Source organism: Talpa occidentalis, unplaced genomic scaffold, assembly GCF_014898055.3.
Source record: "Talpa occidentalis isolate TD23 unplaced genomic scaffold, MPIMG_talOcc4v2.1 talOcc4.7, whole genome shotgun sequence".
Taxonomy (NCBI): Eukaryota; Metazoa; Chordata; class Mammalia; order Eulipotyphla; family Talpidae; genus Talpa; species Talpa occidentalis.
Window position 1 is genome coordinate 71,678,570 of NW_023605083.1, and position 101,425 is coordinate 71,779,994.

The 101,425-nt window shown below is 39.7% G+C and overlaps 1 protein-coding gene across 10 annotated transcripts; it reads right to left on the reverse strand.

Moving 5' to 3' along the window:
- Positions 1-3,759: 3,759 nt before the first annotated feature.
- On the reverse strand, positions 3,760-78,835 carry TUT7 (terminal uridylyl transferase 7). 10 transcript variants are annotated; one of them, XM_054689646.1, is made up of 29 exons: positions 78,773-78,835; positions 75,890-76,441; positions 71,074-71,255; positions 70,718-70,834; positions 69,303-69,480; positions 67,625-67,713; positions 65,359-65,410; positions 63,831-63,900; positions 62,934-63,060; positions 61,637-61,756; positions 50,683-50,835; positions 47,718-47,898; positions 45,329-46,395; positions 44,845-44,995; positions 42,911-42,997; positions 42,267-42,367; positions 40,449-40,506; positions 35,397-35,500; positions 27,187-27,276; positions 26,042-26,155; positions 25,836-25,913; positions 24,754-24,931; positions 22,432-22,479; positions 22,266-22,354; positions 20,923-21,038; positions 18,513-18,838; positions 16,354-16,424; positions 15,931-15,994; positions 3,760-4,738 (listed from the first exon to the last, which is right to left on the reverse strand). In XM_054689646.1, exons 2-29 carry the CDS (start codon positions 76,407-76,409, stop codon positions 4,671-4,673), a joined length of 4,599 nt encoding a protein of 1,532 aa, XP_054545621.1. In that variant the 5' UTR covers positions 76,410-76,441; positions 78,773-78,835; the 3' UTR covers positions 3,760-4,670. The 10 variants fall into 10 exon arrangements, with proteins under 10 accessions (XP_054545621.1, XP_054545620.1, XP_054545622.1 ...); XM_054689645.1 differs by lacking the exon at positions 78,773-78,835 and adding an exon at positions 77,565-77,676; XM_054689647.1 differs by lacking the exon at positions 78,773-78,835 and adding an exon at positions 77,512-77,553.
- Positions 78,836-101,425: the final 22,590 nt, after the last annotated feature.

Consider the following 101,425-nt stretch of genomic DNA (forward strand, 5'->3'; position numbering starts at 1 on the left):
ATACATTTATAGTGCGTTAGCCATTAATAAACTTGATTGAACATCTGTTGTCAAATTGTTAGGGGGAAAGGATGTCCTGAGCTAATTTCATGCAGGCTTTGTGGACTTCACCCCCACTCCAGACTAAAGCCATCAGGACATTGGGAAAGACAAATCCCATCACCACCAAAGGGAAGGTGGCTGGGACCTGAGGGTGGAGTTGGGCAGCCAGGTTGGATATAAAAACCAAACACGTGGGCCTTGGGGTCTCTCGCTCTGTCGCTTGCCTCCTGGCTTCATGGTTCCTGGCTTGTGGCCAGCTCTCAGAGCGCCATTTGGGATTCCAGGTCAGCGAATAGGGTAGGACGCATTTAAAACTTTGTCTCCCACTTTTCTCCCTGAATTGTACATTTCTTCATTTGCCCTTCCCTTGTAAATAAACCTTTTATTAACCTTTCCTGTGTGCCTGCAGTAGAGTATTGATAAGCCCTTTTAAGCGCGCAGGTGAGGACCCACAGTCAGGAAACCGGGTTTTGATAGGGGCTGCCCTGTAACAAGATGTTGCTTTGAGTGCTCGGGAGCTTAACCCAGCCTTTTAGTTCAGCAAATATTCCTGAGGCCCAAGGTCTCTACTTGGGCATACAGAGGACACCTGGGAATGGAGGGCCCAGTATGGACAGACCCTGGTAGAAGTTATCAGGGTTATCAGATGGTAAAACATCAAGGGTAGGCAACATTGCTCCTGGAAACAGAGGCAAGGAGAAAACAGGAAAAGGATTCTGTGACGTGGTGCCGGGTAGGAGTCTTGCCCAGTGTTTTGATGTGTAAAGAACTTATCAATGGAAGTGTTCCAGTCTAGTTTTGGTTGATAATTCATAATTCCCTTAAGTTCTGGCTCCCTACTACTGAGATGCAGTGGTAATGACAATGAGCATGGCTACCTGCACATGAAGAAACCGTTAGACCCAGTGATGTGGTGGGTTTGCCTCCTGGCTTTATCTTGACTAGCTGGGACAGTTGAAATAAGGTATTTTGGTTCTCTTGCCCTTCATCCTACAGATATTGTGAGGTTTAAGAGGATGGCACATGGCAGCACTCAATACTTAATTGTTAATGGTAAAGATGTCAGATACATCAACTACTTTGTATGATACAAAGGTGGATACATATCATTATACATTTGTCTAAATCAGTGGAATGCAGCACACTGAGAATGAATCCTAATGTAAATAATGCACTTTGGGTGCTGTGTCCTGGTTACTGATATTTTAACAAATGCCCCACTAGGAGCACAGGTGGACAGAGCTTGGTACGCAGAGATAAGGGTATTTAAGAATTCTACTTCATACTTAACTCTGTTGTGAACCTAAAACTTTCTCAACAATAAAGCTTTTAAAATAAAAACAAAGAGACACCATTATTTTAACCAATTATTGAAGTGTTACGGTTTTGGAGCTCTATAGGTTTCAAAAACACCTTGAGCATATTATCTCGCAGATTGAGCTGAACAGGGAAGGGCAGAAGCACTGGCACATCTATTTATTGAGAACCTTAAACTCAAGCCTTCTAGTGCAGTGCTTTAGATGATTAAAAATACCAACCCAGAAGTCCTAAATTTTCCTAGATTTTCTAATTCTGGATCCATGTATGTTTAACGGCTTTCTATTCTCATTTTAATATGCACTACATTTAAAACTGTTTTAAACTCCGTTATAAACTTGGTCCACTGTTTTGCATGTAAGTGCTAAGTCACATAATATACTTGCCAGTGGAGTGGGTATTCTTAATGCTATTTGTAACTGGCACAGGTCTCTTGACAGTTTTCATGACTCTATATGAAATATGTGAGCACCTTTATCTCCGAGAAGCAGCTGTACTGTGGTTGTGAAGTAAGGAGGGTGGGGGAATGGTTGAAGGAATTTGCAAGTTGTAACCACTTTGAGGTTTCCACTAATAACAGGTTAAGAATCCACCATATGAAAACGTTGAACACTGAACTTCAGATTTAGTTTCAGGGTTCTAGACATTTAAAGAAGTGTCTTCCTTGTAAGCCTTCACTTGATCTGCGATAAAACTAAAGCTATCCTTGGTACTCTGCTGGAACATTAATAGAGACACACGCTAATTAAGTCTAGAATTCCACTCAGTGAAACGCATATTACTTGACTGCTGCTGTCAAACATACTTAAAAAAAAAAAAAAAAAAGAGAATACCAACCACATCTTTAGTTTTATGGAAGTTTGTTTTCGACTTTTTTTTTTTTTGCCTGCACCACTCTTAAACCCTATTGACCTGTCTATTCAGGATTTTTCCTCTCAGAAAAACTTTAATAGATCATGTCACATTTCAAGATGAAAAATAAATGGGAATTGTCTCAGAACATTTTAATAACATCTAAGTGTGTATCTTGCTGATACTGCATACACTGAGCAAGAAATTTATAGCATTGGGGCTATAAAGATGAATTTCATATTTTTGTTTGTTCCTGAGAGAAAGAGGAACGGAGAACCCTTATAGTAGGGCATTTGCGAAGTCTGTTAGGAGAGACAGGCCAGCTGCAATTGAAAGATAGCTGCGCCCTGGGAACTGCAATCAGCCTGGAGCAGATACATCGTCCCCTAGTTGGGATGCTCAGAAGAGGCTGTCACCAACATCCAAGTAAAGGAAGTGAAGAAACAAGAACATTCTGTTCTCCAGGTCTGTGGCCAATAATGGTCGCTGCCCCGACCCAAATTATCCAGTGTGTGGAATGGAAAGCAAAAAGACTGATACAGATAGTAGAATCCACTACAGGAAACAATAAATAATAGGAAACTTTAGCGGTACAAGAAAACATGGTTTCGATGGAAAGGAAGAGGACAAGAATGATGTGTGAGAAAAGTTAAAGAAAAATGGAAGTACAATGACAAAATTCATGTTAGAAACAGCAAAATGACACTAAAAATCAAGGCAGTAATGTAGAGAGTAAAGGTGCTAAGTTTTCTTAGCGTGCAGAAGAGAGAGGAATACTGGGAAAAAACAAAAGTAGTTTTGAGAAAAAATGAGATCATAGATGTCATTTTTCAATTTGAAAAAGGAGAAAGATATATGAGATTCACACTTGTTTCAGACAAGTCACTAATACAAGAATGTTAGGGATAAATTAACATAGAAGCATCCGAGCAGGAAAAAATTCAACTACAAGGGAACAATAATTAGGCCAGCCTCAGACTTCTACTACAGTCATACCAGCCAATGACAGAACAGCATCAATGATCTTTCAAAAAAATGTGAAGGAATTTTATGCCCCGTCAAGTTGACTTCATGCACAAAGGCAAAAGAAGAAATGAGAAGAAAAGCAGCTAAGGAAAGTCAGGTATTCCAACCAGGGAAAGTCAGGGGAATTCCAACCCAGGTTGTATAATTCATGAGTCTGTGTTCCAAATGGATAAGGAATGACCACTAATTCTAACACAACTCCCTATTCCTAAAGTTAATTTTGATAAGATTTTTCTTTAGCAGGAATGACTTCAAGTAACTTGTTTCAGAGAAGGGCCCTCTCCTACCAGCAAGCTCCCTATTTATCCCTCCCTGTGTGCTCACCCCAAGTCTGTGCCTCCTCTTATCCGCACATTCCCAGAGCTCCAGGGCTTGGAACACAGCAGGTATGAGGGAGCACCAGTGATCCCATTAATGCATAAAAGGAATAGGAGTTAAAGAGGAGCAGATCGTCCTGTCTTTACTCCTTGATCTAGTTTACTCATGAAATTCAGAATTCACTAGAAAATAATGTGGATAAAATTACAGGTTGTAATTTTGATTTTATTTCAAATGATAAATTGAGGCATAGTTCTGATCCTGTACTACTTCTGAAGGGCTTGTAAAGTTATAGAAATAATTCCATAAGGGCTCCAGTCAGACCGGAAATGACTCCAACCAAAACCTGTGATTGGCTGAGATCACCTGTTCAGGGATTTTTAAAAGTTCTCCACCCTAACTTCTGAGTATTGTAAAGAGTAAAAAGCACTTTTGTCATTTTTCCTTTGAAAGTATTTTAGCAGCAAACAGGACTACTTGTTTTCCTTTTATATCATTTTTATGAACATAGTACTTGTAAGTCAATTTAATTAAAATTAGAGAGGGAAAAAACCAACAGCCCCTCTGTGGCACTGTTAACTCAGAGAAGGCGGGCATAAACAGGTACTCATGTTCATATTATCACTTCTACAAATATTGACAAAACGAAGTTTGTAAATTGTAAATAACAGTAGTATTGGTCACATATTTGATATGTTGTCATACAAGGGTTCGGTAAACAATAATAAATATAATTTCCCTCTTTGGAACAAAATAGGGATTTATAGGGAAAAATGGGTTGATTTACTTAGGGTTTATTAGCACACCATTTTTAGTGTGCTTTGAAAGCATTAAAAAACCATGAAATTGTATTCACTGAATACTGGCCCATAGTTTCATTTTTAAAAAACCCGTCTTACATACATACCTCATGGTTTTAAATCAACAGGGATTTCTGGTAGGTAAGACTATATTAATTTTTTTCCCTCATTAACAATTTCATTAAGATAAAAAATCTTCCCTTAAATTGAACTTGAAGCCTGATCTATGCTGCTGTGTCCTATGAAATGAACCTAATTTTCAAAGTGAAAAGGAATGACTGAGTGGCCATTTAGAGTGCTGCCATTTTCCTTCCCTCATGATTCCTGCTGGGTCCTCTTCGTTGAGGCTTTTCCCTGAGTCATATATTTACTGGAAAGGCTACCTAGAGGAGGGGAAAAAACAAAACCCAACATAAATAAAACAAGACTCACTTTGGCACAAAAGTCATAAAATTACTTCTCACTGTTCATTACCCACAGAAACTTTTCACACTGGCATTGGTCACTTATTTTAAATATAAGTATATATGGAATATGATCTATTAAACATTAGCTTAGTCACAATTTTCAAATTCAGGTAAGTTGTTAGAGTGACATCATTTGAATACATTGGAGTGTTCATTATTGCCTCCTTGGTGCAGGCCAGGTGAACTTTTCAAAGACCCTCCTTTGCATAGCAGTGTCTTCCTTTGCAATCAAACAGAATTGCAAAGATTATTTGATCAGAAATGAATATCCCATATCATTATTCTGCACACATGAAGTAGCGAATGGTATCACAATAAAAGGAAATTTATTATATTTATATGGAAAGCAAAGGAATGAAGATTATTAATTAAAATCATACCACATAAAGAGTTAATAAAGTCCGATCTGGAGTCAAAACAAATATACCAACAAAACAAGAAAAGTCGAGAAATTCTTAAATGATTATGTGTAAGAAAGTAGTTTATAATAAAGGCTGCATTTCAAACCAATGGGGGAAGTATGGATATGATACTAACATGAAAAAAATTCAGTTTACAAAACCACAATATTATTCTCATAAAAATAAACAAATGAAAATTCCATCAATCATGTATTTGATGCCTCAGTTTATTTATCTGTAAAATGAAGTCAATATCTAGTCTCTTGGAGTTAAAGATTATATGTAAAGCAACTGAACTAATAACCAGGCATATAGAAAGTACTCAAAAAATACTAACTTATTATTAAATTAGTGTAAAAAGATAGGAAGACTTTACCTCCAAAGTCTACTGAATAGTTAATGGCTTAGGATGGAGGCAGTATAAATGGCTTTATTTTCATTTTAACTATATGCCAAACTTTTTATAACAAATGCATCAAGTATACAAATAAAAACTATGCTACCCAAGAACATCTTTTCAAAACATAGCATCTAAATAATCCATTCACAGTGAAAAACAGTATCAGCAAGAAAAAAGCATTCTGTCATAGTTATACCATAGAGTATCTATTAGTCTATAGCAATGCAGCTTTGCTATTCCAAACTACAAAGGATAGACTTTTCACTGGAGGGAAAAAAGTTTAGATCATGGGCCTCCCTCCTGGTACAGTGCTATTAAGCTATGACCAGCCACTACAGCATGAGTTTGATCCCTGGCCAGGGAGCTAACCCATGTGAATCAACAGACCTCTTTTGTCTCACCCGCTGCTCCCCTCAGCAGTGTATTTCAACAGATCTGCCTGTTCTGCTCCCCAATCTGTCTCTGGTGAATCCTCTCACTCACTGCCCCCACCTCTGGCCTATACCCCAGTTCTTCTATGCAAAAATAAATAAATCTTTAAAAAAAGTTTAGATCACTGTCATATTCAACCCAAAGAACTAAGAAAAAATAGTTTTAAAGCTATTAAAAGAAAATATAAATGGATATCTTTATGACCTCAAGTTAGGGAAGAATTCTTAAAGATGACCCTGCAATCATGAACCACATGACCATAAAACTAAACATGGAAAACCAATCATTTAATTATATCAAGATTTATAAAGTGGCAATGGACACAAGTTGAAAACAATAAATATCAGAGGAAGATATTAGTAATGTATATAGAAATGAAGGATCAACATTCAGAATAAACGAAGAACCCTTAAAAATTAATAAGGAAATGTTACTGCAAAAGGAAAAAGGATAAATGCTTGAACAGGAAATTCATAGAATAACTGAAACTGACCAAGTTATTCACAGAATAACTCAAACTGACCAAAAAACATAAGAAGGTACTCAGACTCACCAGAATCAAGAAAACATACACCAGAACACCAAAGTATTTTCACCTATCAAATTTGAAAAATAAACACTGATGATAGGAGTTGGCAACTGTTTCAACCAATAAGGGGTGTAGTTTGACAGTATTTAACTAAACTGAGCACATACATGTGTGACTTCTAGGTCTAAAAACCCTATATATTCTCTACACATACTCAAGACTCACAGGAAATGTTCATTACAGCACTGTACAACAGGACAAAAAATCAAATGCAATTGACATGTTCAGGTATTCGATAATAGATGCATAAAATGTTCAATATTTATATGATTGAATACTAAAGGCTAAATCTCTATACAATGTAAATGCATTTCAAAATCATTTTTTAAACAGATAGGAAAAGGCAGACTGTAAATATCCTATTATACAATATGGTATGTATGTCATTCAAACTTAAAAATTCACCAAGGATGCATGTTAAAAGTACATATGTTAAGAGTTTAAAAATGAACCAACAGTGAAAGCAAATATAAGTAGATTAAAAGGACATCGTACTGAACATGAGAAAATATTTAAGCATTATTACAAGCAACAAAGTTAATATCCAAGATATATAAAGCATTTAAATACAATTTTTAAAAAAGATTTATTTATTTATGCATACAAGAACTGGAGTATAGGCCAGAGGTGCTGAGGGGTGAGAGGATTCACCGGAAACAGAGTGGGGAGCAGAACAGACAGATCTACTGAAATGCACTGCTGAAAGCAGCAGAGGTAAACAGGAAAGGTCTGCTGTGCCATGTGGGTCTACTCCCTGAGTGGGGATTGAACTCAGGTAGCAGTGACTGGCTATAGCTTGATAGAGCTAAGACTAACCCCTGTGCCACCAGGAAGGCCCAGCACTTATATAACTTTAACAATAAGGAAAAAAAAAAAACAAAAACTAAACAACCCAACTAATAAATGGGCAGAAGATCTGAACAGACAATTCACCAAAGACGATATCCAGGTCAATAGAGACATGAAAACTGTTCATCCTCACTTTCAATAATATGGGAAACGCAGTGTGAAAATCACAATGAGCAGCCCTCTCACACCCACGAGAATAGCACATATTAAAGACCTGGAGAGGATGCAGAGAAACTAGAGCCCTTTTACACTGTTGGTGAGAATGTAGACTGTTAACAGCCATTTTGAAGAGTGATCTGGATTGACCTTAAAAATGAAAATACTGTTTGATCCAGCAATCCCACAGTTGGGCATTTATCTAAAGAACACAAAACTGTTAACTCAAAAGAACTATATTCTCTATAATGTTTATTGCACCTTTGCAATAGCTAAGACATGGAAGCAATCTATGTGCTCACTGATAGAGGACTGGATCAAGAAGATGTGGTTATCCACACACAAGGGAATGCTATTCAGCCATAAGAGAGATGAAATGTTGGTGGAGGGCACACAATGATAATAACTCATAAAGCAGGGAGACCCTCTACCCCACTCCAAATATAAGCAATGATGCAAACCAACATTAATCCTCAATTTTAAAAAAAGGATGAAATGTTATTTACATCAAAACAGAAGGATTTTAAGGAAATTACACCTAGTAAAGCAAGTCTGAGTGACAAAGATATTAGTGGATGTTACATAGTGGATGTTTCAACTAAGCAAAATACTTAAAAAAAACTAGTGGGACACTAATCAACAAAAGGAAGTTAAAAGGCAGAGAAAGAGAGAAAGGGTCAAAGGCGTATAAGGAATGGTGACAGGGTAAAAAGAGACAACTAGACGACTGGTAATTCAGAATATATGGGGGGGACCTTGCTGACTGACTTTCACAAGGGGATCTGAGAGCCCCCAGTGTCAATTCTTCAAGAAGTTCCTCCAGCATCCTGCTTAGAGATGGAACCTGGACAACTGTGATTATAGGAATGGAACTCAATGCCGTGGGAGCAGGGGAGCAAGAGAGTTTCGGGCATTAAAACATTCGCTTAATTCCCATTTTCAGGATGGTAACGTGTCATTTAGTATTCCTTGGCCTCAGTGGTAGACATGAGAATGTGCCTCCAGATATCAAATTCAAGGACTCTACCCACCAATCCCACTGGGTCTTGCAAAGGACCTTTGTCCTGTTCTTTTCTCCTAGTTGCCCATGGAGTGCTCCCAGGAGAGACACTGCCAGGCCTCCCTTAGAGCAGAGCCATCCTGGAAGCTTCCCCTCAACCTTCCTCACTCTCTTTCATTGGATCAGTCCTGCATTGCAATCTCCAGGCTTCCTGCCTCGAGGGCCCCTTCTTATTTCTTGCATATAACCATTTCCCTAATAAAATGTTTACAGGTTTAATAACAAAGAACTGGAAAAATACCTTAAGTCATAATAATGGATACCTCTGGAATGGAGGGGGACATCCCAGACAGAATGAGCTATGGATAGTAGTCAAAGGGGCCTTCTACCATCCTGATGTTTTATTTAAAAAGATTGCAAAGGGGATGTGAAAAAAAATACCAATTCTCTAGTAGACAGGAAGCTGTTATGGATTATTTATACCTTTTTTATATTTTCCAAACAATGTTTAAAAACCCCCACTCTTTTGTAAGAATAACAGTCATATATTCTATCACTTCAACATGTAACACCCCCATACAAAGTTGTCTATATAAAAATGTCATCATACCTGAAGAAATTTCATGTAAAAATTCACAAAAAAACTAAAAATAAAATATGAACGATTATGTAATCAATAGGAAAAACAAAATTATGTAAGCAAGACTCGAATTTCCCTGAGGTTGTGCAGATCAAACTACTGAAACAAACAAACACTGGTATGGAAAAACAAATCATAACTATGGATAAAAGGATAAAATGGGGTGGTGGTCAAGGATGTTTTTCCATACCAAGGGTATCTGGTAAATGTTTGTCTCTAACAAAAACTAAAATTTTAGTTTTTGTAAAATTACACTGCTACCTGATGATCATCACAAAAATTTCTGATAATAATGTCTTTTGGGGTGACTCAATTAAAAGGGAATGAAAATAACTCAGTGGTATTACTATGCTGCATTTTCCATTCCCAAATTCTTTAAAAGCATGTCCATTATTTTAAATTAGCTATCACAAAGACTACTGAAGTTTCTAAATGTTTAACAACTTTTTAAAGAAAAAGAATAGAAGCTGTAAGAACACTTTTCATTCTTGTGATAAGGTCAATCCAAGGATACACAAATGCACAGAAGGAAACCTCATTCTTCTATTAAACGACTGTCATTTTCAGTAAGCTAACATAAAAAGTATTTTTTATTTAAAATTTGTTACCGTTGTTGTAAAAACTCAATTTGGAAAAATATTTTATAAATTGAGACTTAATGAAAGCTTAAAAATCATAACTATATAGATATTATTGTTGCAGAAGTATGACAGGTTGACCAATAACATGCTTGACATATATGATAAAAATGTATCATAGGATAAAATTTGAGGAACGTGCAAGAATTTGAGGAGAAAATGAAGCAAAATTTCTGCCTGTTAAAGAGCTGTAGCTGAATGATGGTAGGTATGAGAAAGTAATGATATCAGTATTTCCTTTGATACATTTAAGGTTGATTAAAAGTTTTATTTTAAAAGTCAATGTTGACCAAAAAAATCCCAGAAATTACATGCTTTGCAACTATGATGAAAATTTTAGACATCAATATAGAAATATATGAGGACATCGACTTTCAACATTCAGGAGAGTATATATAAGCAGGAAAAGTTTAAGACACTGATTTACCAAATATTTGAAGATAGCTAGACCATTAAAAAGGAATGATTAAGTAAATAATGATACATACATATACTGGAATGTCATAAAGGTATCAAAAAGAATGATGTAGATTTAGTGATAAGATGACATCACTATACTATTTTAAAAAGTACTTTTATTATTTATAAATTTTTTTTAATAAGTAGGCTTTAAAAATCTGGTCAAGGAAAAAAAGTTGTAAAACTATGCTTCATTGTGAGGGAGAAAAGATAAAATGTTAGTTTCTTGAGATTCTCATACTGAATAAATTGTTCTATGTAAACCCTGAGTAATTAACTTACATATAAAAATCAGTTTCTGACTACCATGCTGAAATCTCCATATAATCATATTTTGTTAAAAAAAAGTCCACTAAGAGTACTGGTAATTTTATGTGCCAAATGTTGCCATTAAGGGCTTTCCTTATATAATATTAATCATTACAACCTCAATTCATGGACAAGGAAACTGATGCAGAGAGGTTCAAAAACTTGACAAATGACACAACCAGAAAAATGCTTGTGCTAGGTTTCAAGCTTAAATGTTTGAGTCCAAAGCTCATATTCCTTCAAAATGAATGCATTTCTCATCGATAAAATTTACTGAATATCTAAGGCATTGTGTTAGCTGTGAGTATGTGGGGGAGGTGGTACCACTGAGGATCAAGGAAATTCATGGAATTTTTTAATCTACTATTTTGCTTGGGAGTTTAGAACTGTACATACCCCACAGAAAGGAAAAGAGGCAGGCATCAGGAGAGGAAAAAGAACTTAGCTGGGTATGTACTATGAGCTGGGGGTTTTAATCTTCTCAGCTCAGCACCTGATGAGACAGATGGTATTGTCAACTGCAGACATAAGATACCTGGAAAACTTAATGCAGCTAATTTATGAGAGCAGGAGGTATTCATACCAATAGGCTCTCCTCCGGAAACTACCTGTGTGTCATAGACATTCAGTACTATGAAATGGAAAAATTTTGAGAAAATTTACTACGTACACTTGAGAAACATTTCATATTTATACCTACACAGACAAACTGGATTAAACTTACCATGGAAAAATCTGAGAGTCTTAATGGCTATCCTATACTTAACTGGAGAGTTTATTAGAGAGTACAGATTTTAATCACCTACATATATTTCTTTTTTTTTCTGACACAGACATATTTATTGTAATAATCCTTGACTGAGGTAAAAAGCTTCATGGCTTTTTAAGAAATTTAGAAACTTTTAAGTTACAAAAATCCTAACTTATTGTCAATTGGTAATGCCTCCTTTAGGTATGTATTTAAAAAAATTCATGAAAGTATAATAAAATTCTACTTTCAAGACATATAAAAGACCTGAGCAGGAACAAGGCTGGTAGATACTCTGCAGGAATATCAAAGCAGTTGCTAATCCCATAAACCTTCACGCTACTCTCACTATAAGGAGGTGCTGGTGTTCTAAGTGCCTTACATGGATTTCTCATCATCCTCACCAGTAAGGTATTATTATGACCCCCTTGTAACAGATGAGGAAATTACTAGGTTTTTCAAGATCGCAAAGCTCATTTCACAGCAACAAGGATCTGGGAGTAGAAATTCTACCAAGCAGTCTGACTACGGAGACTCGGTACTAACACCTAAGCCTTGGCAAAGTGCCTATCTTGAATAAGCAAGGATCAGAATTTTCCCATGAAAAATGTTTTGGAGATTACTGTCCAAGGATTAAGTTTGTAACAACAACACTCTTTTGGCTTGTTTACATGTGGTAACTAAGTGACCTCAAACTCTCAAAGAGAATCTGTGGGAAACAATCCCATGAACGGTGGGGAAACTCTTTCCCATAAACGTTTATCAATTGAGACTCAGCTTGTCAATCTCCTCATCTACCTTTCCAGGTTGCTCTAGCTGTCAATCAAGTCATCTCAAAGTAGGCCCCATTCTTACCTCATTTATGTCTACTTGACTGCGGAGTTGTTCCCAGAACTGTTAACTGCTTTTAAGTTCATGTATTCTACCCAGAACAATTACAAAAACTTCCCAGGAAACAGCTGCATTTGGTTTTCTCATAAAGCATCTGATGTCTAAGCTGTTATGTATACCATTCCCTTTTATGGATAAGGTTGGTATTCTCTGAAGACTTCTATTTTATCTCTCTTTGAATTGCTGACCTGACTGGATGCAAACTTCAACCCCCATACCTTTCAATTTTTTTCATACCTTTCAATTTTTGACTGTAAAAAGATTTGATCCAAATATTTGCCTAGCCACCTTAAAAAAAAACTGTCAAGTACACATATCATAAAACTAAATGCCTATTTCTACTTATATCATTTATAATACTTGAGATAACCAGTCTTGGTACTGACAGAAATGTAAGTACTTAAATAACTTAATTCCACTTATTATTCTGTCATTAATAACACTCAAAGTAGAGACAAGCAAACACTGATGATCTGGAGCATTCTTAGCTTTCCTGGGGTGAGACCACATCCTGACTCATTTCACAGCACCAAGGACCCCGGAATACTATTTTTCCAACATACTGCACATCTCCCTGATCTAAAAGCAAATTATTTTTGTTCACAGGCAGTAAGATAAAATGTATAAAGGGTAAGCATAGACTATATGGTGTGTTTTATATGACATATGTAAATGTCAGGTTATAACAAGTTTTAAATTTTAAAAACTTAAAACTTTTCCCATAAACTATATACTCAAGTTAAGAAAACTACATATGCCACTTCATTTGGTCATATAATTTTCCTTCTTTAACCCTACTTTATTGTGCAAGATGAGATTAAGCAGTTTAAAGATTAAGCAGTTAGTGTGTCTGCAGGTTAGAACTCCCATGTTTGTCTTATGTTTTATAGCTTTATTCCTTCTTACTAAATAAGGCAGAAAAGGAGACTTAGTACGTTAAAGTTACTGATTTTCTTTCCCCCTTCAGTTTTCTCCCTTCTCTTTCAGGACTCAAAGGTACATACCAGAAAAAGGCCCTCAGAGTGTCTTGCTTCCTCTACCAGTGCTTTCCCCTTTAATCTTCCCTTAGGCCTGGGATACCGGCAGGGATGGGGGCCCTGGTGCTTTGCACCTATAAGGGAGGTGAGGGAGCCTATCATAGCGTTTCTCACCAAAACTCCCTGTATGCAGAATTTTCTCCCCTAAATTTACTACAAAAGAAATGGCTCATCTCGGGCCTCCCTGGTGGCGCAGCAGTTGAGCGCTGGGTTGTGAAGCTGCCCGCAGCCTCTGCAACACCGGTTTGATCCCCGGCCACCAGAAGAGGGTCCCACATGGCGCGCAGACCTCTCCTGCCGCCCGCTGCTCCGTCAGCAGTGTACTTCGGTCCTTCTGCCTGCTCTGCTCCCTGCTCTGGCTCTGGTGAATTCTCTCACCCTCCCGCGCTTCTGACTGTACCCAGTGCTTGTATAAATAAATCTTTAAAAATAATAATAAAATAAAATAAAAAAGAAATGGCTCATCTCAAAGTCACCAGTGGCCTCTCTATGGCCAAATCCAGTGCTTAATTCTCAGTCGAGGGCCTCCCTGGTGGTGCAACGGGTTAAGTCTCAGCACTATGAAGCAATCCCCAGCCACTGCAGAACCAGTTCAATTCCCGGTCAGGGAGCTAACCACATGGCACAGCAGACCTCTCCAGTCTTGCCTGCTGTTCCCCTCAGCAGTGTATTACAGTGGATCCACCTGTTCTGCTCCCCACTCTTTCTCTGCTGAACCCTCTCACCCCGCACTCCCCCACCTTTGGCCTACACCGCAGTTCCTGTGCAAAAATAAATACATATTTAAAAAAATTCTAAGTCTAAACTACACTGGACCTATGAGCAGCAACATGCACAGCTGTCAATCCCTCCCATGAGGCACTGCTTGGATTGCAACAACCAAGTCTTTAGCGTGGCAGTCCTGCCCTCCTCTAGATGCCTTTTTCTTTTCTATCAGCATTTGCTTCCTAGGTGTTATTTCTCAGATTCACCTTTACTATTTTTACACTGGCAGTACTCAAATCTACCCTCTGCTAGACTTAAGTTGAAATGTCAAGCACATTTAGATTCAACTGGGCAGTCATCCCTACCAGAATATCCAGCAAGTCTTAAACACACACTTTTAAAACTGAACCCTACTTCCCCTTTGTACCCCAGCAAAGAAAATCTGACTTCCATTCTTCTGTTTGCTTAGGTCCAAAATCTTTGTGTCACCTCTGATTCATTATCTGTTACACTTTACCATCCAATATATCAACAAATCATGCAAGTGCTACCTTCAAATATCAAAAAGGTGACTAGCTCTCACTGCCTCCAGTGATTCCTCAATAGCCTGGACCATCATCATCTCTCCCCTAAACTACAGGAGACTCCTGGTTGATTTCTACTTTGTCTCCTCATAGCAGCCATACTAAATCTTTTCAAAACAGAATTCACATACATCTTTGTTCAAAGCCTCCATTAACTGGGCCTCCCTGGTGGTACAATGGGTTAAGCACAGCACGATGAAGCAGTCCGAAGCCTCTGTAGCACGAGTTCGTTCCCCTTGCCCGCCAGGGAGCAGCCCACGTGGTGAAGCAGGCCTCTCCTGTCTTGCCCGCTGCTCCCCTCAGCAGTGTATTTCAGTCAGTCTGCCTGTTCTATTGCCCACTCTTTCTCTGGTGGATCCGCTCACCCTGCACATCTCTGGCCTGTGCCCCAGCTCTTGTATGCATAAATAATCTTAAAAACAAAACAAAACAAAACAAAACAACAAAACTCTATTAACTGCCAATCTTACTAAAGATTAAAAAACCCTTCCGATCATTGTTTACAGGGCTTTGGGACCAGACCCATCTACTCTCTGACCTCTCCTTCCTGTCTCACTGCATCCAGGGAATCCAAAAGACAAAAACTGTTTCAGGTTCTGCTGTAACAGTAAATTCAATTTCCCTTAACTTGTACGTTTGATTCTTTGCTTAAATGTTATTTTATCACAGAGGGTGCCTACCTATCCAAATTCTCTTTCCCTTTTCCTGCTTTATAGTCTTACTTATGACCACAAGAATATTAATCATATACTACTTCTGACAAGAATGTAGAATAAATGAGCAAAGGGGCTTTTGCTGGTTCACTGCTGTTATCTCCAGTGCTTAGGCTGGTGTCCTACAAGTAGTGGGAGGGGACAGTAGGGCTCAATAAATATTGTTGAAGGGAAGATTAAATGATATAGCTGAGACACAGAATGGAGCTCAGGCCAGCATTTACTTTTCCCCCTTATTTTGGTGCATGGCAGATCTGCATGAGGAGTCTGCATTGCTGACAAGACAGAAACAAAAAATATGGGAGAGGAATAAATAATTAAAGACCATGATTCCTATTCAGGAATGGTGTAAGAATCACCCAGATGGCCCAAGCCAAACCCTGAAACTTTTGATTTAGAAAATGAAGGTGGGGGTACAGCAACTACCTTTTTAAAAGGTCCCCAAGTGATTCTGATGTCCAATCCCTGTCAAAACCAGTTATTCAAAAGAAGTATAAAAGGCATGTGGTATATTATTCAGTAAGTAAGATAAGAGACTTTTTTTAAAACCCACATACCTGACTGGGGACTCAAAAATATGGTTGTTTTTTGTTTCTTTTTTTCTTCATGTAAAAGCACTGCCTAAAAAATGAAATAGACTGGTTTACAAAATTGCAAAGAATAGCATCTGAAACAGTCTTAAAACTGTAACCATATCCAAAGAAAGCTGAAGTTAAGCATGTGGGTGGCAGAATGTGGCAAGTTAATGAAAAGCAAGACATATGCAGCGATCCTTAAAGCTGCCAACTAGTGCATCACAAGCTGTCACGAGCGGAGGACAGAGTGAAGAGTCAAGAAGGATGAGTCACAAGGAAGGCAGCAGGGCTTGAGGCTGCCCAACACCACGGCAGGACCTGGCACAGAGCTGCCAGCACTCAGGAGTGTTTGCTGAATAGACAGATGACCAAAGGGCTTCCTGGTCAGGTCTGAGCTAGGTTTACCTGAGGAAATGGGCCAGTTGGTCTCAAGGGTGAAGATGGGGATCCAAATACACAACCTGATTTAGACATACCTAAGAAAGAAATTAGTACTTTTTGTTCCTACTTTAAATCGAAAGCAGTTTCAATTTCAAGTTTTTAAACTTCCACAGAAATATTTTCTGTTGACATGACACTCCACATAGTATATTGTGCAGACAAAAAAACATTTAAAGTAAGAGGGAACAGATTAACTTTTTGACAGGCAGAAGCAGCTGATTATTTTTAACTGCTACCGAAGGACAATCAAGAACTCTAACACTACTCCTTTGCTCTTATTTTACTTTTACTTAATTTAATGTATACATATTGTACATATTGTACATTAATATATAAATACTGGCACTGAAGAAACCAAGATTTTAGATGCATGCTTTTCCTTAGGTCTGATAATTACATCTCCCCACCATTCCTTGAGACAGCCTCTTCTCTCTTTGATTTGCTGCTACCTCCATGATCTTACCAGAACCACTGATCTATATTGGGGGATTCATTAGTAGAGAACTTAAAACTTGCTACTAGCTAAAAAGAAGAAATCCATCAAAGCTGGGGGAATGGCATTCTTTCACAATTTTGTTGTACCAAACAAGAACACAATGATAACGTGCTTCATGCTATTAGTAAATAAAGACCTTGAGTTCTTCCACAATTTTATAAAAACTACATCTTATTGGTAATATTTACAGTCTCCTCATCTGTAAACTGGGGGCATCAATAATACTATATTTAATGAAATCATGGTGAAAAATTAGATGAGATTATCCATATAAATTACTTAAAACAGTGCCTGACCCAGAGTATATGCTCCATAAATGTTTGCTATTGCTACTATCTTAATTTTTGTAAGAGGAAAAATTCATTTTCCTCTTACAGTCATAAAAGAAAAGCATTTTATTCTGTTATATGTCCAATGTCAGGGCAAAAATGTTCAAATTTGAGAGTTGACTCTGAGTTCCTTAGAAGCAGGGAAAGGAAAATTTTAGCCAAAGCCGTATCTCCAACAAAGATTTAAGCCCTATTTTAAAATGAGTAATTAAATAATTAAAAACACACATCTTTCCATATAAAGCTCTTTTAAAAAATTAAGTGATGGGTGATCTAAAAACTTTGTCTTAAAAAAGATACTACTGCTGTCATAATAAAATGGAAGAGAGATATGGCTTTGCAAGAACAATCATTAAGGAAACTGTCAGCAGCACTGACTTTTTACGCTGCCCACAAACACAACTGGGAACAGGAATAGGGTTACTACATTAATCAAAAATTACTTCCCAGGGGTTCTTTTCTACAATTACCAAATTTCATCTACTTTCATGGGTTTTATTCCTGAGGATAAAAATGAGTGCACCAACTGCTCTGTAAATCATAACTTTTCTCTCTCTCTCTCTCTCACACACACACACACACACACACAATTCCCTTACACTTACTAGTCGGTTAAAAAGGGTACACAACAGATACTTCACAATTTAACAGAAAGGGCCAGATCAGATCCAAAAACTCAAAGGGGCAAGATTTGTGGATGATTTTGAACGAATGATGGATGATATATTTTTCTTCATCATAAGAAAAATGTTCACTACAGAAAAGTATCAAAATGATAAAACCCAAAGACAAGATCCTTTATATCTCTCCTCTGCAGCTAGAGCCACTGTGGACTATGTCCATTTTCAAGGCATCTGTATGTATGCATCTAAACAGAAAATACCAGTGGCTCACCTGTTGTGTGCACAGTATGGTGTCCTGAGATTAATGTCAGCTATGCCTCCTCCATGTTGGGCATTGAGTTGTTTCAAAAGTGACACATCAAGTAGTGAAGCTCAAGTGGGACTTGTTTTCTACAGTTAAGCTACATTTTTTTGGTACTGGGGATGACCAGGCTTTCATTTCTATGATGATATTAAAAATTCAACCAAATGACTTCCATAAGTCTCCAAATAAAACCAGGAATAAGTATTTAAGGCATTTAAAGGGTTATGATTAAAGGGGGATTTTATTTTCTTTAAAAAAATTCTTTTTGATTTGTTAAAGAAATAAATATAACTACAATAGTAAAGAACTCTAGAAAATAGATTTCCCTTGAGATGTTAGTGCAAACATCAAGGTGTGATTGGTGTCCATACCTGGAGAGCCTTTAAACTGTGGGCATTCTTTTTTAATGTGCCCTTCTCTTCCACAAATAAAACAACGTTTTTCTCTTAAGTCTCTGTCGTCCTGCCTCTTCCATTTTTCCACTGGTGGTCTGAGAATTCTCTCCCTCCCGAGGTCAACAGTTGCCCTCACTGGCTTGGCTTTCTGTGGGGTGCACTGTATGGGCTTATCTTCTCTTGCTGATACCTCCCTCTCTGTGTACTTATTTTGCATTTCTTTGTCTTCTTTGCTCCTTTTATCTTTGTTCTCGGGGTATCTTTGGTTCAGGGTATCTTCCTGATCTCGCCGTCGCCTCACTCTGTAGAAGCAGACACACAACTTTGGTAGGAAAACTCCATAAATAGAAACCTAACAACTTCAGGTTCAGAAGATAACCCAAAGTAGAAGGTAAAGAGGGGAAACAAACATTTAACAAAGTTAAGTCCATCTTCTCTATCAAGACACAACTTTAGGACTTCAGAGCATAGTTTTTCTTCATTTTCACAATTACACCAGTGCTGGAAAACCAGTTTTTGCAATTACTGGAATTCTTTAGTTTAATACTTACTTTGATATTGATATTCTAAAACCCAAATTATCCTTGTGGAGATCCGCTAAATAGCTTCTCTGGGCCATCAGCAATCTTTACTGGGCACTGGAAATTTGGGATGTGGCATTTTCAGTTCACAAGGGAATGATGGCTATAAGGAGACTGTATTTTCCTTTCTCTCTATGGTTAGGGAATGTTATTTGAATGAAAAGCAAAAGAGGCACTGAATAAGAGCCTCAAATTCTAGATGGTGGCTCATTTTAAGTAGCGTATTTTTTTTTTTTAAAAAAAGGTTAATTTATTTTTTACAAACGTTGTGGTATAGGCCAGATGCGCGGGAGGGTGAGAGGATTCACTAGAGAGAGCAGGGAACAGAACAGGCAGATGACAGAAATACAATGCTGAGGGGAGCAGCGGGCGAGACAAGAGTGGTCTGCCTCGCCTTGTGGGATTCCTGCCAACCAGCAGGGATCGATCCTGCAACATCAGAGGCTGTGGACAGCCCCACAGTGCGGCGTTCAACTGCCTGCGCCACCAGGGACGCCCTTATGTAGCTTATTTTTATTTATTTTTTTTTTTTTTTAATAAATTTTATTGTTATATTCCCCATACAATTGCAGCCTCCCCATTCTGACCCCAATCCCTCCCCTCCCACCCCCGCCCCCCTAAAGTGTCTCTGGTTCATAGTTTTTTGTTGATTTTGATTTTCACTTTCTTGTAGTTATTCATTTTCCTGGTCCCTTATTTAAGTTTTCTCTAGATTCCTGCTATGAGTGAGACCATCCGGTATTTTTCTTTTTCTTTTTGGCTTATTTCGCTGAGCATGATCCCTTCCAGCACCATCCATGTTGCTGCAAATTGCATGTGTTTATCTTTTTTGAATGCTGAGTAATATTCCATGGTATATATGTACCACATCTTCTTGATCCAGTCATCCAGTCATGTAGCTTATTTTTAAATGAGAATAATTGTTCAATGAAAAACACCACCACCACCCAAAATAATGGTAAGTTCCAAGCAAGCAGCCAACAAAATCATGGCTTCTGCCCTCCCTCAAACATCACCAGAAGAAAGCATGGTGACCAGACATGGCAATTAACAAATTGCGTACAAGCTAACAGCATTATACTATAGTAAACAATTAGTAAGTCTAAATTTCACTATGGTATAACCCATAAATTTACAAGAATAACTGATAACTGATACTTTTCATTACTGAAGTGATTCTGAACTTCTCACTGCTATATAAAATGGAAGAGTTTTAGTTCCCTTTTTGCCTTCTATCCCTGTTTCAGAGGCTGATGACCAAATGACTGTGGAATGATTCATGCCATGACCAAAATTAGGAAAGTGGGCTGGGCCTGCAAGACCTTCCACAGAAGGTAAGTTAATCCTAGTCAGGTGTAATTAGAAGTAGTGCTTTAAATCACTGTATTTTCACTGTAAAAATCTTAAATTTATTGAGAACTTCTGAATTTCATACAAATTAATTTTGTTAAAATGTAAGGTCATGGGCCTCCCTGGTGGCACAAGGGGTTAAGCACAGCATATGAAGCTATCCGCAGCCTCTGCAGCACGAATTCGGATCCCCAGCCAGGGAGCAACCCACATGGCACAGCAGACCTCTCCTGCCACACCCACTGCTCCCCTCAGCAGTGTGTTTCGGTCAGTTTGCCTGTTTTGTTTCCCTCTCTGCCTCCTCTGGTGAATCCTCTCACACATACAAGCACCTCTGGCTTGTATCCCAGCTCTTATATGCATAAATAAATAAATCTTAAAAAATAAATAGAAGGTCATTTAAAAACTGAAGAAGAAAGTAAAAACACAACTACTCCTGCTGAATATTTACTTACTTTCTCCTCATAGGACAATCCTTCATGAAATGTCCAATTTTCCCACAGATTCGGCAACATCTATCATTTGGGGCCAGCTCTCCTTCAGTCAGCACATCTGGATCAAAAAAGTACTCCTAACAGAAGATAAACAAAATATTTGAACTCTTAATGTCATATCAAAACACAAGAAATGACGTATCAATCAAGGATCTTACATCTCAATGTCGATGTTATTTTTAATTAATTACTATACTGTTTAATTCTAAAGCCTAAAACCATGAAGAGGTCTAATTCAGTAGTTTCACTCAAATTCTTCTTGTTTATTCCTTTTCATCACACAGAACAAAGTTTAGCCATAAAAATAGCCTTTCAAAAGCACATGTCTACATAAAAGCCTTACACCTCTCTGTGAGTCAGATTCCCTAGGACTTAGGAGGGAGCCCAAGTCAGTTACAAAAGTTCTGTTTCCCTAGAAAATGAAAATGTTTTAGTTTAATAAATTGAGAATATGATTTGCATTGTAGATTACAGAGGGGAGAAAAAAGGAAGCTATGCGTTGTTTCGATTTGTTATGATGGAAAATACCAGAGGAAAGCAGACAATTGTCTGGACTCTAGTCCTTTGTTACTAATACAAGTTAATATTGTTAAAACAGAAGGTCTTTTGAAAATATAAATAACTGGCAGATCCAAAGAATCCACTGTGCTAAAAACATTCTATGTTTTTGATATATATGATCCCATGGTAAACAAATGGGAGCAAATTAAGTGTTCATTAAGAAAACTTACACAAGGGGAAACATAAATTTATCCTTAACATAAAACCTTCTACTTTCTAATTCCCTTTTCTCTCTCTGAAATAAATGTTTATTATTCAATGTCGTCTTATTTTTTTACCAAGTACAGCCCCACAGAAACCTGAGTGTAAGGTTGTATGAGAACACATGGTTTTCTAACACAGGGAACATTGTTTCTTTCTTATTCCCATCTAAAGGATTTATTCCTGTTGGTATACAGACAAAAAAAAAAATTTGCACTTCACATGAGGAGAGTGAAGGAGGCTCTTATTTAGGTGTAAACTTTGCTTGACAGAGGCTGGCATGGAGCTGACTCTCAGTGACAGCAAGGCCCCTTTATCTGTTATGATAAGCAGTTTTCCCACTTAAAATCCATTACTAGGTATTTTCCTGATTATTGGCCTCAAAACAGAGATTTTCTAAAAATGGTGTTAGCAATTACTTTATATTGTATATATGTCTTGCATAGACTCACCAGAGTATTTTTTATTACTGAATGTGTACAAATTAGGTGCTTAGTAAAAGCTGTCAGAATTTTTTTTTTTTGGGTATTTCCAACACTTACTATTTTTGAGTAGTCCTTTGGAAGTCCTTTGACTGGAATACCAAATACTCTTCTGCCATTAATAAATGCTTTCATTATAAAATTTGTCACTAAAAAAAAAAGTGCTCAATTAGATAGATCACAAGGAAGAGAGATAACATTAATATTTGCAAACAAAGTAACTTACTTTTCCTTGATAATCCAGCTCCAAGATTATGATTCAAATCGAAGGGATCTAGCAAAGAAAATTAATAAGGGTCAAATAGGAAATGCCCCTAACTCAGACAGTAAGTATAACAAGGACAAAGTGCTTCATACTTTATTACTGAAAGTATTAAATGACTGTTTTTAAACCGAGTTTTAAATCTGTAGTTCAGTTACGTAAAATATATTCCTAAATATAAGGCAGTTTTTTCCTCAAGTGTCCAGAAAAGAGTGTATTGAATTATATTTGAATCTTTATATAAAGTCCTTCACATTATGAGTTGCTTCATTTTGCAATAAAATACTGCTCTGAGAAGATATATTCTGGTATTACCTGACAATGACAGTTTTGGACGCACATAGAGGTAACAAATTTAAAAGATTTAGCACTGAATATTTTGCTAACTAACAAGCCTTTCAAAGATCATTTTAGAGAATAATTTATCGTGGGTATCATAAAACACACTTATAAGGGAAGCTAAAACACAAACACCACACACCTACTCATGTGGCATAGCAATGGCTACTGGGATCTCAATTTCTAGTAAATACTTATAAGGATTCCCAAAAAAGCTTAACTATTAACACCCAAACATCTTAGATAAACGTATACATTGTGCTCTGGAATATTATTTGTTAAATGACACAGAAAGTGATAGGAATGATGAAAAAGATACTGATGTCAAAGATGTGAGAGCTGAGTAGATTAGCTCATGTAATAAATGGTGGTAAAAAACTAGTTCCATAGCCTGTGGTGACCTGAATTTCCTCTTATGAAATGTTCGGATATTATGAAATTGTCATTAGGCTAAAGTAATGATAAAAGCATAACCTTGAGCAACTCATTATCTAGGTGATATGAGTATATATTAAGTAAAATAATAAGATAAAATCACAATATAACTTGTCTTTTCTTGGATCATTTTTAAACATTTAAATTCCACTTTCTCTTTAAAATTAAAATCCCATAAATTGCAAATAATCAAATGCAAACATCAATGATCCTGGATCCTTGCATTCAATGGCAAAAGGGTTTCAGTATGGCCAAAATAAATGTAAAAATTCATATATAATTACATAAGATGTAAGATCCTCCATCAATTAATTGCAAATAAATAACGTTAAAATTTACTTTTAATGCACTCTGCTAACCCTCAATTAGGAAGGCTTTAAAGGTCCTCCCTGATAGTGTTCTTGCCCGCCTTGACTATGCAGGTGTTTCGCTCACTAAGCCTCTCCCTTTGCAAAGCAGCAGTCTCCTCCTAAGACTGCCTGCCTGTGACTACGTAGGAGTCTCTCTTTTTTTAAAAAAAGATTTATTTATTTATGCATACAAGAAATGGGGTACAGGCCAGAGCTAAGGGGGGTGAGAGGATTTACCAATGAAAGTAGGGAACAGAATAGGCGGTCTGACTGAAATACACTGCTGAGGGGAGCAGTAGGCGGGTCAGGAGAGGTTTGCTATGCCATGTGGGTAGCTCCTGGCTGGCTGGGGACTGAACTCATGCTGCAATGGCTGCAGCTAGCTTCATAGGTGCTTCTGCCACCAGGGAGGCCCTATGTAGGAGTCTCTTATCAAACCTTTCCCTTTTAGGGGCAGCTCTCTTTGCCTGCTTGTGTCCGTGCAAGTGTCCTTTACTTCCCTCTCCTTTTTAAAATAAACCTGCCCAGGGCCTCCTGGTGGTACAAGGGCTTAAGTCTCAGCACTATGAAGATACAGGCAGCCACTATAGCATGAGTTCGATCCCTGGCCAGGGAGCTGACCCACATGGCGCAGCAGACCTCTCTGGTCTTGCCCGCTGCTCCCCTCTCAGCAGTGTATTTCAGTCAATCTACCTGTTCTGCTCCCCACTCTTTCTCTGGTGAATCCTCTCACCCCTCCCACCCACCAACTCTGGCCTACACTCCAGCTCTTATATGCATAAATAAATCTTTTACAAAAATAAACCTGTCCTTTTTTAATATTAAAAAAAATTAGTAAAAAAAGGGGGGGGCCTCCTTATCTTGAAGCTGGCTCATCTCTGTTAAGCATCCATTAAGTGTCCAGCAATAGTAAAATATTGGTAATGATCACCAAAGTCTTTCAGATTTGTATCACATCCCACAAAGGGCATGAATTATTTAAATTTATCTTTAGGTGGAAACAGACAAGTGTGCCTGATGTAGACAAGAGCAGGACAGTGGCACTGTGCATCCCAACCAGGGGCTTAGGGCTGCCCTGGAATAGCTCTCTAAGGATAAAGAAAAATGCCCTCATAGTTCAAGCTCTATATTTAATTCAATTTCACTTTGATTTTATTTGTACCTTCAATAACAATATATTTTGAGGTCCACTGTTTCTTGAAAGTTGTAAGTAGACTTTTTCTCCTGATGCTAATGACATATTCTTTAAAATCAAATTCTTCTGTGTAGAAACGAAGAAGTCCCAACCATAGTTGCCCAACAGACTCTGTGTTTTTTCCATATTCTGGCCAATAGGTAGGCTAGAAATAGAAGAGAACAAAAGATACTATGTGTTATAGTAAAATATTATTTTAACAATCATTTATGCCATAGGGAGTAAATTTGGACTTTTAACCATAGTTTAAACACATAAAACTATTATGTAATTTTCATTTTACATTTTAAAATAACATTTACATGAGTTTATTAATCTTAACCCTATGACTCAAAGATAAGGAGAGATCAGGGTTTGAAATGTCAAACTTCAGGGCCTCCCTGGTGGCACAGGGGGTAAAGACACAGTGCTATCAAGCTATCACCAGCCACTGTAGCATGAGTTTGATCCCCAGCCAGGGAGCTAACCCACAGGGTGTAGCAGACCTCTTCCGTCTTGCCCACTGCTCCCCTCAGCAGTGTATCTCAGTACATCTGCCTGTTCTGCTCCCCACTCTGTCTCTGGTGAATCCTCTCACTCCCCTCCACCCCGCCATACCTCTGGCCTATACCTCAGTTTTTTTGAATGCATAAATAAATAAATTTTTTTTTTTAAAAGTCAAACTTGAGATTGCATGCTAGTGTAACAAACTGAACACACAATTTAGAAATTGGTGATGCCTGAGTTATTAAGTCTCTATAACTCAAAGAAAGTTTTCCAAACCCTGTAGGAAGGCAGAGAAAATATCTGTTCATTTGAAAAAAGCTACTGAATTATTTGGAATTATTAGAAACTAAAGAAATCCTGCATATTAGTAGTTCTCTGAAACTTACATGGCTTAGAGAAAATGTTTTCAACTTGAAAGGAAACATCTATATATGCTAGTTTTTTTGCTATGATAAATATAGGTAAATATAATGTGATAATATAGTTGTTGAGACTATACAGCAGTATCATTAACTATCAGTCAAGGATGTAAAAAAAAAAATCGTTACTTTGAAAATACGTACCAGTTCCTTTATTTGATCGAAAAAATAAATATTCCAGCCATCAACAAATATTTCAGGTTTCTTTTCACCTTTATATATCTGAAATTAATTTTAAAAATATTAGTATGGATTACAAACTTAAAACATTGATACAAAAATTTCTAAGAAAAACAGCTCAAAGATCACCTAGCTTTACAGATGAGGAATACAGTTTCTTTTACTAGTACCTCTTGAAGGACAGGAATGACTGGCGGATTCCTCTGTTGGAGAAAATACAGCACCATAAGTGTGTATGCATATGATGATAAGCTGCCTCTAGATGCATCACCAATATCGCACATCTGAAGGAAAGGAAAACAAATAACAAAGGGAAGATCATCAATGTTTTCTGACAAGTTTCCAGCTATTCTATTATCACTTAGTGCAAGGTGCTTATATAGGGGATTAACATAAAATTTTATTAACATTTTCAAATGGCAGACTATGCCAATAAGACCAGGGCCTCCCTGGTGGCGCAAAGGGTTAAGTCTCAATACTAAGAAGCTATCAGCAGCCACTGCAGCATCCCAGCCCAGGGAGCCAACATACATGGCACAGCAGACCTCTCCTGTCTTGACAACTACTCCCCTCAGCAGTGTATTTCAGTCAATCTGTTCTGCTCCCCACTCAGTCTCTGGTGAATCCTCTCATCCCCTGTATCTCTAGCCTACAACCCAGCTCTTGTATGCATAAATAAATAAAATAAATCTTAAAAAAAAAAAAAAGTAAGACCAACCAAGAGAACATCAAACAAAATAAAACTAAAAAGCCCCAATAGAAGGCCTCCCTGGTGGTGCAAGGGGTTAAGACACAATCTAAGAAGCTATCCACAGCTGTTGCAGCACGAATTCGATCCCCAGTCAGGGAGCTACCCACACGGTACAGCAGACATCTCCTGACTCGCTCGCTGCTCCCCTCAGTAGTATATTTCAGTAGATCTGCCTGTTCTGCTCTCTACTCTCTCTGGTGAATCCTCTCACCCCCCACACCCCTGGCCTGTACCCCAGCTCGTGTATGCATAAATAAATAAATCTTAAAAAACAAAACAAAACAAAACAACAAAAGAGCAGTGGAGTTATCAGTCACAAGCAAGATCAGATTATTACGTAATATTTAATTTAATTTAAACCTAATCTGTTATACCCCAATGTCAGACCACTGTCAAGATTTAATTTAGTTTAAATATTTAACTGTTTGCTAAGTAGGGTATTTTTAAGTTAAAAAGAACCATTTGACATGGCTATGGCTTTTTACAATATATAGACTTATCTTCTCAACAAAGTTTGAAAAATCAATGTCATTTTCTGATAAATCACAACAGGAGCATACTTACCTTTGTAAATACTTTCATGGTATAGCACAAATATTTCACTCTGAGGTCAATGGCAGAATAAGCAGATAAGAGCCTTGTATTATGCAGAGCCTGTTAAAAGATAAAATACAGAATAATGCTATCAATGAAAGAAAAAGGTTTTAAACTAGAAAATTCCGAGTAAGTTTACACTCTGATTCATTTTAGAACAAAGACATTCATTTTAGAACAAAGACATTGAAACCTATGTTTTTCTCCCAATGAATAAGCCTCATTAATGTACTAAATAGTAATTAAGAATTGTAAGTAACAACTAACCCCTCATGACTGCCATTATGTTAATATTGAGACTCCCTTAATCTGAATAGTCCCAGAAAATCAGGGCTATTAAAATAAATAACCAGCTACCTTTTAGTATATGTAAGATTCCATCATCCTGTCCTGGCATTATTTAAATTAAATGTTCTTAGGGGCCAAAAGGTCCCATGAAAATCCTAAAGTTTTGAACATGGGTTTAAATAAATAAATAAACCCACATATACACACTCCAAAATTAAAATTGAAGGAAAAAAAAAGTGCTTGCTCACTCTGATTTCATTTTAAATGAATGCTGCTAAAAGGAAAACCACAGTCCCAAAATGGAAGTGCCTGTGGTAAGTCAACTAAGACTTAATACCTAACTTAACAGCAGTTTCAACGTTCTCCAGGAATGCAGTCTTAATTGATTGGTGTGAAATTTTGTTGTCAGCATTAATGAAGTAACTTTTTTTTCCATTTCCCAAAGAAAAAAGAAGTAATCTCTGACAGGACATTTTATTTTCATTCCCCATGAGTTGGTTACCTTGGCCTGAACTGCCTTATCTTACCCTCTTTCTGCCTATTAAAACCTTCATTTTGGAGGGGCGGAGCAACATGGCGGCGAGGAGACGCTGCGAGTAAGATCTCCCATTAAAAAAAGTTAATAGGGAGGAAAAATGGCAGGTCCCAGTGAAAAGTGGGACACGGAAGATAAACGGGTGACGCCAGCAAACTGCCTGAAGAAGAAAGTTGCCATAAAAGAGGACTAGAAGGGAGGGAAGCGCAGAACCCTGCTCCCCTCCCCCGCCCACAGAGGCGGCACTCTCCGACCGGCAGAGAGGAGGAAACAACAAACCAAAACGGCCAACAAGAACAAACGACGCAGCAAGCGGGACTGTGAGTGGAAAGGAACTATTGCAGCCACCACACCCCGTGAACGGGAGCTGTGGAGAACCCTGCAGGATCCACCGCAGCGGTGAGCGAACGGCTCCGAACAAAGACCCCGGGAGACGTGCACACAGCCCGGGCTGCCGGTAAGCTGGCGCGGAAAAGCAGCGCGCTTGGCGCGCTTGAAAAGCAAACACGGACCGGGATCCCGGCTGCCCAGGTCCCCGCGCCTGCGACCTAGGCTTGCGGGGAGACGCGCGGAGGCCCTCACTGGGGTGAAAGTCCCTCCCTGAGTGAGCAGGAACCAGGCGCCCAGGCACGGGAGCGGTGCAAAAGGCGCCATTCCCCGCGCCACTGAACTGGGCTACAGCCCGCGTCCTGGACCTGAGGGCTTTGAACTGAGACCTGGGGCACGAAATTCTGGGCGTGGGTTCTCCACGACGGTGGGGCACAAGGCAGACACAGCACCCCAAAGCCGTTGAGGTTTACCCTACCTTTCTCGCTCTCTGTTCCCTGTCTCACGGGGGTGGGGGGGTTGAAAAACAGCCCCCCAAGGACAATAGGAGAGATCTCTGGCGCCACCTAGCGACCAGAAAAAAAGTCACTAACACCCCATAGAGCAGGGAAATTTCTTAAGACTTCTTGAAAAGGGCAGAAGGCTTCTGGAGGACCCAGTGGCCAGCCGGGAAGTTAGCCCACCCCACGCCAGGCCCCTTCCAACCAGCAGTCGGAGCCCACAGAGGGAGCAGGCACCCACGTCCGGGGCAGACCGGGCACACAAAAGTGTGTGCCTTAGACCGGATGTACAGGGACTGCGTCCCGCTCCGCCAGTTTAGAAAAGGGACATTTCTTCAGTAAAGACTTCCTGAAACCAGCAGAAAGCCCCCCCAGAAGCCAGAGATGGTTCCTGGAGGAGCCAGAGGGGAGCGGAGAAGTTCACCCAAGATGACAGCCAGTCCGAGCAACACAGTGTCCCAATGCATACGACAAATTAGAAAACAGACAGTAGGGAGTAGAAGAACCACACGCAACCTAACAACGCCTCAGGAAAGAAGCACACCACAAAAAGAAAACCACCCTCCAGATTGCAACGACAGTAACATGGAAGAACTTCTGAGCCTTCCAGAAAGAGAATTGAAAATTGCCCTGATTAAAAAAGTGGCAGAAGTCATAAAGGAAAACAATGATCAGAAGAAGGAAATTGAGTCCCTAAAGAGGGAAAACAATGGTCAGAAGAATGAAATTGAGTCCCTAAAAAGGGAAAACAATGGTCAGAAGAATGAAATTGAGTCCCTAAAGAGGGAAGTAAAAGAAATGCAAGAGATCAAAGAATTAATGGAGGAACTAAAGAACTCTGGGAAAAGCAATGAAAGCAGAATAGATGAAATGGAAGAACGAGTAAGTACTCTTGAAGACACAGAAATAAAAAGAACCAAACAGAAAAGGAAAGAGAAGTACGAAGGAAAAAGAACGAAGAAAGACTTCGGGAACTATCTGACTCCATGAGGAAAGGAAATATAAGAGTTATAGGAATTCCAGAAGGAAAGGAGAGAGATGTAGGAACAGAGAAAATATTCCAGGAGATAATTGAAGAGAACTTCCCAAATGCGAAGAAGGAGCTGAAAATTGATATACAAGAAGAACACCAAACTTCCACGACGAAAGGAAAAACACAGCAAGACACATAATAGTAAAGCTCCCAAGAGTCCAGGACAAGGAAAAAATAATGAAGCTGACAAGAGGGAAGAGACAGATGACATTCAAAGGAAAACCAATCAGGCTGACATCAGACTTCTCTGAAGAAACACTATGGGCAAGGAGAGAGTGGAGGGACATAGTCAACAGACTCCAAGAAAACAGATGCCAACCAAGAATACTCTATCCCGCAAAGCTCTCCTTCCTCTTTGAAGAAAGAATATGGACCTTCCCAGACAAAGAGAAACTCCGGAATTTCATTACGACTAAACCCCCACTCCAAAAAATACTACAAGGAATCATAAAGCCAGAACCTCAGAGGGATGAATAACAACGAAAGAAGACCAAAAAAAAAAAAAAGTTATTAAAAGAATAAATAAATAAAATCAAAGGAAAGACAAACACAATGGCAAATACAGATGCTAACATATCAATATTAACTCTAAATGTAAATGGACTAAACTCTTCAATAAAAAGACACAGAGTTGCAGCCTGGATTAAGAAACAAAACCCAACCTTTTGCTGTCTCCAGGAAACACATTTAGCTACAAAAGATAAAAATAGGCTTAACGTTAAAGGATGGAAAACAATCCTACAAGCAAATGGACCAAAAAAGAAAGCAGGAACAGCTATACTTATATCAGATAAAACGGACTTCAAACTCAAAAAAATAAAGAGAGACCCCAGTGGTCACTACATTATGATCAAGGGGACAATACTTCAAGAAGAAATAACACTCATTAACATATACTCACCAAACGAAGGAGCACCAAAATATATCAGACAACTGTTGTCCTCTCTGAAAACAGACATCAGAGAAAACACATACGTAGTGGGAGACTTCAACACACCACTATCAACAATGGATAGATCAACAAGACAAAAAATAAGTAAAGAAACTAAAGCTCTAAATAAGGACCTAGAGCATTTGGGCTTAACAGACATCTATAGAACACTAAACCCAAAAAAAACGGAGTACACATTTTTCTCAAGCGCACACGGATCATTCTCCAGGATCGATCACATACTGGGGCACAAGACAAACATCAACAGATACACCAAGATTGAAATCATACCAACCATTTTTTCTGACCATGAAGGCATCAAACTAGAAATAAACCATAAAAAGAAGGCAAGGAACTATCCTACCTCATGGAGATTAAAAACCACACTACTGGAAGACCACTGGACTAATGAGGAGATCAAAGAAGAAATTAAAAAATTCTTTGAATTGAATGACAAGGAGGACACTAATATCCTAAATGTATGGGATGCAGCAAAAGCAGTAATAAGAGGAAAATACATAGCAATAGAAGCTCACATCAAAAAACAAGAAAGAACTCAAAGAAACAACCTAATCTCGAAGCTCAGAGATCTAGAAAAAGAACAACAAAAAACCCCAAAACCAGTAGAAGAAAAGAAATAATAAAAACCAAAGCAGAAATAAATGAAATTGAAACTAAAAAAACAGTCCACAAGATCAATGAAACCAAGAGCTGGTTCTTCGAAAAAATAAATAAAATAGACAAACCCCTAGCCAGGCTCACAAAGGAAAAAAGGGAGAAAGCACAAATAAACAGGATCATAAATGAAAGAGGAGAAATCACAACGGACACAGCAGAAATCAAAAGAATAATCAGTAACTACTATGAACAGTTATATGGAAACAAGTTCAACAATCTAGAGGAGATGGACAAATTCCTACCACTCTACAATCACCCAAAGCTAGATAAAGAAGAAATAGAACACCTAAACAGACCAATTACAAGCAGCGAAATTGAAATGGTAATCAAAAACCTTCCCAAAAACAAAAGCCCAGGACCTGATGGATTTACAAATGAATTCTACCAAAGATTCAGAGACGAATTAGTGCCTATCCTTCACAAACTCTTCCAAAAAATTGAGAAGGAAGGGACAATACCAAACACGTTCCATGAAGCCAACATTACACTAATACCAAAACCGAATAAGGACAACACAAAAAAGGAAAACTACAGGCCAATCTCCCTAATGAACACTGATGCAAAAATCCTCAATAAAATTTTAGCTATCAGAATCCAACAATGTATCCATAAGATAATTCACCACAACCAAGTAGGATTCATTCCAGGGACACAAGGATGGTTTAACATCCGAAAATCAATCAACGTTATCCAACACATCAACAAAAAGAAATATAAAAACCATATGATAATATCAATAGATGCTGAGAAAGCTTTCGACAAAGTGCAACACCCATTCATGATAAAAGCCCTTGAAATTCTTGGGATACAAGGAACATACCTCAACATCATAAAGGCCATCTATGACAAGCCAACAGCCAGTATCATCCTCAATGGTGAAAAGCTGAAAGCAATTCCATTAAGATCTGGAACAAGACAAGGATGTCCACTCTCACCACTGCTTTTCAATATAATACTGGAAGTCCTAGCCAGAGCAATAAGACAAGAGAAAGACATACAAGGAATCCAAATAGGAAAAGAAGAAGTCAAACTATCACCATTTGCAGATGATATGATAATATACATAGAGAACCCCAAAAACTCCACAGAAAAACTAATTCAACTCATCAATCAATTCAGTAAAGTGGCAGGATACAAAATCAACACGCAAAAGTCAGTAGCCTTCCTATACACAAACAATAAATCTGAAAAAGAATCAAAAAAACCATCCCTTTTATTATCGAAACAAAAAAAATCAAATATTTGGGAATAAATCTAACAAAAGAGGTAAAGGACCTATACAAAGAAAATTATAAAACACTGTTAAAAGAAATAGAAGAAGACACAAAGAAATGGAAAGACATCCCCTGCTCATGGATTGGAAGAATTAACATTATTAAAATGGCCATCCTACCAAAAGCAATATACCGATTCAATGCTATTCCAATCAAAATTTCAATGTCATTCTTCAAAGAAATAGAACAATTATTGATGAAATTCATATGGAATCACCAAAAACCCCGAATAGCCAAAGCTCTCCTGAAAAAAAAAGAAGGGAATGGAGGCATCACACTCCCAGACTTCAAACTATACTACAAAGCCATAATCATCAAAACTGCATGGTATTGGAACAAGAACAGACATACAGACCAATGGAATCGAATAGAAAATCCAGAAATAAACCCACAGATTTATGGTCAACTAATCTTTGACAAAGGAGCAAAGACTATGCATTGGAGCAAAGAAAGTTTGTTTAATGAATGGTGCTGGGAAAACTGGGTCGCTACATGCAAAAGAATGAAGCTTGACCACTACCTCACACCATACACAAAAATCAACTCAAAATGGATTAAAGAACTAGACATAAGACCTGAAACCATAAAATACATAGAAGGAAATATAGGTGAAACACTACGTGATTTGCATATCAAAGACATCTTTACAGACACATCACCCAAAGCAGTGATAGTGAAGGCAAAGATAAACAGATGGGACTACATCAAATTAAAGAGCTTCTGCACAGCAAAAGAGACAATAACAAAAACAAAGAGAAACCCCACCAACTGGGAGAACATTTTTGCACCCAACACTAATGATAAAGGACTGATCACAAAAATCTGCAAAGAGCTGATGAAACTCAACAACAACAAAGAAAATACTCCAGTCAAAAAATGGGCAGAAGAGCTGAAAAGAAACTTCTCTGAAGAGGAAATGCAAATGGCCAACAGACATATGAAAAAATGTTCAACATCACTTGTCATCAGGGAAATGCAAATCAAAACTACCATGAGATACCATCTTACACCAGTGAGAATGGCACATATTAAAAAAACTAGCAACAACAAATGTTGGCGAGATTGTGGAGAAAAAGGAACTCTTCTGCACTGTTGGTGGGAATGCAAACTGGTCCAACCACTATGGAGAGCTGTGTGGAGATTTCTGGACCTACTAAACATAGAGCTTCCATATGATCCAGCAACTCCACTCCTAGGTATTTACCCAAAGGACACAGAAACATCCATTCCAAAGAACACCTGCACCCCTATGTTTATAGCAGCACTATTTACAATAGCTAAGCTTTGGAAACAGCCCAAATGCCCAAAAATAGATGACTGGATCAAAAAGATGTGGTACATATATACCATGGAATATTACTCAGCATTCAAAAAAGATAAACACATGCAATTTGCAGAAACATGGATGGCGCTGGAAGGGATCATGCTCAGCGAAATAAGCCAAAAAGAAAAAGAAAAATACCGGATGGTCTCACTCATAGCAGGAATCTAGAAAACTTAAATAAGGGATCAGGAAAAAGAATAACTATAAGAAAGTGAAAATCAAAATCAACAAAAAACTATGAACCAGAGACACTTTTTGGGGGGTGGGGGCCGGGAGGGGAGGGATTGGGGTCAGAATGGGGCATGTGCAGTTGTATGGGGGAATATAAAAATAAAATTTATTATTTAATAAAAAAAAAAAATCAAGAAAAACACACACACACAAAAAAAAAAAAAACATTTTTCACCGAGTTACTAGATCAGAAAATATTTTATGCTTTATTCTAAAAGGTTTTTTTTGTTTGTTTAACATTTAAATCTATGATTGGTTTTGTGTTACCTTTTGTAAATCATATTAAACTTAGCATAAGGAACTATATTTTACCTATAAATAGCCATCTCTGTGTTATTATTTTTATTTTTAGTATTTTGGTATGTATTTAGTTTAAAAATATTGTTTTATTCAGATTTATTAATCTCGTCATCTGCAATATCTATTCTATCAATAAACCAACCAGATTTTTTAAAAAAAAAAAAAAAACCTTCATTTTGTACAAGTTTTTGGAACGCTAGTCTACTTGCTATAAGGGAAGTTGTGCAATTCATGCATTATTTAATATAGTCAGCTAGATGTTTAATATTAACCTGGCTGGGTTTTTGTTAACAATACTAGTATTAACCTAATCTGTTATACCCCAATGTCAGACCACTGTCAAGTATGTAACAAGCAAACACAAATAATGATCAAAAGAATGAATAAGATGAAAGGAGTGGCTCATTTAACTTGAGATTTTATAAAATAAGATATTCACTCCTGGGCCTCCCTGGTGGCTCAAGGGGTTAAGCACCACACTACAAAGCAATCCACAGCCTTTGCAGCACGAGTTCGATCCCCGGCTGGCCAGGGAACAACTCACATGGCGAAACAGCTCTCTCCTCTTTCACCCACTGCTCCCCTCACCTTATTTCAGTCAGTCTGCCTGTTCTGTTCCCCACTCTGTCTCTGGTGAACCCTCTCACCCCCAACACCTCTGGCCTGTACCCCAGTTCTTATAAGCATAAATAATTTTTTATAAAAAGATAATTCACTCCCTTTGCCTTCCTTAAAGAAAAGGCCTAAAGAAAACCTTACCAGTGTGTTATACAAACTGATGTCCACTTCCAGACCACTTCTCAAATGGAAAAACTTTACAATTGGCACCTTTGCTGTTGTTATAGGCAAGATGTTTCTCAGACCTAGGTTAGGACATAAGATAGTATTAGTAAATACAGGAGCAGGGGCTATGAGTAGCTCTTATGTTAATGTTTCACTATAAATTAATGTGAACTTAACTTTGGCTTATTTTGCTATAGTCAACAAACGTGGCAAAGTTTATGATTGTTAAACACATTCACATTTAAAGTACAGCAGGCCCTTCTGCCTGCCTGGTAACAAACTTTTCAGAAAACCTTAAGTGTGTTTCTGCATCAGACTCAGCCTACTGGCAATGCAAGCAAGGCACTGGAATGGTGGGTCTTGGCTTTCTAGAATTCTCAGATATTACTTTCAAATCCACTTTGCCCTCCGAGAACTCACTGGATTGTGTGCTTGCTCTTGGAAAGCTGTCAGTCTGATAAACACCAAAAAAGAGGAAATTACTACAGAGTCTGAACTCCATGGTCCCTATGTACTCTCTCCACAGACTGTATCTATTCGGGAGAAAAGCCTACCATCATCTGAATGCTCAAAACAAGATCATAGATCTTGATCATAGATCTAAGAGTTATGCAGTAAAAGAAAATAATCAACTTCAAAAAAATTATGAAGTAAAAGAAAGCAACCAGCTTCAAAAAAAGGAGGGAATTGTATTCTCAATTGTATTTGCAAAAAGAGGAAGAAAATGTATCCTTTTGAAAAAGGATAAGAAGTATAAATAGAGGTGGCTGAGGGACTCATCAGGTAGGGAAAACAGCACGTGGAATAAGAATAGATGCCTGAAACAGACGGCATGTTCAGAGAACTTCCAATGAATTTCACAGACTAGAGAATGAACTTGAGCAAGAATAAGTAATAAGGAGAAGCAGCAGAAATTGGGAAGAGTTCAAATAGAGAACATATATATCCTCCTAAGAATTAATCTTAGGGGCAAAGAGAAGCTGATGAACTAGTGTAAGCTGGGAATAATCACTGACCACATCTATTCAATGTGCTCCTTGCAATGGATAGATTTCAACACAGCAATAGAAGCAGGGTAACCATCATGAAAAATGATCTGGGCCTGAACTATCCTGGCGGAATGGGAATGAAGAGAAGCAGCAAGACATGTCTGAGAGCATTTATAAGTGGCTGGGCTGGGAAGTGGATGTAGGGATCACAAGGGAGGAAGGCTTTAACAGTAAGAGGTTTAGTTTCCTGAGTGCCTAAAGTCCTTTACAAACATTACTTCCTCATACTGTTCACTTTCATCACCTTTATGTTAACTAACAGATGAATAAACAGATGAGGAATCCAGAAGTTAGCTTGCTTAGGAATATGCCACTGGTAAATTATGGACCTGAGATTCAACTCTAGGTGACTTATTCCAAACTTCTTCTCAACTTAGGGAGAGAGGCAAAAATTGGGAAATTCCCCTACTCAACTCTAGGACAAGGAGGTAGACCAATTATCACCACCCATTCTAGTGATTCCTAGGAAGCCAATGTCAACAACCAAGAAAACAGATTCAGAAGGAAGGACAGGGAGTGGTGGCGCTAGCAGAATGGAGGCAGTAGAGGAAGGAGTTCATTCTGATATGAAGTTTGAGTTTCTTTTGAAAGATGTGTTGACAGTTATCTAGGAGAGCAAGTACACAGTGACCTAGAACTCAGGAGAAAAGTATGCAGATGACAGAGAAAGTGTCAAAGAAGGTCTATGTGGGAGATGGCAAGGAAGCTTAATATTGCTGGGGAGGAATAGTATAAGTTAGCAAATGATAGGCCCTGCACTTATGTATTGCCTTGCTTAACTTTAAATGCTATTGTTATTATTTACACTTTACAAATAAGGAGCTGAGTGTTTATAAGGTGGCTGAGTCACTTTCTGGGATTGCAGAGTCAGAAAGTGGGAAGTCAAGATCTAATAGCAGACCACTGTGTGATTCCAGAACCCACACTAGCTACTTGGCTATGCTGCCTTTACATGAGGTAGCCTTTTCTTCTCTTTCCCCCATTTTAGAACTTGACACTGTCACCTGCTATGAGACCTCTAAGACCTATGTGCTAGGATTTATTCACAGAGCATCATCCAGGTTCTTATTTTATCATTCCAATAGTTCCTTTTCCAGTGTCTTTTCTGCACACAGAAACCAAAGTATAGTTCTCAACTTCTTTCAAGTGATCCTTTGGAATTTTTTGTTCCTGGTTTCTCCCTCTTCTTAACATGTACAAAGTTTATTTTGAAATGTTTCAAGTTTATTTTATCCTTCAACCCTGACTGACAAGTCCTTTTTTCTAACTGCGTGCCTGACTATTAACTCAGAGACTATACCTTCACGGCAAACTTAAACACCTCAACACTAGTGTTCTCTGCAAACAATCCCTTTTTTCAAGTATCTGACAGCAACCTAAGCCCTTATTTCCTATTAGAAGGTGCCATCCAAGAAACTTCCCTTTGGGCTCTCTCATATCCTTTCTCCTTATAGGAACACTGGCACCTGGTTACGGTCTTCTGTCTTGCACAGCACTCAGTGATTCTAAGGATGTGAGCGTCAACAAACAACAGATTATACCAGTTACCTAAAAAGAGACTAACAGACTGTGCGAGATCCCTAAGAGACTATACTTGCTCCGCTAAAAATCTTAAAATTTGCTTTTATTGGGATTCTCCCCTCCAGAAGAAACTTCAGTGACTTTCAAGCATGTATAGATTTATTATCTTATTTCCTAATAGTTTCCAGTTGAAGCTTCTCTGTCAATCTTCTCGTTATTCTCCAAATTATACTACAGTAATTCTCATGTTTATATCCTCGCACTATAAGGAATGATTTTTCTTTTAGTCTGTTCAAATAGTATTTGTTATTATCTGAGATCAGAAAACAAGTCGGTCTTTTTATGAATCTCCCCTATGCAACTCTTCTACAGAATCTGTATCTCCTCAAAAGTTATTTAATGTTTATTATAATCTTTGACTCATTTTGATAAGCAAATCAAAGAGAGTAACCTCACATTGTTATGTGACAGGTCCTTGAGTTTAGATACTTATTTTTTTTGCTATTATCACTAACTGTCCAACACAGTGCTGTTATTATCCATGTGTATGAAGCACTTTCCAGTCTGAAAGTGTCCCATTTTATTTTATTATTATTTTTTTAAAGATTTATTTATTTATTTATACAACCACTGGGTACAGTCAGAAGTGTGGGAGGATGAGAGAATTCACCAGAGCCAGAGCAGGGAGCAGAGCAGGCAGAAGGACCGAAGTACACTGCAGAGAGCAGCAGCGGGCGCGGCAGGAGAGGTCTGCAAGCCATGTGGGACCCTCTCCCGGTGGCCGGGGAGCAGCCGGGGATCGAACCGGTGCTGCAGAGGCTGCGGGCAGCTTTGCAACCCAGTGCTCAACCACTGCGCCACCGGGGAGGCCCAGTGTGTCCTATTTTAAACATGTTTCATTCTTAGGAAGTACATACTGATATATTTAGGGGAAAGAGATGTGATATCTGCAGTTTGAGTTCAAATGGTATAGGAAAAAGACATGAGCAAGCAAGAGACAGATCAAATGTGGTAAAAAACTGACAACTGATGGATCTGAGTGAAAGACAGAGTTTTTTCTACAGTCTTTGCTGTTTTAAGTTTAAAATCATTTCATTATAAAAATCAAAATCTAGCTTAGTACTAAAAAATAGTCATAACTTGACAATTTAGTTTCTTTGCATAATCTTTAAAAAAAGGTTAGAATTCTCAAGTGAATGAAACTTATTTTAATAACCAAAAATAAAAGTATATCAATACACATTTTAAAAATGCTGATGCTCTAGCTTTACTTTTAGTGGGAATACACCAAAATTCTGATTTTGTTTATTATTTAAATAAGATGGCATTTGCTTTTAAGCTCCTGAAAAAAACAAAAACAAGTATTATGTTTGTGTTGCTTATGTGTGGGGGGGCATTCTCATGCTGTGAATTTAAGTGTATTCCTTTTTTTTTGATATATATATATTTAAATTTTTAATTATATATATTTTACATTTTTTAACAAAGTTTGCTTTCTTTTCTCAAGTGTAGTCCCCATAGAATTTCCACCACCAGTTCACCTGTGCACCATCACCACAGTCCCCTGTGCTCTTCCCTCCCTCATTCAGATCCCTATCCCTCTCTCCCCCTCCCCTGCAGACGTCGCTGGTTTATAGTTGTCTGTTTATTTTTGTTTCGTTTTATTGTGTTTTTTATTGTTATTTTTTTTCCCCGATGCCTTATTTGGTTCCCCTGTATTCCTCCTACAAGTCAAAACATATGATATTTTTCTTTTTCCTTCTTGACTGAGATCTAAGTAAGATTTTTCCATGGATAGTCCATGGATTTTAAGTTCCGGGAGGGCATAGATCCTATTTTGTTAAGCTGCATTCTAAGCTCTTAGCATAGAACTTGCTGAGCCACATTTGAAAAGATTTCCACTGTTAACAGCATTTATAGTTGCCTGTGACAGCAAAAGATTATGGTAATTGTTTTTCTTTTCTACACAAAATTTATAAACTCTACACATTTAGAGTTATAAGTCCTAACAGTCCAGTTTTCTCAATTTATTGATGGCAGAAATGAAATTAAGGGCAATTAAATAACTAAATTGGTGATACACAACTTGTTGAACAGCACAGGTGTAAATAAGTCCATAACCCCAGTCCACAATGCTTTTCACCATACTACATACCAATGTTAATGCCTGCACTTTGGTTTATACAATGTTAACAAAACAAAAATGATTTTCAAAATTTTTAGCCTACATGGCATATGCCTTGTCTTGAAATAAAAAATGAGCTAGAAAAATGTGCACGCAAATTATCTGCAGTTTCTCAGTCTTATACTTAATCACTTAAGATCTTTTAAAGACTCCAATATTGCAAATATCTATAAATGAGCCAAATACTGTTTCACTGGCATTAGTAAATTCTGAATATGTAAGACACTAACATATAAGGCAAATATATTTTTCAGAAAAAACTTATAAAAGTACCTGAATGTTTTCTGAGGACTCTTGCTAACTCTTCAATAGTTTTTACACAGTCCAAACCCTGCAACAAAATGGCACAAATTATTAAATCAAAAATGGAAGACAGATTCCTAAACTGACTATAAACAGTTTCCATCAACTGCAGAAATAATGAATTTCAAATCATTTTTTTGCTTGTGGGCAACCATGGGTCAGAATCCTAAGGGAAAAAAGTACCCCATACCCCCTACTTAATAATCGCTTTTGGAGGCACAACAAAGGCAAAAATAATCATACCTGCATTTTCCCCTGTGTGTTGCTATGTTTCAAAGAAGTACCTTATATGCCAGAATAAGTAAGAGGTAATTTTTATGTCTGGTCTTACTCATTCATTGTAAACTTCATTATAATTTAAATTGAGAGCTGTGGAAAGTGATTATTTCCCCAGAGAACTAGTCAAAACTACAATGCACAAAATGAAAGTCATAGAATATGAATAATATTTCAAATACACTATACTTAGAAGCACTTCGGCTGAGCTATTTCAATATAAGCCCTTCGATGGTTACACATATCCCATAAGCAGAATGAGATGCCATAAAACCAATCTTGTAAGTTATGTAAAAATTCAATCTTGACAATATACTATAAAGTCATTCCATACATAGGACCCAATTTTGCTTATCCATATTATTCACCATACTCAGGCTAGATAACTTTTGGCTATTTACCCAAATCAGAAATATATGGAAAAGACAAAGACCTGAAATTAAGAAAAGCAAAGATCTTGAATAACAGCAGCATCAACTATTTGGATATACAACATTTGGACTGTTGTTGAAAATAAAAGAGGATGCAATTCATGCTTCTCAGATTTTATTTATAAAAATTCCTTCTTGTACATCAGGGTGAGCAAACCTTTTCTGCTCATTGTAACTATTCAACCCTGCAGTTACAGGGTAAAAGCAGCAACTGGTAACATATGATTGAAGGGGTGTGGCTGCACTCTAATAAAACTGTATTTAGAAAACAGGCAGTGAGCTGCCAAGCCTGCTGACTCTAGATATACTTGATAGCTTCTGTATACAACAATCTCCTAAGGCAAGAGGAGCTATCACTTCCATTTTATCAATTATCAACCAAAAACCATGTTTAGGGAATGATGAAACCAAGTTTGCCTTGACTGTTAAATGAAGCACTCTAATTACTGTGACATACTGCCTTACTTACTAACAAACTTTTCAGAAAACAGGTGTGTTCATGCATGAGTCACCCAATGGTCATGCAAGTAGGACACTAAAAAGGCTGGCCTGGCTTTCTAGAATTCCCACGTGTCACTTTTAAATCCACTTTGTATTACAGGTTGACAGAATGAGACTTTCTACTCCTCGAAATTCACCTTAAAAAACTTTTTTTTAAAATAAGATTTATTTATTTATACAAGAACTGAAGTACAGGCCAGAATCGCGGGAGGGTGAGAGGATTCACTAGAGACAGAGCGGGGAATAGAACAGGCAGACTGACAAAATACACTGCTGAGAGGAACAGCGGGCATGACAGGAGAGGTCTGCCGCACCATGTGGGACCCTCGCCAGCTGGCCGGAATCGAACCGGTGCTGCAAAGGCTGCGGACAGCTTCACAGTGGCGCGCTCAACTGCCTGTGCCACCAGGGGAGGCCCTCACCTTAAACCTCTGAATGTATTGGACCAGAGAGATTACATCACATAGTGTGCTCCATGGGGTTTGCCCTGATTAATTTGGAAAATATAAAGCTGTATTATCAGTCAAGAGTGTCAATTCACACTGCCACAGCAAATGGAAGTTTTATGTGGTTACGATACCTCAGCAGTTTCATGTCCGTTAATTGTCATACAAACATCGAGGTCACTCTGCTTGAAACCAAATCCATTTTTGGAGGAGCCAAATAAGCTTAATTTAGTTCCTGTTAGGAATATATGAAAAGTAATAACTAATTACTGCTGTACATTTAATTTTCTGATAAAAACAGCCTTCTCATCAATCAAAACTATTCTGTTAACTACCTTACATTAACTTTACTATAATTATATTCTTATTAACCATTTACTATAACTTACTTTTTCTCAAAATTTATTTTTTCAAAAATCTGTTAATAAATACAAGCTGTACATGGCATGAAAGACTACCAGCACCATTTAATTCTTAAGTGTGAGAACATAACAAGAAAAAAGGTGGGTCATTCTACATATTTAACAATGTAAGCTTACTAGCATCCAACTAAATTCAAGTTTTAGAGGCACAAATTTTCACTTGAGACATAATACTAAATGAAATTCACTTGTGGCATCTTTTAAAAGAAATAATGACATTGTCTTCTTAGCTGAAACCTTGCCCCTACCATCAAAGCAAGATTACCTTATTTTCAACGTTAGTATGCTGGTTACACAGATACTCGTTCTTAAGGAAGGTCATATCACCTTTCTTAAAAAGATACAAAATTATTTACCTGGAAACTCCTGTCTTATGAAACTTTCCAGGTTTTGTCGAATATGTTCACGAGCCTGATCTTCTAAAATCGTTGGCGCAAACTCCTCTGTTTAAAATAGAAACATTCAGAAATACTTTTCACATTCTCTGAAAAAATGAAACTTTCAATAAAATAAAACCTAGTAAGCTTCAGGGAAAAAACCCCCAAAACAAAAACCCTTACATTTTGCATCTAATGGGTAGAGAGCATTAGCAATGTATAATAGATGATGCCTTTTTAAAAAGATCTGCTCCTGAAATGGATACTAATTTGAACAGGTGTTCGGCAAGTGGGCTTCAGAAAACCTGGGGCAGTCTTCAGAGTGTGAATACAAAAATTGTTGCTTATGTACATGTTTTTTCCAAAATAGAATGTACGTTCCTTTAATAGCACACAATCCCAAAGTGGATTGTACAAAAACAAACAAACAAACAAACAAACAAACCAAAACACGAAGAATAGGTGAATAGTCAAAGGAGCAAAGAATATGCAATGGAACATGGACAATTTGTTCACTAAACGGTGCTGGGAAAAATGGACCACTACATGTAAAAGAATGAAACTAGACCACTACCTCTCACCATGCACAAAAATCAACTCAAAATGGATAAAGGAACTGGACATAAGACCTGAAACCATAAAATATATAGAAGAAAATATAGGTAAAACACTATAAGACATACATCTCACTAACATCTTTAAAGACTTATCCTCCAAAGCAAAGAAAGCCAAGGAAAAGATAAACAGCTGGGATTAATTTAACTTATGACCCAGCAATTCCACTCCTAGGGATCTACCCAAAGGACAAAAAAACATTGATTCAAAAGAATAACTGTACCCCTATGTTTATTGCAGCACTATTTATAATATTTAAAACCTGGAAACAATCCAAATGCCCAGAAACAGATGACTGGATCAAGAAGATGTGGTATATATACACAATGGAATATTAATCAGCAATCCAAAAAGATAAACTCATGTCATTCACAGCAATATGGATGGAGCTAGAAGGAATTATGCTCAGTGAAATAACTCAGAAGGAAAAAGAAAAATATTGGATGGTTTCACTTAGGAGAACCAAATAAGACACCAGTGTAAAAAAAATAATAACCATACAAACACAACAAAACAAAACAAAAACAGACAATTATAAATCAGAGACATCCTGCAGGGGAGGAGGAGGGAGAGGGATTAGAGGGAGGGAGGGAGGAGCACAGGGGACTGTGGTGATGGTGCATGGATGTACTGGTGAAGGAAATTCTATGGGGATTATACCTGAGGGTGGTAGATGGGAAGCAAATATTGTTTAAAAATGAACAATGATGTGAAAAAAAAAATAGGTGTCTACTAGCAAAGACATCTCTCAAGATGCAGCATATGATGTATCAAGCTTTTCCACTTGAAAGAGCTGCATGTCTCTCCATTTAAATGAATTTTTTCTGTATACTGATGCTTCTGAAAACTGGTGTTGCTTACAAGGCTATTATGTAGGCTATTAATTAGTATCAATTAGAAAGATTTCTATACTTAGATTTTGGAATTGTAGGATGTTAAGAATTAAATATTTTTCTTTACAATAACATTTCTCAGAAGTCTTTATTATGCTAGAGTGCCCCATAAATCTCTAGGAGAGGGGGCTGGAGATAGTTATTCCCAACTTGACCTAAGGAATGCTTCACATTATGAAACACTAATAACTGCACCTAGAAAAACATTTCAAGGATCACCAGTTAGATCTTTCCTGCCTCTATCCCTCCATTGTTAACAATTATGCAAGGAATATCCCAAATAGAATAGAAGATACAGAGCACTGTAGATACAATGGAGAATGTCACAGACTTATTTCATAATGGAGCTACCAGTTTAGTGATTAGATGACAGTTGAGAAATCCAAAGAAATATTAGTAACTTACTATAGCATTGGATGCAAACTTGATCTAAAATGTATGAAAATTTGGGTGTTAACGGTGGCAGAGGTTCCAGCTGAATTCTTTTGAAGTCTTCAGGACAGTCCTTCTTTAGGTGACCCTCTCGTTTGCATAAACTGCATACTATTGTAGGAGACTGCAGGAAGATGGCAAAGCAAAGTAAGACTTTACATCAACTTGGCAAACAAAGACCTCCTGACCCTTTTTAAAAGTAAACAATGTATTCTCCACTTTTTAAAGGAATAAAAACAATGTGCAGGCACTGAGTTATCTGAGACAGAGACATCCTTTCTCAGGAGAAAGCTTTCTCACTAGCAACAGCATTCCCTTTGCCCTATTCAATTCCCATAGGAGGGAAGTGAACCAACTGGTCCACCAAACAGTGGAGAGCCCTGTTTAGTACACAAATTGAAAGACAAACATTAAAATGGTTTCATAGTCTCCTGTGTCTAGAAGTGGCATTCATTACCTTGCCTTTGGTGAAGGTGAGTTTACTAAACTCATAGAGGAAACCAGACTGATCCACAGTTGAGTTTTCCTCACATACATTTCCTTCTTGAAGATTAATTTTGTTAAGTTCCATTAGTAATGCTTCATCCACATGTTTTCCACATTCTTCCAAGTCTTTGCACTTAGCAGACTGGCCTAAATCACCATCCTCCTCAGACAGGGCATCCTCTTCCCCTGACCTGGTGTAAGTGTTGTCTAATTCATCTTCATCAGCAATGTTGTCGTCATGTTCCCTATGGGTAGCAGAGAACATGAGTTCTTCATCTTCTTCCTCCTCCTCCTCTTCATCAGAGTGAATGATTTCTGATGTGTAGCCATGTCTTGAAGGGGGAAAGTGGCTTACAGCATCTTCAAGTTCATTAGTCCTTTCTATGTTATCATCAGCATCAGTTTTCCCATGTAAAGTAGCAAATCCATCATGCTCTTTAGCTGTAGGATTTTGGAAGCCATCAATGCCCAAAGTGCTGTCTGTCTCATTACCTTGTGCATTACCACAGGAGACATGCTCTCCATGCTTGCTATTACTTAAACCTTGGTCACCAGCAGTCGAAGGATGCATGTCCTCCCTTTCAATTTTCTGCTTCTCATTTTCACTTATGTCTTGATGGTGTACTTTAACATCACAACTATCCTCTGTCATTAGACAGTCTGAGTTTTCCAAGTGAACACTGTCGTGTGTATTTCCCACATCCTCCACTAGTGGGTTTCCAAAGCTTTCAGCAGTCTCTTTAGAAGTAAGCAACTGTCCCTTGCAGGCAGTGTTTGCCGTGGAACCAGAATCTTGAGCCAAAACTGAGGCTTTGAATTTATCATCCTTGGCTTGTACATCTGGATCATGCTCGGTTACTTCTTTAGAATGTTTGCTAATACACGTAACAGTACTTGGAGGCTTTGGAACATTGGATTTTGTCATTTTGTGTGGCAGAGCAAAATATTTATATGTTGTCCTTAAACAATGAAGTATATATTCAAACACAGGTTGACTATTTAGGGTCCTTGCCACATTTCTTTTAACAGAGTATGGATCTGTAACAAAAAAAAAAAAAAAATGCACACTTCATATATTTCTATTTCATGTTTTAAGTTAATCTGCTGTAGATAAAAAGCAAACAAATAAACAGTAAAATTTAATATGTATCTGTATGCTTTTTTTAAAAAATGGGGATGCGGACTAATAAGATACAGCTTAAGAACAAAGAGAAATGTTTTCTTAAATATCTGCTATATTAAGAGAACCCATTCTGTTCAGAACCAGTACCCCTTCCCTATTTTGTTCTGTGACTGTGGAGGCAGGAAAGATGGCATCAGTGCGGCTCTTATGCCTTCGGGAAGTGAGATCTTCCCACCAGGCTCTGCTGAGTGCTCTGCTTCCCCTCTCAGCCAGGCCTTGTGCTTTGTAGAGCTTACCTCCACTCTTCTGCCCTGGGAAGCCCCATCACTGAACTGGCTGGACTGAATTCAGGGGCGAGAGGGAGGCACCAGAAGGAGACACCACTTCTCTCAATCTTTTCTCCTCCCCTAGAACTCCAGCGGGATAGGCAATTGGCCAGAAGAGCTGAGCCAGAGAAACTGCAGGGGAGGGTTTAAAAATGTGAGATCCCCATGACTGCACACAGAATTTATGCAAAACGCAAAAAACCCTCTTATGCAATATAAAGCTTGAAAAAAAAAATCAAGCAAAAATAAGAGAATTCCATTTAGGAGGTTCTTTAAATTACTTGGAGGAGAATTAAGATTTCTAGAGGGGTTTCAACCTCCTGACTTTGCAAAGGTGATAACTAGTCCACTTAATGAAATCTACAGGGCACATGAGTGTGTCTTTCACACAATGGTTTCAGTTAATAGAACCTTTACTAAAGAGTGTTTTTAAGAAAAAGCTCTAAATGTTATTGCAGACATTCCAAAAATAACTCTCCTTTACCTTTACTCTCAATAGAGAGGAAACCAAAGAAGAATAGCATTTTTTCAAGAGAAAAGATAATTTCCTCACCTTTGTAAAACTATGTAACATCAGTAACAATACATGAAAGGACTGAATCTAAAAATCCAGAAATAACAACAGAAAAGAGTAAAGGGGTAGTCACACATCACTCAGAAAAAACTTAACTGTTACAAACTTACAGAGAAAACAAGGTCTCAGTCAGCAATACTTTTAGTTAAGTAATTGAGATGCTTTAATTACTGAAAGAACAGTTCAGTCCATTGGAATGACCCACTATAACACACATAAGCTTCTAACTATTTATTTCATTTAAGGCCTACCTTACATGTAGTCGCTGAAAAGAGACTGAAATAAAGAGTTAGGTTGGTGCCTTTTTAAAAAAAGAATTAAAAATAAATTGAGATACCTTCAATGGCAATGCGCTTTTTGGGCCAATCCTTTGATTCACGAGATACTGATTCTTTGACACGGATACTTATCACTAAATCAGCCAAATTAAATTCTAAAGCATAGAATCGAAGCAATTCCACCCAGAGCTGCCCAATTGGTACTGAAGGCTGGTGTTTTAAGTCAAATATTAAGGATACCTATTAATAGCAAAGAGAAAACAAATGGGTTATTTCAGATGCCAGCACAATCTGAAAAACTAGAGATTATTTAAGCATCATATTAAAACAACCTGAAAAACCTTAACAAAGGTAAGAATCTCACAATTCATCTAGATAAAAATCACATTCTAGGTTCTATATCACTTTGGGAAAATGGCATTCCTTCACTGCACTCCTGGTATCAGAGTATGTTAAGATCTAGTCATTATCATAGGAAAAGGCAGGCAGTTTTATGTAACCAGGAAGCATTCCTAATTTTGAAGTCTTAATGACAGGTGGAGAACTGTGCATGGATTCTATTACTCTCAGCACCGAGCTCTCACTGTTATTGCTGCTGGAGGGAGCCTTTACACAGTTCACATGCAGAGATGGGCAGCAGCTTAAAGGCATAGAGCAAAAGGGAAAATACTTTTTGCCCTGATAGGCTACAGAAGCTGACTGCATCTGCAGTGGCAATTAATCTGAAAGTCAGGTAACCCTTGATATATCAGAAACTGATACTAGTTTTACATTCACAGACTCCTGACAAGTTGAAATATACCATAATGTAATAATTCACAAAGTGCATAGGATTTTGAGAGGGAGGGGAAGAAAGAAAAAGGTTCAAATCTGCCACTTCATAGCACTTCATTGCTCTGTGACTGAGCTGCTTCATTCTCAGATTGGCAGTATAGCACAGTGGCTAAAGAGAACTGAATTTGGAGTGGGACATGCTTGGATTTGAAATCCAACTCTGCCTACTAGCTGTGAATGATTCTAATCAAGGTATATTAACTGTCTAAGCCTCAGTTTCCTCATCTGAACATTGGGGATCACAGTACCCACCTCATAGGGTTGTTGGGAGGACTGAGTGAGAGAATGTCTGTAAAGAGCTTAGCACAGTGCCTGGCACACATTTTCAAAATATGGTCGCTACCATTATCTGCAGAGTAGGGATGATATCACCTATAACACAGGATAGTGATGAAGATTAAATCAGAAATAAGGGAAAGCATCTGGCAGACTTGGTTGCTCTCTGTATTTTTTCACTTGTATAGTCTTTTTTAAAGTACAAGAAATCCATATATCACTGAAACAGAATGTCACAACTATAAGATGCTCTTAAGAGGTAATCAAGTTTGACTCCCATGTCAAAGAGAAGGAACTAAATCCCAAAGAGTTTCCATGAATTGTCAAATGTCCCGCTGCTTGTCAGTGGCAGGAAGAGAACAATGTCTCTGGATCCCAGTATAATGCTCTTTCACCACCCCATGCAATTTCAGAATTGTCTAGATCTGAACTTCAGAAGTGGCAGCATGCTTAGTCTCTCCTAATAGCATAAAAATGCAAAGATAAAGTATTTAATTGGATTTAAGGGCAAAAATTTTTCCCTCACATTATTCTTAAAATTCACAGTGAAAAATATTTCTTTCCTCTAGGTATACAAATTTGTTTTCACTCTCACTTTATTATATCAAACTTTAAAACATGTGGTATGATGTTTTATTAATCACTAAATCTCAACCACAATGGTTCTGTCAAGTAAGATAAAGTCACCAGGTGGATTTACAAAGCAGAACTGATTGAAAATGGAAGCTGTCTAGGTCCCAAACACTGATGTTGAGGACAAAGAAAATCCAGAAATGGAAAGCCTCATTAAATTACATTTCTTTATCCTTAAGCCTTATTCAGCATTACCAAGGATTATTAAGCATCACACTTAGAGAACTTCAACATGTCTATTATATTAGTGATACTTACAGTTTTTAATATTATGGATTTTGTTTAAAGTACAGAACACTTTCTTTTTTAAATAAACAATAGCAACTAACATTTATTGAGTGTTTACCACGTTTGGCACTGGGTTAGCAGTCTATAAATCAATGACCCTATGAGAGGGTACCAATGTCATCTCCATTTATAGGTGAGGAAACTGGGGCACAGCAAGATTAAGTCACTTGCCCAAAGACACACAGCTAGAAAGTAGTAGAGCTGGGGTACAAGCCACGTACTCTAACTCCACAGCCTGCCCTGTTATCTACTGTTACAACCCCAAATAGGAAATAGATGCATTCTGGAAGAGGTGCATTATGGAGGCAGCAGGGGTAAAGTGGCACTGCCTCCTTTGCCTGAAAGCTCAAGGATTCTCAAAAACACAAGTGGAAAATCCATGATTCACCAGTCTCCTCATTTTAGACATAAGTAAAACAAGACTAGAAGAGTCACATGACTTTGTGAAAGCTAGGATTACAAGGCTGTTCTCAGAAGGATAGTACTGTCATAGGGATAGTACCTCCCTAGGGTCAGGGAACCATTTATTAATCTGGGAGAAGAATCCTATTTTTATTACTAGTATAATTAAATTGCTCAGATTTTTTTTTTTAAAACTCTAATACAATTTTTTTCCTGTGCATGAAATCCCTTGCCCTATCCCTAGGATGTGGATGAGCACAAGCAGGTTAGCTCATCAACTTAATGACTTATTTTAATAATTCAACTTTTCATTTATTTAAAAGTAAAAGATGTAAGCGCTTAGAGGACAGGGATCTATCTAGGAATCCTCAGTATCTTTTACAGGACCTTGCACACAGATGATGTGGAGGTAATGATCTAGTTTTACCTTTTCTCACTACACGATTATTAAAAGGACTAGACCAGGAAATGAAACGGTCATGAAGCAGTTAAGATAGTTGTAGGAAGATGAGAGGACTGATTAAGTCAAACTCCACCATTAACAACTGAATTAAAAATACAAGGTAAAATTAGAAACGAAAGCAAACAGACCTGTCCCCTTTTGGTGGCTGTTTCTTTAGGTGCCTCTTCTTTTGCTTTGTCTGCATTTCCTGTAGCATTATCAGAGTATTCCCAGACCACAGCATCTTTCTGAATGTCTTTAAGAGTGAAGCTCCCCAGCTTATTTAATGAGAATCCTTCAATCTAGGAAAAATTAAGATACATAGTATTGTTATAAGGTAGAAATGATTTTCCTATCAAACAGCATATATAGTCAGAGAAATGAAAAGATGGCAATTCACAGAAAATGTAAAATGTGTTATTTATGGCCTATCACTGAACTACATGTAAATTTAAAAACATTTTTAAAGTAAAAAATATGGCTTTGACTTGCAAAAATAATGATGATTTTGTGAAATAATTATTTAATAAACAGTATAACAGAAGAGATGTGTAGAGATAACCCCTCCTCATTCCTATTTGTGCTCTCTCTTCTTAATCTAACAAAGGTTGACCAATACTGTTAATCAAGAAAACCGTTTGGCTTTGTTAAGTTCTCTACTGCTAGACTAATTTCCATTTGTTAATTTTACTCCTATATTATTTCCTTTCTTCAGCTTACTTTGTACTTATATACAAAATTCTTTCAGTTTCAAACTTCTTGCGGTGAGATGTAGGTCACTGATTTTAGACCTTTCTAGATTTAAGCATTCAAACCTATAAATTTCCCTGTGAACATTATTGTAGCTGCATTGTTACAAATTTTGATGTATTCTGAATTTATTACCACTTAGTTCAAAATATTTTCTAACTTCCTTGATTTCCTCTCTCACCCATAGATTAGTCAGAAACGCACTGTTTAAGTACCAAATATATTTGCTTTCCCTTAATATCTTACTGTTATTCATTTCAAATATAATTCCACCTTGGATAGAGTATATACTTTATATGACTTCAGCCCTTTCAGATTCATTGAAACTTATTTCTGAACCAGGTCTATCCTGGTAAATGTTCAATATGCACTTCGGATAAAATTCGTATTCAGCAGATGTAGGGTGTAGAGTTCTATAAATATCAATTAGATTCAGGTAGTTGACAGTGAATATCAATTCCATCTCCGCTGATTTTTCTGTTTAGCTAACACAGAAGTCAATTTGTCAAAGGGGTGTAAAATGTCTTCTGTGGTAGAATTGATTCCTAAAATTGTTGCTTCAGGTATTTTGGTGCTCTCTTAATAGACACACATTTTTTTAGGGTGCTTCCTGATGAATTGATTCTAGCATAATTAAATATCTCTTTTGTCCATGGTGATTTTTTCTTCAAAACTATCATCTGATATAGTTTTAGTATGAATTTATTTCCCTCCCAGCTTTAAATACGACCAGTATGTGTGGGGGAAAGGAAAGCATGCATTGTATCATCCCATGATCAAAGGTCAGTCTTTTAGAGAACTTGAGGCCCTGAGCTGTGACTTTAGCAAAGTGCCTCTCAGTTTTCACCCATGTGTGTGAGCCTGAAAGGCCTGAGTGAATTGGAGCATGGTATATTTCTTACATCAGCTCAATGAAGGCCTGTTAAAACTCAAGGTAGTTAGGCTCTAGTAAATATTCCTTGAGGACAGATATTTCAAATATGCTATGGATATATTTAAAAATGGCTGCTTTTCCTTTTACCCTGACCAAAGTGTAAGGAGATTTTTTTTGACTGTTACCATGAGATCCTAGTGGGAATTCCTAGCGATGCAATTTATGAAAGTCCTAGGGATCCCTTGAGATTAGACTTCCCTATGGTTTATAATTCTCAAGCTTGTCCAAACTGGCTCTCTAGAACACACAGTCTAAAATTTACTCTACACTGGTCCTGGCCCCAGTGGCAGGAGCTGGTCCTAAGCTTATGTTCAAGACAAGGTTTAATTTGCTATATTTGCTTGTCTCTCCAAATTGGGTGATAATGGCTTTCCCTGTGACCAGTTCTACACATTACTCATTTTCAGTTTGTTCAGCTTTTTTCTTTTCGTGAAGATGGAGTGACAATTTCCAGGTTTCTTATATGACAGACTGGACTGGTTGAGGACTTAAGAGATGTGCTGAGTTGACACACAAATCTCTCTATTTTTCCTTTTGGGGTTCCCCCCCCCTTTATAAATAGACCTAGCTCCTCTAGCTACAAGAAGACTGGTTTTTCTATCAGCGTTGCCGTTAGTGGACTCTGTGTTAATGGACTCTGTGTTGGTCACTTGCTCCAAGTTTTTACTTTTTTTTTTTAAAGATTTTATTTTTATTTATTTATACAAGCACGGGGTACAGTCAGAAGCGTGGGAGGGTGAGAGAATTCACCAGAGGCAGAGCAGGGAGCAGAGCAGGCAGACTGACGAAGTACACTGCTGAGGGGAGAAGCGGGCGGCAGGAAAGGTCTGCGCGCCATGTGGGACTCTCAACCAGTGGCCGGGGATCGAACCGGCATTGCAGAAGCTACGGGCAGCTTTGCAACCCAGCACTCAACCGCTGCACCACCGGGAGGCCCCCAAGTTTTTACTTTTTTCCTAAATTCTGTTTGCATTTGTTCAGTTTCCAGCGATTTCACATTGTTTCTTTTACTTTGTTGAAAATTCATAGTTGTTATTGACAAAAGGATCACTAGGTTAGGAGCTCATGTCTCCATACCTTGAGAACTTCATTTTCTGTTGAAGAGGAAAGGAGAACATTTGTTCCGTCTTGTTTTAACTTTACATTCTTCATGATTTCATTTAAGTTTTTCATACAAGGACACTAGGGCTCAGATATTAAATAAGCTGCTTAAGGTAACAAGGATATAAATGGCAAAACGTGGATGAGTATCAGGGCTGACAAACTTTAAAAACCCTTCTTTCTACTATGTTAAGTTTTAAAATAGTTGTTGAGATTCTACCCACGACATGATGAAATACAAATTGGGATGACCATCTCAACCAAAAATAACTGTAAAAATTATTTTAGTTGGGCCTCCCTGGTGGCACAAGGGGTTAAGATGCAACCTATGAAGCAATCCACAACCATTGCAGCATGAGTTCGATCCTCAGCCAGGGAGCAACCCACATGGCGCAGCAGACCTCTCCTGGCTCACCCGCTGCTTCCCTCAGCAGTGTATTTCAGTCAATCTGCCTGTTCTGTTCCACACTCTGTCTCTGGTGAATCCTCTCACCCCCCTCACCCCCCTCTGGCCTGTACACCAGTTCTTGTATGCATAAATAAAGAAATCTTTAAAATAAATAAATAAAAGACAATGCCTAATAATGTGGTGTGAAATGATTAGCCACTGATATTTAGTTTTCAAGAGACCTATTTAAAACCAAAAGATGAAACAAACTAAAAACAAAAGGTTAGGGTAAGGAAATATATGCTAATAATTCAAAGAAAAAAAAGAGGAACTGGTATTCTCATATCAGATAAACTAGACTTTCAAATGAAAAACGTAATCAGAGACAAAGACAGACATTATATAATGATCAACAATTAACCAAGATGATATAACTGTTATTAATATCTTTAAGAACAAAATACAGGAGAATCTAGTTACATAAAAAGCAACTACTAACAGATCTAAAACGTTGACAATAATACAATTATTGTTGGAGACCTCGACACACCATTGCATGAAGGTCCCCCAACAGAATATTAACAAGAAATAAAGGCCTTACATGATGCATTTATTGGACATTTATAAGTTTTTGTCCCAAAAGAAATGATTATACTTTGTTCTCTAGTGCACACAGAACAGTCTCCAGAATAGATCATACACTAGGACATAAAACATGTCTGAAAATATAGGAAAACAAATTACCTCGAGCATTTTCACAGACCACAATGCTATATAAACCTAGATATTAACCACAAAAAGAAACAAACTAGGGCCTCCCTGGTGGCACAAGGGGTTAAGCACCACACTACGAAGCAATCTGTGCTGCAGACAACACGAGTTCGATCCCCAGCCAGCCAGAAAGCAACCCACATGACAAAGCAGACCTCTCCTGTCTCACCCATTGCTCCCCTCAGCAGTGTGTTTTCAGTCTGCCTGTTCTGTTCCCCACTCTGTCTCTGGTGAATCCTCTCACCTCCCGCATCTCTGGCCTGTACCCCAGCTCTTGTACGCATAAATAAATATATCATTAAAAAACAGCAACTAAATCATCTGGAGACTAAGCAAAATGCTTCCGAACACCTCTTGGGTCATTAGAGAAATCAAAGGAGATCAAGAAGTATTCAGAGACTAATGGAAATGGAGACAAGTGAGCAGACCCTACGGGATACTCTTAAAAGCAGTGCTATGTGTAAGTTTATAGAAACAGAGGCTCGCAGGAAAAAAAAGAAAGAAAAATCTCAAATTAACAATCTAACTCTGCAGCTGAAGGAATCAGAAAAAAGAATCCAAAAACCAGTAGAAAACCAGTAGAAGGAAAGAAATAATAAAAACTAGTGCAGAAACAAATGAAATAGTAAACAAAAGGACAGTCCAAAAGATCAGTGAACCAAGAGATGGTTCTTTGAAAAAATAAACATAGATGACAAGCCACTAGATAGGCTTAAGAAGAAAGAAAACCCAAATTAATAGAATCAGAAATGACAGGAAAAAATTACAACAAACATGGCAAAAATATATGGTATCATAAGAACCTATTACAAATTATTAAAAACCAGACAACTTAGAAGGACAAATTATTAGACTCATACAACCTCCCAAGATTGAACCAGGATGAACCAGAGAGCTTAAACAGTACAATCACAAGCACTGAAATTAAAAGAGCAATAAGTCTCCCTACAAATAAAATCCCAGTACATGGCTTCTTCAATGAATTCTACCAAACCATATAAGAATATCTAATACCTCCCCTAGTCAATCTCTTCAAAGCATCAGGGAGGAAAATTCCCCAACACATTCTATGAGACCGGTATTATCCTGTTCCCAAAACCAAACAAATTCAGCACACAAAAAAAGAAAATTATAGGCAAATATCTCTGAAGAACAGATATGAAGATCCCAAACAAAGTCCTAGAAACTGCATAAAGCAACATATCAGGAGACTCATCCAGCGTGATCAAGCAGGCTTCATCCCAGGGATGCAAGGTGGGTTCAACATACACAAATCAATCAATGTGACTCACTGGCTCAACAAAAAAGGAAGACAAAAGACCACACGATCAACTCAAGAGATACTAAGAAAGAATTAGAAAAGACTCAACATTCAATCATGATAAAAATATTCGAGAAAATTGAACTTACCTAAGCATCATAAAAGCCACAGTCAACATCATACTCAATGGTGAAAAGCTGAAAGCATTCCCATTAAGATCAGGAACAAGTCATGCATGTCCACTATCAACAATATTATTCAACATAGTACTGGAAGTTCTTGCTGACGCAAGTAGGCAAAAAAAGACATAAAAGGATACCAAATTGGAAAAAAAGTGAAACTGTCACTATTTGCAGGTGGCATGTTAATATATTAAGAGAAACCAAAACACTAGCAATAAACTACTACAATAAATGAATACCAAAAAGTGGCAAGACACAAATTCAATGAATCAGTGGTATTTCTAATTTTTTTTAAAGATTTTATTTATTTTCACATAAAAGAACTGGGGTATAGCTCAGAGGTGAGTGGGTGAGAGGATTCACCACAGACAGAGTGGAGAGCAGAACAGGTAGATATACTGAAATACACTGCTAAAAGGAGTAGTGGGAGAGAGAGGAGAGCTCTGCTATGCCATGTGGGTTAGATCCCTGGCCAGGGATCAAACTCAGGCTGTCACAGTGGTAGCACTGAGACAATCTCCAGGCCATGAGGAGGCCCCCAGTGGTATTTCTATATGCAAATAATGTATCAGAACAAAGGGAAATGAGGAATACAATTCCATCTACAATCACACCAAAAAGAATGAAATACTTAGGAGTAAAACTAATGAAAGAGGTAAAGAACTTTGTTAAGGGCAGTAAAAGACACAAAGAAATGGAAAGATATTCCATACTCATGGATTAGAATTACCATCATTAAAATAGCCATATTACCCAAAGCAATTCAGACTCAATGTAATACCTATCAAAAAGCCAAAGACTATTTTGAAGAAACAGAGTACTTATCAAATTTATATGTAACCACAAAAGGTCCTGAATGGCTAAAGCAATCCTCAGACAAAAAGTTATCACAGTTCCTGCCTTCAAACTATATTACAGAGCAACAGTAATCCAAATGGTATGGTACTGCAACAAAAACAGAAAATAAGACCAGATTTGAACAGAATTGAACAGAACTGAAAGTCCACAAATAAAGAAATAAACAGACCCATGCAAATATTAATTCAAAATGGATTAAAGATCTGGATATAGGGCCTCCCTGGTGGTGCAGCTGGTAAAGCACCGTGCTGTGAAGCTGTCCGCAGCCTCTGCAGCGCTAGTTCGATTCCTGGGAGATGCCCACATGGCGTGGCAGACCTCTCCTATCTCACCCGCTGCTCCCCTCAGGAGTGCTTTCAATCCATCTGTCTGTTCTGCTCCCCACTCTGTCTCTGAAGGGTCCTCTCACCCTTCCGCATCTCTGACCTGTACCCCAGCTCTTGTAGAGATAAATCTTAAAAGAAAAAAAGGGGGGCCTCCCTGGTGACTCAAGGGGTTAAGATGCAACCTATGAAGCTATCCGCAGCCACTGCAGCACGAGTTCGATCCCTGGCCAGGGAGCTGCCCACGTGGCGTGGCAGACCTCTCCTGACTCACCCACTGATTCCCTCAGCAGTGTATTTCAGTCACTCTGTGTGTTCTGCTCCCTACTCTGTCTCTGGTGAATCCTCTCAACCCCCATACCTCTGGCCTGTACCCCAGTTCTTGTATGCATAAATAAATCTTTAAAAAAAAGATCTGGATATAAGAACAAAACCATACAGTATGTGAAAGAAGACATAGGGAATACACTGCAGGACATCTACCACAAAGATATATTTGGAGGTTCAACCCCAAAAGCAAGGAAAAAGTAATAAACAAATGGGACTACATCAAATTAAAAAGCTTTTGTTCCTCAAAAAAAGCTATCACTAAAACAAAAAGCTAAGCTACAGAATGGGATATTTGCATATCACACATCTGACAAGGAGCTAATCTCCAAAATTTACCAAATTCTTATACAATCTAACAAGATAACAAACAACCCAATCAAAAAATGGCAAAGGACCTAAAAAGACACTCCTAAAGAAGACAATCAGGGCCTCCCCAGTGGCGCAATGGGTTGAGCGCCAAGCTATATAGCTGTCCACAGCCTCTCCAATGCAGGTTTGATTCCTGGCCAGCCAGAGCAACCCACATGGCGCAGCAGACCTCTCCTGTCTCACCCATTGCTCCCCTCAGCAGTGTATTTCAGTCAGTCTGCCTGTTCTGTTCCCCACTCTGTCTCTGGTGAATCCTCTCACCCTCCTGTGCATCTGACTGTACCCCAGTTCTTGCATAAATACATAAATCTAAAAAAAAAAAAAATGACGATCATACGACCTAGAAACATGTGAAAAATTGTTCAGTATGACTTACTATAAGGTAAAGGCAAATCCAAACCTCAATGATGTATCATCTCACCCCTGTGAAACTAGAAATAAAGAACTGAATACACAAATGTTCATGAGGTTGTGGTGCAAAATGAACTGTCATCCACTGTTAATGGGAATATTAGTGTAGCTCCTGTGGAAACCAGTATGGATATTTCTTAATAAAAATGGAGGGGCTTCCCTGGTGGCACAAGAGGTTAAGTCTCAGCACTCTGAAGCTATCCGCAGCCACTGCAGCCTGAGTTCAATCCAAGGCCAGGGATCTGACCTACATGGTGCAGCAGACCTCTGCGGTATCGCCCACTGCTCCCCTTAGTAGTGTATTTCAGTCAATCCACCTGTTCTGCTCCTGTTTCTGGTGAATCTGCACACCCCATGTACCTCTGGCCTGTACCCCAGTTCTTGTATGCATAAATAAATAAATCTTAAAAAAAGAAAAGAGGGCCTCCCTGGTGGCACAGTGGGTTGAGCACTGCACTGTGAAGCTGTCTGCAGCCTCTCCCAGCTGGCCAGGGAGAAACCCACATGGCGCAGCAGACCTCTCCTGCCTCGCCCACTGCTCGCCTCAGCAATGTCTTCAGTCTGTCTGCCTGTTCTGCTTCCCGCTCTCTCTGGTGAATTCTCTCATTCTCCCGTGCCTCTGACCTGTACCCCAGTTCTTGTATAAATAAATAAATCTTTAAAAAAAAAAAAGGAAATTTTGTATGATCTGGTAATACTTCCATTAGGTATTTCTCCAAATAATATGAAAACTCTATTACAAAAAAATGTATCTATACCTATGTACATTGAAGTACTGTTCACAACTGCCAATGCAAGGGCACCAACCTTCAACAGACAAATGGGTGAAGAAATTGTGGTACACATACTCAATGAACTACTACACAGTGGGATATATACTTAATGAAATACTACACAACTGTGAAGTGAAGATGAAATACGGCATTTGGGACAAAATGGATGGACCTTGAGGTAATCATGTTAAGGGAAGTAACTCAAAAAGTAAAAGACATATATCACAGTTTCACTTATTTGTGGAATATAAATAACAAAAAAAAAAAATACACAAGCTAAGTAGAGTGGGAATAAATCTATGTCAGTTAAAGAATATAATGGTTGCTAATGGAAGTGGTGGTAAGGAGGAAGGCATGGGGAGGGAGAAAGATGGGATATGGGCACCGATGGTTTGGTGGAAGGTGAGTACAACATGTACACACAAGGTAGAGCAAAAATGTAACCCTCAATATTAAAATAGTTTTAAGAAATAAATATTGCTTGTTAAAGGTTACGCACTACAAATAAGGCAGATATTAAATACTATCTATAGAAAACCAGTTAAGTACTGTTGTAGGTTACAAAAGATGCTCATAGGACAAAGTTAAACCTATTCATCATTCACAATTTGCTCTGATGAACCTTTAATCATATCAAGATCTAATTACCTTAAAATGGGAGTTATAATGAAGTCGGAGAGGCTCATCTCAGACATGAAGATTTGAGTAGATTGGGAGAGAATGGTTCAAAGTTTTGAAAAGACAGATCAGAGCCCAGAGGAAATATACTCTAAAGTTCTTGAAAGAAATTAGTCTTGTTTGGTCCCTCCAGGGCCTAGCCCAATCAATGACCAAAGGAAACAGCACTTTAAAAAATTTTGAAGGAATTGTTTAGTCACTACCATACATGTAATTTTGCAATCTTCAATGGATTTTCAGCAGAAAAAATTGAATTGCATGTAAGATTGTCTGGCCTGAGTAACACATTAATATAATTTCTTTCTCCTCATGGATTTACATTTTTGATTAAAACTCTAGCTGAAGTCAGCATATGGGTGTCTGAGTAGTTTAAAACACTGGAAATTGTGGATCATTTTGGTTCAGTCAGTAGAAATTGCCGTATTTGGTACACAAAATTCGATCCAGTGTTTGGTTACCACATACCTGTTTTAGTCATTAAATCTTAAATAAACAAATAACATAATCAAAATCAAAACAAATTCAGTGTCAAATTTTATAGAATTTCGTTTGACTACTCAGGAAGTAATACACTGGCCATAGAAAAGGCTATTCATATATAGAAAAGGTTATTCATAGTACTCCTAAGGGAACTCTGAGGAAAATCTCATCACCAGAACAGTACCTTTTCCCCTGCAACCTGATGTCAATGACAGATGACCACATACAGGTGATCGGAAATGCAAGAAAAGGGTAAGACAAAAGTTGAGTATGGCTACACATCTAGGGCCCTTTTGGACATAGGAATCCAACTGATTTGGTTCCATTCTAACCTGCTCTTTCTTGGTCAAAGGTAAAACTTCAAAGATTTCCACAAATACCTATTTGGGTCTGAGAGAAAGGATGATTTATCAGCTATGGGATGACCTTGTTCTCTCACTCTTTTTTTCCCACCAGATAAGATGTCTAGCAGAGGTATTTCTCAGGGCCCTAAATTCTTTTATTTCAGTACTAAAAGGACAAAGAAAGCCACTGTTAGGCCAACTGGGACACAAAGCAAAGTGCAACTCCTCATGGCAGAACAGACTTTATCTTGAGCTTTAGAATTTATTCCCATGTTTTGACAGATGAAGATCCGTGTTTATTTCTCCATCCATTAAGCGTAAAAGAAATAATTCCCTACAATTATATTTTTAGGTATCTAGAACATGTCCTCCTTAAAAGATGACAGTTCTGTATAGAAAATAGTTAAAATACCCAATGTGCCAAAGTTAGCATCCTACAAATTAGTCTGTCTATAATGTGTATAAGATTTATCAAGCTAAAGGAAGGGAATAAAGAGGATGAGAGTAACAGTAGTTTGACTTTGACGTGACTTCTTAAATTCCATTAGAATATATCAACTGAACTTAATTTATCCACAAAGAAAGGTAACACTCTTTCGGCAACATTACTGAAGTCTTACTAAAGATAATACCAAAGTATTATTCAAGAGACTAACTACCTATTCCACTGTATCTTGTGGAATAGGTAGCAATCTTAACACACATTTTCTTGTTTAAAAAATGGAGAATAAAACCATTAAGAGACTAAAAATAAAAAGTAAGTTATAGTAAACTAAATTTTTCCTACAGTCTTCCTAGAGATAATATTCAAATTCAATTAACAAATTATAAAACTGTACCCAAAGAAAGCCATGTACCATATCATAAATTTATTATAGGTGCAATGCTCTTACTTGAAACTCTCAGGACAATGTTTTTCACAAGTTAAGTTTTTTTCAATTTAGAGAAGCAATGATACCCAGAGTAAAATATAGGGCAGCATCTTGTAATCAAATATAATATTTTGGCAATAAGAGGTATGAACAGGCACACTAGAATAAATGAATACATGTCAATTCTAGTTATATTTTCATATTTCTGATATTATGCAAAAGAGATAATGGGCCTGTGGTAACATTAGCATGAGATATAGAAACAAAAAGTCTTTTACCCATGATCCTAGATAAACAGGCAGAAGGGGGTCTTTCCTCTGCTGAAGAAAGAAAATGGCCATCAGGGCAAACACATAAGGTGGCAAACCTCCTTCTTCAGGGCGATCTATACTGCAAAGCTACAAAAAAAAAAAAAAAAAAAAAAAAAAAAGAGGATAAGCATTTTTGTGTACCAAATTGTTATGGACACAATGTGGTCTGAAATCTGTAACTGTATTCCTGTCTGTGCAGCATATGATAACAAAATACCTCAGTGACAAACTGTAAAGCTTCCTTATATACTTTTGCAGCAACCACAAGTTATGACAGCATTGATTTCAAATACTAATCTTGTTAACTAAACTTACTGGGATAGGGCTATAAAATAATGTTTGCTATTTTATATTGTGGTAGCCACAATAAACTCATTCACTTGGTTTTAACACTTGCTAATGAACTTAAAATGATGGTTCAACTCTAACTACAAGTCAATTGGCTTTGTTTATTGGTCCCTTCATCCTAATAAACTGCCTTCAAAATGCATTCTTTGGTCAGGCAGGTGATTAGAGCACAGAATGCAAGCAAACTCATGAGCACTAACATAAGTAACAACTTCAAAAGCACTCCTTAATGAAAGAACAGGAGGTGGCTTTTAAAAGATGGCATATTGTAATTATCAATTTACCCATTTAAGAGTGGGGCATTCTCTGGTCATCCTGAACTCAAGCAAGAGGAACTATGCGTTGTTATTGCCAAACCTTAAAAAATCAGTAAAAGCAGAGACTTTTCTCTATAAAGTACTTACAGAGGATTTCAATTTAATAATCATGATGGGACCTTACAATTTGGGGGAACACTAACTATTCTAAAGTTTGTTAGAGCACTTCACAGTTGAATACTAGAACATTATGAAAATATAAGCAATGCTATTACAACTTTTACTCTTTTGGAGTGTCTGGGTATGTTATTAGAAATGATATGAAAAGTTTTTTCTCAAACTTTCTTGTGCCAAATGAGCACCTAGTTAAACTGCAAATTCCCAAGTCATATCCTTTGGGATCTGACCCACAAATCTGATTTTTATTATGCACTGTAAGCCATTTGGACCTTTGAGTAATACTGTAAACAGTGAAACAAATACAAAATTTTCCTTCCTGTACACACGAAAATTTCTGTTCCAATACTCAGATTCCTACTTTCTTGACATCTAAAAATACACAACCAATGTTTAAGATCAAATTAACTATGTAAAAGTCAAAGCTCACTACTTTATGCCTTCATAGAATATATTCATGAATTTAAAGAACCCAAACCTACCTTGGCCCAGTACCTAAATGCAATCACCAAAGGAACCAGTTTTGACTCTAGCTTTCCAAGGGCAGTTAAATGATTTGTTGTCAGACAAGCATTTTCATTTCCTGCACTCACTTTACAAAGCAGACCACTGTGGGTGTCGGGAATGGGAATGAAAATGAGAGAGAAAAAAGTGTTACACAGTTACCAGCTCTTTTATACTAACTACCTAATACTAATAATTACCTGAAAAATAAAAATAAGAAAAAAAAAAAGCACTAAATCTTTGATTCATTTAAGAAGTTGGATTTTTAAAAGGTATTTTCTGAGTTTACTTTTCCAGAAATAAAACTTTGTGTTTTCATAATATTGAAATTATTTGGGGGAGGGGGGAAGGGGGGTGAAATGCCAACAAGAGAATACTATAGGATGTTTCAAATGGGAGCCATGAATTCATCTTTGTCAGAGTAAAAGAAGGAACTGGAGGAATCTACCTAATAAAGAATAATAGCCTATAAACCACCAGTTTATGGTGATGATGGCAATGGTTCTTGAAGGAGGGAAAAACGCATAGGGTAACACACACTAATTGTTATTCTACACTGCTAAAAACTCTGCTTAAAAGGATATTAAATAAAGGTGATTAGAGAAGTAACCAATTGATAAAGTTGTCTTTTACTGAGTAGAAATGAATCAAAATGCTACCTTCCTACATTATTTCCTTTGAATCTACTCTTATTTTAAAAAAATAAAGCCTCTTTCCTCTTGCATCAAATTCCAGGAGTATAGGAAGAATGACAGTAGAGCCTGTGAAACTAACTACATAAGGAGCTTATCATTCTAAAACTGGATATTAATAGCAAAGTACATATGGTTTTGGCAAGTTGACATTTAATATAAAAACAACTTAAATAAACAGACCTTTGTTTTTCTCTGCACACGACCACTGGCACCCTAGCATGGAAATCTGCATCAACATCAATAAAGGAATCTGAAGAAGGGAAAAAAAATTAAGTGGCTCCATTAAACCCTTGGTTAAAATAAGAACTAGATAAAGGACAAATATGAGTTGTGACTTGATCCAGTTTGGTCTTCGCAAAAACCATTACAATATAAAGCTCTGAGCTGACTTAAAAAAGAAAAGAAAGTGGTGGCGCAGCAGTTGAGTGCTGGGCTGAGAAGCTGTCCGCAGCCTCTGAAGCGCTGGTTCGATCCCTGCCCACCAGCGAGGGTCCCACATGGCGCGACAGACCTCTCCTGCCGCGCCCGCTGCTCCCCTCAGCAGTGTATTTCGTCCATCTGCCTATTCTGTTCCCCGCTCTGGAGAATTCTCTCACCCTCCCCCACTCCTGACTGTACCCAGTGCTTGTATAAATAAATAAGTTAATTAATTAAAGAAAAAGAAAAGAAAATAGTACATTTGAGAATCAAGTAATCAAATTTAAAACCCTTATTTTGCAAACCTAATTTTTCATCAGAAATGACTACATTGAATCACAGTATTTAAATTTTATGTGGATAACATAATTAGAAAATGAAAGGGACATTCAAAAACAAAATTGCTGCAAAGTTACTAAAAACTTGGGGTCAAAATATATATTGAATGAAAAGAATGCTTAAATGTTTAACAAGAAGGATACAAAAGATCTTTCAAATGACAAGAGAGTTTAATGAGGAAAATGTTTAATAAGTATAAAAAGTCATAGTGCTAAGCTGAACATTACTCTGGACAACTAGTAAACCTAACCTATAACAACTATTTATTAATTCACTAATCAGGAATGAATCGCACATATTTATCACTTATAAAGTCTAATTTAAACTGAATAGGGTCTCCCTGGTGATGCAAGGGGTTAAGCACAGCACTACGAAGTTATCCTCAGCTACTGCAGCACAAGTTCGATCCCCGGCCAGCCAAGGAGCAACCCACATGGTGCAACAGACCTCTCCTGTCTAGCCCGCTGCTCCCCTCAGCAGTATACACTTTGGTCAATCAATCTGCCTGTTCTGTTCCTCACTTTCGCTGGTGAATCCTCTTACCCCCCACACCTCTGGCCTGTACCCCAGCTCTTGTGTGCATAAATAAATGAATCTTTAAAAAATAAAAACCTGAATAAAGTAGGTTTTCCTTTAGTTTTACCGTTTAGAGTAAATTTCACATATTCTTCATCCTTTTAGTCTCAGTCCAGAACTCATTTAATCTTTATGTGCTGTGATATTACCAAGCTAAAGTTTCACTTATAAAATAGTTATTCTAGTAGAATAACTAAAAGCACTCCAATTAACTTGCTAATAATTTATAGGCATCTGCTTTGTCTTTTCTATTTAGATATTTCCCATATGAATTTAAAACATACTTCATATTTTCAAAGTTAGAGAATTAAGATATATTCAAATTAGAGACACAGGTAATCTTTAAGAGCAAAATGTGAAAAGAATTTGGTCTTACCACTGCTCTTTAAGCATTCTTGAACAAGTAAGAGAACATCTGGCTGACACATCTAGAAAATAAATCAATACATTAATTTATCAGTAAGTACTTTTGCTTCACTGTACATAGTCATCTGAAGTTATCCAAATTACCTAAAACTAATGGAACACCAAACAAGAATGAATGTGGGCAAGAAAGACTAGTACCATGAACTTGATTAACCAATTCTTGAGGTAATTGGTCTCTGGGCAAATCTCAATGTTGTGACTAGAAGCTGTCTAACTATGAACAGTATTACCTCACTCTGTAAAGCTATTTCCAAAGATAGCTTACTGGTCTCAGCTGGTTTTAGTCTTATCTTTATCTGATCTTTGCTCCAGGTAAAAACCAAAACCATTTAAAATGATTAGATCTAGTCATGCCCCTCCTTTAAAACTCTCAGTGGTTTCTTACTGTCCTTAGGTCAAATTGAAAGTGCCTTGACCTACAAGATGCTGCATGTTGGGACCCAGTTTATGGCCATCTTACCTTTGTTGTTCTCTCTCTTGGTCCCTTCACCAGAGCTATACACTCCTATCAGCTCTTTGCTAAGCCAAGCTCCTTACTAATTCAATGTTTGCAAATGATGCTCCTCCTACCTGAAACACTGTTAACCTCACCCATTTTTCATCTTTTAGAGCTCAGCTTAAATGTTCTCTATTCAAAGATGCCATCATGACTACTGAATCTGCACATTCCTTGTTGCCTTGTCACAGAACCTTGTTTCCTTGCATAGTTCTCATTGTAATTATATATATGCAGTTACCTATCTCCTTCACTAAGTATGAGTTCCTTGTTTGTTTTGTCTTCTAGAATCCAGTAGTGTTTGGCATATAATAGTGACTGAATACTGCTAAATGAAAAAGTGACATGAGGCCAAAATAACTACTATGCTAGTAAATTACTAATCAGAATATAGGGTGCAAGGAAAAGCAAAATCATTTGTTCAACAGACCACGTCGCTATAGCAGTCAAGGATGGCAAGGAATGAAAGGTCGTGAAATTGAACATCTGAGGGTGGGCCTCTGGCATCTGTATTTGTAACTAGCAATCCAGTCAAATGAGCATAAACCATATGCAAATGGGTCTGGAAATCATCAGTGGATAAAAAGGAAATCTACTCAAGTGCCTTCCAATTTTAAATTCTTACTCAACATACATTTGAATCATGTTTAAACCAGTAATCTAGTCTGGGTGTAGCTCTTCAAAAGCATTAATTATTTTAACGAAATAGGTATATAAAGGAGGGAATTCAGGAGCTAATTAAGCTTTCTGGTCATAACTTTTTATATGCCTACATTGTTTAAAATCTGAAATCTGGCCTCCCTGGTGGCACAAGGGGTTAAGCACTGCACTATGAAGCAATCCGCAGCCTCTGCAGCACGAGTTCAATCCCCGGTCAGCCAGAGAGCAGCCCTGGCGCAGCAAACTTCTCCTGTCTTGCCTGCTGCTCTCCTCAGCAGTGTATTTCAGTCTGCCTGTTTTGTTCCCCACTGTGTCTGGTGAATCCTCTCACTCCTCGCATCTCTGGCTGTACCCCAGCTCTTGTGTATATAAATAAATAAATCTTTTAAAAAAAAAGAAAATAAATATAAAATCTGAAATCCTTTCCTATCATTGAAAGCCTATTTTACCAAGAAAATCTAATTTTTTTAAGTTAACAGAACCTAAATACCTTCATTACATTGAGAATTAGAAAATCAGTGCTGGGTGCTGGTGAGGGGGCCTTCCTGGTGGCGCAAGGGGTTAAGCACCGCATTATGAAGCAATCTGCAGCCTCTGCAGCATGAGTTCAATCCCTGGTAGGCCAGGGAGCAATCCACATGGCACAGCAGACCTTTCCTGTCTCGCCCGCTGCTCCCCTCAGCAGTGTGGTTTGGTCAGTTTGCCTGTTCTGTTCCCCACTCTGTCTCTGGTGAATCCTCTCACCCCCCACATCTTTGGTCTGTACCCCAGCTCTTATGTGCATAAATAAATAAATCTTAAAAAAAAAAAGAAAAAGGAAAATCTGTGTTTAAGTAAGCATGAACCATCTACAGAGTAAAAAGTCAAAGTCTGTGGTGTAGTAAAAGAAATGCTGTAAAAGTCAAAGCAGGAAAGACATAAAAATAGAAACTTGAAGAAAAGAAGTTTCCACTTTTACAGCTGAACTGTCTTCAAATATCTAAAATAAAATCATTTGTAGCTCACAATTAAAAAAAAGAATTTCCATAACACTGTGAAAATTCAAACATTTTGTACTTACAATGGCTGGAAATTGAACGTCAATGTTTACATCTGAATTTTTGAAACCCAATCTGCTACATGATGAGCCATATAATCTCAGAGAACAATCTAAAAAAATTTAAATAAAGTCAGAAGTAAAGTAAAATTTCTCAAAAGTTATAACAAAACACTGTTATTTCAAAGATGGAATCATTGATTAAAACATCCCATAAAAGTAAAATTGTATTTTCACAATGTTTATAGAAGTACAATTTACACTATCTAGGAGCCTAAATGACCACTGATGGATTTTGATTGGATCAAGGTATGGTATATCCACACCATGGCATATTATATAGCTATAAAAAAAAGATGATATCAATATTTTGAACAAAATGTTAGGGATTTGAGAGAATTATGTACAGAACTGAGGCAACCAGAGCTGGAGGGTAGTAGGGAAGTGACCCAATGGAACATAGTAGATTTGGAACCGGTGGCTAAAACCAAAGACTGTTATAGGTGGTGCCCCCTGGTGAGGGTACTGGTGAGGATAGACAGCCCCAGGGAAGATGTGGGGGGAAAAAAAAAATCAGTATGGGTGGAGACTCTGATAAGAAATATAAGGGCTGCAATGCCTGGGATTTCAGCTTTTCCAGATCTTCAGGGAAAGTGGGATCAGTGATTTCTGCCCACACCATGCCTATCTTCCAGAAGTATGTTGTGGGCCTCTGAAGAATGTGGATAGGCTTCCAGCAGCCAACCTCAGAGAGGAAAAGTCGGGAGGCTTTGGAAGTGGCCAAGCAATTGAAACTGCTCATGGTTTGGCTGCTCTTACAGCCTGGAAAACAGGCAAAGACCCACAGCCAGGTGCCTTGCTGAGCTGCATGAATGTGGGCTACTTGTTGGGTAGTTTGGCCACTGCTGTTTTGAGTGTCACATGTCTGATGCTGTGCTGGGACATCTTGGCAGCTCCGTGAGCATCTCCTGTTGTGTTTTCCTCTGTCTTTGTGAGTTGGAACCTGGCCTATAGTCTGGCTGCCATGTGCTCCATGTCTGCAATGGCAGGAAGACATCATCTTGTGTTCAGGACTTCAAAACACTGGACACTGCTTCGGGTGAGGTAAACTGCCATTTTTGGCATCAGTGACTCTTTGCTTTTCCTTGGTTTGTTAAATAAATCCCATTATTGTTGTTCTCTGAACCTGAGTAGTCTTGCAAGCATGTGTGTGGGTGAAGAACTCAGATGGTGACTAGTAAACTATTTGGGCAGTGTCCTTGGCCAATTTTAGAGCCCTTTGCTGCCCTGTATCAGATTGTTGGGGCATTGATTACAGGCAGTGTGTTAAGGGATACATAAATAGAGGTTTCAAATTATAACTCACAGAGCAGACACAATGATGTAAACCTACTTTACCTCAATAAACATAAAAGAGAATTATGTGCAGTGAAAATGGACAAGGGGATAAGAGTTCCATAATTCCCCAATAATGCAGGGCATTTAACTTAAAGTACATGTAGATAGTACATTATTTTATAATGAAGGTAGGTTTAATGATAATGCATGTAAAAGTTTTTGTTTATTTGAGGGAAACAAGGAAAATAAAAACACACAAAAAATGAAGCGTTTCAAATCAACTTTAACTAGATGAAAATTACTAATGGTATGAAAAATGAAGAAACTTTAGGTAGTTAAGTAGATAAACAAATGTAGAAAATACCTGGTAACTTGTGTTGGAACACATTTTCCATCACATGTTTAATTTCTAGTCTCTGTTCCAAGTTCTCACAGTGTAAGCCAAATTCTTGTACCACTTTGTCAATGGCAACACCAATTGCATTTATCTGGGAGGGTGACGGCGGGGGTAGTGTTGTGAGCAACTCTTCCTCCTGCTTCTCCTTTAAGATCAATATTGAGTTAAAAATTACTCATACAGGCCTCCTTGGTGGTGCACGGATAAAAGTCTCAGCACTATCAAGCTATCACCAGCCACTGCAGCACAAGTTCAATCCCCAGCCAGGGAGGTGACCCACATAGCACAGCAGACCTCTCCTGTTTCAATTGCTGCTCCCCTCAGCAGTATTTCAGTAGATCTGCCTGTTCTGCTCCCCACTCTGTCTCTGGTGAATCATCTCACTCCCTGTACCTCTGGCCTAAACCCCAGTTCTTGTAAATAAATAAAATATATATTTAAAATAAATAAGTAAAAAATAAAAATTACTCATATAATTTTTATCTTCTGTGATTCACTGAGACAACATGTAAGGCAGAAACATCGAAATCAGTAATAAAAAACATTATTTGATTTATTATTACTGACATAAGGACATACACTTAGCTCTTACCAATGATTTCATTCTTTCTGATACTGTCCTTAAGAAAATTCATGAAACTGCCTAGCAAAACGTATCTGGCTAGCATAAAATGTTTGGGCTAAATAAATTCAATATAAATGATAAAGTTGGTCCTCTCTGGTGGTGCAAGGGGTTAAGCACCGCACTATGAAGCAATCCCAAGCCTCTGCAGCATGAGTTTGATCCCGGGCCCGCCAGGGAGCAACCCACATGGTGCAGCAGACCTCTCCTGTGTTGCCTGCTGCATCCCTCAGCAGTGTATTTCACTTAGTCTGCTTGTTCCGTTCCCCACTCTGTCTCTGGTAAATCCTCTCACCCTCCCGCATCTCTGGCCTGTACCCCAGCTCTTGTATGCATAAATAAACAAATCTTTTTTTTAAAAAAAAAAAATCAATGAAGTTATTAAAAATCACAGTTCTTAAGAAGTTACAAAGATAGGGCCTCTCTGGTGGCACAAGGGGTTAAGTCTCAGCACTATGAAGCCATCTGCAGCCAGTGCAGCATGAGTTCAATCCCAGCCAGGGAGCTGACCCACAAGGCAAAGCAGACCTCTCCTCTCTCGCCCGTTGCTCCCCTCAGCAGTGTATTTCAGTCACTCTGCCTGTTCTGCTCCCCACTCTGTCTCTGATGAATCCTCTCACCTGCCATTCTGCCACACCTGACCTACACTCCAGCTCTTGTATGCATAAATAAATAGAAATATATAAAAAAAAAAAGAAAGTCACAAAGATAGTAACAACTTACAGGTAAACCTTATTTGTTTCGGTTACATTAAGCTTACCTTAATGTTTTTCTTGTGCCTCTTCTCTTTGATGTGCTTATGGGCAAATGCAATGGATTCAATTAAAACATCACAAAGTCTGCAGGTGTACTTTGCTGTAGGGTAGTTTCGCGGTCGCTGTAATTTGAGATTTACAGACATAAATATTAATCCTCGAAGGTACAGGTAAAAATTATCCAGAAAATAACTTCCCCTTCATTTTACAATTATCATCATCACTATCCTAACAGTTATTTTTATTTGAGTCAACTTTTTAACTAGTAATGCTGAAATATGAATAAGCAAAACAGAGTATTTAATTCATTAAAGCATGGATTCTTAATTAGTAATAGTTTAGACCAAAATCAAGATTTTACCCTTTTTAGCCGGTCAATGCAATCTCTTTTCAATCGCTCTTCAGCCTGTTGTAAGCCCAGTAGCTCCTTGGTTGAAAGCACAGATTCATCGATCACAGGGCCTTCCAAGTCTCCCTCCTGTTCACTTTCCTCATTTTTAGTCCTTCGTGTCTTCCTAGGTCTGGACCTCTGCTTCTTGTTTTCTTAAGTTAGGGGGAAAATATTATTAGCAATATTGAAATAATACCGCTCCTGAGTAAAGAGCAGAATTTACAAATTTGTTCACTAAATCATGCAATGTCTGAATGAAATCTGAATATAAACCAAAAGAAAGATCGTTCTTCATGGATAAAAATGCTTGAATACACATTAAACACTTGGGCACACCAAAACAAAATCAGCATTTTGGAAAAATGTGAAAAGAATTCTACTTCCATCATAAAATTTAATTTTATCATCTCTTTCTGGTACACTACTAGACACACTCAGGCAACAGTAAAAATTATCACACACAAATACACCTGTAATTTTAAGACACCTAATATAATGCATAATGAAAATGACTCTATATATATCCTTGTATACCTGTTAAGAATACCTATTATTCTAACAAAAACTATCCACATTTGCTTTAATTTTTTATATGTGAACAACTTCAAGAGGGCAAATAAACAATATACCTCTGGAGAACACAGAAATCAGCTATATTCTTGTCTGGAGTGAAAAATTCGTCACTGAATTGTAAATCTAGCCTTCAGTAATTGGGGCTTCTCTTGACATTAATACCAAGAAGTACATACCAAAATTTCATTTACTGAAAACAACTATTTTCCCTTTTTCTTTACTTTCATTTCAGATTCTTTGAATGACCTGTACACTAAGAACATTTCTTTTTTTTTTTTTTTTTTAAATTTTTTTTAAAGATTTATTTATTTATTTATTTATTTATTTGTTTGTTTATTTATTTATACAAGCACTGGGTACAGTCAGAAGCGCGGGAGGGTGAGAGAATTCACCAGAGCCAGAGCGGGGAGCAGAGCAGGCAGAAGGACCGAAGTACACTGCTGAGGGGAGCAGCGGGCGGCAGGAGAGGTCTGCGCGCCATGTGGGATCCTCCGCCGGTGGCCGGGGAGCAGCCGGGGATCGAACCGGCGCCGCAGAGGCCGCGGGCAGCTTCGCAACCCAGCGCTCAACCGCTGCGCCACCGGGGAGGCCCCTAAGAACATTTCTAAGGAAAAAACAATTAGCAGTTGAAATAAAAGCTTCTACTAATGAAAGTTCTAAGTACAAACTAATTCATTTAATAAACTTTGCTATAAGTTCTATAAATCCTTAATGATAAATCTGACAGGTCTATTCCTTTTTAAAAAACTTATAAGTGAGACCTCTCCCGACTCACCTGCTGCTCCCCTCAGCAGTGTATTTCAGTAGACCCACCTGTTCTGTTCCCCACTTTGTCTCTGGTGAATCCTCTTACACCCCCCTCATCTCTGGCCTACAGCCCAGCTCTTGTATGCATAAATAAATAAATCTTCAAAAAAAAAAAAGTCTTTTATTTCACAAGATAGTAAAACAGAAACATATTTCTTTCTTAACTCCTCCTCTCTTATTCCAAAATAAATACTTCAAAAATAACTGTATTTGCTGTAATTTTCTACAGTGACTTCAATTTCTCTCCAAAGAGTACAATGAACTCCTTAATGTTGTTACAGAGAAAAATGGAGGCCTGAGGAAGATGATGGGGGCAGTTAACATTTCTGAGCATTTTATTAGGTGACAGATGCAACTGAAGCACTCTATGTGCATTGCCTCTTTTAATTACTATAGTGATTCTGTCATGGATGCTAATATTATCCCTATTGTACAGATGGGGAAAATACTGGTCCAAGAAAAAAAGTAACTTATCCAAGGACACACGACTAAGTCAATGATCCAAAACACAGAAAATGGTTAGAATTCTGAAATTCAGTCTTCTATTTAAATCATATTAAGAACTGAAAAAAAATCTTACATCTCTTTGTGTAGCATACCCATTCACCACGTAGAATACACCAGAATCAAAAAGGTAATATAAACTTCTGAACTGAGTTCAGAGGCCTGCATGATAAAAGTCATATAAAACATCATTGGAGGGAATCTTCGAAGGCAAAGCTGGATATTGTTCAAAAAACTCCCACAATTTACTTACAGGAACAATATCTGGCTCAAGCTATGGTTGTAGTAATATGAATTCTCTCTACACAGCATTCCAAGTTTCCCATACTTTATTTGCATATGGCCCATTATTCCACTCCCAAAGGACATGCATATGAGTGGATGTTTTCCAGTTAAAATCATTATGCATTGTGCCAGTTAAAAGCATTGTACCAAATACATTAAGTTGGCAATCTAGGATATATGAAGGATGAAGTAGGAGAGGTTGAAAAAAAGGAAGATTGAAAAAAAGGAAGTAGTAAAACACAAAGCAACTCTAAGATAATTTTCCCAAATCATTTAATAAAATCCTTCCTTATTAAGTGCCTTTAAGACCTTTTTTAAGATCCTTGGAATACCCTGGGAAGTTTATACCTAGACTCTCTCCCTACAGTATACCAAATTTCACTTTTTTCTTTAGCAAGATTTTCAAGAGATAGAGCCAAATAGTACCCCCTCTTAACAACTGTGAAACACACCTGTACATCATACAGAAAAAATATGGGATTTTTTAGAGCACCACCAATAAAAACACATTAAAAATGTATTTCTTGTTCTAAAGCACTTAAAGGCAACTACAGAAATTGCTTTATATGAACAAGTAAGAGTACATGTAAGAATTTTTAGAAAAAAAAACACAAACTGAAAAGCCCAGAAATGAACAATGATTATTCAGTGACACTGTCAGATTCCAGGCCCAGGGAGCCTGAAATTAATGGCCAGAATAACTCAATACCTTAGTACAGTTTCACTTCCTCATCTACCACTCTGCACAAACAAGTCTGGATAAATTTAATCCCTTTTTGGTGCAACTGCCTGCTTTGCAAAATTATGATTCTACCTTTGATTAACATAAACTGCTTCAGACAATTCCTTCAAGTTCTTCCTACCTTGAAAATTTACTACCTAAATGCTCTCCCTATGGTTTGATTCCATCATAACTAGAAGAAATTTTCTTTCGCTTTTCTTACCTTAAAAATATAAGACCTTTTTTCTCATTTAATTCTAACCATCACAAGACTAAATAACTTTTTCCCATAAGTTAAATGTCAGGTCACAAATTCAAGTACACGTAACACATACTTATACGCTAGCTACCATGAGGTAATAGGAAAAGCATCTCTGGGGACCTAGAAGGTACCAACATTGCTGAGATGCATTTAAATACTAAATACTTCAAAAGTGCTCAGTAGTTCACAATCCGTTTTTTATGGTTACTAAAAAAGGCTTAGAGCCAATAAACTTAAGAGTTTGTTATCCCAAGTATTATTTTCCACCATAAGTTGCATTTTCAGGCTAAATATAATTTTATTTTCCTTTAAATTTATGGCTTCATTCATTTCAGTAATTATTGTTTACTACGTAAGTTATTTTCCCAATTATAGAATTCATTACGACATGGATAATCTACTTTCACCTTTTGGGGGAAAAAGGGTGTCAACGATTACTTTGGGGCAATTATTACATACTGAGCACTTAAAAATGGGTTTTGGTTTTAATTAAATCAAAAGGCAAGCTTTTATCTGCATTTCTGACTTGAAACTTAAATGTTTCTCAATCTTTGTTAGCCATGCTTTTTTTTTGTTTGTTTAAAGATTTATTTATTGGGCCTCCCCTGGTGGTGCAGTGGCTGAGCGCTGGGTTGAGAAGCCCGCAGCCTTGCAGCTCTGGTTCGATCCCCTCTGGCCAGTGAGGTCCCACATGGCACGACAGACCTCTCCTGCCATGCCCGCTGCTCCCCTCAGCAGTGTGTTTTGTCAGTCGGCCTGTTCTGTTACCCACTCTGGCTCTGGTGAATTCTCTCTCCCTCCCGTGCTTCTGACTGTACCCAGTGCTTGTATATATAAATCTTAAAAAAAAAAAGTGTTCTTTAAAAAAAAAAATTATTTATTTATGCATACAAGAGCTGGGGTACATGCCAGAGATGGGGGGGATGGGGTGGTGAGACAGAGTGGGGAACAGAACAGGCAGACTGAGTGAAATACACTGCTGAGGGGAGCAGAGGGCAAGTCAGGAGAGGTCTGCTGTGCCATGTGGGTTGCTCCCTGGCTGGTTTGCTCCCTGGCCAGCCAGGGATTGAACTCGTGCTGCAGAGGCCTCCTTGGATTACTTCATAGTGCAGTGCTTAACCCCTTGCACCACCAGGGAGGCCCTGCATTGCTTCCTTTTCAGAAGCATAATCTTGAACTACTTTCCTCTGGAGATTGATGCGCCAACCAAAAGATATTATCCCTCTGAAGCAGGAAATATATGCAGTGCATGTATTTCTAAATCAAGCACTTTTATTTTTTAGCTTTATATTCTATTGTTCATTTTATGGACCCATTCATTATTCCATATGAAATAATAAATAATTTAGAAAATAACATACACACTACTCAGAAACTATGGTACAGTTCCTCACAAGCATCAAAGAGAGATGTTTACAAAAGCAAAATAAGTCTTATGGCAAAGTTAACTTTTAAAGGGACTGACATATGCAATGTGTTGAAGTTTCTAATATCATGATTACTAAAGTCCTTAAAAATATAAATAATCAGAAGCTATGAAATGGATCTACATTGCTGAAAATAATTAAACTCATTTAAAAAGAAAAGACATTGCTGACTTTGGGGTTGTAACTTGCCAAGTAGGAACATATTACCAGGGCTTCCAGCTTCCATCTCTGATGTGGCTTCTAGGCTTGTTAGATCTTTATGAAACAGCCGTCTCATAGTTCTGCAGCCTCTTCCCTCTTGCCACCTATAACCATCTTCATTTTCTTGAACAGGGTCTCTTCTTGGTCGGTTTAAAAAAGGAATTCTAGGTCCAGGTTTGAACTCTCTCCAACTGTCTGAATTACCAGGAAGCTCATCAGGTAGCCATCTCTTGCTCTGATCTTTGTGGTTATCATTTATCCAAGCTGGTTGACTGTAAATTGGGTTTTTAAATGCATATGGATTGCTGGAAACAGCAAATGGTCCTTTTCTGGGGGTATTCCCATAGTTTCCTGGTGTTATTTTCTTTCTGGGAAGGCCTTTTTCCACTTTACTGCTATGACCTTTAGCATAATCATCCATTATTAAATAATCTTGTTGGAGATGACCCCTTCTGAAATCCTCCTCATCTATAATCCCTCGGTCTTTAGCACGCTTCACAAAATAAGGTTTTGCAGCATCTCCCATGGTCTTTTAAGTTCAATTTTCTTACTTTGCACCTGAAAGGCATTTTAGGGAAACTTCAAACTCAAGCAAGAATGTCATACCAAGTATACAAAATACCGCACATTTATTGCGCACATTATCAAAAGCCTGTAATTCTTTTCTAGCCTTTTCTTAATAAAATAAATTCCAATCACACTCCCATAATCAGCATAATTAGACGAGAAGTTAAGAGATTTAGTCCTAAATGCTTCATAGATATTAGTACTATTTCACGCGAAGATTAAAACTGAATAAGGGAAGCTCCCTATAGTCTATAGAATTGTAGCATAAAATGTTACACCCAGTAGATCGCCTTTATGACAAAGGTATCTCTTCAAAATAAACCGTCACCCCAAGCCCATACATACATTCACAAAACTCTCGAATCTTTTTTTTTTTTTAAGCTGCCAGTTACTTTTAAGTGTTACACAAAGTAACCCATACTTTTTGGGAACACAGTAGATCTCCACTCAGCTCCTCTTCTATCCCTTCTTACCCCGGGGCCTTTGCTTCCTTAACACTATCAAAAACGACAGGCTTCGCTCGCTAGGGGTACGAAGGAGATGGGCTCCGGACCAAGGCTCCGCTCTAGTCATAGGGGCGGGGTTTACCACCAAAGAGCAACTACTGCTAACCTCCCCACTCTCCAACCCCAAGCAAGTTTGATGCCTTCAAGAACCGCGATTCTCCGTGTTCGATCTCCATCTGATCGCCCATCCCGATCTGCCTCAGTTTCCACCCTTGGTGCAGGCGGCAAAAAAAGGGGGGGGGGCCAGCAACTACTGGCCACCGAAGGGAGATCAGGAAGCAGGAAGTGACCTGCCTCCTCGATGGGGTTCCGGGGTTCCCCCGGCGGCACCGGGGCCGGGACGACTGCCTCCATCCAAACCTCTTTTTCGGCCCCGACAGTGTCTGACACAAAGTGAAAACGCGGAGTCGAACCCGAGAACTCAGTCCCCGCTGGCTGGGGGGCTCCCAGTCCTCGAAACTGGGGAGAGGAAGCCGGCGAAGAACTGAGTCAACGTATCTCCCGGCCCCGACCCGCCCTCTACTCCAGAGACCCGGGAGCCCACCGAAGACCCACCCCGGAGGCAAGCCCGGCAGGAACGCAGAGAGAAGGCGCCCGGCAGCACTCACCACGGCCGCCGCGATCCTCCGCCTCTTCCTGTCCCGGCTGGGCTCCCTCTCCGGGTTTTCCCTCGGCCCCACTTCCGGCGCTCAGCGCTGTCTCATTGTGCGCGATTGGGAGCCGCCGGCGTCCCCGCCCCAGCGCGCCGTCGCGCACGCCGGAAGCGCGCTCCGCGTCCGGGGCCGTCCCCGCCCCGCCCGCTGCCCTGGCGCCGCGCGCGCCCCTCCCCCTGGGATGGGGCGTGGGGTTTCGGCGGGGCTCCCCGCGCCCTGCCCACTCGATGGCCGCCGACACTGCGTGGGGTGCTTCACTTTCCCTGGCTCTGGAAGTGCGGGGGCGTGGGGAGAAGCCTCGGTGCGGCCGCCAGCCCCGGTCAGCGCGAAGGCTGGGCTTGGTGCGTGGACGCTGCTGCTGGGCTCCGGGGCGAGCTGAGCCTGCCCTGAGACCCCCGCGCGCTGGCTTGTTTCCTGAGACTTGTTTCCTGAGACTTCCAGCTCATTGAGGTCTTAATTACCACCCTTCTAGAAATACCAGGGTTTAAGCACGCACTGTTCATATAGACTTCAGTGTGGCCAAGGGAAATGCTCTGCTTTTTTTCTTAGATTATATGCAAATTACTTTTGCTTTTTTTTTTAAAGTGTGATTTGAAGAATGTAATTGCAAAGAATGAAAGGGAGGGTCGTACTCAGGTTTTTGAACCATAGTATAGTATACACACCTAAAGGGTGGGAACCATCTTCCCTCTTTTTTTGCTTCTGAAAGCCTGGAGCAACTAGGGAACGCTGAGAAAATGACTTTTCATTTGAAGAGTATTTAAACTTAAATCCATGAGATTCTGTGAGGTTATGGTCCAAATGACTACGTAAGTACTGATTATTGCTGGGCACTATTCTGAGGACTTTACAAATATTAACGCTATCCTCACAACAACTCCTTAAGGACACTATCCTTCTATTTTTAGGATGAAGTAAAATAAAAAGTCTAAAAATATGAGTTATCTTATGGTGAAAGAAATGGCACTGTTACAGGGCAGCCCCGATACAAAAAATGGGATGCCTGACTATGGGTCCTCACCACATGCTTAAAAGGACTTATCAATACTCTACTGCAGGCACACGCGAAGGTTAATAAAAGGTTTATTTACAAGGGAAGGGGAAATGAGGAAATGTATAGCTCAGGGAGAAAAGTGGGAGACAAAGTTTTAAATGAGTCCTACCCGATCCGCCGACCTGGAAGACCTGGAATCCCAAATGGCACTGTGAGAGCTGCAAGCCAGGGGCCTTGAAGCCAGGAGGTGAGTCAGAGAGCTAGCCCCTCCCCCAAGGCCCACGTGTTTGGTTTTTATACCAACCCTGGCTGCTTAACTCCACCCTCAGGTCCTAGCAACCCTTTTGGTGATGATGGGATTTGTCTTTCCCAATGTCTTGATGGCCTTGGTCTGGAGTGGGGGTGGAGTCCATAAATCCTGCACGGAATTAGCTCAGGACATCCTTTCCCCCTAACAGCACTATTGGAATCCACCCCTAATGATGCTGAGTCTGTTCTTAGCTACTGTCTATACAACTATTGAAGTGTTTTAAAACATGTCCATACTATTTGGGTGTAATGTCTTTACTAGATACTTTAGTTCTGAAAATATGTGAGAATCAAACCAATAAGCTATAGGACAAAGGCAGACAGCATCACCACACCCAGTCCATTAATTGCTGAACGAAAGAACTGGTTTAGGAAAGTCCACCATTGTCTAGAGTTCTAGAAGAGCAGTAGAGACATTACAGGGCAGAATAAGGGGGATTCCAGGCCTGTTCTAAATGGGTTCTGCCATCTGCTGCATAACAATGAACATATACCAGTGCATAAGACCTTCAATGGAAAAGAACTTTAATAGAATTAGTGTGCAGTAGAGAGAAAAGAAAGAATGTAGTTTCAATCAAGTACTCAAAGTTACCCATCCCCTCGTGGGTAAATGCCCATCAAAAAGGTTTGGCCCAAAGCGGAACTGCTGAAGCCCAAAACTTGTCACAAGTTTATTGGCACTAATGGAGGACAGGATAGAAAACCTAAAGGAGGCATCACAAGACTAGAACCTAACTCACACAAAGAGGTAAGGGTAGAAGGGATTAGTGTAAGCCAGTAACCCAATTATAGAAACCAAGATCCTTAGGCATCAACGCCCAGGTCAGGAGGCCCAAATCCAGAAACTATCAGAGCACAGACCTGAAGGTGAAGATAATGGAGATTAAGGAACAAACCATCCACCCACAAAGATGAGCCCCTCCCTACCAAAAGAAGATTCTAAAACCTAACGCTGCCACCGCAATGAGGCAGCAGTCCTTTGGCCCACCTGTGACTATGCGGGTGCTTCTTTTCACCCACTCTCTCCCTCCACAGGGGAACAGCCTTCCTGCCTGCCGGTCACCTGTACTATGCCGGGACTTCTCTTCGCTGACCTTCCTCAGAGGAGGCAGCTCTCCTCAAGGCTACCCTCCTGGAACCATGCAGGTCTTTCTCAGCAAACCTGACCCTTTCGGGGCAGCTCTTCCTGCCTGCTTGTGTCTATGCAGTTGTACTTTACTTTTCTGTCCCTCTCCTAATAAACCTGTTCTTTAAATATAGCTACTGTCTCTGTCTCGTGGAGAAACGTGCTTGGAAACTCACCACATGCCGCTGAAAGGGGAGCTCTGGTGAAACCTTTCCCAGAGCTCGCATTCCAAACTCACTGCCTCCAAAAACTACATCAGCACCTTCTTGTGGGGACTCATAGGAAGGAGGGTACAAGAGGCCAGGCAAGTCTAGAAGGAAAAGAGCAAAATCCAAACCTAAGTCAAGATACAGGCTGTCATTGTCAGCCTTCACATGGGTCTCTCATCTGCATCTCACTCTTCCAAGTGTCTCCTGCCATGTGCCCAAGTCCCTGGTGTAAGCCCCAGACCAAGAAGCAAATGTGGCTTCACATGTCTTTCTTTTCCACGTGCCTCTCTTTTCCACGTGCCTCCTCCAAGTTTTCCCTCTCAAGTCCTTTTTTTTTTTTTTAAGATTTATTTATACATACAAGTACTGGGGTACAGGCCAGAGGGGTGGGGGATGAGAAGATTCACCAGAGACAAAGTGGGGAAAAGAACAGACAGATTAACTGAATTACACTGCTGAGGGGAGTAACAGGGGAGTCAGGAGAGGTCTGTTGCGCCATGTGGGTCACCTCCCTTGCCGGGGATTGAACTCGTGCTGCAGTGGTTGCAGAGCGCTTCATAGTGCTGTGTCTTAACCCCTTGCGCCACTAGAAAGATCCCTCAAGTCCTTTTTAGCTTCTCCTAGATGCTCTGTTCCACCCTTCAAATGGTGGGACAGGTAACTTGGAACTGATAACAGTGCCCTGTGGGCACTGAAGCTCTCTAAGGACTATGTCCAATAGAGTGCATACAGGTCACTCTCTGTGCGTTCCTCACCAGTACGCAAAATTGCAAGACCACTCAGTCTCAGGGAACAGTAGTGGGGTTTATTTAAAAAACAGGGGAAACAGAGTTCCTAAGGCCACAAGTGGCCTGCTATCTCACCCTAGAGTACACAGTGTTCAAAAGTCCCAAACAAAACGCCACTCCTCCATGAAGAAATCAGCCCTCCAACAATCACCTGCAGGTATGGCAGCAGCGAAGCAGCAGGTGGGATCCAAATCTTGATGCTAGTGTAGCCAGAGGTGTTCATAGATGGGGGCCAGTGAAATGATGCAGCAGCAGCCCACAGCAATGGGCCAATGGTCCGAATGAATAGGACCAGATGCTGGAGCAGACAGCAGTGGAGTTGAAGGTGAACAATTCAATAAAGAGCTCTTAGTGAGATTTTGCCCACAAGAACAGCTCACTGAGATACTAGATCCCGGCCTCTCTCTCTCTCTCTCTCTCTCTCTCTCTCTCTCTCTCTCTCTTACTATTTCTTTTTGCAATTTTGTTGCTCTGGGCTGCTGCTGTATCATCTCACTGGCCCCCATCTATGAGCACCTCTGGCTACACTAGCACCAAGATTTGGATCCCAAAAGGGCAAATGGCAGAATATATCCAAGGGTTAATATAAACACTATCCTGACAGTCAGACCTCCTGGATTTTGGAGTCTCAGATCTCAGCCCCTTTCCATCAGAAAGACATCTTAGAGGCCAGTGTAGCTTCATGGCCTTGACCCTGATTCTTTGTTGTTGATGGCGCTCATAAAACACTCCACCTCTCAGGAAGCTTGTGGGCATGAACAAGGTAATGGATGGGATATGCTTGGCTAGAGACTGCCACCTGACAAGACAAGAATTGTCATCACCGCCCTTCCCTCTCTTGGCTGGGATGTGGTCATTTCCGGCAGTGTCCCTGCTTTTGGATACACAGTACTCAGCATCTAGATGCTGTAGCAAAGACAAGGACTGTTACAGGGCATCCCCGATATAAAATGGGTTGCATGGCTGTGGGTCCTCACCCGCGCACTTAAAAGGGACTTAATACTCCACTGCAGGCATACACAAAAAGTTAATAAAAGATTTATTCACAAGGGAAGGGGAAATGAGGAAATGTACAACTCAGGGAGAAAAGTGGGAGATAAAGTCTCAAATGTGTCCTACCTGATCTGCCGATCTGGAATCCCAAATGGCACTCTGAGAGCTGGCCGAGAGCCACGAGCCCTGAAGCCAGGAAGTGAGCGAGAACGTGACCCCAAGGCCCACGTGTCTGGTTTTTATACTAAACCTGGCGCTTAACTCCACCCTCAGGTCCCAGCCACCTTCCCTTTGGTGGTGATGGAATTTGTCTTTCTCAATGTCTTGATGGCTTTGGTTTGGAGTGGGTGTGGAGTCCACAAAGCCTGTATGGAATTAGCTCAGGACATCCTTTGCCCCTAACAGGACTAGTGCAGGGAATTCTAGGGTGTGCCTGGCTCAAAGACTCCTTAGATACTCAAGCTTAGCTGAGTCTGAGCATGGGGTAAAGTGTAGTCTCAAACCCAGGGTTGCTGTCCAATACCCCACCCTCACCCACAAGGCAGGTATTGAATCTGGACCTGGGAAGCAGAGATGAACCAGAATGAGCAGCTCCTATGTTACACACAGTCGACACCGTGATTAGCCACCGAGATCCCCCTTCAGGGCTGAGGAGCCTCTGTACACCACCTGTAACTCCCAAACCTGGCTGCTGGAAATGCTTCAAGGGCAGCCCACATCCAATGTCGCCTCATTGGGAGGAGGGTGCCCAAACACCCTGGCCCTCTTGTTTCAACCCTGAACAACTCTGAAGGTCAAACCCAGCTTTATCATTCTCCGTGGAGTCTATTGAGGCAATTGCTATAACAGTTGTACTATAACTAGTACAACTAAAGTTTCTGTTCAATCCTGTTTCTTCCCTTCCTCCCCAAGTAAGTATTGATGTCAAGAATCCCCTAACAAAGTTCTTCATACTAAAAAAAAAAAAAAAAAAAAAAAAAATATTTTGGATGTGGGATAGGCTGGTAAAAATTTTCTCAATGGGGCCTCCCCTAGTGGCACAGGCAGTTGAGCACAGCGCTGTGAAGCTGTCCGTAGCCTCTGCAGCGCAGGTTTGATCCCTGCCGGCCAGGGAGAATCCCACATGGTGCACAGACCTCTCCAGCCGCCCGCTGCTCCCCTCAGCAGTGTGTTTCATCGGTCTGCCTGTTCTGTTCCCCGCTCTGGCTCTGATGAATTCTCTCACCCTCCCGCGCTTCTGACTGTACCCAGTGCTTGTATAAATAAATAAATAAATCTTAAAAAAATAGTTAAAAGTTAATAAAGATTTATATATTTGTTTTTGTGGGGGCAAGTTACTCTCCACATCCCCCCTTTTGTTTTGTTTTGGTAAAGATTTATTTATTTTTATACAAGAACTGGGGTACAAGTCAATGGCACGGTAGGGCGAGAGGATTCACCAGAGACAGAGCGGGGAGCAGAACAGGCCGACGGACCACAAGCACTGCTGAGGGGAGCAGCGGGTGAGACAGGAGAGATCTGCTTCGCCATGTGGGCATCTCCCTGGTGGGCCGGGAATTGAACCCTTATTGCAGGGCCTGAGCACAGCTTCACAGTGCTGTGCTCACCTCTCTGCGCCACTGGGGAGGGCCCCCTTTTTTGTTTTTATTCGAAAAAGTTTAGAGAATCCATTAGAACATTTTACAACAATAACTGTGGGCTATAGGAATACCAATGAGTGTCACGTGGGTTAACACCTGAAAGAAAAGTGGGGCCAGAAAGTTGACAAATAGCACAAGTGAGAACAAAATCCCATGTCTGTATAAGGGGAATGTCACACATTTTTGCCAGACTGTGAGTTACTTGATTGAAAAAAGGAATGACAGTCATAGTATCTCCAAACACGTTAAACACCCTAAGGACTGTATCAGCTATCTCATTGCCTTCAGATAGAGGATTGGGAGACTGGAATGACTACAAATGTGAGCAATAAAAATTGGGATGAAAATTAAGGAGAAATCAGAAAAACTTAATGTCACAGACATTTTTTGTATATTTGTAAGAGACTCATGGCTGAGTAGCTCATCTTACCCTTTTTTTATTTTTTATTTACTTTTAATTTTTTTTAAAGATTTATTTACTTATTTATACAAGCACTGGGTACAGTCAGAAGGGAGGGTGAGAGAATTCACCAGAGCCAGAGTGGGGAACAGAACAGGCAGACCGATGAAATACACTGCTGAGGGGAGCAGCGGGCGCTGCAGGAGAGGTCTGTCGCACCATGTGGGACCCTAGCCAGCCAGAGGGGATCAAACAGGCACTCCAGAGGTTGCGGGAAGCTTTGCAGCCCAGCGCTCAACCGCTGCGCCACCAGGGGAGGCCCATCTTACCCTCTTTTTAAGGGGAAAATCTAAGTTTTTTTGTAAAAGAACTTTATCAAGAGAAGTTTTGACATAAACATTAAAAGACAACTTTGCCAGGTTAATTATCACTTTTTTGTTGAATATCATGAGCTTTGTTTTTTTAAGTAAATATATTTAAACATAGAATAAAAGTATTAATACCCAAATTTATATCCATAAGGCTTGTATGTTTTGAATTAAATCATTAAATTTTAAACTAGTTTTTGTTTGCCAAAATTTTAGACTGCAATCCCAAAATTTGTTTTTTTAATTAGAATTTATATAGACGCCATTTATAGTTAGTCCTCTGAAGGTAAAGAGATCTCTTGATTTTTGTTTAAAATTTTGACCGTGTGTATTATTAATTAGTTATTTTAAATTTGTGAAGACACTGAGAAACTGATTAAATTTTAGTGTTTTTTGTAATTCCTAGGTAAAACATGTTTTAAATTCAAGAGTGACTTTTTGGCTTTAGCTTAGGTTTTAGTTTAAGTTTAACACATTCATTTAGCCAAGTTTTTATTTTTTTTAAAGTTAATTTTTAAAAAAAGATTTATTTATTTATATACAGGCCAGAGATGTGGGGGTGAGAGGATTCACCAGAGACAGAGTGGGAAACAGAACAGGCAGACTGACTGAAATACACTGCTGAGGGGAGCAGCGGGCGAGACAGGAGGGGTCTGTCCCTCCATGTGGGTTTCTCTCTGGCCGGCCGGGAATCGAACTCGTGCTGCAGTGGCTGCGGATTGCTTCATAGGTTGCGTCTTAATCCCTGCGCCACCAGGGAGACCCCAATTTTTTTTTAAAAAAGATTTATTTATATAAGCACTGGGTACAGTCAGAAGCGCAGGAGGGTGAGAGAATTCACCAGAGCCAGGGCGGGGAGCAGAGCAGGCAGAGGGACCAAGGTACACTGCTGAGGGTGGTAGCAGCGGCAGGAGAGGTCTGCGCACCGTGCGGGACCCTCGCCCGGTGGGCGGGGATCAAACCCGCTCTGCAGAGGCTGCGGCAGCTTCGCAACCCAGCGCTCAACCGCTGCGCCACCGGGCCCCATTTAGCCAAGTTTTTAATAGCCGTTTATATCAAGGAGGTTTTTGGGTTTTTTTGAAAAGTCAAGTCAAGTTTTTGTTTTTTTTTTTAAATATTTATTTATTTATTTATTTATTTATACAAGCACTGGGTACAGTCAGAAGTGCGGGAGGGTGAGAGAATTCACCAGACCCAGAGCTGGGAGTAAAACAGGCAGAAGGACCGAAGTACACTGCTGAGGGGAGCAGCGGGCCTGGCAGGAGAGGTCTGTGCACCATGTGGGACCCTCCCTGGCAGCCAGGGATAGAGCTAGCCCTGCAGAGGCTGAGGCAGCTTCGCAGCCCTGCGCTCAATCACTGCGCCACTGGGGAGGCCCTATATCAAGGAGGTTTTTAATGAGATAGAAGCTAAAGTCTTTACATAGAATAAGTGTCTAGTCTTAAAAATTACTAAAGACCTAGGGCTTGACCTACGGCTCAAGACCACAACAATTTTAAAGACAAGCAGTTTTTACTAACTTTTTTAGATAAGAAAATATTTTTGAGTTTTCTATTTTTAGGAAATGATTCTTTGGCTTAAAGTTGCCTTGGCTCTATCTCACTGAGACCATGTACATTTTTAAGACCCCCCAAAAATCACTTTTCCTTGAGGACAGGAGAAGAGATAGATTAAGATTTTTTTTTTAACAGTTTGCCCATTTCTAGACTTTTATCAAAATCTTAGTTTTGGGGCCTCACTGGTGGTGCAAGGGGTTGAGCGCAGCTCTGTGAAGCTGTTTGCAGCCTCTGTAGCACGAGTTCGATCCCCGGCCTGCCAGGGAGCAACCCACATGGTGAAGCACACCTCTCCTGTCTTGCCCAATGCTCCCCTCAGCAGTGTATTTCAGTCAGTCTGCCTGTTCTGCTCCCCAGTCTGTTTCTGGTGAATCCTCTCACACCCCACATCTCTGGCCTGTACCCCAGATCTTGTATGCATAATTTTTTTAAAAAAAAATTAAAAAAAATAGCAATTCTGAATATTCAAAATTGAGCAGTTATGAGAATTTTAAAATCTAGAAGCTTATTTCTTCAATATAAGGGTGCCACATATAACCCTGTGGTCAATTTGTGAGGATAAGATGGGCTTGATAGAAAATTGAGTTCCAGGAGCTACTGACCCTTGAAAACTAAAACCATAAGGAATGACTGTGTCAGCTTTTGAACCCCAATGAAATTACTGCCCAATCTCCTGAACTCTCCACAATACTGTAAAGTGACTGAATCTAAGAGGGAGAATAGGTGAAGGATGAAGCTCACATTATAAGATGCTGCTGGATATTTGGGAAAAAAATAAGTTTTGACCGTAATAATAAGCTCACTCATTTGGGGCAGTATTCTCTTGTTTTTTGTATTTGACCAGCAACTTTCTAGATCATAGTGTGTAACCACTTTATTGGTATCACATCCCTCCTTGCCCTTGATATTTCAGTAAATAATGAAGACTTAAATGAGGGGACTCTAAGTCAAGAGGTCCCTGTACTGTCTGGGCACCAACCCCTCCCCAGTGCTTTACTGACCTCTAGTAGGATAGCTTAAATCTATTAAAATTTTCTTACTAAATTCACTAGTCCTTCTAATGTCTTTTCTCTGGTGCAGGATGGACGGCACATTGCACCTAGTCATCTGTCTCCTTGGTCTCTTCCAATACGGGAGAGTTTGTCAGTCTACCTTCCTTGACCGAGAGGGGAATTCATTGTGTAGCAAGTACTTGATGCCTTCCTAGACACTGAATTACCAGCACCTTATCAAGAAATAACTACTGTTTTACCCTCCATCAATTTTTTTTAAATCTATGGCTCAATTTTGAACAGCATCATATGTACAGGGCAGCTCAAAAATTTCAAACAGACCATGGGCAGAAACGTACCCCTGATGCAAACAAGGTGAAGTCTCAGCCTCATGTGAGAAAAGAGTCCCCCTTGAATCAGCGGTTTTTGGTAGAACTAGCCCAGACCAGGAAGGGAAGGGAGGAAGGGCAAGTGTATCATAAAGGGGACAATTGTTGGGCCTCCCTTGGTGGTGCAGGCGGTTGAGCGCCGGGCTGAGAAGCTGTCTGCAGCCTCTGCAGTGCTGGTTTGATCCTGGCCTGCCGGGATGGTCCCACATGGCTTGGCAGACCTCTCTTGTCTCACCTGCTGCTCCCCTCAGCAGTGTATTTCAATCCGTCTGCCCTTGTTTTGTTCCTCACTCTGTCTCTGGTGAATCCTCTCACCCTCACGCGCATCTGGCCTGTACCCCAGTTCTTCCATAAATAAATAAATAAATCTTTAAAAAAAAATAAAGGGGACAATTGTTTCCATTTTTTGGTCACATTTTTTTTCTTTCTTACTTTTGCTCTTAAAGAAATAAACATGACAGTAAAACTACGGATTCCCCCGGCCATCACCTCTCATCTCATTCCTCTCACCCGTCAGCCTGTGAAGGGCCAACAACTGATATTATGGTTGCATATCTTTCCAGACATCTTTTGTGTATGTGTGATGAAAATTTACATAATTGTGTAAGATTATAACATTTGTATCTTTTTCTGAAGAATTTCAAGTCTTTCAAACATTACAGAAACAACACAACAAATCCTCAAATTCTCTTCCTACATACTCTACACCACTTGCTCACATTTTACTACATTTGCTTTATCACTCTGTTTTGCGTTTATTTACTTGATTTTTCAAACATCATGAATTCCCCCCAAATGATTTAGCCTGCATCTCCTAAAGAGTAAATTCCCCCACATAACCACAATTATCATGTTCCAGAAACATAAGATAGTTATAATACTATTATTGAATAGATAGCACTCATTCAAGTGTTGGCCACTTGACCCAATAGGTTTTTTTTTTTAAAGATTTATTTATTTATACATACAAAAGTTGGGGTACAGGCCAGAGGTGTGGGGGTGTGAGGATTCACCAGAGACAGAGTGGGGAACAGAACAGGCAGAGTGACTGAAATACACTGCTGAGGGGAGCAATGCCATGTGCGTTGCTCCCTGGCTGGCTGGGAATGCAGTGGCTGCAGCTAGCTTCATAGGTTGCATCTTGTTTTTTTTTTTTTAAAAAGATTTATTTGTTTGTTTATTTATTTATTTATACAAGAACCAGGGTACAGGCCATATGCGCGGGAGGGTGAGAGGATTCACCAGAGGCAGAGCGGGGAACAGAACAGGCAGACTGATGAAATACACTGCTGAGAGGAGCAGCGGGCGCGACAGGAGAGGTCTGCAGCGCCATGTGAGACCCTCAACGGCCAGCCAGGATTGAACCAGCACTGCAGAGGCTGTGGACAGCTTCACAGCACAGCACTCAACTGCCTGCGCCACCAGGGGAGGCCCCATAGGTTGCGTCTTAACCCCTTGCGCCACCAGGGAGGTCCTGGCGCCTATAAATTCTAACAAATTTTGAGATTGCGATCTAAGATTTTTGGTAAACAAACTAGTACAAAATCTAATGATTCAAAAATGCCTTAAAGTTATAATGTTGGTGTATTAAAACTTTGTTAAAATATTGGTTTACTAAACACAGCTCATGGTATTCAGCAAAAATGTAATAAATCTGGTTTGCTTTTCAATATCTATACCTGGACATTTCTTAACCAAGTTCTTTTCCAGAAACACAAATCAGCTTACCTCTTTAGAAGAAACTTGTTTTTCCTCAGAGAAAATGTCTTAACTTTCTTCCTGTTGGTCCTAGCTAAAATCCAGACGACATCTAAAATCCAGACGACATCCAAAATCCAGACGACATCCAGATGAACAATCTACTCAGTTGTACTGAGTCACATTAAGTCTCTGATTTTTCTTTTTTTTAAAGATGCATTTATTTATGCATACAAGAGCTGGGGTACAGGACAGAGGTGTGGGGGGGTGAGAGGATTCACCAGAGACAGAGTGGGGAACAGAACAGGCAGATTGACTGGAGTACACTGCTGAGGGGAGCAGCGGGCAAGTCAGAAGAGGTCTGCTGAGCCATGTGGGTTGCTCCCTGGTGGGCAGACAGCTTCATAGGTTGCACCTTAACCCCTTGTGCCATGAGGGAGGCACCTCTAATTTTTCTTGCTTTTACCATTCTGTCTAATGTGTGTTCGATTATTTGCTAGCCTGAAAAAAAAAAAAACACCAAAAAAAAAAAAAAAAACCCAAAAAAAAACCTTGGTGTATGTAATTGTTCTATTAACAGCTGTACAATTTGGAATTCCAGACCTTAAAAAACTACAGCTTATTACTCAATCTTAAATCTGCCTTTTTCATCATCTGCCAAAAAAAACTAATGATAACTTGTTAAATATCTAAAATTACTTTCCTTATTGTAAGGAAATTAAACTTTGAGATTTGCATTTTGCTCCTCATTGTAAGAAAACTAAACTTTCAGGTCTCCTTTTTGCTCCTTATTGTAAGGGAGCTGAAGTTTTATGCCATCTCAAAAAAAAATTAAAGGGTATGTTGGTGTAAGTTGTCTAGTCTAAAGAGACAATAGTATAACAACTCTTACAATGTCTTACAATGTAGAGGGTAAAATCTAGGATGTAATAACTCTAAATGCAAGTGAGGTAAGGTGTGTGTGTGTTTGGAAAAAATGTATTGAAGGTGGATATTCTAAAGGCCCTTAAGATAATTTAAAGTAGGATGGGTAAATGAAATGGTATTAAAAAGAAAGAAAGCAAAGGAAAATGTTGAAGGTCTGAGAGATTTTGGTGAGAAATTTTGTGTGCTCAGGTGACTTACTAGGGAAAGTTTTGGTTCACTTGGGTATCATAGTGTACACACACATCTAAAACCTTGGTGCTCTTGCCCTCAGGTTTCCTGGAAAAACCTATGTCAGCATTGCTGAACCTTGTCAAAGAAATAGATCTACTCTTAAAAATCCTTGTCACTCTGAGTAATTAAGTGTTTTGTAAAGATCACGAAGTTCTCTAACAATTTCGTTCTAAAATTGTAAAGTTTTTGTCTTAAGAGGGCTCTTAAGACACCTAATAAAATTGTTTTTCATTGTGAAAAACAGTTTGGGAATATTGATACCTCATAAAAAGTATTCTCATAGGATAGTTACACCTTTTCAACATAAATGTAAAGTAATGAGATTGTTCTAAAATACATAAGGCTTCTCAAAACCTAATAAGCCAGTCAATTATAAAAGGGCTAAAAAAGTTACTCAAAAGCCCAAAAGTCCCACACCATTTCAGGCTGGATGTACTGAGGCTATACAAAGGTGCATTACTCTAGACCCAGAAAGGACACCCATCCAGCAGTCACCACTAGCTGGTCTTGCTCTGACATCAGGTTCAGGCTCCAGAGACTAAACCAAGGGAGACCAGTGACAGCCACTTAAAGTTCACAACCTCGGTCCTAGCACAAGAGAGCAAGGTGATTCTGGGGGGTCCTTTTATTAGTCAGTCTGTTACAGGGCAGGGAGAGAGCCTCCCCAGACCCCCCAAAACTGCCTGCTCTAAATAGGTTCTGCCATCTGCCTCATTGACACAAAACATAAGAGACTTTAATGAAAAAGAACTTTAATACATTAGTAAACAATATAGGAAAGGCAAAGAATATAGTTTCCAAATCAAGCACCCAAAGTTATCCATCCCCTCATGGGTAAAAGTCGACCCAAGCAGGATTGGTTCAGAGCAAGGCCCTAAAGTCTGCCACAAGTCTAAAGCATCTTCCAGAGGGGACCCACAGAAAATGATCAGAAACAACCATACAAGTCTGGGAGGAAAAGAGCAAAATCAAAATCAAGACCAAAACTGCCATTGTTATCCTCCCCATGGGTTTCTTACCCATGTCTGTGTCAACCAGTCCATGACCAAAAGGCAAGAGCAGCTTCTTCACATGTCTCTTGGCTCCATGTGCCTCCTCGAGGTCTCCTTCTGGCTCCATCCTATTTCCCGCCTTCCTCAGTCTCCTCTTCAGCTTCTTCTCTCCCTGCTCAGCTCCAAATTCCTTTTGGGTGGGGCAGGGAACCACCCTGTTACAAGTCTGTATCAGATATACCGCAGAAAACTCAAAACTCACCATGGGACCCCAAACTCAGCCACACCAGCTTTTAAAGGTGGCTTTTAAAATCTTGACTAGAGACCAAAGTAAAGGGTTAGAGAAAGAAGGCTGTGGTAAGAGTAAGGGCAGGTGCTATTAATAGACACTGCTTAGTCCTAGGAAGAGTTAGGGATAATTAGGCAGCCCAAGACAGTGCAGGGACTTCAGGAGAGCTAAGGAAGTCTCCAGAGATAAGGGCAACAAATTCCAAAGTGTAAGGGGGTCTGGGGTGGGGGGGATTCCACCTTTGCCTCAGCCCCTGGAACCAGAGGCCTCCAGGACCTGATAGCGATCAACCAGAAACCACCAAAAAATAACAACTTCGGTTCTGCATACCCAGTTTCTGGCCTAACCTTTCCTCACCCTATAAAAGGACATCTCCCCCCACAACATGCACGACTTCTCTGACCCCTGTAGGAGGCAGAACATGGGCACAGTGCAGGTTTTCTGATCCAGCAGACCAGGTAAAGGAGGAGTCAGAGTCCTTAGTGGCTTTTGCAGGTCTTTTATTGGGGTTCACCAGGCCTCCCAGCCCACAGCAGGTCTTCACTCTGGGCTCTCCAGCCTTCTCTCGGCTTTTGCTGGCGTCTCCGTGACGCCGCCCTTAAAAGCCCAGTCTCAGCCCAGGTGAATCCCATCTACCTAGGCATACACCCTATTCCAGGTGCCTGCCATCAGGCATGCATTCAGGACCGCAAGGATCCATCATCTATCCTGATGGCGGGAGGGCAGAAAAGCCTGACATTTTTCCTTACCCTACACCCCTGTGGGGAGGTTGGCAAGCCTTGCAACGGGACACAATAAAGTTTCTGCCTGTGAGAAAACTTGACCTGGCTCTCCTCTTTACTGTACTGATCCTTTCACAAAGGGTACTGTAGGGTAAGGAAAAATATCAGGCTTTTCTGCCCTCCTGCCATCAGGATAGATGAGGGAACCCTGTGATCCTGAATGCATGCCTGATGGCGGGCACCTGAAGTGGGTACACCTGAGCTAAGACTGTGCTTTTTTTTAAGGGTGATGCTAATAGAAGCCAAAAGAAAAGCCGAGAAAGAAGCAGAAGAAGCCGAGCAGAAGCCGAGAGAAGGCCGGAGAGCCCAGAGTGAAGACCTGCGGGGGGCTGGGAGGCCTGCCAACTTCCTGGCCCCCCAGCACCCCTGCCTGCCGTGTACCTGGTAATCCCAATAAAAACCTGCAAAACCCCTGATGGCTCCAGAACTCCTCCTTTACCGGTCTGCATGGGATCAGAAAAACCTGCTCAGTGGTCAGTCCTGACCTTACAATTGGCGTAAGTCGGCAAGATGAGCCATGCAGACGGGTATGGAGCCCTCCAAAGACCTGGAGGGACTAAGGAGTAAAAGACTGCCTGTGACGACGCTGGAGGCGTCATGGCGACCCAGGAGATGGACAAGGTCCAGAATCTACAGGACAAGACCACACCTGGAGGAGGAGACGCCCGAGAGGACCAGCCAACGACACCAGAAAGGACCAGCCAAAGACCCCTGAGGCAGCAAGAATCATCGGCAAAGAGAGGACCACGATTCAGAGCTCGCCAGTGCTGATTCAGGGAGAGAAGCCAAGAGACTTGGACTGATGGACTGACAATTGAACTTGGACTGACAATCCCACCAGAAGGCGGAGGACCTTGCAGGTTGATATGTTTTGGGACCCTGGGGGTGGAACAGTTTTGTTTGTAAACCCCAGGAGATGGGAATCTGGGGGTGGCCAGTGGGCCTAGATGGCCAAAAGCAGCCTGTTATGCCCAGCAGCCATGTGGAGGAGAAAAGCCAACTAAGAAGGCAAAAGCTGGTACTGATGCTAAGTTGAGAAGCCCTGAGTGGCTGTTAAGCAGCCTGAGTATGCTGAAGACCTGTGAGTCTCGTAAAATCACCTGTGGGTGATGCCCTGCTCATTCTTGAGTGAGGGTGAGGAGCTGAGGAACCTGTCCTTGGGGGACGGGTGGGGAACGTGGCTTGGGGTGGAGCCCAAGCCAAATGTAGAGTTTGGATCCCCGACCCATGTGCTTGTGCAGTGGGTTGGCCTGAGTGCAGGGGTCTGCAAGTCGCATTGGTGGCTATGAAGGCCGAGTGTTGGAGCGACTGCAGACAGAAACCCTGAGGGTTGGCGATTACCCTCAACAGAATAGAATCGCCAATCCCAGAGTGAGTGCATCCTGGGGGTGGATGCTGTATGTGGCTTGTAGCCGAGACTACAGCCAGAGAAGGCCAGGAAGCCCGACGGCTCCTGGCGTGTTACAGTAGATGCCGTGAGTGGTTCCCCTCCCTTGTATGAGCAGTGCCTTCGGCAGCAGATTTGGTGGTTCATCTGCTGGTACCAATAATTGTCTTTTGCACTAGGTTGGGGCCCTGCCTGGACTTATTTGTGTTCTGTTGTGATGTGTTTCATTTACTTTTGTGGGCCATGGCTGCAGTGTTCATATTGCCAAGGGACATGTTTATGATTTGTATATAGAGACTGATAAAGACTATATGGCAGAAAACCCTGAGGGGGTGGACTGTAGGGTAAGGAAAAATATCAGGCTTTTCTGCCCTCCCGCCATCAGGATAGATGAGGGAACCCTGTGATCCTGAATGCATGCCTGATGGCGGGCACCTGAAGTGGGTACACCTGAGCTAAGACTGTGCTTTTTTTAAGGGTGGCGTCACGGGGACGCTAATAGAAGCCAAAAGAGAAGCCGAGAAAGAAGCAGAAGAAGCCGAGAGAAGGCCGGAGAGCCAAGAGTGAAGACCTGCGGGGGGCTGGGAGGCCTGCCAGCTTCCTGGCCCCCAGCACCCCTGCCTGCCGTGTACCTGGTAATCCCAATAAAAAACTGCAAAACCCCTGATGGCTCCAGAACTCCTCCTTTACCGGTCTGCATGGGATCAGAAAAACCTGCTCAGTGGTCAGTCCTGACCCTTACAGGTACTAATTAGACACCCCAGGGCAGGGCATTCCAAATTGAGGACAATAAAGAAAAAAAGATGAGGTCTGGTACACAGAGACTTAGTTCTGGGCAGAGAGACATTTAGGCAGTGAGTGAGACCACCGAGAACTGACCAATCACAGAGACTGGTGGAGCTTTAGAATAATCAGGGAAAGTAGGTCTACATTTCCTGAGGCAATACTCCCCTTGGCTTCCTCGCCCCTCCCTGGCCTGGTTCCATGGCGTGAGAGTACCACTTTATTTCTGTTCCTTTTCTCCTCAATAAACTTTCTTTCTCTGAGCAAATCTGCCTCTTCTCGCTTGCTTGCCTGCCTGAGAGTCTGCAAAGTTCCGGCTGCAGCTTTGTGAGACACCAACCTATGGTGGTCTAGTGGCTGGGACTCTGTGCTGCCCCTGCAGCCTGGGATCCCTTCCTGGCTGGGAGACTTGGCCTGAAAACCTGCAATTCCAGTATCAGTATTTTGATAGGTTATTTTGGAGGTTCTGGGAATGGAGAAATTTTCCACATATATTAATGGTAATAGTGTTCCCAGACTCCAAAAATAATGTACCTATTCTTTTGGATAGCAGGGCAAACCTATATAGAATATTCTCTTTCTTAGCCTTGTAAGGTAAAATAGCAGATGCCAAATGGTTATTCTGAGATAATTTGGCTTGGATGAAGCAAACGTGTTGAGATAAAATTTGTCAAGAAAAATATTTTCAAAATATAATTCAATAGCTAAGAAAATATTTTAACTATCACAGCACTTAATAATTTTCAGTGAGATTGCTTTCAAAGTGACAATTTATAAAGTTATGATACCGGAATTGTCAGGCCTATTCTCCCAGCCAGGAATGGATCCCAGGCTGCAGGGCAGCGCTGAGCCCCAGCCGCTAGACCCCCACGGGTTGGTGTCTCACGAAGCCGCAGCAGGAACTTCGCAGACGCTCAGGCAAGCAAGCGAGAAGAGGCAGATTTGTTTAGAGAAAGAAAAAGTTTATTGAGGAGAAAAAGAGCAGAAATAAGTGGGACTCCCAGGCCAGGGAACCAGACCTGGGAGGGGCAAGGAAGCCAAAGTGGAATTGTGTCTCAGGGAATAAATACCTTTCCCCCTGATTATTCTAAAGCTCCACCAGTCTCTTTGTGATTGGTCAGTTCTCGGCTGTCTCCCTTAATTTGCTACTGAGTGGGGGATCTTCACATTGCTTATCTAACAGGTTTGTCTTTCCCCATTTGTTACATCTTTATCTTTATGGCCTAGTCTTCCGTGAGAGCATCTCCACACCTTATCTTTTTCACCTGAAGAAAACCAGGACCATCCTTAACAAGATTGTGGTTCTAGGATGTTTGTTTTTCCCAGTGGAATTGGTTACATTTCCTTGGTTGTCCTTATCTCTGAAGCCTCCCTAAATTCTTCAGAGGTCCCCTCCTGCACTGTCCCTAAAACTGCCTAATAAGCCTAGCTTGCTCTGTGTCAGTTCCAATATATAGTCATATGAAACAAATGTAGGAGTGTACAACATTGAAGAATTTGAAGTTGTGACAATAACCATAGCTGACTATTAAACAGTTGACATTAAAAACAGAAGTAGCACTATTCCTGTGGAGAAATCATAATCCCACCAATTTTCCTCAGGATTGAGCAATATTTAAACAATACAATTTATTGTTGAAAATCTTTGAGTCAATCTGTGACTAAAACACAAGGTACCTTGTGAAAGGCATAGCACAATGTAAATGTTAATAGAGTAGTTAGACAAAAGAAAGCCTGGGGAAAGCAATTGAAAGAATGTAACCACCTGTCCTGGGAGTTGGATCCTGGCAATCAGAGATTTAGCATCTCTCACCCTTGAAAATGTTCATTCCCAGAAACTGCTCTAAGACAATGCATAGCCTGGAGCCCTTTTTTGTTATTGTGTTGGAATGGCCCAGGGCACCTGAATCCTGCACCCCACAAGGCAAACCACCTTTTCCCACAAGGAAGACTGAACTCTGCTCAGAGTTCAGGCCTCCTGAGAGATGGGGTTGCTGGAAGGGGTCTGGAAGGGGGCAAAGCAGAATGGCCATTTGGAGGAGTCTTTAAATGGAAGCCGTACACTTGGGTTCACTCTCTATGGAATGCAGGTGTTCTGCTGACCAGGCAGGTGGTAGGACATTTACCCCCAGACTGCCAGCCCCTCACCTCAGCAGTAGCAGGCCTCTGCACATCTGACTTGGTCCGGTGGCAGCATGACTTGGGGAGACTGTGCAGAGGCACCACAGGCTCTGATGGTCAGGGCTTTCTGCGCCCCGCTTTCTCCTACAGCTGCAGCTCCACACACCATCTGTTGGTACTGGGCCTTCTCCTTCTCCCTCTACCCTGTTAGTTAAAATAGATCTTTTTCTTTTGCTTCACCAAATGCTCTTTTGTTGGCATTATGTGGCCACCAGTGTGTAGGACCCAGAATTGGTGAGAGGTCCTGACCTGGTGTCCATTTTCTTAGACTCTTTGCCCAGTAACAATTGAGACTTTAGAGCTTGCACATTTCTCTAAATACAGTTAAAACCTCCATAAAACTTTAATATTTGCTTGGGTGGTATGGTGTCTTGAGGTTGCCCAAGACAAAACCTCATAAGTAAGTTTCTTTGTTCATTAAAATACCCACCTAATCTGGAGTGCCTACCTCTTTCTTTTTTTCATCTTGCTCTCTGCATACCAGGCACAGGTACAGATTATACCTGGCAGGTTCTGGGTTGTACTCCAACAACATATTATTGAAAGAAAGTGAGCTGTACAAAGAAAAGAAAGGGCAGAGGGAATGTGGGGGCACAGTTTCCTGTATAAAGAAAATCCTGAAATTAGGGTGAATGGGATTATCACAAGAAAATAATAATAGCTCATATTTCTTGAGCTTTTCTGTGTGTTGGGCTCTAAAGGCTGAAAATGCCTAATTATTTGTATTGTAAAAAGCCCATGAGTAGTTATTGTGTTTCCACCTGTTTACAGGTGCGGAAACAGAGGCACACTAACCATATATAACTTTCTCAGGGACACAGAGCTAATAGACTGAATGGCAATGATCCCATTCAAGGGGATCCTTCTCCAGAAACCCTGTTGTTAGCCTTTATGTTACCACTCGTGTCCTAGGTAAAGCAAGCAAAGCTACATAGTGACAAGAAGAAGCAGCAAATTAATGAAATGAATATGATATTTTGTAATGAAGGAGGGAGGAGGAGTGCGAGTTTTTCTCTCCCTCTAGATAGGGTGGTAGTAGTATTGTTTAATTGGGATGTGGGAGTGGTGTGATTGTTGGGGGAGGGGAAGGATGTCCTAAAGCTAATTCCATACAGGCTTTGTGGACCCCACCCCCACTCCAGACCAAAGCCAAAAGACACTGGGAACTACAAATCCGGTCACCACCAAAGGGAAGGTTGCTGGAACCTGACCGTGGGGTTAAGCAGCCAGGTTTGGTATAAAACCAGACACGTGGGCTTTGGGGAATTCCCTTTTTGGCTCCCCGCTAGCTCCCAGCGCTAGGCAAGCTCTGAGAGTGTCTTTGGGTTTCCAGGTCGGCGGATCAGGTAGGACACTGTAAAGGGCAGGACTGGCCACAGTGCAGGTTTTCTGATCCCATGCAGACCGGGTAAAGGAGGAGACAGAGTCCTCAGTGGTTTTGCAGGTTTTTTATTGGGGTTCACCAGGCATATGGCAGGCAGGGGTGCTGGCTGGGGGGCTGGCAGGCCTCCCAGCACCCAGCAAGTCTTCACTCTATCTGGGCTCTCTAGCGTTCGTTCTGCTGCTTCTCGGCTTCTCTTTCGGCTTCAGCTTCGGCTTCTACTGCTGCTGCTGGCGTCCCCGTGACGCCGCCCTTAAAAGCACAGTCTTAGCTCAGCTGAAGCCTATCTACCTATGCCCACACCCTATTCCAGGTGCCCGCCATCAGGCATGCATTCAGGACAAGGATCCATCATCTATCCTGACGGCGGAAGGGCAGAAAAGCCTGACATTTTTCTTTACCCTACAGACACATTAAAGACTTTATTTCCCTATTTTCTCCCTGAGTTATACATTTCCTCAATTCCCTTTCCCTTGTAAATAAACCTTTTATTAACCTTTTGTGTGTGCCTGTAGTTAAGTATAAATAAGTCTCTTTTAAGCGCGCGAGTGAGGACCCACAGCCAGGCAACCCGTTTTATATTGGGGCTGCTCGGTAACATGATGACACCATTCTTTTCAGGTGTGAACCTATATATATCCTTACAAATAAAATATAGGAAATGTAGTAAATTGTTACATAAATAAGCATAATTTAAAAAAATTGGTAAAAATAAATAAAACGGAGATGTAATAAGACAGCAGGAAAATATGTTGAGAATTATGAGCGATAACATCGAAGTAGCAAAAACCTGTCTCTGGAGAGGGTGGAATTGTTATAGGACAGGGAGAGGGGCAGCCCAAACCCTGCAAACCTGCCTATTCTAAATGGGTTCTGCCATCCGCCGCATCAACACAAAACATAGGAGACTTTAATGGGAAGGAACTTTAATAAAACTAGGAAACAATACAGGTAAGGCAAAGAGTCTAGTTTCTAAATGAAGCACCCAAAGTTACCCGTCCCCTCGTGGGTAAAACTCCATCCGTATGGGATTGGCCCAGAACAAGGCCCCAAAGCCTGCTACAAGTCTAAAGCATCTTCCAGTGGGGACCCACAGAAAAGGGTCACAAACAACTGGACAAGCCCGGAAGGAAAAGAGCAAAATCAACATCAAGATAAAAGCTGCCATTGTCACCTCCCCACGGGTCTCACCCACATCTGTGTCACCCAGTCCACGACCAAAAGACAAGCACAGTTTCTTTACGTGTCTCTAGGCTCCATGCGCCTCCTCCAGGTCTCCTGGCTCCATCCTGCTTCCTTCCTCAGTCTCTTCTTCAGCTTCTCCCCTTCCTGCTCAGCTCCACCCTCCCTTGGGTGGGGCAGGGAACCTCCCCCTTTCCTGGGGACCACCCTGTTGCAGAATTTCAACAGTCTTTAAAATTGTTATCATGTTCTTGTATTATTTTCATAAAAGAATATTTAGAAATAGTTTCAACTGTGTAAGTGCATTAAAACATGGAATTCAATATGCTGTTTACATCTCTCAAACTTGTTCAACATTTACCTTATCACAATTACTCTTTAACTTAAAGAGCTATTTTTTTTAAAAAAGGTCAAGTAGTATGAATTTAAAAAATCGGTCCCAGGGCCTTCCTGGTGGCACAAAGGGTTAAGACGCAACCTATGAAGCAATCCACAGCCACTGCAGCACGAGTTCAATCCTGGCCAGCCAGGGAGCGACCCACATGGCACAGCAGACCTCTCTTGTCTCGCCCACTGCTCCCCTCAGCAGTGTATTTCAGTTAGTCTGTCTGTTCAGTTCCCCACTCTGTCTCTGGTGAATCCTCTCAACCCCCTACACCTCTGGCCTGTACCCCAGAGTTCTTGTATGCCTAAATAAATAAATCTTTAAAAAAAAAAAATCAGTCCCATGGCAGAGAAAGGGTCCAGGACAATTAAAAGCAAACTGGATTCCATCCGTGCTCCTGAGAATAGGGCAGGTGATTCTGTGCAGCCAGAGAGCAGCAGCTTTGATCCTCTGGAACTGTAAAAACAACTTTGAATGAACCAGGAGGCAGGGAGCCAGAGGAGTCCAGCAGCCTCTCTGTGATGGCTCTCTTTATTTTCACAGGACTAATCTAATAAATGTTGCACTAGGCACAGTGCTGCACATTTTTAGCCTCAGTTAGCATATTTTTCCATGTGTTTACTTCATAAAAGTAAGCACTTTTATGTTCTCTTTAAAATGGGGTTTCCTATTTGAATTGCCTAGCGAAGGTGATCAAAGCACATTGCTTAAAGAACTTACCAAGCATACATATTTGTGTATATGTTTTATCTCCACCTACCATGCATCTATCTATCTATCTATCTATCTATCTATCTATCTATCTATCTATCTATTATCCATCCACTCATCCATCATGCACCCATCCCCATCTGTCCATCCTTCCATATAATCTATCCATCTAGCCCTGTATATAGTTCAACAGTTGTTTATAATTCACTTGTCTATGTTATTTTATTTTATCCTTCCAAATATCTTGAGGTAAATAGGTCAAGGAAAAAGCACTGAGTTCACTGAGACACTTGAGGGTTGAATCAACTGTTTGTAATTATGACCAGAAAATGGTGTGCAGGGGACTCAACACCTTTCCTCTGTCTTCTCCTCTCCTTTTCCTTCCTTCCCAACTGTTGACTCTATTCCAGCCTCATTAATTTATACTGACTGCCCCCTGAAGTTCCCAGGCCTATTAATTTTGGGGCCTTTGCAGGGATTATTCCCATTATAAAGAATGCTTTCCTCTCAGATGTCTGATTAAATTACCTCTCTTTAGACTGTTCAAATCCCACCTCCCCAGTGGAACTTTTACTGTCTGTTTAAATTGAAACCTTTGCTTCTTTGCCCATAATCTCAATCCTCCATATGCTACTTTATTCTCCATAGCATTTGTTACTGGCTAGCCTGTCAGATAATTTATGTGTGCTTGCTGCTTCTTTTCTCTCCTGCAATGAGAATGCAAGCTCCCCAGTGTCTTTATTAAGTCTGGTGGGGACCCAATAGAACTCTAAGATCAGCCTGTATTAGGTATAATTGCAACTCTTGTGATTTGATGTTTTAGTGGTTTAGACTAGGACTAGGTTATTAAAGAGGATGTTTTCTGATATTTTTAAGCAAAATGATAAATTCTAAGTTATCTTAAATTTCCAGTAATAAAGCAGGCATGACCTCTTTCTTCTTTGTTCCTCCAGATAGAAGAAACTTGATGCCAAATCCTTCCTCTCTGGCTGAGTGGCAATGTGTGAGGATGGTCTAAGATTTAAAGACTCAAAAAAGACATATCCTTTTTTAAAAACTAAGATCACAAAGTGTGGCTTCCCATAACACATTAGGGATCATCTAGCCAACAGCGCTATTGGAG

Coding starts and splice junctions, on each gene's coding strand:
- TUT7 (XM_054689646.1), bottom strand. CDS start 76,409: ATGGGAGATGCTGCAAAACCTTATTTTGTGAAGCGTGCTAAAGACCGA. Junction 42,998..44,844: donor AGTTTGCATCCAATGCTATA/GTAAGTTACTAA, acceptor TATTTTAAACAG/AGGAGTTTGCGCCAACGATT. Junction 18,839..20,922: donor GATTGTCCTATGAGGAGAAA/GTAAGTAAATAT, acceptor CTGCTTCTACAG/AGTGAGGCGACGGCGAGATC.